The 144,179-nt window shown below is 37.5% G+C and overlaps 1 protein-coding gene across 1 annotated transcript; it reads left to right on the top strand.

The window, feature by feature from the left end:
* Positions 1–131,517: 131,517 nt before the first annotated feature.
* LOC149250741 (uncharacterized) lies at positions 131,518–132,018 on the top strand. Its single transcript, XM_089453735.1, has one exon. The coding sequence runs from the start codon at positions 131,518–131,520 to the stop codon at positions 132,016–132,018; it is 501 nt and encodes a 166-aa protein (XP_089309861.1).
* Positions 132,019–144,179: the final 12,161 nt, after the last annotated feature.

Raw genomic sequence — 144,179 nt, forward strand, 5'->3', positions numbered from 1 at the left:
AAATGTATGGCATCACCACTTGCAGTGTTTTGTTTCAAGTACATGGGTTGTTTTGAGTTTTACCAAAGGGTTGAAAGGGTGAATTTTCATTAGCAGTTAACCAAGCAGTTCATCCTCAATTTGTAAAACAACCAGGTCACTTTAGCCAGGGTCACATTCACTATATCTCCTGCTATCATATCATAGGCCACTAGAATTCCAAATGTAGGAGAGAAATGGTTCAAGCAAATAAATTTGCATCACACTTTTTACGAGCCATATCTTAAAACAAGGTTTAAAAATGATAAGAACATAATTTTCCCTTTCTCTTATCTCTTAGACAAGTATGCGCCATTAATGAAGATAATCATGAGGTATTTCACATGTGAGGGCAGGTTTTCTAGACTCTACTCATATCATATCAGGCTTCTTATGCACTTTACTAGGGTAAGAATGCTCAATTTTCCATATTACATTTTCAGAAGTATTGAGAGGACAACATATATTTCTCAGAAAAGGGATCCAGCTCATCAAATGCCTAGTATTTTCCATCATTCTCTTATCAAAATGATAGTCCTCCATCACTTAGATCAACTAGGCATTGCTTGGGAGACCTTCATATCTAATGAAATATTCAATGAACCACCTACTCAGCCAGCTCCCCACATTCCTCCATCATCCTCCACTCATCCATCTACTTCTTCTCATTCACCATAGCTTACTTATCACTCATCCTCAATAGATAATTCTTCACCAGACAACTCCACGCCATATACATCGCCATTTCATGTATTCATTCACCCAATAGAGATGATGACAATGATGAGGAACATGATGAGCATGATGGCAGTGAGGGACATGATGTACACACCGAGCATGGTCAAAGTAGTATACCACAGAGGTACAATTTATAGCCATTTGCTTTCACCTATCAGAGGGGAAAGAGGCAGGTGTTTACCCCACAGAAAGTGGGAGGGACCTTGCCTTCATCATCAACATTATAGGTTAAAGGAAAAGAGAAAATCGTGGAGGAAGCAGAGGTCAAATAGCATCATGAAAAACATGACATTGAAAAGGAGTTTCTCCTTGTGAACTCAAGTGATGAGGAGAAAGAAAAAATCACTTAGGCTACCTTGAAAACAAAGGATACCAAAATCAGGAAGCTTGAGACTAGTTTACAAAGGGCCAAATATATCATCTCTTTTTATGAGCAAGAGAACAAGCAGTTAGAGGTCAAGTAGGAATTGATGCAAACCAAGTACATCAAGGCAAAGAGGGAGGTTGAGAAGGCCAAGTTTCAGCTTGATGAGGCTTATGGAGATTATGGAGAGCCGGATGATGAACAGGGATAGAGAAAAAGACCAAGAACAAGAGGATTAAAGAGAGCCTTAGAGCTTGAAAGGCAAAAGGAGGCAGAATTGGAGGAGCAACTCACTTTAAATGAGCAATTGGTCAAGGACATAGCTGAGAACAGAGAGTCTTGGCTTGAGAAGGTGAACACACACTTGGAGACCCTCTTGGACAAAGCAAACAGAGATGTTGAGATACAAAGGAAGATGGCCAAGTATTATGCACGGAGGAACCAAGTGGCAAGGATGAAGCTCAAAAAAGCTCATGAGAAAATTGACAAATTGAACAAGCAAGAGGAGAGGAGGAGACTTCACATACTTGTTGAGGCATCCCTACATTCCTCTAACCTTTGGTCAATCATAAAAATATATTTTTGGGCATGATGAACCAGTTTTGAGCTTCAAGGAAATTTTTTGTGTTTTTCAATCCAGTTTTTGCACAGTCATGGAGGGAAAATGCGTAGCGCCTTGGGCGCTGCGCTCTTTTTTGAGACATCCAATCAGAAAGAGGTCAACATTTTTTGGTTTCTAGTGATGAGTACATACATCGTGTACATTTTCTAAGCATTTGGAGGAAAAATAGTTGATCAAAAGGTCAAAAAACACCCAAAAAATGACCTTTCTACCATCTTTTTGGCCTGGGCTCTGCGCGCTGAGTAGTGTTGGGAGATTTTGCTTTTGACTAGGAAAATGGCATCCCAATTCAGAAATTCAAGTTGTTCTGGAAATTATACAAGCAGAGCTTTGCAACAAGCTATTGTGGGCCCAATTTGGACATTTGGAAAGCCTCCAAAAGTGCAACTTAAGTTGAAGGACGCACCTGCACTTGGCACTACGCATTGACACTTGGCACTATGCGTTTGACACTTTTGACCAAAATTTTGTAGTTTCAACCCAATTTTCACTTCTACCATGACAGATGATGTTTTTACCCTTGTAATTGATAAGTTGAATGTAATTATGATGCTTATAGAGCTTACTAGGTTAGATTCATTAGGTTAAACAAATTTACGAGGTGTAATGTATCAGTTTGTTTGGATTAGGGATGAGTCACTTTGACCACCCTATTCTCTTGTTAGCGGTTCAGATTTTGTTAGAAACAACTCCTCTCATGGATTCAACTCCCTAAGATTAGGATGAGTTATTTGGGGTCTATATGATGCTTTTCCTCAGTCATTGTAGGGTTTGGACTTAGTGGGATGCTTATGTTTTGATTAAATATCATTTTGTATCAGCTACAACAGGAGATTAATGAAAAATTACATCTATTTCTTTGGGATCCATGTGGTGTGATGTTTAGTTGATTTTTTATTTTGTATTCATTTGTTAGAATGTCATTTCATCATTTCATTGCCTTTATGTGAATGTATACAAGTTTGAGAGGCAAAATCCATATCTTTTATGCTCTGTTTTGGGTAGACATTTCACAGTCTGTGTTTTCTTCAGTTTAGGAAGAATCCATGTGGTTTACATGCTCTTTCTAGCTCCTCACCTATCTTTTCACCTCATCCATCAAACCCTAAGGTTCTAATCATTGTGCCTACCTTGCCCCATCAAACACCCTGCAGTTTTGACCTAATTTCCTTGCCCTAACTGTTTGGCTCTTTCTGATCCAGCAAAACCCTTAAAAAAAAAACAAATCAAGACCTTGTGCTACTACACCTAGCCTAATATCAATTTCTTGATCCATTCATTTTGGCTGAGATCCTTATAGAGAGAGCCCTCTCCTGGCCTTGTAGGGCTAGCTACTTGGCTAAGCGTGGTTTGTGGTTACCCTGGAATTTCCTTATTCAGCCTGAGGTTCAATCCAGGTGCTAACAGTTTCAACACTCAAACAGATGCATAAACATCACAAAGAAATTGGATTGCACCCATACCTTGGAAACCTTGGCTTCAACCTTGGGCACAAGGATGGAAAAATACTTATGGAAAATACCCTCAATATTCTCAATATCCTCAACCTTACCCTATTTTTCCACCACAACATTTTTCTCATCCTGTTCAACCCTCTCAACGACAAAATCCAAACCCACAACTTTCACTACCATTTCCACGAAAACCAAACAATAAAAAATCATAACCTATTTACAGCATGGAAGGACATAATTTCGAAAACTATATGATAACTCTATTATATCTAAACAATGTCCAACTTAGATATGGTAGAGTATTGGAAAAGAAGTCACCAGATGTTGTTATTTAGGAGTCTGAAAAAATGACATATTTGAGAAAGAGACATATCATCAAACAGAAAATTCTCAAAAACAAACCACCCTTATACATTTTGATGATACTCCAATAAACTCAACTCCTATTATAGAACAACCTTCAGTTTTTGTTCAAAACCCACCTTTTCCTGAAAGATTGAAAATTGATAAAGGGGTAGAAAAACAGATTGTGTTGCCTAATTATGATATGATAGATGAACTGAAGAATGTTTGTATAAAAATTCCTTTGTTACAAGCTATCAAAGAAATACCAATATTTGTAAAGACAATCAGGGAGTTAAGTATTAAAAAACCAGGAAGAAAAAGAAAATAAGTTAAAATAATCCAGTTAATTGGAAAAATTGTAGATATCATGATGGGAAAGACAACAGTTCAAAAATATCTAGATCCAGGAAGTCCCATTGTGAAAACACACATCAATGGTGTTGAAATTCCAAACACATTGATTGATTTAGGAGTAGCTATCAACGTCATGAGTAAAAAAACTATGGATCAATTGAAACTTCCTAATATTCAATATACACCTACATTATTGCGATTAGTAGATAGATCTGTTGTCAAACCTAATGGTGTGTTAGAAGATGTATTTGTATCCTAAGATTCTTGGGAGTATCGTATTTACTTTATGATAGTAACACCAAATAATAATCTAGGAGGACACCCATTGATTCTAGGAAGACCATGGTTAGATACAGCTGATGCTTTTATAAGTTTTAGATCTCGTGATATGTTTATCTTTGATGAAATTTCGACAAATAAATTCACATTATATCCTCCTACAAAAATAATGATAGAAGTAGAAGGTGAAGCATGTATAGATGATGACAATGAAAACTTTGACATACGACTAATTTTTTCCACTTCACAAATAGATGAAGAGGATCAAATTTTAAATTTAATATAAAATAATGAATCTTCCTCATATTGTGAATAAAATCATAGTTTTCAAGGACAATGCACTATTAAATATCTATCATCTCGTCAAATGGATTTACATTCTACGGAGAAATTTGGAAATTGTTTAATAGAAATTTTTCTAGGGAAAACTTTTAATATTAATGATAATCTAGAAGAATCTCAAAAGGAAGAATTAATAAATATGCTGCAAGAACATTCTTCTTCTTATGCATGGGAATACACTGATATGAAATGAATTGATCCTAACACTTGTATGCATCATATATATATTGAATAAAATCCTAGACAAATCTAACAACAACAAAGGAGAATGAATCCAAATGTAAGGGAAATCGTTGAAGAGGAATTACAAAAATTGTTAATTGTGAATTCCAATTATCCAATATCAAACAGCCAGTGGGTTTCACCATTGGTAATTGTTCTAAAGAAAAATGGAAAATGGAGAGCATGCATTTATTATAGGGAATTGAACAAAGCTACTTTAAAATATCATTTTCCACTTCATTTTATAGATCAAGTTCTTGATACATTGGGAGGGAAAATGTACTTTTCATTCTTGGATGTTTTAGTGGATATAACCAGATCCAAGTAGCTCCAGAAGGTCAAGATAAAACAACCTTTACCTTTCCATGGGGAACCTATGCATACTGAGTACTTGCTTTTGGGTTATGTAATGCACCTACAACATTCCAAAGGGAAGTTCTAGGTATTTTTGATGATCTAATTCATGATTCTGTGGAAATTTACATGGATAATTTTACTGTCTATGGAAATTCTTTTGAATAAGATCTTAAGAATTTGGAGAAAGTTCTCATTAGGTGTAAAGAATCAAATCTCTCATTAAGCCATGAAAAATGTTTTATGATGTTTACTGAGGGAATTTTTTTAGGCTACCATATTTTAGGAGATGGAATTAAAGTAGATGCATCTAAGGTAGAAGTCATTTCCAAGTTATCAGTTCCTACATGTTAAAGAAATGTTAGAAGTTTTCTTGATTTTACCGGATGTTATAGAAAATTTATATAAAACTTTACAAAGATTGCCTCTCCACTTTTCAAATTTCTTGCAAAATATTGTGAATTCATCTGGAATTTTGACTGCCAAAAAGTTTTTAAAACATTGAAAGAAAATATTTCTGAAGCACCCATTTTAAGAGGACCAAATTGGAAACTACATTTTCACATTTTGACTGATGCCTTAGATACAACTTTAGGAGTTGTATCGGGACATAAATATTTAAAAGAAAATGATTTTTTAGGTGTTGTACATAGTATCAATAAATTCATACATTACATCACTAGTTATGAAACCTTCATACACACGGATCATTTTGAAATTATATATTTAATGAATAAATCAATTACTAATGGCAAAGTTACAACATGGTTATTATTATTACAAGAATTCAATATTACTATTTTGGATAGATCGGGAAAACAAAAGACATTTGTTTATTTTCTATCTAGAATCCAAAATGATAATAATGATGTTCTTGTAGAAGATAATTTTCCTGATGAATATCTTTTTGCAATATATATTAAATCTCCTTGGTTTGCAGATATTGCTAATTATTTGGCTATAGGGAAACTACCATCATAATTTCTCCTCAAGAGAAAAGGAAGGTTATTAAAACTAGTGCATCTTAATCATGGATAAACGAATAATTGTATAAGAGAGGACCTGACTTAATTATTCGAAGGTTTGTTAGAGAAGATGAAGTACCAGAAATATTAAAGGCTTTTCATGATGAACCATATGGAGGACACTTCGCTGATAAAATAACTTCTTATAAAGCCCTTCTCTTAGGATATTATTGTCCTTCTCTTTTTAAGGATGCCAAATAATATGTTAAGAGGTGTGACAATTGTCAAAGAATGGGGAAACATGTTCCTTTAGAGGAAATTCCTCTACAACCTCAGGTACTCATTGAACCTTTTGAGAAATGGGCTTTAGAATTTGTTGGTCCAATCAATCCACTGTCAAGACAAAAAAGGTACATTCCTTTTTGTACAGATTATGTCACAAAATGGGTAGAAGCTAAAGAACTCCCTTTTGCTACTGAAAATGTTGTAGTTTCATTTATTTTTAAGGGTATTTTAACTCATTTTGGTGTCCCAAGGGAAATTTTTACAGATCAAGGCACTCAATTTGCATCCAAGTTGGTACAAGATAATGGAGGAGTAAAAAATCAAGCATAGGAATTCAACTCCATATCATCCCCAAGCCAATGGACAAGTTGAATCTACCAATAAATTAATTGAAGCAATTATTACCAAGATTGTGCATCTGCATAGAAGGGATTGGGTAGAAAAATCTTCCAGAAGCTTTATGAGCATACCATACCACATGAAGAAATACAACAGGACACACTCCTTATGAACTTCTTTATGGAAAGCAAGTCCTATTTCCTATTGAGCTTCAGATAAAGACTTTTGAAACAACAGTCAGATTGGGTCTTGATCTATCAGAAGCCCAAAGACAAATAATGGATCAATTGAATGAACTTGATGAGATAAGATAATATGTTATTCATAGAACCAATATAGTCCAACAACAAAGCTCCAGGTGGCATGATAAGTTTATCAAAGAAAGGAAATTTCAGCCTGGTGATTAGGCATTTCTTTTTGATTCAAAATTTAAAGATTTTCAAGGAAAATTTCAAACTCATTGGCTTGAACCTTATGAGATTGAAACTATCTTTGATAATGGAGAAGTCATAATCATAACCATTAATGAAGAGAAGGTGACCTTCCTTGTAAATGGTTATAGATTACAAATATATCATAAACCATTAACAAGGGAGGAATTTATAAGAAATTTGCAAGATAATCTTGATTTGAAGTTGGTCAAGGAAGATTCTTCTTCCTCTCCAGCTTAGTCTTCTACTTTCTTTTTCAAAAAAAAAATTGTAAAAATAAAAATAAAAAAAATTGTATAAACATGAAAAGTAACATTGTTAGCATGTTTCTTGGATGCGGGTGTCTCACACGCATAGCAGCCTAGTGGCTCGTCACATGGGCATGTGTCAGCCCGGACGAGCCACGCAGTACCTGGCAGATGGTTTCATAAGGGTTCCGGCGGTTGATCCTCTGCGAGAGTTAATACCAGTCCTTTCAGTCTTAATTGTTCTCCTGCGAATTGGTATAATGGCGCTACAAAGGCCCGGAACCTCTGTCACATTCCCGCATTCTTGCATAGCGTATGAGCACTCGGCGGCAGCGTTGGAACATCCTCTGGTTCTGTGGGGGATAGCGCAGGGACATTCCTGCTCTTTGGTTAACCTGGCGATGCAGCGCGAGCGTCTGAGAATGAGCAGCCGTCGAGGAAGCTCAAGGGGTCGTGCTTCGGCTCAGAGGTCTGCAATTTCTCCCACTTCCTCAGTTGAGGTAACTTCTGACCATCACCGCTCCCGGGGTCGAGCAGCAGGCCGTGGCAGGGCACTGGGGTATGGAGAAATCATGGAATGCGGACACACAACGCATCCCACTGTCAGGTATAGAATACCCTGCTCTCTGGAAAATTCCACATTCATCGTTTCGGTTTCTGTTGAGCATTGTGGTAATTCCAGAGGTCAAGAGGAAGCATCGCAGGGAAACCCTCCTCTGGTTCATGGGATTGTACCCACAATTGATATGCAGGTGCCTACTATTGATCTGTTACGCCCTATCAAGGAAAGCTCTTCCCCAGACTCTCAGGCTGCCCTTGCGGGCCCCAGCGAACCGGCTCAGAGGATCCAGCTCTCCGACTCGGATGTCCCCAAGCACTTCAGGGGCAAGGTGGAGGACGAACCGTATACCACCGACGATGAATAATTCGACCTACAGTTCGCTCTTAGTCGCCGGGAAGGGAAAGTTTTTCTCTGTTTTCGCTCATTGTTATCTTGTCTGTGTTCGGATTCAGTCCAGATCTCAAAATCTATGTGTTGGCTATCCATATGTTCTATGTGTCGGCCATAAGCAATGTCATGTGTCGTAATGTTAGTCTGTCATCGCATCCAATTTTTGTACCTGTTTAATTTCGGATATGTCTAAACTTGGGCAAACTGTCAATCTCTCGGCAGGAATTACAGGGCTAAGGCCCTGTTGTAATACTGATGTAATTTTTGACTTTTTGTAATATAATAGAATAACCTGATTCAAAAAAAAAAAACATTGTTAGCATGTTTATACAGAAAATCCAGGTTGAAAACCAAGATTTCTTGGCAGCCTAGATTTTATTTTCCCTATTCTAGTCCAATTTTCCTTTTATTCCTCTTTTCTCTTTTGAAAATAATGAAACTACGAAATTGTCAACAATCTGCAGCTCTAACAAGATTTTGCAGCTGAATTCTTAGATTACAACCAGGCCAAATGAAGATTATGGAAAGATAAAATTCAATGAAGATTGTGGTTGAAGCAACCTGACAACCTAGAAAAGACAAATCAAAATCAGTAATACAAAGGATCAAAGGTATGCAAATATTAAGTTATATAATAAAGCTAAAACATTTGAATTATGAAATAAATGATGAGTGACCATTGCTATTGCCATACCGAATAATGATTGCCCTTAATTATTCTCACACAACTACGATTATAAAAAGAATAAAAATAAATAAAATAATAAAATAAAATAAAATAAAATAAAATCTATGTCTTGTCAACCAAGTCAGGGTTTAACCATGATATAATTCAAAGGGCACCCTCTTCTCTCCATTCATCATTCCTCTTCATGCTGAAACACTTTCGTTTCACTTAGCCATGTTTTATTGTCGAGACCGCCCTCACCTAAACTTTGTTTTCTAATTCATTCCATACTCAAATTTCTCTTACTCCTTAACCCTATCAAAAGAGAAATTACGGGCTAAACATATCTACCATGGGAGTCATTGTAAGGTTAGAGTCGAATGGGATTAGGTTTTCTGAGAGATACCCATAGGTTAAACAATTGTTGCAGCAGGCTAGGTGGTTCGAATTTGTGGAGAAATTCAATGGGCATGAGAAGGAGGTAATAAAATATTTTGCTAGGGCATATGACGACATTGAAGCAAAAATTGGGGACATGAAGCTGGTGTTAACAGAGTCTTTTGTAATAGGAGCCACAAGATTCCCAAGAATTGGAGAGAGTTGTTTTAAGAACAGAAGAATTGAAGAAAAAGAATGGATATTTTTTCTCAAGAATCAAGGTATGGAAATTTTTGTGTTTAAAAAGGGAATACCAGTCTCGACTTTGAAGAGTAAATGGAGGAATTTGTTGCTAATCATTTAAAAGTTTATAACGTGTGAAGGAAGATTTGGTAACATGTTCTTTTATCATGCATGATTAATGATGAATTTTCTAGATGGAAATGAAATTAACCTATCATATTTCCTACTTCCAAGTTTAAGAAATATGGATGGTAATGTCTGAGGAAAAATACAATATATAAATAACATTCTATACCATCATGGCCTAGTGAAAATCTTGATTGAAGCACATCTACGAAACATAGGAAACAATTATGAAGATTTCTTAGTTAGAAATCATTTCAAGGAAGCAGAAATAGAAGAGCCTAGTGGTAAGACAAAGAAAAGTAGAAGGAAGCTGCCCATAGAAGATAACTCACCTCCACAACAACAACAACATTTAGAGGATGAGACTCCTCTTGTGGATATGTTAGTGAATCTTACAAAAAAATATTAAAATAAAGATAGCTAGCACTAAGGAAGAAAGTTCATCTAAAAAGAGAACAGAGCAAGAGAAAACAGAGAAGGGAAAAGCTAAGAAGCAGACTCTTACTACTAAATCACCATCTAAACCATTACCTACCACAAGAAGAAGTGTAAGGATCAATAAAGAAGTGCATGAACAATCATGATAATCCACATAATTTTATGATTTAGAGAAACAATAAATGGAACCTAGAGTTTCATCATCACCTACTCCATCACCAGTTGGCAGTCCAGTTAGAAGAACTCCAGAGATTGATCCTATGTAACAGGAAATTTAGGACTATATAGAATATTTAGAAAGAAGATCTACAAGTAAAATTATTGCATCATCCTCAACAAGGAGAAAATGAAGTAATCCATTCTAATATTTCAAGAGAACTTCAAGTTTAAGACACCCTCAAGCAAGAAATTTATGAATTGGAAATACTGAATTGATATCTGAAGAAGGAGAATGAAACAGTAAAGGAACAAAATGAAATCCATAGAACCCATAATGACAACATCCTGCTACATCTTGGTTTGTGGTATAATACAAACAAGAAATTGACAAGTCAAAATAAATTTCTTAAGAGGATTATTATAGGCCTACAACGCATAATTTTTATGAAGAAACCAAGGATGGCAGTCACTGCAAAGAAATCAAGGAGGGGTATCTTGGATGTCCTTGCTAAAGTATTTTAGGAGGCTTAGTAACAGGAAGGACTCACATATTTTGAATTTTTTCATGAGGACATGCAATGTCTCCCATGTGGGGGAATGTTGAAGCTTTATGAGCATACCATACCACATGAAGAAATACAACAAGACACACTCCTTATGAACTTGTTTATGGAAAGCAAGTCCTATTTCTTATTGAGCTTTAGATAAAGACTTTTGAAACAACAGTCAGATTGGGTCTTGATCTATCAGAAGCCCAAAGACAAATAATGGATCAATTGAATGAACTTGATGAGATAAGATAATATGTTATTCATAGAACCAATATAGTCCAACAACAAAGCTCCAGGTGGCATGATAAGTTTATCAAAGAAAGGAAATTTCAGCCTGGTGATTAGGCATTTCTTTTTGATTCAAAATTTAAAGATTTTCAAGGAAAATTTCAAACTCATTGGCTTGAACCTTATGAGATTGAAACTATCTTTGATAATGGAGAAGTCATAATCAGAACCATTAATGAAGAGAAGGTGACCTTCCTTGTAAATGGTTATAGATTACAAATATATCATAAACCATTAACAAGGGAGGAATTCATAAGAAATTTGCAAGATAATCTTGATTTGAAGTTGGTCAAGGAAGATTCTTCTTCCTCTCCAACTTAGTCTTCTACTTTCTTTTTCAAAAAAAAATTGTAAAAAAAAAAAAAAAAAATTGTATAAACATGAAAAGTAACATTGTTAGCATGTTTATACATAAAATCCAGGTTGAAAACCAAGATTTCTTGGCAGCCTAGATTTTATTTTCCCTATTCTAGTCCAATTTTCCTTTTATTCCTCTTTTCTCTTTTGAAAATAATGAAACTACGAAATTGTCAACAATCTGCAGCTCTAACAAGATTTTGCAGTTGAATTCTTAGATTACAACCAGGCCAAATGAAGATTATGGAAAAATAAAATTCAATGAAGATTGTGGTTGAAGCAACCTGACAACCTAGAAAAGACAAATCAAAATCAATAATACAAAGGATCAAAGGTATGTAAATATTAAGTTATATAATAAAGGTAAAACATTTGAATTATGAAATAAATGATGAGTGACCATTGCTATTGCCATAATGAATAATGATTTCCCTTAATTATTCTCACACAACTACGGTTAAAAAAAAAAAAAAAAAAAAAAAAAAAAAAAAAAAAAAAATAAAAAAAAAATCTATGTCTTGTCAACCAAGTCAGGGTTTAACCATGATATAATTCAAAGGGCACCCTCTCCTCTCCATTTATCATTCCTCTTCATGCTGAAACACTTTCGTTTCACTTAGCCATGTTTTATTGTCGAGACCGCCCTCACCTAAACTTTGTTTTCTAATTCATTCCATACTCAAATTTCTCTTACTCCTTAACCCTATCAAAAGAGAAATTACGGGCTAAACATATCTACCATGGGAGTCATTGTAAGGTTAGAGTCGAATGGGATTAGGTTTTCTGAGGGATACCCAGAGGTTAAACAATTGTTGCAGCAGGCTAGGTGGCTTGAATTTGTGGAGAAATTCAATGGGCATGAGAAGGAGGTAATAAAATATTTTGCTAGGGCATATGACGACATTGAAGCAAAAATTGGGGACATGAAGCTGGTGTTAACAGAGTCTTTTGTAATAGGAGCCACAAGATTCCCAAGAATTGGAGAGAGTTGTTTTAAGAACAGAAGAATTGAAGAAAAAGAATGGATATTTTTTTCTCAAGAATCATTTAAAAGGGAATACCAGTCTCGCCTTTGAAGAGTAAATGGAGGAATTTGTTGCTAATCATTTAAAAGTTTATAACGTGTGAAGGAAGATTTGGTAACATGTTCTTTTATCATGCATGATTAATGATGAATTTTCTAGATGGAAATGAAATTAACCTATCATATTTCCTACTTCCAAGTTTAAGAAATATGGATGGTAATGTCTGAGGAAAAATACAATATATAAATAACGTTCTATACCATCATGGCCTAGTGAAAATCTTTATTGAAGCACATCTACGAAACATAGGAAACAATTAGGAAGATTTCTTAGTTAGAAATCATTTCAAGGAAGCAGAAATAGAAGAGCCTAGTGGTAAGACAAAGAAAAGTAGAAGGAAGCTGCCCATAGAAGATAACTCACCTCCACAACAACAACAACATTCAGAGGATGAGACTCCTCTTGCGGATATGTTAGTGAATCTTACAAAAAAATATTAAAAGAAAGATAGCTAGCACTAAGGAAGAAAGTTCATCTAAAAAGAGAACAGAGCAAGAGAAAACAGAGAAGGGAAAAGCTAAGAAGTAGACTCTTACTACTAAATCACCATCTAAACCATTACCTACCACAAAAAGAAGTGTAAGGCTCAATAAAGAAGTGCATGAACAATCATGATAATCCACATAATTTTATGACTTAGAGAAACAATAAATGGAACCTAGAGTTTCATCATCACCTACTCCATCACCAGTTGGCAGTCCAGTTAGAAGAACTCCAGAGATTGATCCTATGTAATAGGAAATTTATGACTATATAGAATATTTAGAAAGAAAAACTACAAGTACAATTATTGCATCATCCTCAACAAGGAGAAAATGAAGTAATCCATTCTAATATTTCAAGAGAACTTCAAGTTTAAGACACCCTCAAGCAAGAAATTTATGAATTGGAAATATTGAATAGATATCTGAAGAAGGAGAATGAAACAGTAAAGGAACAAAATGAAATCCATAGAACCCATAATGACAACATCCTGCTACATCTTGGTTTGTGGTATAATACAAACAAGAAATTGACAAGTCAAAATAAATTTCTTAAGAGGATTATTATAGGCCTGCAACGCATAATTTTTATGAAGAAACCGAGGATGGCAGTCACTGCAAAGAAATCAAGGAGGGGTATCTTGGATGTCCTTGATAAAGTATTTGAGGAGGCTTAGTAACAGGAAGGACTCACATATTTTGAATTTTTTCATGAGGACATGCAATGTCTTCCATGTGGGGGAATGTTGAACCTAAAAATTGCTTCTTTTTCACAACTCTTTTTCACTTCATTTCTCCCTTTTTGATCTTCATAAGTACAAATGGGGTATCATTTTACAAGTTTGATAACTTAACAGGTACATAATCATATTCTATTTCATAAATATCATTTTTCTTTATTATTTAACTTAATATCTACGTGAGCTACTGAATTACAATGATTCTATAGCTAATGTATTTTTCTGCAGTTAAGTCCAATGTTCGATAGGTTGCGTAGCTTCAGCTGAGAAATAGGGCATATGGGTAGTCGGAAATTAGCTGGGACAATGATTTGTTCCTATTTGCAGAAGTTGGATCGATAAATAAGGCACTCTAGTAGCTTGGTCAAAGGATAAGTCAACCACTATAGAAGGGGAATCAAGCGAGCGAGATATAGATTTTTTGCCTCGTGATTTGCTACATTGATGGAAAATAATGAGAAGATCATGATATCCTATCTTTTACAGTTAATTATAGCTAATTTCGATTAGCATAGGCATAATTCTCTGAAACATTTATTGCATAAAGGTTTTATAAATATGCCTCTGAGCATAGTTGAGACAAACTTGAATTTTATTTGTAAAAACACTATTTTGTTATAAAAACTCTGTTTCGTTCCATTTTCTTGTTGTCTCAATTTGTGATTGATAATATCATGAAATCATTATAGTGCTACCTACTTATCGTAGGAGGGCCCCCTCGAGATAGTAATTTTTTCCTTTTTGTTTACAGTTAGAAATTCATTTTATGTTTCTTGTAGATTTCTATGAGTTCATTTAATGATTTAAGTTTTGATTGCTAGATATAGGTTTAATATTGTTTCGCTGCAGGTTATCTAATCATTTCATTGTTCAAGAGTGGAGATATTTATAGTGCACATGGATAGAGTATAATAGGCTTACATTGTAGTGATATAGATAGGATTTTCATTTGTAGAGCTAATCTTTTTTTTTCTGTTGAAGTAGATCCATTTATAGTGTGATTTTATTGGAGTAATTTTGTTTATAAGCAAGAGTGATTCCATTTGAATGCAAGTGTGATTTTCATTTAAGAAAGTATTATTTTACTTATAGGCGAGTGTGATTTTCATTTAAGCAAGTGTGATTTTATTTATATGCAAGAATGTTTTCATTTTAAAGAAAGTGTGTGAGTGATATTATTTCAAGCAAAGTCTAAGTGTGATTTTATTTTAAATGTGAGGCAAGTGTGAAGTTTCTTTCAAGAAGAGTGTGATCATTATTTTAAGAAAGAGAAATAGAATTGGTTCCATGTTTATGAGAGATTCATTTACTTACGCAGGTGTAGATAAACATGTGCATTTTGATATCTAAAATTAACTTAGAAATTGCATGAGTGACAAAGACTCCTAGCACATACACTTCATTAGTTTACTAGTCCTGGTTTATAATTCATGTAAGTAATTTAACATCAATTAAATTACCAAACAATATGTTAGAAAGAGCAATCAACCAAGTGCACCCATTTCAAATACTTGGGATTTATGCTAAGATTTAATGACTATAGGTATGAATATTGGTTCTTTCCATATCAAAATGTGGGAAAAATAATCACAAGATGGTTATCCTTGGGTGACACATTAACCTTAGTAGATTCCATATCAGGATATTGGCATTCCCTAGATTATATTATTATTGGTATCTTGGGAAATATTAGAAAAAATTCTTTCATTTTAACTGGAAGGAAAGGAAAAGAAAAGGAGGCATCCCTATAGTAAAATGGCAATGGATTTTCACGCCAAAAATCATGATGGGTTGGATCCTAAAGAATATTCATCATTTTTAGTTAGCATTAGTTGCGAAGCATCTTTCGAGAATCATAAAATTTTTAGGTTTGTGGCAGTCAAATCAAAGTACATTTGTCCACTTTCACTTGAAAACTGGATAAGATCTAGGATAAAAGTTGTCATAGGAACTTCTCTCATATGGAAAAAACCAGCCCTAACCATCCTTCATATAAGTAAATGTCTTGCATAGAAAATAAGAAATGGAAAAAAAATTAAAATAGGGGAGGACCCTTTGCTAGGTATTAATGAAGAACACAAAATGTAGGATGGCCTATATTTTGAATCCTCAGATTCAAAGGAATAGTGACAATGGTAGATGCTTCATCTATTTAATATGGCACATTTTCAAGCCAATGGTGGAAGAAGGAAAGATATTTAGATTTTATAGGTTATTTGGCATAGAAATAGGCTTCTATAGTTAACGAGGTGTAACATAAATCATAAATTCATGGAATAAGTGCAATTTAGAAGGAACTTTTCAGCTGGTGGAGAAATGAAGATAGTATATTGTGGTGGTATTGACAACGAGATGTAACAAAATATGGTTGTAGTTAGTTAACATTTTTTCTACGATGCGTAGATCTGGAAAGCTTTATTCTTTATGTTGTCAAGAAATTCAAACCCTTGATACATAAAACTTATAAAATCGCTTACTTTCTCTTTGCACCATCTCTTTAATTTCAACTTAACTTACACTAGATGAAATAAATACTTGGAATAAAGCATAAGTGTGATGTAATAACCCTGGTGGAAATTCCATGTAATAAAAGTTAATAAATGAAAAAATAATAACCATGGTTAATGGGACACTTATTCCAAGTTGAATGTTGAGACAAACATCCTCGTGTGGGTGTTCAATTGGTTTATTATGGCTAAGGAAATTGGCAAAGGCAATGGCTAAGGCTTTGGAAAGGCAAAATGACATTTTTGGCACATTTATTTATGAAAATAATGGAAATTAGGAGAAAAGGAAGCTGAAAGGTCACATGTTGCATGTGAGGAGGAAAATGAAGGAAACTAATGGAAAATGAAGAAAATATAGGCCTAATTGATAAAAAGGCTTCTAAGGATCAGTTGGTACCTTTTGTCAGTTCAGTTTTGGAGCTCTCTCATTATTCTCTCTTTCTCTCTCTCTCTCTCGCACACCTAGAGTTTTCTTGGAGCACTTTGGCATTGGATCAAGAAAGGCAAAGAAGGCAAGAGGAAGGAAGGAGCAAGCAAGGAAGAGCAGGATCAAGTAGCTACAACATGATTCTTTGCAGGTATCGATTTGCATGTGTGTTTTCCTTGCTATATTTGGTATGCATGTTATTGCATGTGGTTCTTTACAGTGTTTTCAGCCTAGCCCTACCATTTACAGATATCCATGGTGTGATGGGGTTCTCATGTTTTGCTTGAGTTGAATTGTCGGTTGGATTCAAAGTTGAGTGAGGTAGATCTATGAAATAAATAACACATGGTCTAGTGATCCTTGAACTAAACTATGGATTGCGGTAAAGTCACTGGCCTAGTGACCCCTGAACTAGACTGTGGGTTGCAATAAAGCCAGGTATTGTGTGCCTCAGTGGGCCTAGGAATACTCGACTAGTTAATGGAGGGATATATAATAAAGAATAGAGGTGGTTGCCCTTGATTAGGCCTAGGAATCCTTGCCGATGAATGGCGATATATATGATAAATCCTAGAGGGTGGAGTCTCGATTTAGGGCCTAATGATCCATGAATCAAACTATTAGGTGTTATGAAACCAGTTCACAAAAAGATAGAAAAGATAGATCACCACCTTAGAAATAAGCCTCTTCGAGGGGGAAACCTCCTTTACATTACACAAATTAACAATTCTTCGATGATACAAATGACAAGACCTCCTTTCTATATATAGGAGTCTAAGGGGTCATAATATAATCAGAGCTGACATAACAATAATAATGTAAGGGCACAATAATAACAATATGGGGACTACATGGGCACAACAATATAATAAGGGGGTTGTACTACTAATAATAAGGGGTTACACTAGTAGTATAGGGACCTAACATGCCCCTCTCCTTCAAAAATTGTTGTCCTCAATGCTTGAGTAGTTCTTGATGCTTCTGTATAAATTCTTGTCCTCCCATGTTGAATCTTTAGCGGGTAAGTTCTTCCACCTGATAAGATACTCTGAAATTGATCTATTTCGTAGCTTTCGATTTCTCGGTTCTGTGACTACTTCAGTTCCAATATGATTTTTCCTTCCTTGTCAAGTTCTCGCAATATTTTTTGAACTGGGATCTTCTGCAACTTTTGAATGGGTTCCCACTCCTTTGGGAATATGGATATACGTAAGGCCTGATGTTTGGAGGAACACTTCGTGGAATCAAATGAATAGCATGATCATGATCACGAATAGGTGGGAGGCCTTTTGATCCGGATTTAAAGAGGAACGCAATAAAATATAGAGATAACCATAAACACAAAGATGCAGCAGAAATAATACTTCATTTCATTACTGTAAAATACTGAAATATGCTTACAACTAGAAATGGAAATAAACCAACTAGGGCGATGGTAGCTTATCTCTGAGAAGAGATGTGCGACTACATGCCTCTGAACTGTGTTACAATGAGGCTCGAAGGCCTATTTATTGTTGAGAAACAATGGAAAACCCTTCACATCCCGAAACCTAACCCTAGAAGATGAAACGCCAAATTGTGGGCCCCGTTTGGGTAAATTGGTACATCAATTTCCCGGGGTCGTAACTTTGGCATACGATCTCCGTTTGACGCGTACGATAGCTCATTAGAAAGATCTATCCGAGTACTACCACTTTGGGAGAAAAAATTGGTCCATGGACCCATGTTAACCCAGATTCCCAAAAAAACGTCGTTTAGGGCCTCAAAACGGCTCCGGAAATTCTTGACCCGAAAAACTGCTAAAAATAGTAAACTGTGCTACAATTTAGGAAACTGAAAAAGTCGAAAGAGACCATTGTGGGGTTCCAAATGGGATAGGTGGGTGGCCACCAACATCCACCTGGATCATTCCTCCCCCCTTAGGAAGCAATGGTCCCCATTGTGTTGGGTTCCTCCCTGAGATGAGGAAGCTTCTGCTGAGCTGGGTCTCTGGTGAGCTGTTCTGCAATCTCTGCTGTGACCAGAAATGGTGGGAAGCATGGTCGGTGATGGTCCACATTGAACACTTGGTGCAAGCGAAGGAATGGAGGAATGTTGTGCTTCAAAGCATTGTTTCCCATAGCCTTGGTACTGGTGTAAGGACCATGTCGGAGTGGTCGGAGCTTTTGATGGGCTCTTGTAAGGCGTTCTTTCTGCAGATGTAACCAAACTTTGTTGCCCACCTGAAACTTATGTGGTACCCCTGTGGGTGAGGAGAAGTTGTTCCTGTGTTCTATCATGACCGTATCCCTTTGCTGCTACTGCTGCATGGAGGAACCCTTTGCAGGGGTCATGGATGTAGCAACAATCTTCCCCTTACTTTGGGAGTGAACCAGACAGATGAATTTCCTAGTCTGGGAGATGAGCTTGCTGCCTTTCTTAGTAGTGATCAAAGATGTGGTGGTAGGTGGGGCTACCTCCGGTATCCTGATGAATTATTCAAAGAAATAATGACAGCACGAGGCCTAGACTCATACACAGCATGTCGCCTCCAAAAGTATGGCTGGCCTAATAATACATCACAAACATCTAGAGGTGTAACATCACACAATACCTCGTCTTTGAAGGGTTTGATGCTGTAGGGAAGGCGGCACTGCTGGTGAACTTTCAGATCTCGTCCTTCGTGAAGCCACCCGATACTATACGGCTGTGGGTGTGGTGTAGTCAGTAGGACCAACCACTTCACGACCTCTGCTGAAATGAGGTTCTTTTGGCTGCCACTGTCGACAATGAATTGCAGCGGCGAACCCTTCACCCACATCTGTGAGTGGAAAAGACGCTCCCCCTCTTCTGGATCTGTAGGTTCATTCTTCTAGATCTTGGCAGTGGCAACAGTGGCGCTGGGATCCACATCAATGATCTGCTTCCCTTTGCCATTCCCCTTGTCAGGTTCTGGCTCAGGGTCAGAACATGCATCTGATTCGGAAGCCTTCAACTCGGCCACCAACGATTGCTTGGTCCGACACTCACTTGTGTTATGAGTGGGACTCTTGTGGAACTCACACCACTTTCCTGTGTCCTTCTTCGACTTCGTGGTATTGTTCTTTTCTTGCGGCTTCAACGGGTTGTCTTGGGTCACCCCGCCTTGGCTTTGTCCTTTGGGCTTCGGATTTGCAGATCCAAAGTCTCGCTTCTTCTATTTGAACTTTTGCTCGATTTTTACAGCGTATCAGTATGCTGTGCCGAGTGAGGAGATGTTCAAGAACCCCATCTCTTCCTGGATGTATCTGTGTAGGCAGCCGCAGTATTTGAGTACCAGATGCAGCTCAGAATCTTTGATGCCCAACTGTGTGCGAAGGGTATGAAAAATTTTTGTGAACTCCAGCACTTCTTGGTCTCGTCCCTGCCGCAGTGTGGTCCATTTGATGTATTTGTCCTCATAGCTTCCGACAGGGTAGTACTACTCCTTGATGGCATCCCGGAAGTCATTCCAAGTGGGTGCGGCTGAAAATAGTGAGCATGTACTTTCATCCTTCTGCTCGCAGTAGGTTTCCCACCAGTCCTTGACGTGGGGGGCTGCTTTGAGAAGAGCGAAAACAATCTTTTCCCGACTTGAAAATTCGTGAACAGAAAAATACCCATCTAGGAGATTTAACCATTTATCTACGGCATCTGCGTCTATTTGACCCTCGAAGATGGGGATTTAAAAATTAACTTGTACCTTAAATGGTGTGGCGTTTCCAGAGTAGCTGTTGGAAGTCGATGCGTCACCTCTGGGTAGTCGCTAAAGGATCTACGCAAAGCTATCCATCATCGCGTTCCTTTGCCGCTCGAGCGCTTCTTCGAGCAAGATTTTGATAGAATCTCCTACCCCCTCGTCTTTCTTCTCATCCGCCATGGGAGGTCGTCAGGATTTGCGAGGCTGGTCTTGCAAAGGTTCGACCAGTTCAAGCCCTAACTCCTTATATCCCGACCTCGTTGGGGACATGCAAAGAAAAACAGAGAAAAAGCAGACCGCTCTGATACCACTGATCCGGATTTAATGAGGAACGCAATAAAATATAGAGATAACCATAAACACAAAGATGCAGCGGAAATAATACTTCATTTCATTACTGTAAAATACTGAAATATGCTTACAACCAGAAATGGAAATAAACCAGCTAGGGCGATGGTAGCTTATCTCTGAGAAGAGATGTGCGGCTACATGCCTCTGAACTGTGTTACAATGAGGCTCGAAGGCCTATTTATTGTTGAGAAACAATGGAAAACCCTTCACATCCCGAAACCTAACCCTAGAAGATGAAACGCCAAATTGTGGGCCCCGTTTGGGTAAATTGGTACATCAATTTCCCGGGGTCGTAACTTTGGCATACGATCTCCGTTTGACGCGTACGATAGCTCGTTAGAAAGATCTATCCGAGTACTACCACATTGGGAGGCAACATGGGTCCACGGACCCATGTTTCCTCAGATTCCCAAAAAAACGTCGTTTAGGGCCTCAAAATGGCTCCGGAAGTTTAGGACCCGAAAAACTGCTAAAAATAGTAAACTGTGCTACAATTTAGGAAACTGAAAAAGCTGAAAGAGACCGTTGTGGGGGTCCAAATGGGATAGGTGGGTGGCCACCAACATCCACCTGGATCACCTTTGGGAGTCTCAAATACCTCGGAATGATGTCCAAAACGTTTTGGAGATTTGGAGAAATACATGATTTCAATGTGGGATCCTCTAGTGAACATAATTGTGCAATTACACCCCATTGTTATTTATTTAGAAGCTTTGTCATGCTATTAGATTTTATTATCTTTCCAGGTTTTCCTTCGATACCCCTCAATTCAACTTCCTTTCCTTCCCAAAATAATTTCAAGAAAATTTCTTCAAAATTAAAAGCTATCATACCCAAAGATTGTAGCCATTAGACTCCTAGTAAAACATTAGCACCACCCATTGGAATGGAAAGCATTGGGATATTCAATACATATTCTCCCATGGATAGCTTGATATTATGCCACTTTCCAGAGCAATTTATGGTTCCTCCACTTGCAACCATCACTTGACACTCCGGTGCTAGATATAGGAAGTGTTAGCCTCCTGTTGCAACAGGTGTTCATCTTTCATGGTTGACAGTTTTACATGCCAAATATGTCATACTTTGCATACTGCAATGCTCCATATTTCTTAAGGAGGCCAAAGAAGAGGCCATGAAAATGTGCCAGTCTAAATGCCACTGCTGTATTCGAATTTTGATGACTTAACCATTTTTGAAGAATGTTCTGTAAAAGGGAAGTCCAAACAGCTTAATCTTGGCTTCCTTAGGTTTCAATTTCTTGTTTTAGAATGTAGAGAATTGATATCTGTCCAAACAGTTTAATCTTGGCAGATTTGTAGATAGGTAGAGAACCAAAGGAGCCCAACTGCTTAATCTGGGCCCTTGGCAGAAATAAGTGTAGATTTAGATAGGAGGGCAGTCAAAAGAAAAATTGTAAAGCAAGGTCTGCAAGTCTAAGTGCACCCAAACCAAAAAGAAGAAAAAATGCTAGGTAAGTAGGCTGGGTAGGTAGTTTTTGAGGTTGTAAAATGTTGATATGTGATCAGTTTTGTGTTTTAAAGTGATATTGTACTTCAGATCACAGGTACAAGGCAGTTTTCATTTGGAGGAGCTCAAACTGGACATCTCTAACCTCCCATTCTTCCTCTTCCCCCAAATCACTCACTAATTTCCCTGAAGAAGGTCAAGATCTACTTCATTCCCCTTAGTTTCATCATTTTCCATATCATTTGCCTGGTGAAGATCTGCTTCACTCAAAGATTTCCATTCTTCCTCTATGAGTCACTTTTCCCCCTTTGATAGCCTAAGATCCACATACTTAGCGCTTTCTTGTCATTTCCATATTAACTACTGACTCTATTATGTAAATCCCTATCTGTGTTCCCCTTCCCCTACTAAAATTATGTTAATAGCTCCCCTATATACTTATCCCCTCCCCCTGGTTGAAACATAACCATAAGTTCATTGGGAATTGCTAAGTTTATCTGAAACTCAGCAAGAACCCCCATCTCCACCCTCAAACTATCTTTTCATGCATATTACTCCATCACACAGCATAAAATTCCTTTCATGTGTATAAAAACCATCTTATTTGACTTATTTTCACCCTCCCAAGGCATAAACCCCTTGTTTTGCCTTAAAACCCTTCTCAAACTACATAAATCCATCTTTCTAGGCTTTCGGACCCCTCCCGATGCCTTTAAAAATCTGTTATAACCCATAAACCCACATTTCTAATGTTTAAAACCCCCCTCCGTTTAATAAATCATTCAAATCGTGCCGTGGGCCCTGTCCCTAATCCTCCGCCGCCTCATCTTTGCCGCCAACCGTTAGATCTAGCGCGCCGCAGATCAACGGTGGGCGGGTCCTTTCCCCAGCGAAGCCACCGAGGGTTAACGCCCGGGAGATCGACGGTTTTGCCATCGTACTCCCGCCACGCGTCACCGTCTAGGATGTGGCGGAGCCCCCTTTGCCGAAACCACCTACGCGGATAGGCGGTGCGCCCGAAACCGGATACCGCTCTCTCCCCCTTCCTGCGTCAGCATGACGTCACCCTGCCGCATCACCATCCCGCGCCGGCCTCCTGCCACCGTGTCCTTGCCACGTAGTTGCCTCCGTACCACCAAGTCACCTCCTCCGCTGTACCACCACGTCATCCGGCCGTACTGATGACGTCATCTGCTGACATCATCCTACCACGTCACCGCCGTACTGGGACCCACTGCTGACGTCATGCTAACGTCATCGTCAAAAAGTGAGAAAGGCGCAAGTCGCAACCTAGGAAGCCCGGAATCATAATCTGAGGCAGTTAATCGCGCATGGCTACGGGAAATAGGCCAAAATGGAAAGCCCCTCACCGCGCGGCCCCCAGCAAGCCCGAAAGGTGCATAATGACCCGATTTTCTTCGTGAAGCATTCAGAAAGGGGCAAACACAGTTTTTAAAGCAACAAAGGGCCGAACAACTGCCATGAAAGATCGATGGGACAATCTAAACTAATCAAAAGATATTAAAGACTCCAGGATCAGCGCCAAAGAGTATCAGAGGGAAGATGAAGTGGCGAAGAGTATTAGTTTAGCAACATCAAAGTAGGTGAAAATTAAAAACCTTCATCAATGTCAGCAAAGCAGTTAAGGCCATTTAAAAGCCTATATGATCGGGATTAGTGCACATTAATGCCAGCAAACAGCAGTAAAACCAAGTTAGAGGTGGAGATAAAGGAAAAATCACAGTTGTTACAGGAGGACTGCACCGAGCCACCCAGGACAGACATTAACTCAGTTTTGATACAACTGCCCTCAGCGCAGCTCAAAGATATTTTCATGCATTTATTTCTGGATAAGATTAGGTTAAAGTAATCATTTTCTTTCAGACCTGTCTAGGTCGGCTGTAATAGATTAATTTTTGGATAATTTTCCCTATTTATACCGACCCTCTGTATTGTTTAAAGGGTTGGTTGGTTGATAATCTTCATTAGAGACTCGCACTGGATATTTGAGATGTTTTACTTAATCAAAGATTGCTGAAAAGCTTTGGGGAAACGACTGTTTGCTCTGTGTTTAGTGGTTTGAAGAATTGAATGTGGAATTCTTGTGCTGCAATATGAATCAATAAGTGTTCTTCACCTCTGTTATTTCAATTTCATTTATGCTCAAGTTGCAGAACGAAGGATTGGTTTAGAATTTGCTTAGCTGCACTCTATGCTCAGTTTCTGTGGCTTCTTAATGTTTTCTTCTTAATCTAGGCATAAATATGAATTCTATTATGGCTCATGTTTGACCTATTTCACATATGGATGACTGTTATCTAGGAATTCTTAACTGCTCCTAGATAGGGCTCATTTATCTTCTTTCTGCTAACCTAAATGAGAGATTCTTAATTGCCCCTCATTCCTTAGCCTTTAATCCATCTCTTTTACCTTGAATGATTGTTTCATATGCAGCTAGCTTGCTCCATATTCCTTCTTGTGACCAAGAAAATGCACCAGCAGTCCTACTCCTTGACTCCATGCCCAATGGTTCTAAAACTTTCATGCTATCCCTGCCTCCTTACTTGAAAGCATCATCCTTCCCACCAAAAAATAAAACAAAACCCCTTGAACTCAATAACTAGCCTAAAAACCTTATCAACAAAGCTAAATCAGAAAGAGAGAGCCTTCTCTGATTGCAGGTGGGCTAGAACCTGCAGTCCAAAGATTGGTCTGTGGTTACCTCGGCCGTATCCTTTTGAGCCGACCAGAAGGACAACCTGAGTGATAACAGGAAGTAATTCAATTCCTTGGCTATCTTGCGATTAATAAAATTATGGGTACTGCCTGAATCAATCAACGCTCTTACCTTTTTCTTCTTGATATGTCCTTCTATCTTGATAGTTTGAGGAGCGGTAATTTCTTCCAATGCATTACAAGATATGGTCATATTGATTTCTTGATACTCGATGTGATATTTCAATTCTCGAACATTTTTCTTCTTGACATGTCCTTCTATATTGATAGTTTGAGGAATGGTAATTCCGTCCAATGCATTACAAGATATGGTCGGATTGATTTCTTCTTTCTCGATGTGATCTTTCACTTCTTGAACCGTTTTCTCCTTGATATGTCCTTCTATCTTGAGATTTTTAGGAGTGGTAATTCTTTCCAATGCTTTACAAGATATGGTCGGATTCATTTATTCTTTCTCTGGGGTTGGTTCTTGGTGTATATACTCTTCCTTTGACTTTTCTTGATCCTTTTCTTCCTCCTTTTCAAAATCAATGTAAAATAATTTCTTCTCAACACACTTATGACCTTTAATGTATTTTTTATCACAATTGTAACAAAGCCCTTTTTCTCTTTTTTCTTCCAATTGTTGTGGTTTAACTCTTGTAGGTTGTGGAAGGCTAGGAGAAACAGCACTTCCATCTTTATAGTTGTGAGGAAAATACTTCCTTGTTGCCATAATTTTTCTTTCCACTTTGTAACAAAGCCCTTTTTCTCTTTTTTCTTCCAATTGTTGTGATGTTGCTCTAAAGAAGGTGTTGCTCTTTGTATCCTCATAATGTGTTATCATTTCCTTCGTCAAAATTGACCACTTAACAAGTTGTTTACGAGAACAAAGCCCTTTATACCATAAAAATTGATCCAGTTGTAAATATGAAGATGCAATACATACCTTTTATATCAGTGGTACACTATGTAGATCAAAATATTGCTCCATTTGTAGTATCCAATTTACTGGATCCTTTACATCAAACTTCCTCATATCGCCTTTTCTTGATTTTAGGAACTCGATATTGAAATGACTGTAACTTTGTACTTTCAGATCTCAAAGTTTTGAAATTGTCTCCTGCAATATCCCTCTGACTCCTCTTTCTAACCTCGCAAGTTTGATCAGAATTTGATTCTCCAAGAAAGAGTTATGCCCAATCTCCTAAGATGACCTGATTATATAATGTTTCAGTAGAGTGAACTTGTACGACATGCCACGTGTCACTGTTTCAACCTTTGGATCTAAAAGCTATGCAAATAAAACCACAGTCCATCCTCTTTCTGTATCTTCTTACGAAATTTAAATTTGTTGCTCAGAGAGAAATTTATGACGATTTTCCTAAGGTCACTTGTTTAGGATGTAACTCGGGAGTCTAAAAAAACCCTAACATCCTCAAACCATATATCAAAAAAATATAGCAAGACAAGATCTGAAATTCAGACCTGAGATTCAAAACAATTTCTTCTCAAATGGGTTTTTTCTTTAGCTTCTAAAACTCTGTAGTGAAAATGTTATAGCGAAAATATCACAATGACCCATTTTAGATGAAAATATGGAGCTTGCAAAAACCCTAACCTCCTCAGGTCATATCTCCGAAAATATAGTGAGACAAGATCTAAAATTTGGATGCGTGGTTCAACAAGATTTCTTCTCAAATGGGTTTTTTTTAGCTTCTGAAATATCACAGAAAAAACATTATAGCGAAAATACCACGATGACCTGTTTGGAGCAGCGAAACCCTAGAATCCAAAGCTCTGATACCAAATGTTGTGAAACCAACTCACAAAAGGTTAGAAAAGATAGATCAACACCTTAAAAATAAGCCTCTTCGAGGGGGAAACCTCCTCTACATTACACAAATGAACAATTCTTTGATGATACAAATGAAAAGACCTCCTTTCTATATATATGAGTCTAAGGGGTAATAATATAATCAGAGCCAACATAACAATAATAATGTAAGCGCACAATAATAACAATAGTGGGCTTCTATGGGGCACAATAATAACAATATGAGGACTACATGGGCACAACAATATAATAAGGGGGTTGTACTAATAACAATAAGGAGTTACACTAGTAGTATAGGGACTTAACATTAGGTCTCTATCCTACTAGTGTAGACCCTTATTGTTATGCTGCAACCCCCTTATTGTATTTTTTTCCCCATGTAGTCTCCAAGTTGTTATTATTGTTCCCCATAGAAGCTCACTATTGTTATTGTTGTGCCCTTACAATAGTATTGTTATGTAGAATCTGATTATATTGTGATCCCTTAGACTTCTATATAGAGAAAGGAGGCCTTGTCATTTGTATCATCCAAGAATTATTAATTTGTGTAATGTATATGAGGTTTCCCCATCAAAGAGGCTAATTTTGAGGTCATTGATATATCTCTTCTTCTATTTTGTGAGTTGGTTGCATAACATTTGGTATTAGAGCATTGGATTCTAGGGTTCCATTGCTACTCATCGTGGCATTTTCGATATAACATTTTTGTTACGAAGGTTCAGAAGATGAAATTTTTATCACAAGGAGCCAAAATCCTCATCAATTTCATGTAAAAAATCATATCTTGTTTCACTGTATTTTCATAGATATGATCCAAGTTATGGATTTTGTAGCCTCTCGAATTCCATCTCAAATGGGTGACCTTGGGAAAATCATCATAACTTTCTCTCTGAGCATAGATTCAAATTTTATCAAATGTAACAGAAAGAGTATGGATTAGAATTTTTTGGGTATTGTTTTTAGGGATAAAGATCGAAACAGTGACACGTGGAAATTCATACAAGCTCGCTCTACTAAACAAGTCTATAATCAGGTCATCGTGGATGATTGGGTATAAATATTTCTTGGAGAATCCAATCTTGATAAGACTTGTGGGGTTGGAAAGAGGACTTAGAGGGATACTACAGGACAAATTTTCAGACCTTGGAGATCTGAAATTACAAATATACAATAGATTCAATATCGAAGTCCTACAAAGCAAGAAAAAGGTGTGTATTTTTTAAAATTTGCATAAGTTTTGTTTGAAAAATTAGTTTGAAGTGATTCAAAGGGAATAGTGAAGCATAAATATCATTAATTTATGACCCGAAGAAAGAAAATGGAAACACCTAGTAAGAAACCTGAAATCTCTACTATGATGCATGAAGAAGAGGAAGAAATGCAACATGATATATGAAAATTACAAGACCAAGTGCAAAATTTTTTCCTCTCACAAAAAGTAAAAGAAGCTAATATGGATGTTTTGAAGAATGGCATGGAAGCTAAGATAGATGGTATAAAAAGGGACATGGGATTTTTGAATGATGGTTTAAAATCAGACATGGAAGCAATGATGAATATTAAGATAGAGGGGTTGAAGGAAGGTTTGATAAAGTTGCTAGAAGAAAAGTGTCCCAGTGGTCACAAGGAAATCCATGAAAGTCATGATGAAGACAAAAGGATTATCAATTATGATTTTAAATAATCTAATGTGGGGTTTAAGAATCACCACATTCCAAACATAGATATGAGGAAGTTTGATGGCAAGGATCTAGTAACTTGGATACTACATATGGAGCAATATTTTGATCTACATGATGTGAAACCATCACAAAAGGTATGTATTACATATTTATATTTAGAACCAAATCAGTTTCTATGGTATATATGGTTTTGTTCTCATAAACCCCTTTTCACTTGGTCAATTTTTACAGAGGAAATGATAGCACGTTATGAGGATACAAAGAGCAATACCTTCTTTAGCTAATTGATAAATCTCAAGAAAACAAGGTCAATGGTGGAGTATATTGAGGACTTCCAAAAATTGAATATAATGGTAAATAATATTCCAAAGGAGCATAGGAATGATGTTTTCATAGGGAATTTAAATGATAACATCCAACATGAGGTTTGTCTTTAGGAACTTGATTCATTGGAGAAGGCATCCGGGTTGGCAAGAAAAATTATGGCAACAAGGAATCTTACCACTCACAACTATAAAGATGGAAGTGTTGTTGCTCCTAGCCTTCCACAACATACAAGGTTGACACCAAAACAATTGGAAGAGAAAAGAGAAAAAAGGCTTTGTTATAGTTGTGAAAGAAAATACACTAAAGGTCATAAGTGTGCTGAGAAGAAATCAATTTACATATATTTGGAAGAGGAGGAAGAAAAGGAACAAGAAATTTTAAAAGAAGAGCATATACACTAGGAACCAACCACAGTGAAAGAAGAAATGAATCCAACCATATCTTGTAATGCATTGACAGAAATTACCACTCCTCTAACTCTCAAGATACAAGGACATATCAAGAAGAAAAAGGTAATAGTGTTTATTGATTCAGGTAGTACCCATAATTTTATTCATTATAAGATAACCAAGGAATTAAATTGCTTCCTATATTCAGAACCAGAGTGTAAAGTGATAGTTGCAAATGGAGGAACCATAGATTACTAGTGTCATAATATCAAGCTATCCATGGGAGAATATGTATTGAATAGTCCAACACTTTCCATTACAATGGGTGGTGCTGATGTCGTACTAGGAGTTCAATTGTTACAATCTTTGGGTACGATAGCTTTTAATTTTCAAGAACTTTTCTTGAATCTTTTTTGGGAAGGAAAGGAAGTTGAATTAAGGGGTATCACAGGGAAACTTGGAAAGATAATTAGCTCTAATGGCATGAAAAATCTTCTAAAGAAATAACAACAAGGCATAATTTTTCAATTATGTTCACTAGAGGTTAAAACAACGAAATAATCTATTTCTCCAAATATCCAAAAAGCCTTGAAAAATCATTCTAAGGTTCAAGCAGTGGAAGATCACATTGAGAATCAACAACAAGTTCTTCAGCTCTTAAAGGATAACCTCATGTTGGCACAGAATCAAATGAAACAATCGGAATATCAACATCACAGTGAAAGAAGTTTTGATGTAGGAAACTTGGTATTTTTATGGGTACAACCATACAAGCAAATGTCCCTCAAGAAAGCTAAGAAGCATAATAAATTATCACCAAAGTACTATGGTCCTTACAAGGATTTTTAAAAGATTGGTACTATGGCATACAAATTGGAGCTTCCTGCATCTTCTGGAGTGCACCCAGTTCTCCATGTTTCATGCTTAAAGAAGGTTATATGTGTCAAGCTCCCAGTTCAAAAAATATTGTCAGAATTTGATGAGGAAGGAAAAATCATATTGGAACTTGAAGCATTCATGGAAACAAGAACTCGACAACTCTGAAATTGATTAATTTTAGAGTATCTCATCAAGTGGAAGAATTTACCCGTTGAAGATTCTACATTGGAGGATGAGAATTTTATACAGAAGCATCTAGAAATACTCAAGCGTTGAGGACAACACCTTTTTGAAGGAGAAGGGCATGTTAGGTCCCTATACTACTATTTTAGCCCCTTATTGTTATTAGTGAAACCCCCTTATTGTTGTGCCCATCTAGTCCCCATATTGTTATCATTGTGCCCCATAGAAGCCCACTATTATTATTGTTGTGCCCTTACAATATTATTGTTATGTAGCCTTTGATTATATTATGAAACCTTAGACTCATATATATAGAAAGGAGGTATTTTCATTTGTATTGTCCAAGAATTGTTCATTTGTGTAATGTAAAAGAGGTTTCCCCCTCGAAGAGGCTAATTTTGAAGTCGTTGATCTATATCTTCTTCTATTTTGTGAGTTGGTTGCATAACATGGACTGTAGATTGTAGTAAAGCCTGAGAGACTAGAAGATAGGAAATTCCTTACAGTGTAGGTGGAGAAATCTGGTGGAATTAATGCTTGTTTTGTCCTAGTGATCTGGTGGAGATCATGGTAAAGCTTGTTATTACATGTTTATTGTGTTGGCCTAGTCATATGGTGTGGATTGTAGTAAAGTCTGGTTTCTATTAATGAGGGTGAGGTGGTTTAGCCTAGGGATGCCCTGGTTAGTTCTTTTGGTTTGAGTCCCACACTCATGCTTGGAATATGGCACAGTGGCGATTGGCTGAAGAGAGTTTTGGCTCAGCTAATATATGGTCAGGTGGAATGTGGTAGTCCCATATTGGGTTGGCTTTTTGATTTCATTAATAAGAGGTTCTTGCCTTGGTATCTTATGTGTAAATGTATTGGTTTATATGTGGATTTTGTTGCTGATGTATCCTTGATATTTCTGTTGTTATTATGTTGGTTATAAGCATGTATTATGACATCGATGATTCATGGCTCTCCTCATGTTTTGATTTGTAAATGAATGAACAATATATCTATGACCTAATAGATGATAGTGAAACTAATGATATAAGAGAACAATGATTCTTAGATATTCTCAGATAAGTATGAGACCCATATGCTGAGATATGTTATTTAAACCTATAGATTACATATTTGTGACATGTTTGATGAAATTCCGATCATGGCTAGTAGGGGTTCATTCAATTCCTTGTTCAATAAATTTCATTTGTATCATTATTGTGTTGTTATATTTCAGTTATGAAAGTGTCACTGAGTTCTGGTCAGTGACCTAGGCTCTGGGCCTAAAAATGTGGCACAAATCTCGAAGTCATAGGCATAGTTCTGAGGAGAAGCATCCCCAAATGCATGCATACCCATGCATTGGGAGCATCTGGAGCCTCCTAGACACATGATTTTCCATATCAAGGGAACATCCAGGGGTTTAATGGTCTAAAAACGTAGTGGGACCCAGGGGCTAGTTACCTGATTGGTTGGGTTGGGTCCTAGGAGTTTTGTTGTTGATGTGGAAGGTCTATGTGGTGTGTTTTCATCAATTCCACTTCCTTAAGGTCACCTAGGAGGTTTAATCCCATTATAGTGGCCTCTCGTCACATATTTACCTTGGTTGTCTAGTTACTTGGGTAGATGTGGGATGAGGGTGTATTAGAGTGGTATCAGAGCCAGGATTCACTCTCTTTGGGTCATATCTGATACCAAAGACTAGTGTCAAAGCATGGTTCACCCCTTGTACTCGATGCATGGTGTGTGTTGCTCATGAATTCATGTCAGTTGCATGTGTGTCAGATAGAGATGACATAATAAAAGATGGCAAGTTGTTAGATACTCCAGATGGGAGAGGTGTTGGACACAAGTACTACTCTAGTTCTAGTTCTGATAGGAAGCATGATCTTCATCATTATCACCCTTACAGGAGGAGTGATAGGCGATACTTTCCAGATGAATTTAGGAAAGAAAAGCCACCTAATTTTGATGAATATTTGAAGAAGTCAGAAAATGCAGAGGCTTGGATACTTAGGATGAATAACTTCCTTGATTTGCATGAGTACACAGAAAACATGAAGGCCAAAATTGTTATCTTCAGTCTAAAAGGTAAAGTAGATATATGGTGGGAAGATGTGAAGTGGGTCAGAGACATTAGGACAAAGGACTGTTAGCCCCCTAATTTTCTCTCTTTTTTCCATTTTCCCCTTCCTAAATCATAACCATTTGCCATTTTTTACCTCTCATATACACCCTCATCTTGCACTAGTCCAAGAACAGTGACACATTTCATATGCACTTTATTTTTCATATTTTTAACTTCACTTAGCATTAATTAATTATTTATTACATGATTTCTTCCTTATAATCACTCTTTGTAACTTATCGATATCTCCAATGTTTATTTGGAAGTCAAGTACTTATCGTGACTACTGATCCTAGTGCAAGATCGGATCTTGCACTAGTGCCAGCATAGCAAATCCTTGTAGCAGATTCGAACCTCCTTGATCACCGCCTTGTTTTGGGCAGCTTCAGCCACAACAGCAAGATCGATCTAAAGGCAGCCGAGCTTTAGCCACGACAACAAGATCGATCCAAAAGCAACTAATATTGAATTTATGAAGAATGAACAGCTGGAGATTGGCTACAACCAATTTTGTTAAACTGTCTAATTTTGAAGGCTCAGAAGATAAATTATGCATATGGTTATGTAATTGGTTAAACAATCTTTTTGGCCTTCAGCCAAAGATCTATATAATGAAGAATGTAAATAGGACGAGATAGTTTTTGATAGAAATTTTGTATAGAACAGAGACACAGCCAGAGAGGCGGTAATAGGTTGTTGTATTTTGTTATCGCCCAAATCTGGAGTGAACTATGTATTCATGCATGTATTTGCCTTAGCGAATTAATAAGAAGGGAGCTTCGAATCTTGTTTTATAAATTGCATTTCTGTGTTTGAAGTTGATGATTTGATTGAAGTACTGAGCAGCGTTTTCGTTCGAAAGGGAAATGTGCTGGTTAGCTAGGGCCTAGCCAACCCAAAACGTTTACCCTATTTCTTGTTTCTTGTAATTTATGTTTATATTATCAAGTGTGATTTAATTTCAAGCACATGCATTCATGTCTGAGTGAAAGTGGATCTGTTGTGTGAAGTAGCTAAATTTCCTTTTCCTGCACCTGATTTCGGATTTGTTTTCCCGCCTGGTCCAAGCAGGAGAAATAAACATGCACCAGTGCATGTTGGTGTGCTATTCTCTTTTTGCAGTTCTGTTTGGTTGGTTTTCCCTGCTTTGTCCAAGCAGGAGAAATAAACATGCACTAGTGCACGTTGGTGTGCTGTTCCCTTTTTGCGGTTCTGTTTGGTTGGTTTTCCCCTCCTGGTCCAAGTAGGAGAAATGAACCTGCACCAGTGCACGTTGGTGTGATGTAGCAATCCTTTCAAGTTTACTTCCCGCAATTTCTCTTGCTTTCATTAAACACTTTATGACAGGATAAATGTATATGGATTGTTTCTTTATTTCTGCACTCTGTCAAAATTAGAAACATTCATTTTTATGTGTGCAATTTGATTTAACAGTGTAATAGCACTTGCAATAACTAAACACTTATTTTAAGAATTAAAGGCTAAGTGCAAGAAGCTCTGATCTGGTGCAAGAACTAGTTTCTTGCCACAGGATTTGAGTGCTTTGAACCTAAGAAATTTCAAGCCCTTGCAGGAAGTAAAATGCCTTTAGTAAAGACAACATTTATACCCTCTGCATAAATATCTGTTCCTGCACTAGTGCAAGCAGACTGTGAAAGTGCAGGATAGATTAGTGCAAGAAGGAAATCTCTAAAGGAGCAGGTTTAAAGGGCCCATCTAATGAGACTGCTAAGTATCTCTGCTAAAGAAAAACACACACTCAGTAGTTAACCAATAGTTAGCTAGAGTGATTGCCCCTTTATTTCTAAATCCATTTTGCAAATGCATTCTTCCTTGTTCCAGTCTTAGATTATTTTGATGGTTCAAGTTTCCTTTTTCTCTTTTTAGTTTGATTCTGCAATCTTTCCTTTAAATAAATTAGGGATTGATATTAGAAATATTCATACCATCTCTGGCATTTCCTGTGCTTCGTCTCTAAGTTTACGGATCCCCCGGGTTGAAAATTTAAGTGTTGAGGAGTTTTCTTAAGTGTAATTCCTGCACCCAACAAGGAATTGAGTTGGCATGAGTTCGAGAGGCTTTCAGAAAGAAGTACTTGTCAGAAATGTACTACGACAGTAAGGCCAAATAATTCTATGAGCTAAATGTGGGATCAATGAAAGATAAAAAGTACATGACTAAGTTCCTGGAGCTATTGAGGTATGTACTATATATTAAAGATGAGAAGGATAAATTTCAGTGATTTTTCATGGGTTTTCAATTATCTTGATGGTGCTAGACCCGCCAACAAAGGGGATCTCCTAGATGTGAAGTCCCAACTAGACCTCACACAGTTTGGTGTAGGAGTCCCATCCAATATGATGGCCCGATTTCCATTTACTTAGAGACCTCCCTTGGCTCTAGCTATTAGCACATGGGAGTGTTACGCTAGTATCTCCAAACAATGAGGAATGTGTGCCTGGTGAGTGTGTAACATAACTGTGTCAAGGTTCTCTTACTACAAAAAGGGAGAGTAAAGTGAGCCTCTAAGTGAGAGGTAGTAGTACCACCCAGGAAGAGACACACGTGAACCAGAAAGGACTGTCCAACACCCAATGGAATAGTCAAAAGCGGATGCGGAAGTTGTTAAAACCAAGGTGAAGGGAACAACACATACACCACCCAGTGGAGTAGTCGACATGAATGTGATGGTCGTTATAACCATAAAACAAAGATGGTATGTCGAGTATCCCGTAGATTAGTCCACATAGGATGTGACAACAATGATAGCCAATACAAAAAGGTGGCATGCCTAGTATCCCATGGAGTATTCCATAGGGATTAGACATCGATGATAAGAAATACAACAAATCTTCAACAATGTAAGTATTAAAACAACCAAAGTAGTTCAACTATCTTAGTACAGGTTAAGAAAATATGCATTACAAATGTTTAAAGAGTAGCCTTACAAACATCCACAAAACATGTGTGAAAACGTGCTAGCCTTAACAAGATTTTGAATTAAGAAAAAGTCCAAGACACATCTATACAACATACATCTTAATCTCAGTAGTGGGACATTGGAGCCACTCCTCGCTCCTCAAAGAACAGACCATAAACTCTCAAGGCTACATGGGAGGATCCAAGGTGAAAATTCCTCGCTCATACAATGGGACAGGTATATATAGCAAGGGTGATGCTTGACCCTTGTGACTCTTGGACTACCCTCGTAACTATTTAACTTCCCATGGCTTTTCAATTGACATGACTCTTCGACTTTTGTGTGCGTCCATTGGACTTCACTTTACATTACATTCAACTACAATGGATATGACCCATAATGGTGATGTGGTTGAGATAAATCATGACACAACTTGACATGACACTGTTGACATGTACTAGCTGAATGTGGTGTCCATGTCAAGATGCTACGTTGCTAAGTGATGGATGTACTCTTGGTGTGATTTATCTTTTCCTCCATATGGCATAGTGTTGCGGGGTCTTCGATGGTCTTGGCCTTTCTTGATGGTTCAATGCATGTGTTCCTTTCACTTATTGCTTGATATGCTTGATACATCTATCCAACTGCAAGCAAGTCCTCTAGCATGTGCACTTCATCTTCATCACATTCGTCATCTTGCCATGATCCATTGGTGTACCTGTTCCTGCAATTCACACATGATGGGACGACATCAAATCCAAAACCTCCTAGTCTAGCATGATGCATTTTTTTCATGTTCCGGGTGAGAGGGAGGGAGGACAACTCACTGAGATAACGCATAGCACAATTCAGGTTGGAATGAGGAATTATGGGAGGACAACCTGCACTGTCAGGAAAAACTGCGCAGTGACCACTGGGAGGTAGAATTGTGTAGTGAAAGTCACCAGTGTTAGCTATATGGTGGGACCTTGAGGGGGGGCACCTCTGCGTAGTTTCTAGAGGGAAGACAGAATGGGGCTATAGAGGGAAAACTAGACAATTCCATGCAGTTTCCAAAGGGAAGACAGAGCGAGGATGTAGAGGGATTGTTGGTCAGTTTTGCATAATTTCCAGAGGGAAGATAGAGCAGGTCTGCAGAGGGACCTACTGAGCATGACTGCGTAATTTCTAGGAACAATTTAGGACATGCAGTAGGGGAACTGCTAGACATTTTTGCGCAATTTCTGAAGGTAGTACAGAGCAAGGAAACAAGGGTCAGCTGGGTGGTTCTGCGCAATTTCTTAGAACATTGTAGAGCAAGGCAATAGAGGACCAGTTGGACATGTCTGCACAGTTTTGGATAACAATGCAGACCCAGGTCTCAAAGAAGTGCAGGCTTGGTAGGCAAGAAAGAGGCATGATGACTATGCTTAAGAAATGTGCAGTTCAATTTTCTCATGGAGGCAGTGTCTGCCCAATTCTGGGAGACAGATAGGCTACTCACCTACAAGATTGCACAGTGAAACTAACATGGAGTACAACCTCAAGCATTTTGTAGTTCTGGGCAACAAAGAAGGGTCATTGAGGGCCAAGACTGTGTAGTTCAGCTCAGTCGGGGTCTAGTGGAAGAGGGTTATTTGATCAGTTAGACTTTCAGAAAAATGGTTGTGTTGAAAGCAAGTGAACTTGTGCAGACTGACATTGTGATCATACACTTAGCATACTTGACGATGAGACAACATATACCACCATGACAACAAGACAAAACATGTGCTTGGTGAGAATGTCTTAGAGATTAGAGCAACAAGCGTGACACTTGTGATAGACCTTCAGACGACTGTGACAACACTTGCGTGACAGTTGTTACAAATTTGTGTGTGAGTATGATAGGTGTTTACATAGTGAAAATAACCCAAACACACAAAGACAAACCTTCAAACTCACCAGAATAAGATCACAAGCATGACAAAACAATCAACATGCCAAAAGATGACCGCCAATCAAACAAGCAAAAGGGTCGAAAGCCTTCACAAGAGCTCATGGGGTGAGATCGAGTGTTTGCAGCCATAAAAGGAAAACAAATGGAAGGCTCTAAAATTTGGATGCAAACCTAAATTTTGGAGGGTGTTGCAGCCGCTTCAACACTTGGTGACAGACTGATTGAATACCAACTTCTCTGTTTTGGTTGATTTTCAGCGCAAGGCCTTGAACTTTCGAGGAGTATTGATTCATTGTGTGGATCACTTTGGCTTCCCCACTTATCCCATGGATAGACATGGTTCACCTTGTACTGACTTAGTTGAACACAAAACAAAATTTAGTGAGCTCAAAGTGTTTCAAACTGGGAAGGGTAATTTGGCTCACGATCTTAAGATTTTCAAAGTATAGTTTTTCATCTCTAGTGTTGCTCCATTGCCAACAAGCTTGGATAGTACCCCAACAGAGGCACGCAGGAACATAGAATTGCTCCACTATCAGCAAGCCTAAACAGTACCCCAATGGAGTTGCCTGCTTCACCTCTCTACTTAGGAAGTCTTTCTCTTCTTTCACCTTTTTTAATTTGAAAGAGACCTGTGCATAGGCACTTATTTATTTTTTGGGTAGAAGAGGAATCCCGACTTATTGAGAGTAGGAAAGGTTGTTCCTTCAAATAAGCATATAAAGACCTTTGATTTAGGTTTGCTCATTTAGATTTTCCCCCTCCATTTCTACTAGTTGGATAAGCTTGAACACACCAGAGAAAAAACTGAGTATAGGCACGAGGTTTCCCAGACTGGACATAGGTTCATGGTTCGACCAAAACTTTCCTTACAGATGGATCATATTTTCTGTCAAGACTTCATCGACCAGAAGTGACAACCAAGCACAAAGAAGATGGACACATGACTGGATAAGAAATGCAGTGTCACAATACTCTTTTAACTTTAACCACATAACGATTCAGAAACCAGAACACAGTGCATGCACAACACTTATTCGCGTAGTGAAAACAAATGGAAAACTCAACACGAAAGGAAAAAAACTGCGAGAGGAAAGGCTGCGGGGTCTTCGATGGTCTTGGTCTTTCTTGATGTTTCAATGCATGTGTTCCTTTCGCTTGTTGCTTGATATTCTTGGTACATTTGTCCAGTTGCAAGCAAGTCCTTTAACATGTGCACTCCTTCTTCATCTCGTTCGTCGTCTCACTATGATACATCAATGTACCTATTCCTGAACTTCACTCATGTTGGGACAACATCAAATCCAAAACCTCCTAGTCTAGCATGATGCATTGTTTTCATGTTCCGAGTGAAAGGGAGGGAGGACATCTCACTAAGATAGTGTAAATCACAGTTCAGGCTAGAATGAGGAATTCCAGGAGCACAAACTAAACTGTCGGGAAAAACTACGCAATGGCCACTGGGAGGCTGAATTGTGCAGTGAAAGTCACCAGTGTTAGCTACAAGGTGGGGTCCTAAGGGGGGACACCTCTATGCAGTTTCCATAGGGAAGATAGAGCAGGGCTGCATTGGGGCAACTAGACAGTTCTACACAGTTTCTAGAGGGAAGACAAAGCGGGGCTATAGAGGGATTACTGGGTAGTTTTGTGTAATTTCCAGAGGGATGATAGATCAAGGCTGCAGAGGGATCTCCTTAGCATGACTGCATAATTTTTGGGAACTATGTAAGACAAAGCAAGGGAACTGCTAGACATGTATGTGCAATTTTTGAAGGCAGTGTAGAGTAAGGCAGCAAGGGTCAGCTCGGCAGTTCTACGCAATTTATTAGAAAAGTGCAGAACAAGGAAACAAAGGACCATTTGGGAATGTATATGTAGTTTTAGAGAATAGTGTAGACCTAGGTCTCAAAGCAGTGCAGAATCCTAGTAGGCAAGAAGAAGGCATGATGATTGTGCTTTAGAAATGCACAGTTCAGTTTGGTCATGGAGGTAGTCTCTGCATAATTCTAGGAGGCAGACAGGCTACTCAACTCCGAGATTGTGTAGTGTCACTAACCTAGAGGAAAACCTCAAGCACTGCGTAGTTTTGGGTAGTAGAGCAGGGTCACTGAGGGCTAAGATTGCATAGTGCAACTCAATTGAGGTATAGTGGAAGAGGGTTGTTCGGTCAGTCAAATTTTTCAGGAAAATGGCTAAGTGTTGAAAGAAAATGAACTTGTGGAGACTTACATTGTGATCATACACTTATCATACTTGATGATGAGACAAAATAGATCCACCATGACAACAAGACAAAACATTCCCTCAGTGAGACTATCTTAGAGATGAGAGCGACAAGTGCAACACTTGTGATAGACCTTCGGACGACCGTAACAACACTTGCACGACAGTGCTTACAACTTTGTGTGAGTATGATGGGTGCTTACATAGAGAAGACAACCTTAACACACAAAGAAAAACCTTCAAACTCAATAAATTAAGATTGCAATAATGACAAAGCAATCAACATGCCAAAAGAAAATTGTCGGTCAAACAAGCAAAAGGGTGGAAAGACTTCACAAGAGCTCATGGGATGAGCTCAAGTGTTTGCACCCATTAAAGGAAAAACTAAAGAAGGCTCTGAAATTTGGATGCAAGCAAAAATTTTGGAGGCTGTTGCAGCTGCTACAACATATTAGAATTTAGAGATCATATTGAGTATGATGAGCCTTGATCACTTGAGGAAGTTATCGGGGTGGTAGGCCTCATATCTATAGTGAACATGAGGTGCAGACTGTTGGGATGTTGGATAGATCATTCCTCATATCTATCCGGCACTAGATAACAAGCAGGTAGACCATCAGGCCTCTATCATTGATGTGGATGGTAATCTTTGTGATTAATTTGTTTCTATTTTGATTGAACCTGGATCTAATTGTAATTATGTTAGTCCTAACTTGGTAGATAAGTGTGATTTGAATAAAGAAGTGCATGTAGAATCTTGGTTAGTGCAGTTGGCCACAGGTACAAAGAAATGAGTGCATCATTGGGACCAAGGTGGGTTGTTATGCCAAAGCCATTGAGTGCTTGGATGATAATGGGGAACCAAGAGTATTATAGGGAAAGAAGAAAGCCACATCAGTTAGGATGGTGACAACTATGCGGGACAAGTGTAGTTGCAGGAAAGGGTGTGTGCTATTTCCAATACATCTTTATAGCGAAAAAGGTAAGGAAGTTGAGGATGCAGATGTTTTGAGCAGGTAGCCAATTCTACAATAGTTTCAGGATGTATTTCCTATAGATATTTTAGAGTTGCCTCCTCACAAGAAGGTAGAATTTTCTATTGAGTTAGTGCTAGCGGCAAATCCAACATCAAATGCACCTTATAATATCAGCACACTTGAGTTGGTAGAGTTAAAGTTGTAGCTGAAAGAGATGCTTGACAAGGGATACATTAAGCAAAGTGTATCACCTTGGGGCGCACCGGTATTGTTTGTAAAGAAGAAGGATGGTACTCTCAGATTGTGTATTGACTACAGGAAGTTGAACAAAGTGACCATCAAGAACAAGTATCTATTGCCATGGATTAATGACTTGTTTGATAAGCTGAAGGGAGAAACAATGTTATCGAAGATTGATCTAAGATCCAAATATCATTGGTACACATTAAAGAGGAGGACAATTACAAGATAACTTTCCAGACCAAGTATGGGCATTGAGTTTGTTGTAGTTCCATTTGGTTTGACTAATGCTCCAACTACCTTTATGTGTTTGATGAAGTGTGTTGTGTCCCTATTTGGATAAGTTTTTTATTTTGTTCATTGATGACATATTGGTGTATTCTAAAAATGAGTAAGAGCATGTTGATCATTTGACAACAATGTTGAGATTGTTGAGAGAGAATCAGTTGTATGTTAAGCTTAGAAAGTGCAGTTTCTTTTAGACTAAAGTACATTACTTGGGACATGTTATCTCCAAGGAGGACATAATAGTGGATCCAGAAAAGGTAAGAGCTATCATGGAGTGGGAAACTCCTAGGAATGTAGATGAGGTGAGATTCTTCATGGGATTGATAGGTTATTACAGGAGGTTTATCAAGAAATTCTTGTAGATTTCTTATTCTATTACATCGTTATAGAGGAAAGGTAAGAATTTTGAAGAGACAGAGGAGTGTGAGGCCAATTTTGAGCAGCTTAAGTAGTTTTTGACACATGCTCTAGTGTTAAAGATCACAGATCCATAAAAAGAATTTGTAGTATGTACAGATGCTTACAAGATAGGAATTGGTGGAGTATGTACATGTGGTGTGATATGAGTCAAAAATACTAAATGAACATGAGTATAACTATCTCACACATGATCTTGCATTGCAAGTGATAATTCATGCATTGAAGATGTGGAGGCATTATCTTCTTGACATGAGGTTTGTACTGATGAGCGATCACAGTGGATTGAGGTATGTATTTGAATAGAAAATTTGAATTTCGACCAAGCTATATGGTTGGGGATGATCAGTGAGTTTGATTTTGAAATCAGATACCTCAAAGGAAAGGAGAATAGGGTCGCAAATGCTCTTAGCAGGTGGATATAGGTAAATCATATAGCAACTATGAGTTCCTATGGGACAGATCTATAGGATAGGATCTTGTAGGAAGGTCAGCGAGATGTCAGGTACATGGAGCTTAGGCACATGTTGCATCAAAGTAAAGGTGCAGGTACAGGTAGTGTTATATGTACAGGTAGTGGTACAGGTTCAGGTAGAAGTGCAGGTGTACAAGATGTGGACTATTGTCTCACGAAAAATGAATTGATCATATTTAGAGACATGATATATGTGCCATACAATAGTGAGCTCAAGAAGGTGATATTGAGCGAGTTTCATGAAAAACCATATTTAGGTCACCTAGGCTAGTAGAAGACATTGACCGCAGTGAAGAAGTTTTATTATTGGCTGAATATGAAGATGGATGTAGTAGGGTTTGTGGCTAGGTGTTTGGATTTTTAGCAGGTAAAGGCATAGTGTAAGAATCTAGGTGGACTTCTATAGCCGATATTGATTCCAAAGTGGAAATGGGAAGTCATTTCCATGGATTTCATCACAGGTTTTCCTAACACATCTAGACAACACAATTCCATAATGGTTTTTGTGGATAGGTTAATGAAGGTTGCCCACTTCATTCCATTGAAGTCTACATTCTCATCTAGTGATGTAGCATATGTTCATCAGAGATGTGGTCAGAGTGCATGGTGTTCCAAAGAAGAGTTAGAAAGGATGAAAAGTTCACTTCCAAGTTTTGGAAGGAGTTGTTTGTAGGTTTGGGCATAGAGTTGGTCTTCAGTACAACTTATCATCCACATACAGATGGACAAAATGAGAGGGTCATTTGGATATTGTAGGACATGTTGAGGATGTGCATGATGCATCAGTAGTGAAAGAGAGAAGAGTATCTTCCACTAGTAGAGTTCAATTACAATAATGAGTATCAAGAATATTTAACGATGAGTCTATTTGAGGCATTGTATGGGTGGAGTTGTAATACTCCTGTCATTTGGAGTGATCCAGTTAACATGGTGTTGATTCAACTGGACATGCTGGCAGACATGGAGAGGGAAATGTAAGTAGTCAAGAAGAATTTGAACGCAACACAAGATAGGAAGAAGAGATAAGCAGATAGGAATAGGTTGTTCAAGGAGTTCTAAGTTGGGGAACAAGTGTACTTGCACATAAAACTGAAGAAGAGCTCCTTGCGGATTGGATCATGTGCCAACCAGGAACCACAGTTTTGTGGACCTTTCAAGATTACTGAGAGGATTGGACCAGTAGCCTATCAACTTGCACTACCTTCGACAATGAAATTCCATGATGTTTTACATGTTTCATTTCTTAAGAAGTATGTTAAATATGATGATCATGTGATCGACTAGTCTATATTGCAGGTGGAGCCAGATGGAGAATTCAAGCTGGAGCCTCAGTGTATATTGCATAGAAAGGTTCTCATGCTCTGAAACCGAGCAATCGAGCAGGTTAAATTGTAGTGGAATATTTTTGGGCCTCATGAAGCTGCATGGGAGATGGCAGATCAAATGCGGGCTATGTATCCTTCCTTATTCGCTATTTGAGTAGATGTTTTGGTATATGTCTTTGGTGTATGTTTTTTGGTACATGTTTTGGTGATGTTTGGTATATGTACATATGTATGTGGATGTAAATACTGCCATGAGTTATCTTATAAAGCTCCAATAAGCGGTATGGGTGTCATGTCACTATAGTTTTCATGTTGTTATGTTGTCATTTTGGTTTACTTCTCAGCAAGGTGATCATTGTAAATATTGCATCGAGCTATTTTATAAAGCTCCATGGGAAATATGTTTTATTTTTAGTGGTTTTGCTAAGGTATAGGTGTGGTTGAGCACCAAGGATGGTGTCCCTCAAAGGGAAGGGTTCTGTAATGTCCCTAGTGAAAATTCCATGTAATAAAAGTTAATGAAGGAAAAAATAATAACCACGATTGATGGGACCCTTATTCCAAACTGAATTTTGGGAAAAACATCCTAGTGTGGGTGTTCATTTGGTTTATTATGGCTAAGGAAATTGGCAAAGGAAATGGCTAAGGCTTTGAAAATACAAAATGGCATTTTTGGTACATTTATTTATGAAAATAATGGAAATTAGGAGAATAGGAAGTTGAAAGGTCACAAATTACACGTGAGGAGGAAATTGAAGGAAAATAATGGAAAATGAAGAAAATAGATGCCTAATTGATAAAAAGGCTTCTGAGGAGCAATTGGTACCTTTTGTTAGTTCAGTTTTGGATCTTTCTAATTATTCTCTCTCTCACTATTGGACACTTTTCATAGAGCACTTTGGCATTGGATCAAGAAAGGAAAAGAAGGCAAGGGGGAGAAGGAGAAAGCAAGGAAGAGCAAGATCAAGAAACTACAACAAGATTATTTGTAGGTATCAATTTGCATGTGTGTTTTTCTTGCCAGATTTGGCATGCATGGTATTGCATGTGGTTCTTTTCTATTATGGCATGGGTTTTTCTAGGTGTGACAGTGTTTTCAGCCTAGCCTTTCCATTTCTGGATAGCCAAGGTGTGATGGGGTTCTGTTGAAGCCTCAAAAATTGGGTCTACAACAAGGGGGATACCCACTTGGTCTGGACCTTGGTTAGAAGCTCCTTTTCCGTTTGGTAGAGTGGGTCTGACTAGGGATATGGGACCAGTTTCCCAATTTATGTGTGTGTGTGTGAAGAATTGATATTTCCTTTCTAAAAGTTCCTAAGTGAGATGCTCATATTCTAACTCTAATCTAATAACATGCCAATTGTATTCTAATAAGCAGAAATATCTAAGTCTACACTAACCCGAGGTGTAATCCTTCTATTATGCGATCTAAAATGATTTCAGATAACAATCAATAATAAAGATCATTCAATTGTTATGAGAAAAGAATTCAATACAGATAAACCACTTCATATAAAAAGTTAGACGAAACAATTGTGAAAGGCATATCGCATGATAAGCTACTCATACATTAAGCATAAATAAATACCTATCACCATACAAAAGTGCCAAATGATAACTCAGACATTCACACATCAATATATAAACAGCTGAACATGAATATCACTTTTAACACAAAGGCAGAAATAGTTAAGAGATAGAAGTACCATTTATAACTAGTTCTACTCATGAGCTTCAAGCGATAATGATTTATCTCTTCTTAATCCAACATCCACTAAGAGTACAGAAGTGCAACATCAGTAGTAGATATTAAATGCAGATATCAATAAATCTTGTTCCATTCATTCATCAAAACCTCCTCAGAGGGTACAAAAGTGCATGTTCTGGGGATAAGTTTTTGACAAATTTCAGGACCCTTCTCTAAATGCATGAGAAGGGTTTAAATACTAATAACTAAATCTAAAAATAACTAATTACAAAAATGTAGGATACGATTTAAATGATCGTCGTTTTTTCAGGCAAAAAAAAGCAAAATTAATACTAATATTGAATCTAAAACTAACAACTAACTGTTTCTGTATCTGATCCTTGAAATTGCAAGCATTCAGCATTTGCTTGAGAAGAGTTGGCTGACCGACTTCAGACTTTAAATGTCCTGCAAAAACAGAATCAGCGAGAGCTGGCATCATCTTCTTGGCAGAATTGATGATGCATTTGAGAGTCATACACTAGCTGTGTGGTTTTACCAAATATGCCCAATAAGAATCCAAATTCAACTTAGTTAATCTTTTGATTGATTTTTCCTTTTCTTGAGCCTTCTGTCTCCAGCCTGTCTGCAATTTCTATTCATATGTACATACCATATTGAAGATGTTTCGGACAATTACTACTGGTTTTAGGATTCAAGTTTTACTTTTTATTTAACCTTTAGCGTTCCTTTTACAAATTTTTGGGCTTACAGGTGACTGAGCAATTAGAATCTTTCCTTTTCAAGAAGTAATCACACATCAGAAACTGCCTCCGTTTCTTGATCCGGGATTCCTTGGTGCATTTTTCGCCTTTTGCGAGTTTTCTTTTAGTAGATATAAAGCTCAAATTTTGTAAAAATAATGATTCCGTAAGCTCTTGACCTTGAGTTTTAAATTGTTTGTTTTTGATGTCAGCGTTGTTCAGTACCCATTTAACCATGTCTGTGTAAGGGAGAATTTTTGGCCTCACCGCTATCCGGTGTAAAAACGAACAAGCTGGATCTACAACTGGTGCCTCAGAAGACCGTTGTGAACTTGCAGTAGCTGTAACCTCCATCACCTTGGGATTCTCTTCTTCAAGTAGATTATACATGCCTTCCCAAGTAGTAATAATAGCGTCTCTATTACAGGCAGTGTCCGTATATAGGGGCGTCATTTCTTTGTCGTCAGAGCTCAGAGCTTTGCCTTTCTTCCCCATAATATCTTGTATACTGCTTTGTATAATTCTTTGTTCTTCGTTCCTGCAGTTTACAAGTAAGGTGAGATTAATGATAAGGAAAGGTGACGGGAAAGCTTTAAATACTGAAGACATAAAATATACCACCTTACGTGAATTGGCTTTTCAATAAGCACAAAACCATATTCCATTAACAACTGGCAACTAACTCATTAATTAGCATTAACGCGCATAACCAGGTCTCGGTTTATGGAAAATAGTTTTTTGAACAACGAGCCTGAAAGATCTGTGATGAAGTGATTTTGCGATTTGCTTCGCAATATCGTAGATTGCAACATCGCAGAATCGCAACATCACAAGGTTGCTAGCTCGCTATATCGCAATATCGCTATATCGCAAATTGCTGGAGGACAATATATGTCAATCATTCGTTAATCTGTTTTCTGTGAAATGCGATTTGCGCCATCGCATATCGGCAGTTTAAAGTTTTTTAGCGTAAGTGATTTTTTAGACATGTGATGCGATAAATGTTTTCTTAATGTGTAGTTTTGCATTGCAATCTCGCAATCTTAGACTTCTGCTTGTAAGGAGGTATCCATTATCTTTTTGCGATGCGATATTACCTAAGGAATAATTCTACTTTATCATAAAACTTAGGCTTTTTTATTTTTTTAAGGGTATTCTCCTAAGTTTATGATGGTAAGTTTTATTGAAAAAGGAAGTTCAAGTACTAATTGATTTTAAAATTTTTTGACTAAGGGTCCCCACTTATTTAGTATTAGGAATAACACTACATAAGAAGGGGAGTTGTTGCTGGCCACAACAATTGGCGATTCACTTGGAATAACCAGTTATCTCTGCTTTTCTTTTGAATTTTCTAAACTTCCAAAACAAATTTTTTTCCAGAAAATCAAACTTTATTGTAGAAAGACAAAGTACATCATTCTTTTACCTGTCAATGATATTTCATTCCTTCTGTGTTTTACTTTGATTGTTTTACTCCCTCAAGCTAGTCCTTGTATCTACATCAGTCACTACTTGGTTATAAAGATAAAAACAAAGCCTTCTCTGTAAATCAGTTTTGAATATGCTCATTTGTCATAGGTGGATCCTCTTTTTCCGTTAGGTGTTTATAGCCTCGACAGGGTTACCTGTTACCCAGCAATGATCCTGTATCCTACTTAGAGAAATTTACAACTTTCAAAGAGAAATCCATATCCACACTTATTGCTTTCATTTTCATTTTTACCCTTAAAGAACAATGTCTTGGTTTGATAGCCAATTTATGACACAATCATTCACTTGATTTATGGCTTTGCGGAACAAGCTGGCTCATGATGAGACCCCTTGTCTTTTGATTGCAACAATCTTGAGTCATTGCCCTGTTGTGGTATGCAGTATTGGCAAAGTCAGCAAGCTATAATATCTATGATCATGATAAGCCGACTCATGACAAGACCTCTTACTCTTTAAGTTAAAGTGTATCATTGGATTATTCTCTGAACGTTGAAGTTTCCTATGTGGGGAGGAAGTCATTTTTTCCTTAAGACAACGCTGGATGACAATGGTAGAGTTTTTTGGAAAGAGTTTTTCTACAAAGAATCTTCATTTTATTATTGATACCTTTCATTGGACTGATATAAAACAATTTCTCACTAAAGGTTGCTTTCTATCAAAATTTACAAGGTTGAAACTAGTATCATTTCTAGGCTTAGAGCCTTTAATTGTATCTTTCAATAATAATGATCAATTTTCTAAAAGAATTCTATTTATACAAGTGAAAAAACAAAATCTAAAAGAGAATTTGTGTCTTTTTCGTGAATTCCTAGTGTAACCATTTACAACTGGTTTTATTATGAAACTAAAACAACTACTCTATAAAATAGAAGAATGATCTCCTATGGAAAATATTTTTTGAGGATCTGTCCGTTAACAGGCAAGGACTCTCTTTCTCCTGTTAAATCCTGTAACATAAAAGTAGATGGAACTATGACTTCTACGATTTGAAAAGGGCCAAGCCACATTTGTTGAAATTTCGTATGTTTCCCTTTTTCCTCATGAGCCTTGTCCCATTTTAGAACTAAATCTCCCATCTGAAAGTCTTTTCTGGATATCATGTTTGAATCAAAAGAGGCTTTTACTAATGCTTGATGATGAGCTTGAGTTATTTTGGCATGTTCTTGTTGTTCTTCTAACTTAATTATTTCTAGTTGCCTTAGTTGTAAGGAAGAAGTTGGTGCTTCATCAATATATTGAACCAAGGCTAAAGAGAGAATTTCCAAATGAGTTGTAAGAATCACTTCTTTCCCATAAACTAAATTGAAGGGGGAAGTGCCAATGGAGGCTTTCTGCGTTATGCGACCTTCCCATAAAGTATATATTAAAGATTTGTGCCAATTTTTATGATTTTGGTCAATGGTTCGCTTAATAATTCTGATTAAGTTTTTATTTGTAGATTCATCTAATCCATTCCCCTGTGGATAGTAATTGGCATAGTATTTAAGCTTGAAACCCCTTTTGAGTGCAAATTCAGTCATTGAATTACCAGAAAAATATGATGCATCATCAAACATTAAAGCAGAAGGCAACCCAAACCTGGTGATTATGAACTGATCTATGAACTCGATGATATGTTTAGCATTAGCCGTCTTGAGTGGAACTGCTTCTATCCATTTAGTAAAGTAATTTGTTGATGTAAGGATATATCTATTCTGTTTAGAAGAGTGAGGAACGATCTCGCCTATTATGTCCAATCCCCATTGATCGAAAGGCTGCTCAACATTAACTGGTTGTAGTGGCAAGGATGGTTTCTTTTGTCTCCTAGCAGCGGTTTGACAGAATTGACATTTCCTCACGTAGTTATGTGAGTCTTTGAATAATGTGGGCTAGTAATAGCTTGCGCGTAAGATTTTATGAGCAGTAGCGTCTCCAGCATAGTGTTCACCTACTGGCCCATCGTGGAGTTCCTGCAAGACTTTTTCATCTTCAGATTTCTCAAGACATCTAAGGAGAACAAAATCATAATTTATTCTAAAAAGAAAATCGTTCATGAGCTGATATTGTTTGGATTTCAACCTTAGAGCTCTTTTCTTGGTATGATCGAGGTTTGAAGGAGCGTATCCATTCTTTAGATAATAAATGATATCAGCGTATAATGACTCAACATCGTTTAGGCTTAACTCATACATTTGTATCTCTGCAGATGGAATTTCGGACATAAGTGATGCTCTGGCCAGCATTTTGCAAAAGCCTTGACCTTTTACAATACTTGCTGGTTTGATTTCTACGTCATATTCCTGTAAGGCAGTAAACCAATTGGCTCTTTTCTCACCCACATCCTTTTGTACTAGAAGATTTCTTACTGCTGGAAACAATACTATGATTTTTGTATGTGTTTTGAGTAAAAAAGGTCTGAAATATTTAATTGCTTTGAAAACAGCATAAGCTTGTTTCTCCACATATGAATAATTTAACTCAGCCCCTTGTAAATTGGAACTGAAAAAAGCAATTGGGGCTTTTGCCTTTTCTTGATTTGCTTGAGTTAGTATCGCAGCATATGATCTATCATAGGCAAATGTATATAAAATAAAAGGATTGGAAAAATTTGGAGTTGCTAACGATGGAGCATTAACAATTGCTTGTTTGATCAGATTGAATGCCTCATGTTCATCTTGGCCCCATTTAAAGTTTGAGTTCTTTTTAATCATTGCTTGTAAAGGAGACATGATTCTTGAAAAATCTGGAACAAATCTCTTTACAAAGTTAATCTGGCCAAGAAAATATTGCATGGCTTTCTTGCTGTGAGGTAGGGGTATTGCGGAAATCTCCTTGATTCTGTCAGGATCAATGTGAATTCCAGATTTTGACACTATGAATCCGAGAAGTTTTCCTTCACTTAATGCGAAAAAGGATTTTTTGGGTTAAGTGAAATTCCATACCTTTGACATCATTGGAAAATTTGTTTTAAATCTCTAATATGATTGTTTCGTTTTTTGGAATATACAGTTATATCATCCAAATATATTACCACTGATTTATTAACTAAACCCTTGAATGCGATGTCCATGGCTCTTTGAAATGTGGCACCAACGCTAATTAGACAAAATGGCATATTTTGATATGCATATGTGCCCCATTTAGTTCTGAATGTGGTTTTTAATTGATCCTCGGGATGTACCAACACTTGGTTGTATCTTGAGAATCCATCCAAGAATGACATCAATTCTGACCCCGTGACTGCCTGCAGTATTTGTTCCATGGGAGGCAAAGGAAAATTATCCTTTTGGCAGGCTTTGTTAAGATTTCGAAAGTCAATGCAGATTCTAATGTCTCTGTTTTTCTTTCTAACAGGGACCATATTTGAAACCCATTTGGAATGTCGAACGGGAAAAATTATTTTGGCTTTCAATAACTTATTGAGTTCAGATTTGATCTGGTTTTCTAGATTGGGATGGATCTTTCTCAACTTTTGTTGGATAGGTTTTTCATCGTCTGTCATTGGAATAGTATGTTGGATGATGGAGGTGTCATACATTTTGAGTTCATCATAATTCCAAGCAAAGACACTTTTGTATTGTCTCAAGAGACGAATATACACTAATTTTTCTTCAGGAGCTAGACCAAGGCTTAGATTGATATTCTATGGTTTGGTATCAGTTCCTAGATTTACTCATTCATAGTTCAAAGTTGAACTTTGGAGTTTTGAATTGGTAGATATTTTAAACCAATCTTTCAAATCATAAAGGCCTTCTAACTTGACTACTGACTTAGGTATGGCATTGTTAGTGCTACCTTGTTGCAATTGTCAGTCATGTTGGTCTTCATAAATTATTTGATTGGTGTAGGATCCTTCAGATGTGAGGAAACTCACGATATCAAGATCGTCATCGAAAATCCTCCAATTGGTAATGTTATCAGGAATAGATGGTCTAAAGATTAATTCAATTGAAAATCGATCAGGGCTAAAATCTTCTAAAGGAATGAGCTTGGAAGCTACATTAGCTAAGAGGTTTGCACTAGCATTCTGGAGTCTGGGAATTGATGAAATATTAAATGCTATAAAGTGTTCAGTCAGATCTTGAACTAAAGATTGGTAATGTTTTAAATGACCTGATAAAAAATGTATAGTATTACGTACCTGTCTGATTACAATTTCAGAATCTCTGAAAACTTGAAGGTATTTGACGTCTAATCCGATTACTTTGTATAACCCTTGGACTAAAGCCTCGTATTCTGCGGTATTGTTGGTGCAATCAAATTCGAGTCTGCAAGTTAGCATAGTTTTATCTCCCTCTGGACTTATTAACACGCATCCTGCTCCTGCTCCTTCGTTAGACTTAGAACCATCAAAAAATAATTTCCAAAATAAAGATTTATTTATAGGACTATCTATAAAATTAATACATTTAGAACTATCTGTTTGAGAGAAATTTTCTACTTGAGATAAAACAGAATGTTCTAAGTAAGGTGAAGTATGAGCATTAAAATTTCCTAGGAAAGAATCTACTGAGTAGTTGCCAATGATGTTATTGTTGTATGCTATTGGTTCATTTTCTCCCTCCAGTTCTGTTACTATGTATTTTTGATGTCTTTCCCACTCAAATTTTATTTGATTTGGTTTACCATTGTAAGGGAGCCACATATGCGACCAGTCAGTTGCAAAGTATCCATGAAGTTTTTCTGACCAATCTCTACTAAGAATTAAGCCATAAAATTCTGGAATATCAACAACTAAAATGTCGATAACTTGACATACCTTTGGGTTGGATGACAGCCTTATGGTAACCTGATTTAATTCGCCAAACACTTCGACTTGCGATCGATCTAATTGAACTATGCACATAGCGGATTTTTGTGGTTGAACGTTCAATTTTGCACATATTGACTTTGGTAAAATATTCGATGAAGCTCCGGAATCCACTAAGCAATTATGCAAATTTTTATTGAAAATTTCATAAGTAAGAAGAAATGGGGGAGTATGAGATCTCGATCTTCCTCCAATTAAGGCGATATCGATTGGATAAAATTTATTAATCGCATTAGTTGGAGGTCTTCCCACGTCATGGGAAGCTTGAGAGATTACAGCGGTAGGCAAAGGTGCAACTGGTACAGCATGTAATTTTTTAAAAAGTATCTTTTGCTGGTGTTTTAACTTGCTCAATTCGTAAAAAGTGATATTGGCCCTAGTCTTTTTCATGTCTTCTATGATATTATACTCCATTTCATCCGAAACAATCAACGTTTTAGATGGATTTGATGGGTCTGTTTGGACTGGGCTAGTTTGAGTCGCTTTAGTTGTCGTTTTCTTGGCTGTGACTTTATCCTTATTCATCGAGCTTGCGCTCTTTGGCTTAGGTGTAGGTTGAGGAGGATCAAGTTGATTTCTAGTACGAGTACTAACCGGGGATGCCACTTGATCCTCTTCATCTGGGAGAATGAAATCCCACATACCTTGTAACTCTACAACTTCTTCTTCATCGGTATGTTCTTCAGTAGCGATTTCCTTTTCTTCTTCTTCAGATTCAACACTTGTAATAGCATTAGGGGGTTTGGAATCAGTCGAAGGGTTTCTTTTAAAAGGTCTGTATGACTTTTTAGAAGAAGTTTCTGTGACTTGTTTATTAATGTCGATCTTCTCGTTAGACATGGTCTTCAAAATTTTTTGTAATCCTTCTAAATCAATGGATCTTTCGATTTTTTTTTCTTGGGATCTTCCTTGAAAGAAACCTTCTTCGATTTTCGTTCTTCTATCACGTTTTTCTTTTCTAGGGCTATAATATGTTTCTCTACTGTTATTGCTTCTTTCATATTTTCGGCTAAAGTTGTTTTGTTAGCCCTATCAACAAAGATTGCTATGTTTGATGGTAAAGCAGTGATGTACCATTCACTTCGCACTTCTTCGCTAGGCTTGGAAGCAGTAGGAATTTTGTTTAACAGTTTATTGAAACGTGAATTGAAATCTTTGATAGGTTCTTTTGACTCGGCCCTAAGGTTAGACAGGTCGTTAATCAATGTCGCCGTAGACCTATCATCACCAAACTTAATAAGGAATTGTTCTTGGAAAATATCCCAACTAATGATAGATCCAGATGGTAATGAAAAATACCATGATCCGGCTGCTCCTTGCAGATTATAAGGAAAAAGTCGAACAACAGCATCTTCGTTGGTAACTCCATTGAGATTTATGGATAGCATAAAGTTATTTATATGTTCTTCCGCTAGCATGCCTGCCTCAGTATTACACTTAGGCAACCATTTTTTAGGATGGGCCAGTAGCTCACTCAAGGGTGCAGACATTAAGACTGCCCCTGGGTTATTCCATGGAGATTGGGCCATCACTAATCTATTAACAGAGGAAAGTGTAGAAGATGATCCCTGCGGTTGAGAAGATGAGGATATTACGACTCCAGATGATTGAAAAAGAGATGTGGGAGTACCGGTGGGTTGATGAACAATGATCTGAAGTGGAGGAGTGGATGGTTGACTTCATGCTAGAGAGGTTGAGATGGATGATGATGATGAAAGAGTCTCTCTATCAGACCCTTTAGGAGATTTCCTTACTCTCTTCCTTGTGGGTAGAGGTAACTCGGTTAGCTGAACGCCAAATTTTTCGCTCTTTAATCTGGTAAGAGGATGAGCAGGGTTATATTATGAAGTCACACTACCTTGAGATTTATCAGATCTTTGAGGAGATATAGCAAATCACTGAAGTTTGTGAATCAAAGATTCAACTTCAGGAGGTTCAATAGTAGATTGTTCTTAAATGTCAGGGTTTGTAGCAGCGGTTGTTGTTCTTTCGACTTCTGGCTCTAGATTTAAAGATTCTAAGTGCGATGGAGAAGTTGGGGGAGATGGTGAGGGTGATTTACTCTTAGAATGGTATTTAGATTTAGACTTACTTTCCATTCACAGTTCGGGGCCCTCCTTCTAGCGCCAAATATGTTGAAGCCCCAAAAATAGAGTCTACAACAAGGGGGATACCCACCCAGTCTGGACCTTGGTTAGCAGCTCCTTTTCCGTTTGGTATAGTGGGTCCGACTAGGGATATGGGACCAGTTTCCCAATTTATGTGTGTGTGTGTGAAGAATTGATATTTCCTTTCTAAAAGTTCCTAAGTGAGATGCTCTAATTCTAACTCTAATCTAATAACATGCCAATTGTATTCTAATAAGCAGAAATATCTAAGTCTACACTAACCCAGGGTGTAATCCTTCTGTTATGCGATCTAAAGTGATTTCAGATAACAATCAATAATAAAGATCATTCAACTATTATGAGAAAAGAATTCAATACAGATAAACCACTTCGTATAAAAAGTTAGACGAAACAATGAAAGGCATATCGTATAATAAGTTTCTCATACATTAAGCATAAATAAATAGCTATCACCGTACAAAAGTGCCAAATGATAACTCAGACATTCACACATCAATATATAAACAGCTGAACATGAATATCACTTTTAACACAAAGGCAGAAATAGTTAAGAGATAGAAGTACCATTTATAACTAGTTCTACTCATGAGCTTCAAGCGATAATTATTTATCTCTTCTTAATCCAACATCCACTAAGAGTACAGAAGTGCAACATCAGTAGTAGATACTAAATGTAGATATCAATAAATCATGTTCCATTCATTCATCAAAACCTCATCAGAGGGTACAAAAGTTCATGTTCTGGGGATAAGTTTTTGACAAATTTCAGGACCCTTCTCTAAATGCATGAGAAGGGTTTAAATACTAATAACTAAATCTAAAAATAACTTATTACAAAAATGTAGGATACGGTTTAAATGACCGTCCTTTTTTCAGGCAAAAATAAAGCAAAATTAATACTAATATTGAATCTAAAACTAACAACTAACTATTTTTGTATCTGATCCTTGAAATTGCAAGCATTCAGCATTTGCTTGAGAAGAGTCGGCTGACAGACTTTAGACTTTAACTGTCCTGCAAAAATAGAATCAGCGAGAGCTGGCGCCATCTTCTCAGCAGAATTGATGATGCATTTGAGAGTCATACACTGGCTGTGTGGTTTTACCAAATACACCCAGTAAGAATCCCAATTCAACTTAGTTAATATTTTGATTGATTTTGCCTTTTCTTGAGCCTTCTGTCTCCAACTTGTCTGCAATTGTTGTTCATATGTACATACCATATTGAAGATGTTTCAGACAATTACTACTGGTTTTAGGATTCAAGTTTTACTTTTTATTTAACCTCTAGCGTTCTTTTTACAAATTTCTGGGTTTACACGTGACTGAGCAATTAGAAGCTTTCCTTTTCAAGAAGTAATCGCACATCAGAAACTGTCTCCATTTCTTGATCTGGGCTTCTTTGGTGCGTTTTTTGCCTTTTGCGCATTATCTTTTAGTGGATATAAAGCTCAAATTTTGTAAAAATAATGATTCCGTAAGCTCTTGACCCTGAGTTTTAAATTGTTTGTTTTTGATGTCAGCGTTGTTCAGTACCCATTTAACCATGTCTGTGTATGGGAGAATTTTGGGTCTCGCTGCTATCTGGTGTAAAAACGAACAAGCTAGATCTACAAGTGATGCCTCAGAAGACCCTTGTGAACCTGCAGTAGCCGTAACCTCCATCACCTTGGGATTCTCTTCTTCAAGTAGATTATACATTCCTTCCCAAGAAGTAATAACAGCGTCTCTATTATAGGCAGTGTCCGTATATAGGGGCGTCATTTCTTTGTCATCAGAGCTCAGAACTTTGCCTTTCTTCCCCATAATATCCTGTATACTACTTTGTATTATTCTTTGTTCTTCGTTCCTGCAGTTTACAAGTAAGGTGAGATTAATGATAAGGAAAGGTGACGGGAAAGCTTTAAATGCTAAAGACATATAAAATATACCACCTTACATGAACTGGCTTTTTGATAAGCACAAAACCATATTCCATTAACAACTGGCAACTAACTCATTAATTAACATTAACGCACATAACTAGGTCTCGGTTTATGGAAAATACTTTTTTGAACAACGAGGCTGAAAGATCTGCGATGAAGTGATTTTGCGATTTTCTTCGCAATATCACATATCGCAACATCGCAGAATCGCAACATCACAAAGTTGCTAGCTCGCTATATCGTAATATCGCTATCTCGCTATATTGCAAATTGTTGGAGCACAATATATGTCAATCATTCGTTAATCTGTTTTCTGCGAAATGCGATTTGCGATATGCGCCATCGCATATCGGCAGTTTAAAGTTTTTCAGCGTAAGTGATTTTTTAGACATGCGATGTGATAAATGTTTTCTTAATGTGTAGTTTCGCATCGCGATCTCGCAATCTTAGACTTCTGCTTGTAAGGAGGTATCCATTATCTTTTTGCGATGCGATATTTCCTAAGGAATAATTCTACTTTATCATAAAAATTAGGCTTTTTTATTTTTTAAGGGTATTCTCCTAAGTTTATGATGGTAAGTTTTATTGAAAAAGTAAGTTCAAGTACTAATTGATTTTTAAATTTTTTGACTAAGGGCCCCCACTTATTTAGTATTAGGAATAACACTAAATAAGAAGGGGGGTTGTTACTGGCCACAACAAGTTCTCATATTTTGGTTGAGCTAGATTGTTGGATGGATTCAAAGCTGAGTGAGGTGGATCTCTAAAAGAAATAACACATGGCCTAATGATCCCTGAACTGAACTTTGGATTGTGGTAAAGCCACTAGACTAGTGACCCCTGAACCAGACTGTGGGTTGCGCTAAAGCTAGGTATTATGTGCCTCGGTGGGCCAATGAATCCTCAATCGGTCAGTGGCCTGATATATGGCAAAGCCTAGAGCTGGTTTCCCTTGAATAGACCTAGGAATCCTTGGTAGTGAATGTCAGGATATACGATAAAGCCTAGAGAGTGGAGTCTCAATTTAGGGCCTAGTGATCCCTAAATCGGACTATGAATTGCGGTAAAGCCTACGAAACTAGGAGACTAGAAAATTCCTCATGGTGTAGGTGGAGAAATTCGGTGGAATTCATGCTTGTTTTGCCCTAGTGAGCTGGTGGAGATCATGGTAAAGCTTGTTATTACATGTTTATTGTGTTGCCTTAGTGATCTAGTGTGGATTATGATAATGCCTAGTTTTCATTGATGAGGGTGAGGTGGTTTAGCCTTGGGATGCCAATTCCATGATCCTAACCTTAGTCACAGGACTATGATCGCTACTGCGAATCAAATACATAATTTGCTTGCTATTTCTCTTCACATACTTTCCTATTGTGACCTCAATGTTGGTGGATGACCACAAGTCTTCCTTATCAAGAACATCATCATCGTGGGGCTCAGACTACACATTTCAACAAAATAAAAGTTATTATTTCAATTATATAAATAAATAATCAAAATTTCACATTAAATGTAAAGAAAATTTGTTATTTGTTTACTTATGACTGTGCAGGTGCTTTTCCACGTTGATAAACCTGCCACATAATAATATAATTAGAGGCATGAAATATTTAAAAAAACGTTAAAGAATATATATTAACATAACATTTAATTGATGGACATATAAAAACATATGAACACGATGAATAAAGGACTAGTACTATAACATGCATGTGATTAATTATGACATTTTCAAACCCAAGATTTTATGACAAAGGACCTACATAAATGGGGCTATGAGACAAGAAAAATTGGCACAAATTTGAGTTAGTTTGAGCATTTTTGCAGTTAATTTCTCATCTTACCATGCTACTTCTTATCGGTGCAAGATTTATTCCTATTGATAATTGGAGCAATCAACTCATGTACCTTTTTGGTTAAGTAATAACGAGTGACAAATAAGTATTTATCTATGGTTGGTCTTCATAATAAGTAATTTGTCTTTGTAAAGTATAATTTATATTATGTGATAAAATAAAATTTTATACCTAGCATGTTCTTTATGCTTATTTTTTATTACGTATGGCCCCCATAATGACAATGTATGTATCTATTCTATTTAGGTTGTAATTGATTAACAAATTTTCTCCTTTAACTATTGATCTTATTACACATACAAATACACAATTTACTTCACATGCCTCAAATATGATATTAGGTTGCCTATTTGTTGTATAGGGTTGTGTATTGTTTATAAACCCTTCAATATTCCTTGATGCTTTTAGCCTTCCATCAATATGGATAGACTCTACTTTATTTTTATCGTTGTATCTTAACTGTATATAATTTGTAGCCATTTCTTATCTCCACATACCTTGAATATATCAAACCAACTAGATCCATTCTTTGTAATTGTAACAGGGTATAACATACTCCATCAATTTATTTAATCCACCATAAGAAACCTTTATTCCTTTTATGAAAAATAGTCACAAACCATGTAGTGGTGATGGAGTAATGTGATATATCCTCTCATTGAGACAAAAACATATGTTTACTTGAGGAAGATCCTTGGGTACCCATATTTTCACTAGATGTTGGCACCTCAATGTCGCATATGCTTGCAACATCATAAGAACAAAACCCCCCTTCAACAATAAAAATTCCACGCATCTAAGGAATTTTCTTATGATATTATCACCCCTAGTTGATCTTTGTCTGTTAGACATACTAGAGTTTGACCTTCATCCACTCTACCTGAACTTCCCTCACTCAATGAAGACAAATATGATAGGTACCTATTTGGTTGTACCCACAATAATGTATCCATTTTTAACATTGAGATGAAGTGAATAAATTAAGAAGAAATGCCACTAAGAGAAAAGAAAGGTTTCCAATTGAAGGAAATAATGGATATGGAAAATATCTGCAAGAAAAGAAACACTATTATGGGCTTGAAGCCATTTATCTTGTATTTCCATCATACAAATTTATTGTCCATATAGATCCCTTCCATGTAAAATTGTGTGGGCCATATGGATCTCTAAAAAAAATATGATATTTTAGAGTGAAGAGCTCTTTCTTATCCAAGATTGTCTTATGATTAGTTATGTGTATGAAGGATTTTGTAAAAAAAGGCTAAGAAGAACCCTTGAGGATTTAATTGATAGTGTAGTTAGCATTGGATTTCTTTTGTCAAATTCATAAGGTAGGTGTTAAGCCAAACTATTTCACTTTTTTCAATTTTCTTCAGGTATGTACTGGGTTGGCATACCTAGAGGAAGGCATGCGGGTTCATTCCTTTGCAAGAAAGACTAGATTAGGTCACAAGTTCAAGTAGTGACTAGAGACTTTGGAGAAGTAAAGTTGAATTCTAGTTATTCTCTTCTCATGAATGGAAGGAAGCATGGAAAAATACTCATTTTGGAAGTGATAGGATGATCTAAAGATGATCCTATACTGATATCTTCTAGTTGGGATGCAAAGGAGACCATGTTTTCTCCTAACTCCAGGTTCTTTGCTATGGGTTTCATCTCTATTTTCCTCAATTCTAGGTTTATCTTGAATTCAAATTGTATTATCAGCTCTCAAGTTCAAGAAAGGTTAAAAGCCCCTAATAATGGTGGCACCATTGTGTATAATTTTGGAAGAAAAAAGGGTCTTAGATAATCTACATGGAATCAAACTAGTTAGAGGATTCAAAGATATGACACTCTTTTCATAATTTTTGGATGTCACTCTCTTACTAGGAGGGGACTCAACCATAACGCTAAGAGATTCAAAAGTGTTCTTGATCATTTTTTTTGTTTAGGAGGAAAATTTAATGATGGTAAATGCAAAATGTTTAGTTTATTTAAAGTTTTGTTTAGAGGAAAAGTAATTCACAACATCCCCATTTATTCTGAAGAAGAGGCTTTTGAGAGAAAACATTATATCATATCTTCCCCATTTAATGGTAAATTTGGTCATATAGTGAAGATATAACCCATCTTAAATGCCATATCTCCCACACTAACTATTGAAAAATGGTAGATATGGTCAGTATTTTCATCATGCAAATTGAAGAATAAACAAAACTTATTTTTCTAGTCAAGTCGACACTCCTTTTTCTCAATTCGGCTCCAAGTAAGGACACACTTTTTCTCATGAAAAGATGAATATAAATAGAGCCTATTCACTCTCCTCGAAGAAATTTTTTTTTAGATCATCTAAAATTATCTCTATGGCTCAACAAATGTGAAGTTATGTTGCATACGAAGTTGTGTGGAACAATGCAAAGATTTTGTGGAGCCATGCGAGTTTTCTGAGGCTACAAATTTTGTGAAAAGAATGCACAATGCGAGGCACATATCATTGTTGATAATGCGAATTTTGAAGCTATATGAACAGGAAAAAAATTGGCCCTATTGAGGACTCGCAGGTGGCCCTTTGTAGATGGTTCTATAGACAAATATGTGACAACTTGTGAACATTTTTATCGATAAAATGGTGACAGAATTCATATGGGCAATTGTTTTCTAGTGGAGGGTTTGATTGAAGGTTGTAGGAGGTCATCTTGCTGGCTATTGATGCTTTGAAATGTTTCTTTTGAAAATAGTACATCCTTAGAATTATCTTTATTTTTTAGGTCCATCAATAAAATCATTTATAAAATTATTGAGACAAATATCGTGGACTTGTGAGTAAAATTTGCATCAAATAAGGCAAGGAAGCACTTGGATTCCTCTTGAAAGTAGGTTTTCATATCCTTGTAAATACCATTATTAACAAACTCCATTAATTGACAAATATACCTCATATCACAATAAACGAAAGCATCCACTGTAAAACTACATACTTCTGGAACATAAGGAATATCTCCAAATGTGGTGGGGTCAAAGATGATATCATCACATTTGAAATTGATAGGATTCATAAGCAATGTGCGTCTTTAGATGTGTATTGGAAAAAAATGAATTAGATCTGAGCATACGTTGCAAACCCAAGGAAAAATTTATCTGAAGAAAGGTTTTGAACTCTAGAAAATAGATGGCCTGAAATTTTGGCTTCATGGTCACAAAAATTTTGTGATTGCACTAGAAAATATTCATAGGTATATTGATAAATCTAGAGAAAATGTCAGTTTTGTGATTCCAGTAAAAAAATATCCTTCAAGTATGTTTATAAATATAAAGAAAATTTCGATAAATAAAAGGATGATCCAAAAAAATTAGTTGCCAAGAAATTATCTGTATCAAATACTTGAAGTGGACTCTCCAAAGGAGCCCTAAACAATGTCAAGAATAAGAAAACCCTAGATTTGAAACCGTTATGGCAGTGCCTCTTCTCAATAATCCTTGGATCCGTTGTAAAGAGAGGTGATGAACACAATGGATCCACAATTACAACAATGATTCCATCAACAAAAAGTCTTATATTTGATGTTGAAAAATTCACAAAATATTTTAGTGGGAAACCAGAATATAGGGCACTTCATTATCATGTAGAAGATTATTTTTTTGATTTATTTTGTGATGGTGTATTGATTGCTAGTTTATTGTAATGCACATAAATAATTGTTGAATGTGTTGTTAGGAACCTATAATTTTTATAGGGTCACTTGATTATAGCTGATGATTATTATATTTGAAATGTTGTAAATAATATTTCATCCTACAAATTATTTCCAAGAAGGGGTCAAAAAGATAAATGTGGTTAATTTTACATGAAATCCTAATATTTGAGTTCATTATGTCTATATCCAAAGTTCGGAGGCATTATGTATTGTAGCCAAAGTTTTCCACTCATTTCATAAGGGTCAAAAATGACAAAAGGAGTTTTTCACCTGTGGTTAAGTCCCGTGCACCATCCAACCACTTGATCGTCACTCCATCAGATCAATGGTCAACAAGGTTTTTCAGCCCCCCTTGCCATCCTACCTTTATTAGTAGGGGGGGTTTGAAAAGTTGTTCTCCTCCCCACCAGACCCACTCTACATGTCATCACCTCACCATTTTAGACCCCTCCCCTTCATAAACTGCTTATTGCTTTCACCTCCCTCTAAAAACCGCCAACCTCCTCACATTTTCCCACCATAATCCATGCTCCTGGTTACATTACCCTCCACTTGTGCTCCCCTCCACTCCTATCCCAACACCTGGCCATGTCCATTACGTAATTAACATTAGACCTTGATGTCACTCCCACACCACTCACTGACTACCACTTGGACTGTTGTCCCCACTCACCTCCATGTCACCTCCCACCTCCACGTCATATGTTGGTTTCATGGTCAGCTAAAAATATGTTTTTTCATATACAACATGGTAATTTAAAACATGGTCTACAAACAAATGAGAATGAATTTTCAAAATCAAAAAGAGGTTTTTGTCTCTAACATCCTCATGTACAAAAACCTCTCTCAGTTTTGTAATGGATTTTATGGTTTGGGATATTCAAATGAATCTTTGCAGGTACATTTTCCCAAATTTTCCTGTTTTCAATTAGTATTTTCAAATGCGGTTTCCGAGTAGGTGGAAATGAATTTTCAAAAGTGAAAGAGGATTTTGTTAACAACATCATCATTTAAAAAATATCTCTCAGTTTTCTAATAGCTATTATGGTTTGGGATATACAAAGGGATTACAGGACCCTATGTTTCAAAATTTCGGGAGGAAAAAGATCAAAGACAATTAGTGACTTGGAGGCCACCTCATCAAATAAGAGTTGCTATCAAATTTGAATTGCTCTTCTTTGTCACAAACAATCCACAAAGATAGTGCAAAGTAGATTCATTAGTTTTGAATGTCCTATATTTTAGTTATATTTGTGTAAGACAATTTGAGATATTTGTAAACAAATCTTGATATTTTTTGAAGACATTTTAGTTTAGAATTTGTATAAATACTTCATAGTTTGAAGTAATACAGGTTGATAGTTGAATATAATTTTCCTCTGTGAATTGTAATTTCCTAGTTTCTGGAAGCATCAATAATATAGGGACATTTTCACAAGATTCATGTGGTGTATGAAATGGTGATGTTTTTCTTCAGTTTATGTGTTTAATCATTGTCTCTTTTCTCTATTATTTCTGGAAATCTTAAATACATAACATAAATTGTGATGAATATGATATTTTGTTTAGAGCACCCTATTTTGGTTGTTAGTAATTTATATGTTTTCTAATGAAGTCAAATTAAGGAATTATTCATTTCTTCTTAGTTTCTACTGAATCTTACATTTCTTTTATTTCATAATTCATTTAAAATTATTAAAGATCCAATAAGTGAAACCTAACTTGCCCTCTGAAACTCCTTTAAATTTTGATGTAGATCTAGTTAATATTTAAACTCTATAACCCAATGGAATTATAGCAATTTAATCAACCAAAGAATCCAATAAAAAACAATCAGTGCAGTAATAACTAGCCTAAAATTTACATAAAACATAGCTAAATTTTACAGAGAGATCCCTCTCTGAAGCTAGTAGGGCTAGATCCCAAATTCCAAAGTGGTTTTGATGCTATCCTATATGTTTACTCCCTCAACCTAAAAAATACAAAACGACAACATAGTGGCGACCATACTGGGGACCTAACCTTTCAGATTCCCTAGAAAAGTGTATCAAGTTCCAGATCTGATTACTGACGGTGGACAGTGATCAAACACAAGAAGGTTGTATCATTCACCTGGCGACTCCATGTTCAAAATATCTAGAGCTTCAAAGTTTTTAGTGTGACTCCACTGTTAAAGAATCCAGATTTATAGAAAACTCATGGCAACTCCACTGCAAGTTGATCATATTTCTTGCTAAACAAGATGACTGGTTATGTGGAAAATCCTCTATCTTGTGAAGTTTTAAAAGAAGTCAGGGATAAATTATCTTATTTTCAAATTGATGAAGATGTTTGAACAATCATGTCTCGTTGTTTGAAATTAAGAAAATTTTATCTTGAAAGTACAATTTGTTTTCTTGATTTAGTTGTTAAATGATTCGAGAAGGATATTGAACTTTTGGATTATCAGATTCAGTCATATAATTTCTGAAATCCTAAACAAATCTTGGAAAATCTTCCTTCTCCAAAACAAGAGGGGATTGTATCTCCTTTTGATTTGAAAATTTCTAAGAATTATGCTTTCAAGTACAAGAATGAAACTGAACAGTGGGAATCAGGGTTTAACCTTGATAATACAATTGATGAAATATTCCATGCTCAATCGGTCAATGAAGGCCTACATGATAAAATCATGCCTTTATTGATCCCATAGAAAACTACATGGAGTTTCTTTTCAGCTCAAGTGTTCAATCATGTTTTCATGACCAGATCCAATAACAGTTGCCATTACACTCTCCAGCTTTGATTTTATGGACAAAAAGTGAAGTCGTCGTTTTGATTGTGCTAACAAATAGTCAAGTGACCCACTTGTTTCAGCAGCTACTTCACTGGATTCATTGGAATTTTTGTATTATTTGATTCAACATAATTTTCAGCAGTGTAGAGTAGGTAGCAGTGTGTAAATAAGCTTAGCACTTTGAGCATCTTTTTCAAGAATTATTGTCAATTTCAGTTTCAGATAGCAGTACAACATTCAATTCAATGTGTATTTCAGATTTCAGTTTGCAGAATGGGTTTGATTTTAGTTTGAGAGTTTTTGAGTAGCAAATATTTTATGGCAGAACAGGTCGCAGGTTTTGGGATCATCCCAACGGACAGGGAAAATTTTAAGAACCCCCCCTAAATTTATAAATATAATAAATGGGCGAATCTCCATGGTATATAGGAAAAATGGAAGGCGATTTTATCAATAATATAATATGTATATATAATTTTTTGGCGAATCTCTCACCAGGCATGGCGAATATTTTACTCAATTATAAAATCTTGTAATATCTTGGCGAGTCTTTCACTAAATAATAAAACTTTGTAAAGTCCTAGTGAATCTTAACATAGGCTACATGCTGGTTTAATTTCCCCATTTAAATAGGCTACATTCCAGGTGAATACTATGGGTCAATACCATGTGCCATTTTTATTTTTATTAATTCTAATATTAGGGTTAATAATGGTTTTTTGCACGGTATTAATAACAATCTAGTCCATGGTATTTGTCCCATAGTATTTTGGCCATAGGTTTCACCTAATTATAACCCATTTAGGGTTAATAATGGTTTTTTGCATGGTATTAATAACAATCTAGTCCATGGTATTTGTCCCATAGTATTTTGGCCATAGGTTTCACCTAATTATAACCCATTTTTTGAGTGTTCGTAAATATAAGGTGACTTATGGAGTAAATATAAAAAAATGTTTTATTTGTTTACCTTACCTCTCGTTTATTTATATTTTTATTAATTTACCAGACGTCTTTTACAAATATGGTATTTGGCCCATAGGATTCACTTAAATAAAACTTCTTTCTTGAGCCTTCATAAATACAACGAGGGTTATGGACTAAATATAAAAAGAGGTTTTATTTATTTACGATACGTCTAGTTTATTTATATTTTTATTTATTTACCATACCTTTTGAGTAAGTATAAAAAGACGTTTTATTTATTTACCATACCTCCACTTTACTTATATTTTTATTTGTTTACACCCTTACATGTATATAAGGTGACTTATGGAGTAAATATAAAAAATGTTTTATTTATTTACCATACCTCTCATTTATTTATATTTTTATTAATTTACCATACCTCTTTTATAAATATGGTATTTGGCCCATAGGATTCACTTAAATAAAACCTATTCTTGAAAATGGGCGAATGGATTCACTTAAATAAAACCTATTCTTGAAAATGGGCGAATGGAAGGTTGTAAGTCCTAATTTCAAGGGCTAAATTTACCTTTTTTACCCTCTCCCTTAAAATAAGGTGGGCTATTTGAGGTGATTTTTAAAAATGTACTATGATACAAAATATTCGCCCACTAAAAATTTAAAACCCCTTAATTTCGCCAAAGGGCGAACATTCGCCCCTAAAATTATCCTTGCCAACGGATCAGGCTACTAGTCTACAGTGTTCTTGGCACCTCACAAGGAGAGTGTCATCCCCAGTTGGAGCCACTGTTAGGGTCCTCTAATTTTTATAGGGTCACTTGATTATAGCTGATGATTATTAGATTTGAAATGTTGTAAATAAAATTTCATCCTCCAAATTATTTCAAAGAAGGGGTCAAAAAGATAAAATGTGGTTAATTTTACATGAAATCCTAATATTTGAGTTCATTATGTCTCTATCCAAAGTTCGGAGCCCTTATGTATTGTAACCAAAGTTTTCTGCTCATGTCATAAGGGTCAAAAACGACAAAAGGAGTTTTCACCTGTGATTAAGTCTTGTGCACCATCTAGTTGCCAGATCGTCACTCCATCAGACCAATGGTCAATAGGGTTTTTTAGGCCCCCTTTCCATCCTACCTTTATTGGTGGGGGGGTCCGAAAAGCTATTCTCTTCCCTTCTGGACCCACTCTACGTGTCATCACCTCACCATTTCGGACCCCTCTCTTCACAGCCCTCTTACCGCTTGACCCCCCTCCGAAAACCGCCAACCTCCTCACCTTTTCCCACCATAATCCACGCTCTCGGTTACGTTACCCTCCGCTTGCACTCCCCCCCACTCCTATATCGAAACCTGGCCATGTCCGTTATGTAATAAACATTTGACCTCACTATCACTCCCACACCACTAACTACCTCCCACTTGGACTATTTTCCCCACTCACCTCCATGTCACCTCCCGCCTCCACGTCATATGTTTGTTTCATGGTCAGCTAAAAATATGCTTTTTCATATACAACACGGTAATTTCAAACATGGTTTACAAACAATTGAGAATGAATTTTCAAAATTGGAAAGAGGTTTTTGTTGCTGACATCCTTATGCACAAAATCCTCTCTCATTTTTGTAACAACTCTTATTTTTTTGGATATATGGATGAATCTTTGCAGGTATATTTTCTCGAATTTTCCCATTTTCAACTAGTGTTTTCAAATGTGGTTTCTGAGTAGGTGGAAATGAATTTTCAAAAACTAAAAGAGATTTTTGTTTCTAACATCATCATTTACAAAAACCTCTCTCTGTTTTCTAACAACTATTATGGTTTTGGATATACAAAGGGATTACAAGACCCTGTATTTTAGAATTTCGGGAGGAAAAAGTTCAAATACAGTTAGTGACTTGGAGGCCACCTCATCAAATAAGAGTTGCTATCAAATTTGACTTGCTCTTCTTTGTCACCAGCAATCCACAAAGATAGTGCCAAGTAGATTCATTAGTTTTAAATTTCATATATTTTAGTTCTATTTGTGTAAGACAGTTTGAGATATTTGTAAACAAATCTTGATATTTTTTCAAGATATTTTAGTTCAGAATTTGTATAAATATTTCATAGTTTGAAGTAATACAGGTTGATTGTTGAATATAATTTTCCTCTCTGAATTGTAATTTCCTAGTTGCTAGAAGCATCAATAATATAGATACATTTTCATAGGATTCATGTGGTGTATGAAATGGTGATGTTTTTCTTCAGTTTATTTGTTTAATCATTGTCTCTTTTCTATGTTACTTCTGGAAATCTTAATTACATCACAGAAACTGTGATGAATAGGATATGTTATTTAGAGCACCCTATTCTGGATGGTAGTAATTTATATGTATTTTGATGAAGTCAAATTAAGGAATTCTTCATTGCTCCTTAGTTTCTATTGAATCTTACATTTCTTCTATTTCATAATTCATTTAAAATTCTGAAAGATCCCATTAGTGCAACCTAGCTTTCCCTATGAAACACCTTTAAAGTTTGATGCAGATCCAGTTAATCTTTAGACTCCATAGCCCAATGGAATTATATCAGTTTAATCAACCAAACAATCCAATAAAAAACAATCAGTGCGGTAATAACGAACCTAAAATTTACATAAAACATAGCTAAATTTTACAGAGAGATCCCTCTTTGAAGCTGGAAGGGCTAGATCCCAGTTTCCAAAGTGGTTTTGATGTTGTTCTATGTGTTTACTCCCTCAATCTAAAAAATATAGAACAACAACATAGTGGCGACCATACTAGGGACCTAACGTTTCAGATTCCCCAGAAAAGTGTATCAAGTTCTAGATCTGATTACTGATGGTGGACAGTGATCAGACACAAGAAGGTTGTGACATTCACTTGACAAATTCACGTTCAAAGTATCCAAAGCTTCAAAGTTTTTAGTGTGACTCCACTGTCAAAGAATCCCAATTTGTAGAAAACTCATGGCGACTCCACTACAAGTTGATCAGATTTCTTGCTAAACAAGATGACAGGTTATGTGGCAAATCCTCTATCTTGTGAAGTTTTAAAAGAAGTAAGGGATAAATTAGCTGATTTTCAAATTGATGAAGATTTTTTAATAGCCATGTCTCATTGTTTGAAATTAAGCAAATTTCATCCTAAAAGTATATTTGAATTTCTTTAGTTAGTTTTTGAATGATTCTAGAAGGATATTGAACTTTTGGATTATCAGATTCAGTCCTATAATTTTTGAGATCTTAAACAATTCTTAGAAAATCTTCCTTCTCCAAAAAAAGAGGAGATTGTATTGCCTTTTGATTTGCATATTGTTGAGAATTATGTTTTTGAGTACAAGACTGAAACTAAACAGTGGGAATCAGGGTTTAACCTTGAGAATACAACTGATGAAATATTCCATGCTCAATTGGTCAATGAAGGCCTACAAGGTAAACTAATTAATCATGTCTTTACTAATCCTATAGAAAACTACATGGAGGTTCTTTTCAGCTCAAGTGTTCAATCATGTTTTCATGACCAGATCCAACAACAGTTGCCATTACACTCTACAGCTTTGATTTTATGGACAAAAAGTCAAGCTTTCCTTTTGATTGTGCTAACAAATAGTCAAGTGGCCCACTTGTTTTAGCAGCTACTTGACTGGCTTCATTGGAATTTTTGTATTATTTGATTCAACATAATTTTCAGCAGTGTAGAGTAGGTAGCAGTGTGCAAATAATCTCAACACTCTGAGCATCTTTTTCAAGCATTATTGTCAATTTCAGTTTCAAATAGCAGTACAACTTTCAGTTCAGTGTGTATTTCAGATTTCAATTTGCAGAATGGGTTTGATTTTAGTTTGAGAGTTTTTGAGTAGCAAATATTTTATGGTAGAACAGGTTGCAGGTTTTGGGATCAGCCCAATGGATTAGGCTACTAGTCTATGGTGTTATTGACACCTCACAAGGAGAGTCCCATCCCTAGTTGGAGCCACTGTTAGGGTCCTATAATTTTTATAGGGTCACTTGATTATAATTTTTATAGTGTCCTTGAAGTCATTCAAAAAATGCTCACCTCCATTATCACTCCCGAGAGCCTTCACCTTCTTTTCGGTCTCTTTCTCAACTAGTTCCTTGAATTATATAAAATTTGAGAATGTATCATCCTTCTTCTGCATGATGAAGATCCAAAACTTTGTTGAGAAATAATCAACAAATATAATATAATACTTCTTTCTGGTAGTGGCGGTTGTCGAGAAGGTCCACAAACATTAGAGTGGACTCTTTCCAAGACTACATGTGCTTTGTTGTCTCGATCATGGAATTTGGATTTCACATACGTCCCCAAGGTGTAACCCTTGCATACGTCATGTTGCTCAAGTGATCCTTTAGTGAGTCCAGTGGTTATTTTGTGCATAATTTTCAGGGCGCCATGATGCAAATGGCCCAATATCTCGTGCCAAAGTTCACCGACATTGTGGCTTTGCACTTTCTATGCCTTACTACTTAATGTAGCTTACTTTTCTACATCCAACTTGTACAGGTTCTTCACCCGAACCCCGATCTACTTCACCTATCCATTGGTTATGTTTCTCATGAATGCTTTCCCTTTGTGGAATATCATGTTATAACTACAGTCTTCCAAATCTACTATAGAGATGTGATTCTTCTTGCCTGGAACAAACATGACATATTTGAGGCAAAGAGGGGATCTTGAATCCCTTTGAAAGGCTACTATACCAATCTCAATAGCATTGTGCCTTCCATCATCCCCCAATTCAATATGCATTTGGAGATATTTCTCCTCTAGGTGACTAAAAGAATTTTTAGACCCTGTCATGTGGAACGAGGCACTTGAACCCAAGTATCACACACTCCCCATCACTGTGTTAGTCATGCATGTGATAAGGGTGACATCTATCTTAAACTCTAAATCTAATACCTCACCTGCTCCTCCTCCTGAGTTCTTCTTGCTAGAATTTTTGTGTGGACAATTCGTAGCATAGTTCCCGAATTCATGAAAATTGAAGCATTTGATTTTGGACAAGTCTTTCTTCTTGGCCCCTTGGCTAGATTCTGGTTTGATTTGAGATTTCATTCCATTTCCCTTCTTTCCCTTTCCAACCAATGAAAATTTTTCTTCATCCTCTATTTTGGATGAAGTTCCATCCTGATTATTTCTCCTGGACTCTTCTTGTACGAAGTTGGACCACAACCTTTTCCACTTCAGTAAATTTTCACTTCCATTCACTGAGTCTTGGTAGGCACAGAAATTACTGAGAAGGCATAGAAGAGCTAGGCCCACTAGGTGTTCTGCAAAAGTCACACCAAACCCTTTGAGCTCATCCCGAACTTGTTTAAATTTGGTTATATATTGCAGGCCTGTTTTCTATAATCACTTCTATTCTCGAATGACTCTATTAGTGCCCTCCACATTGCAAAAGGAGTTTCTTTTCCATGGAGATTTGAGATAATGTGGTATCAAACTCCCTCCAAGATTATTCTCCTTGCCTTGGCTACATATTTCTTCCATTGGGCTAGGTTTTGTGCATCAGTTTCCTATGGTTTTTCAATGTCTTTCTTGCCATGTTCTAGCAATCTATTGTCATCAAGCACCACCTCCATGTGATCCTTCCATGTAATGAAATTCGAGATTCCTTCCAAGGCATACTCTAATCTCAACCCATTGAAGGTCATCTTCCCAACTCTGAAGAAATCATGCTACATTAAAGCTACAAATTCAAACCTCCTGAGGTACAACTTTGAAATTCCTATTCTAATGTGAATCCAACTCTAATACCATGTATACATATGGTGTTGAATTGCAACTTCTCAAGAATTTTTAATCTAAATTAAGATAAACAAGTCTAATATACTGATCTGCAAAATTTAATTCACAATTTAGAACAAAAATTGCACACATGCAATAAGAAATAACACACATGCACAATAATTTTTCTAGGGGAAAGCAACTGCTAAAAAACGCTTATGCTTGCTTACATTAATCAGATGAATAGAAATGTATTACAATTGCTAGCTCAGTCTGAGCTCAACCTGTATGTAAATGAACTATCTCTCTACTCAATGAGAACCTTTGATCTAGACTTAGTCAAATTCTGCCTCAGCTTGAGCCCGAATTTCCTTGTGCAATTTTTGAGGAACTAGGCCCCTATTATTTATGAATTTTCCTCCAATTGACTGCGCAATTCCCAAGGTTGATCATATGGTTGCATGCAACACCTGTACACTCAAGACTTATAATCTCCACCACAGCTGGGGAACTTGAATTCTATGCATGCACTATCTATTTTGGGTTGATTGATCAGTTGTTGGGTTGTGTTATATTCTTTCCACGACTAGCCCACGTAGTTAACCGGGCAGTTAGAAGGGAGGTGGAGCCCCCCCTTCGTTGCACTGATTGCGTAATGGGGTGAGCCACAGGGGGTTTGAGGGGTGCAGGTAACCCCACTCTATGGGGTCTGAGGTAGAGCCCCATAAAATTTTGGTTTTGGACCCTATATTAGGTTGGGCGGACCTACCTATGGTTTTGTGCATGTTTTCCGCACATGGTTTTGGACACGATGGTTTTCGGTCCATGGTTTTGGACGTGATGGTTTTCGGTCCATGGTATTAGATGCTTCGACATGTATAAATATGTATTGTAACATTGAAAGGAACATAATGAAAAATCAAGCTGGTAGTACCAGTTTTGTGATCTAGGGGAAAATCTCTGTGTATATGTCTTTTTATGTGTTATGCTCTCACATTGTTTATTTTCTATGGTTTAGAAATCATATGCAAGTAATTTTTGTACGGGGTTAAAACCTACATTTGGTATCAGAGTTGTTTTGGTTTCAAGGGGACGCCTTTTTTGCTGAGGGGTTTCGCTTGGGCTTGTGGTAGACCTTGTTCAGTGGGAGATCTGCGAGATCGATTCTGGTGGTGAAAGAAGATGGCAAGCAATGGAAATATAGAGATCAAGAAATTTAATGGTCAGAGTTTTGAGTTGTGGAAACTCAAGATGGAGGATCTGTTGTTGGATAAAGATCAGTGGATCGTGGTAGATCCGGGTACTAAACCAACAGGAGTGTCTAAGGAAGAATGGAAGAAGCTGGATTGGAAGGCAAAGAACATAATACGATTGTGTGTCTCATATTTAGTATTGCTAAATGTATCAGGGGAAGCTACGACGAAGGATTTGTGGGAAAAGTTAGGGATTTTGTACCAATCTAAGTCTCTAGTGAATAAACTGTTCCTACGAAAAAAGCTATATAACCTAAGGATGGAATATGGAGACTTGGTGACAGAGCATCTGAATGCGTTTAATACTGTGGTAAGTTAGTTATCATCTGTTGATATAAAAATTTCAGATGAAGATAAGTGCATTAGTTTGTTGTGTTCTCTACCAGATTTGTGGGATAGTATGGTTATTGCAATAGGTAGCAATGCAACTGCCTTGCAGTTTGATGAAATAATCTCATCCTTGCTGACGAAGGAGATTAGATGGAAAAATATGGAGAGCCACAATGGTGATGCCTTGTCTGTACAAGGACGGTCCCAGAACAGAAACAAAAATAAGTCATCGAGTGGGAGATCTAAATCTCCAGGAAAACCTATAAAGGTGATGTGTTGGAAATGTGGGAAGGAAGGGCACTACAAAATGGATTGTAAATCTAAAGCTCCTGATAAAAGAAAGGGATTTGATGATGCTCCTTCTGCAGAGGCAAAAACCACCTCAGATGAAGGTGGGGATGTGTACTTGGCTTCTTCAAGTACACATGTAGACCATGAGGCATGGTTGATTGACTGAGGTGCATCCTTTCACTTCACTCCCCATAGAGAGTGGTTTTGCGAGTATGAGAAATATGATGGTGGTGACGTCTTCTTAGGGGATGATAGGAAGGTTAGAATCATTGGTCGTGGAAAAGTAAATTTGAAGTTGCAAGGTGGAAAGGTTAGAACACTTCTGGGTGTTCTACATATTCCTGCATTGGCCAGAAATCTAATTTCTATAAGCAAGTTGGATGTTGTAGGTGTAAAAATAGTGTTTGAGAAGGATACCTGCAAGATGGTTCGAGGAGCACTGGTATTGACGTGAGGAGTTCAGATTGGAACTCTATACAAGCTGCAAGGTAGCACTGTTGTTGATGGGTGCAATAGTTCCGTGGTTCCTGAAAGTGGAGTAGAAAATCTAGTGGTCTCTTGAAATAAGACCATGATGTGGCATCAATGGCTTGGACATATTGGAGAAAAGGGCCTTCGAATATTTCATGGTAAAGGTATGGTAGAAGGTATGAGTAATAGCTCTCTATATTTTTATTTCTGTGAAATTGTGTATATGGGAAGTAGGATAGGGTGAGCTTCCCCTCTGGTGGTAAGAGGGCGAAACATATATTAGAGCTTGTGCATAGTGATGTGTTTGGACCTGTGAAGGTTCCATCACTGGGTAAGTCTGTGTACTATGTATCATTTATAGATTACTTCTCAAGGAATACATGGATATAGCTCCTTAAGAAGAAATCTGAAGTCTTTGACAGGTTTAAAAAATTTAAGGCTATGGTGGAAAACTAGACAAAGAAGAAGACAAAGGTGCTGAGGACAGATAACGGTGGAGAGTTTTGTAGTAAGGAATTTGAAGAATCATGTAAGAAGTGAGGTATAGCAAGACAGAAGACTACTCCATATACACCTCAGCAAAATAGAGTTGCATAAAGAAAGGGCAAGAAGCATGCTCAGTGGTGCCGGGTTAGGATAGGAATTCTGGGCATAGGCAGTGGAGACAGCATGTTACCTGGTCAACAGATCACCTTCATTAGCGTTGGAGGATAAGACTCCACAAGTGGTATGGACTGGTAAGAAACCCTCTCTTTCACATCTGAGGGTATTTGGATGTGATGCATATGTACATGTTCCAAGGGAGAAACGAACCAAGTTGGATAGTAAATCTGAAAAGCGCATATTTATTGGGTATAAGGATGGTTTAAAGGGTTATAAGCTTTGGAACCCAGTAACAAGGAAGGTTGTGTACAACCGACATGTGGTGTTCAGAGAGGTAAAAGATGTTATTAAACATGAATTCCAACCAAAGGAACCTGAGAAGATAGAGTTTGAGCTAAAGGATGAAGAATCAGAATCTATAGCAGAGGAGGAATCAGAAGATGAAGAGCCACAAACTCCGGGTGTGAGAAGATTAGTTTGAGAAAGAAGGCAGCTAGAAAGGTATAGTCGATCTGCTTTCTGTTCAAATTTTTCTTTATCTATTACTAATGATGATCCCAGAACTGTGAAGGAAGTAGTAGATTCAGAGAATGGAAAACTATGGAAAGAGGCCATGGTTGATGAAATGGAATCTTTGCACAAAAATGAGGCTTGGGATCTGGTGGAGTTGTCGACTAGAAGGAAACCATTTGGCAGAAAATGGGTGTTCAAGAAGAAGACAAATGGAGAAGAAAAGGTGGAGAAATAAAAAGCTCGGTTGGTAGCAAAAGGTTATTCCCAGTTGTCGGGAATTGATTTTGGTGATATTTTTTCTCTTGTTGCCAAGGTAACTTCTATTAGATTACTTTTATTGGTTGCTACTGCTTTTGATTTTGAGGTAGAACAAATGGATGTGAAGATAGCATTTCTTCATAGGGATATGGAAGAGGAGATCTACATGAAGCAACTTGAAGGTTTTGCGGTGAAGGGTAAGAAATAAATGGTATGCAAGTTAAAGAAGTCTTTTTATAGGTTAAAACAATCACCAAGGATGTGGTATCAGAAATTTGATGCATTTATACAGCGACTTGGCTTCACTAGAAGCAAAGTAGATCATTGTGTGTATTTTAAATTAATTTGTGATCATGTTATTTATCTGGTCTTGTATGTGGATGATATGTTGCTAGTTGGAAATGGCAAAGAAATTATCTAGGATTTGAAGATCCAATTGTCCTCCAAATTCGACATGAAAGATCTTGGTGCTGCAAACTATATTTTGGGCATGGAAATTATAAGAGATTGGGCAAAGAGGAAGCTTTGGTTAAACTAGAGGAAGTATGTCGAGACAATATTGTAGAGGTTTAATATGTAGGATAGTAAATCAGTGAAGGTTCCTATTCCTATAGGTCTAAAGTTATCTGTTGAATAGTGTCCCAAGACACAAGAAGAGGAAGAGGATATGTTCCATGTTCCATGTGCAAGTGCAATCGGTAGCCTGATGTATGCGATGATCTGTACTAGACTAGACATTGCACATGTAGTGGGAGTATTGAGCAGGTTTATGTCAAAACCAGAGAAGGAGCATTAGACAGCAGTGAAGCGGGTTTTCAGGTATTTGCATGGCACTAGTGATTATGGTTTGTGCTACCAAGGAAGACCAGGATTGGACAAAGTGTTGGATATTCATGGCTTTGTTGATGTAGAATGGGCTGGAGATCTGAATCAGAGAAGATCTACAAGTGGGTATGTGTTTAACCTATTTGGAGGTGTAGTCAGTTAGATGAGTACGAAACAATATGTAGTGGCACTATCAACTACAGAGGCAGAATACATGGCAGCCACTCATGCAAGCAAGGAAGCAATTTGGTTGTAGAGATTGTGTTCAAGTATGGGGTTAGTACAGGGAGCTATAAGGATAGGTTGTGACAGCCAAAGTGTAATTTTCTTGGCAAAAAACGTTGCATATCATTCAAGACAAAGCACACTGATGTTCAGTATCACTTTGTGAGGGATATGATAGAAGACAAAAATGTGTTGCTGGTAAAGGTGGACACTTTGAAGAATATTGCATATGCATTGACAAAATCTGTGAGCTCTGAGAAGTTCTCTTGGTGTAGAGAAACAATGAGTGTTGCAGGGATGGATAAATGACTAATCTCTCTTTTGGTCCCCTGTGGAAAGAAAACAACAAGTGGGAGAGTGTTGGGTTGTGTTATATTCTTTCCACGATTAGCCCACAAAGTTAACCGAGGGGTTAGAAGGGGGCGGAGCCCCCCCTTCGTTGTGCCGATTGTATAGCGAGGGGAGCCACAGGGGGTTTGAGGGGTGCAGGTAACCCCACTCTATGGAGTTCGGGTAGCGCCCCAGAAAATTTTGGTTTTGGACCCTATATTAGGTTGGGCAGACCTACCTATTGTTTTGTGCATGTTCTCCGCACATGGTTTTGGACGCGATGGTTTTCGGTCCATGGTATTAGATGCTTCAGCAAGTATAAATATGTATTGTAACATTGAAAGGAACCTAATGAAAAATCAAGCTGGTAGTCTCGGTTTTGGGATCTAGGGGAAATCTCTGTGTATATGTGTTTTATGTGTTATGCTCTTGCATTTTTTATTTTTTTGTGGTTTAGAAATTGTATGTAGGTAATTTCTGTACAGGGTTAAAACCTACATCAGTTACCTGGATGATCATCGAGTTAGATTGTTGGCCCACTACACAATTGGCCTTCCACTAATTCTATCAATAGTTAGAACTAGCTTAATTGAAAACAACATGAAATAACTAACCTTGATTGCTATAAATTAGAAAACACACATGCTTAATTGAATTCCAAGCCATCTAACTCAAATTTACTAAGTAAATTGAATGACATAAGCCATGTCACACAAGCTAACTACATCTAATTTGAATTTTCTCAATTTGACCAAGAAAAAGTCAAATTGAGACTTTCTTTTTGCATTTTTCAACACCAATAGTTGTGATTAAGTGATTTAGATCAAAATTTGAGGTTTTTCAACCTCTCCCTATTATTTTGGGTGTCTTTCTACTTGGAAATGTTAGCATGCATCATTAACCAACCAACGTGTCTTGAGTATTGCATCATTTGACTCACTTAAATTGAAAGAGGGTTAAAAGGAATCACATTTCATTTCTATGAATTTGAATATTTTCTTTCCTAATTCTCTCTTTTGAATCATAATTGTGTTGAAAAAATTGCACCTCATATTAATTTCGTGCTTTTGTGATTTCTAAAAAGAATTGCATTGTTGGAGTTGGTTTGATGTTAGGAGAGCTAACAATTCTTGGAAAAACTATTTTTCTAGTTTCATCTAGAAGTGAATGTTATATTGGAGTGGCGGGAGAAGGAGGGGTTATCTTTCACCCCAATGAAACAAGGGAGATTCAGTATGCTTGTGGATTAGGAGATTCAAATAATAACCAGGTGGAATACTTAACATTATGGAAAGGCCTAGTGTTGGCTTTGTCCATGCATATCCATCATTTAATAGTCTTTGGAGACTCCATGATAGTAATACAACAGGTGAATAAAATTGACAGGGATTTGGATAAGCTCCAAGATCCCATCCTACAAAGAATTTATCTTCACTTGGCCAAGTTGGAAAAAATGATGTTTTTTTTCATGTAAAAAGACACCTCAACTTTGAGGTGGATTCATTGGCCAATAAAGGCATTGCTTTGGATCAAGTAAAATTGGTATTAGATGATAGGATCCCCATTATAAAAAAATTACCATGCAGATAAAAGGAATATCACAAAGGATGAAATTAACTACAAGATTAATAGCTCAAATAAATTTATGAGATGCCACCAGTACCAAGGTAAGAACAACTAATGGGCAAAGGATAATATAATTTATTTCTTCTTTGCATTAGTTAACAATGATTAGTATTGATCTATGGGAGAAGGCCCACTCTTAGATTGATTATTCCATGAAACTAATTTCAAAGGATGTATGGAGGAGAATTCCCACTGCTAAGGTGGATTCCTATGCAAGAAAAAATATATTCACATTAATATTTGTGAACTTCGCATTCTTGCAACTGCCAATTCCCTCTATAGTTGTATTTATTTTCATAATGAACAAACAAGTTTCAGATCCATAATTCCTTTAAATGTATGTGAATTTGATCTGCATTAAACACATGAAAGGATGTGAAGCCTTGAGAATTTTAGTCCATGACAATTATAAAAGATAGATATTCAAGCAGGCAAAAAATAATTCAATTTTTAAGCCTCTTAGTTCACAGGGCACAGAGGAAATTTGGAGCATTCTTTCAGTAATAGCCAACCAAGTGAATGGAGGTACAGAAGAAACAAATATCTAGCTTGCCAAAATGGAATCTTCCATAGAGTTTCTGTTATGAAACCAACTCAAGAAAAGATAGAAAAGATAGATCAATGCCTTAGAATTCAGCCTCTTCGAGGGGGCAACCTCCTTTACATTACATAAATGAAAAATTCTTCGATGATTCAAATGACAAAACCTCCTTTCTATATATAGGAGTCTAAGGAGTCACAATATAATCCAGCTGACCTAACAATAATAATATAAAGCCACAAAAATAACAATAGAGGGATTCTATGGGGCACAGTAATAACAATATGGGGGCAATAGGGGCACAACAATACTAATAAGGGGTATAACTACAATAGTAATGGGGTAATCACTAGTATTATAGGGACCCAACATGCCCCTCTCCTTAAAAAAGTGTTGTCCTCAACGCTTGAGTAGTTCTGGATACTTCTGCATAAAATTTTCATCCTCCCATGTGGAATCTTCAGCGGATAAGTTCTTCCACTTGATAAGATACTCTGAAATTGATCGATTTCGTAGCTGTCGAGTTCTTGCTTCTGTGACTGCTTCCGGTTCCAATATAATTTTTCCTTCCTCGTCAAGTTCTGGCAATATTGTTTGAACTGGGAGCTTTTCGCCTATAACCTTCTTTAAACATGAAACATGGAAAACTAGGTGCAATCGAGAAGCTGCAGGAAGCTCCAATTTATATGCCATAGTACCAACCTTTTGCAACACCTTGTACGGACCATAATACTTTGGTGATAATTTATTATCCTTCTTAGCTTACTTGAGGGACATTTTCTTATATGGTTGTAGCCGTAGGAATACCCAATCGCCTACATCAAAACTTCTTTCACTGCGATGTTGATCTGCCTGTTGTTTCATTCTATTCTGTGCCAACACAAGGTTATCCTTTAAGAGTTGGAGGACTTGTTGTTGATGTTCAATGTGATGTTCCACTGCCTGAACCTTAGAATTTTCTCTTAAATATGATGTGATGGATGGTGGTTGATACCCATAAAGTGCCATAAATGGGGCCATTTTTGTTGCTGTATGGAAGGAAGTGTTATACCACCATTCAACCAGAGGCAACCATTTGACCCATTGTGTCTGTTTATCAGATACAAAGCAACGAAGATATCCTTCCAAACATTTGTTTACTATCTCAGTTTGCCCATCAGATTGAGGATGATAAGATGAGCTATGAGCTAACTGAGTACCAAGACAAGAAAATAATTATGTCCAAAAATTTCCAGTGAAAATGGGATCTTTGTCACTTACAATAATCTTTGGGTTTCCATGTAGCTTTTGAATTGTTTCCACAAATGCAGTAGAAATTGTACTGGCTTTAAATGGATGTGATAATGCACAAAAGTGTGCATACTTGGTAAGTCTGTCAACTACCACCATGATGACACTCTTTCCCTCAGACTTCGGTAAACCTGTGATAAAATCCATTGAAACCTCCTCCCAATGTTGGCTTGGAATGGATAAAGGTTTTAATAGACCCGGTGTCTTAATTGTTTCAACTTTATTTTGTTGGCAAACCAAACGTTCCACCACAAACTTTTGAATATCTGATTTAAGGCCATCCCAAAAAAATTCCTTCTTAACCCTGTGGTAAGTTTTAAGAAATCCTGAGTGCCCTCCTAAGGGAGAAGTGTGCAATTCCATAAGAATCTTTTGTTTTAGCTGGGAATTCTTACAGAGGTATAAGTGATCTTTGTACCATAACGAATCATTTTGCCAGCTAAATGTATCAAACGTACTGGAATCTTGTTGTAACTTTCGAATAAGTGCCCACACTTCTTCGTCATTCTTCCATTCCTCCCTTGCTTCATTTATCCAATCTGGTTGGATAATAGAAATGGCACACAACAATGCTTCCACATCCTCATCCTTTCTTGAGAGTGCATCTGCCACCACATTTTGCTTCCCTTTTTTGTAGATGATTTCAAAGTCATAACCCAACATCTTTGTGACCCACTTTTGTTGCTCTTCAGAGGATAATCTTTGTTCTAAAAAGTATTTAAGGCTATCATGATCCGTTTTTACCTTGAAGTGTCTTCCCATTAGGTAGGGTCGCCATTTCTTAAGTGCATGGAGTATTGCCAACATTTCCTTCTCATAAATAGCTTTGCTTAAAAACTTTCCCTTGATTGGACGACTTTCAAAAGCAATGGGTTTTTCATCTTGCATTAGAACAGCACCAATTCCATTTCCTGAAGCATCACATTCCACAATAAAGGTTTTTGTGAAGTCCATTGTAGCTAAGACCGGTGCTTGGCACATTGCCTCATTAAGATGTTCAAAGGCCTTTGTTGCTTCCGGAGTCCATGAAAATGCATCTTTCTTCAATAATGTTGTTAGAGGTGCTGCTATTCTCCCATAATTCTTAACAAACTTGCGATAATACCCTGTCAACCCAAGAAATCCTCGCAGATGCTTTATGGATGTGGGGATTTTCCATTCCTTAATGGCTTTAATTTTGCTAGGGTCTACCTTAACTCCTTCATGAGATACAATATGACCCAAATATTCCACCTCCTGGACTCCAAAGAAACATTTGGATCTTTTTGCATATAATTGTTTATCCTCCAATAGTTGTAGCACCCTGTCAACATGTTCAACATGATCCTTCCAAGACTTGCTGTAGATTAGTATATCATCAAAAAATACTAACACAAATTTTCTAAGGAATGGTTTGAAAATTGAATTCATCAAACCTTGAAATGTTGAAGGTGCATTGGTAAGGCCAAAAGGCATGACCAAAAAATCATAATGACCCTCATGAGTTCTAAATGCTGTTTTTGGAATGTCTTCAGTCTTCATTCTGATTTGATGATATCCTGAACGAAGATCCAACTTGGTGAAGTAAATTGATCCATGCAATTCATCCAGTAATTCATCAATGACAGGAATGGGGAACTTATCTTTAATAGTGAGCTTGTTGAGCTCCCTATAATCCGGACACATGTGCCATGATCCATCCTTCTTGTGCACCAATACTACTGGAGCAGAGAAAGAACTTTGACTCGATTGAATTATACCAGCCTCTAGCATTTCTGCAACCATACGTTCAATTTCACTCTTTTGGACATAGGGATATCTGTACGGCCTGATGTTTGGAGGAACACTTCCTGGAATCAGATGAATAGCATGATCATGATCACGCATAGGTGGGAGACCTTTGGGAGTCTCAAATACCTTGGAATGATTGTCCAGGACTTTTTGGAGATCTGGAGAAATAGATGATTCCGATGTGGAAACATCTAGCGAACATAATTGTGCAATTACACCTCTTTGCTCCTTTTTTAGAAGCTTTGTCATACCATTAGAGTTGATTATCTTTCCTGGTTTCCCTGCAATACCCCTTAATTCAACTTCCTTTCCTTCCATAGAAAATTTGATGAAAAGTTCTTGAAAATTAAAAGCTATTGTACCCAAGGATTGTAGCCATTGGACTCCTAGTACAACATCAGCACCTCCCATTGGAATGGAAAGCATTGGGCTAGTCAATACATATTCTCCCATGGATAGCTTGATATTATGGCACTTTCCAGAGCAATTTATTGTTCCTCCATTTGCAATCATCACTTGACACTCTGGTGCTGGATATAGGAAGCAATTCAATTCTTTTGCTACCTTACAATGAATAAAATTGTGGGTGCTTCCTGAATCAATCAACACTATTACCTTTTTCTTCTTGATTTGTCCTTCTATCTTGATGGTTTGAGGAGTGGTAATTCCCGCCAATGCATTACAAGATATGGTCGGATTTATTTTTTCTTCATCTAGGCTTTGTTCCTGGAGTATATCCTCTTCTTTTGACCTTTCTTGCTCATTTTCTTCTTCCTCTTCACAATCTATGTAGAATAATTTCTTCTCAGCACACTTATGACCTTTAGTGTATTTTCTATCACAACTGTAACAAAGTCCTTTTGCTCTTTTTTCATCCAATTGTTGTGCTGTCAACCTTATAGGTTGTGGAAGACTAGGGGCAACAACACTTCCGTCTTTATAGTTGTGAGTGGTATGCTTCTTGGTTGCCATAATTTTGCTTTCCATTTTTCTTGCTAACCTGAATGCCTTCTCTAATGAATCAGGTTCCCAAAGGCGAACATCATGTTGGATATTATCCTTTAAAGACGCTATGAACACATCAATCCTATGCTCCTCTAGAATATCTTTTACCCTTATGTTCAATTTTTGGAACTCCTCAATGTGCTCCATTATTGAACCCTTTTGTTTGAGACTTATCAATTGGCTAAAAAAAGTGTTGCTTTTTGTATCCTCATAATGTGCTATCAATTCTTCCGTAAAAATTGCCCAAGTGATAAATTGTTTACGAGAGCAAAGCCATTGATACCATACAAACTTATTTGGTTCCAAATATAAAGTTTCCATACGTACCTTTTGTGTGTTTTGCACATTATTGAGATCGAAGAATTGCTCCATCTGTAATATCCATGTTGCAGGATCCTTGCCATCAAACTTCCTCATATCAATTTTTGGAATATGGTGGGTCTTCGATCCAACATTAGAGTCTATGGAATCATGATTAACATTTATTTTGTTCTCATCATGAGTTTCCTTTACTACCCTTTCACCATTAGTGACCCTTTCTTGTAGCAACTTCTTCAATTCTTCCATGTCTGTCTTCAAATCTATCTTCAAATCGTCCATCTTAGCTTCTACGCCTTTCTTTAAACAATCCATCTTAGCTTCTACACCTTTCTTTAAACCATCTATCTTAGCTTATACATCTTTATTTAAACCATCCATCTTAGATTCTGTTCCTTTTTGTGCAAGTGACACTTGTTGCACTTGGTCTTGTAATTTTGCTATATCATGTTGCATTTCTTCCTCTTCTTCATAAGTCATGCTAGAGCTTTTAGGTTGCTTACTAGGTGTTTGCATTTTCTTTCCTCGGGCATAAATTACCGATAATAATGCTTTACTATGCCCTTTTAATTCCTTCAAACCAAGCTTACGCAAAAATTTAAAAAAAACTACACACCTTTTTTTGCTTTGTAGAAGCCTGATATTGAATCTGATGTATCTCTGTAATTTCGAATCATCCAGTTCTGAAATTGTGACTTGTAGTAGCCTTCTGTGTCCTCTTTCCAATGCCACTAGTCTGATCCAAATTGGATTCTCCAAGAAAGAGTTATGCACAATCTCCCGCAGTGACCTGATTATAGACTAGTTCAATAGAGAGAACTTGTATGAAGTTCCACGTGTCATTGTTTCGACCTTTGACTTTGAAAAATATATACAAGAAAGCTACAGTCCGTCCTCTTTCTATAACTTCTTACGAAATTTCAACCCGATGCTCAGAAAGAAAGTTATGACGATTTTCCCCAGATCACCTGTTTGGAATGTAATTCAGGAGTCTGCAAAAGACCAACTTCCTCAGATCATATCTCCGCAAATATAGCGCGAAAAGCTCTGAAATTATGACCCAAGGTTCAGCACGATTTCTTCTCAAATGGTTTTTTTTTAAACTTCTGAAACATCGTAGAAAAAAAGTTATAGCGAAAATGCCACGATGACCTGTTTGGAGCAGCGAAACCCTAGAATCCAAAGCTCTGATACCAAATGTTATGAAACCAACTCAAGAAAAGATAGAAAAGATAGATCAACGCCTTAGAATTCAGCCTCTTCAAGGGGGCAACCTCCTTTACATTACATAAATGAACATTTCTTCGATGATTCAAATGACAAAACCTCCTTTCTATATATAGGAGTCTAAGGAGTCACAGTATAATCCAGCCGACCTAACAATAATAATATAAAGCCACAAAAATAACAATAGAGGGATTCTATGGGGCACAATAATAACAATATGGGGGCAATAGGGGCACAACAATATTAATAATGGGTATAACTACAATAGTAATGGAGTAATCACTAGTATTATAGGGACCCAATATTTTCTTCTTACTTTGACCACCTGGCTTGGGGAGATGAACTTGTCAGCATCTCATGCCTAGTATGGGCTCTTGTCTCAGAATCTCAGTTTACTAGAGTTGAAGGTGGAAATTTTATAGCTGGCGGTCGAGATGGTGAATTTAGAATTGGATAACCCACCTTTGGCAGTAGTATCTATTCAAAGGACTTCAACGAACAATGCGAGGAGTCTTCCAACATGTAGGAGTCAATTGAGTGTGACGGGAATTCTAGAATGAACATGCTTCTCCCGTGGACGAATTCAGGAAATGATGAGTCGGTCAAGATGAATGCACCGGGAAATACTGATATATAATAGTACTAAATCATTATTTTTAATATTTTTTAAATACATAGTAATACTAGGCATCTTATGGAAGTTGTGTTATGATACTTATAATAGAGGAATCTGGACCAAGTGGAAATCACAATAAAAATTTTTGGACCTGTTCGTACTAGATGAATGATGTTGTAGAAGTTACAAATGATTTTGGATGAAGTTGTACAAGGTTTTGGCCTTCAAACTAGAAATTTTAATACAAATCCATAGTCATTATTTAAAAAAAGAAGAAGAAGAAAAAATGAATGTTATGTTGTTATTTCAAAATTCTGGACAAAAAAAATAATTAAAAAATAAAAAAAAATCTGTCTCTCTCTTCTAGTTAATATAGAGTTCATCAAAAGGAAACAAAAGATTCAGTTTCTTCAATTTTCATTTCCTTGGTTAATTCACTAAATTGAAAGAGATTAGAACATCACCAAATTCCATTTCATGACCTTGGTTCCATAAAACAATTTCTTGTATTTGGTTGTAGTAACTATGCGTTAAAGTTAAAACAATTGTGGCTTGAGGTTGCAGGAGCTGTGACTTGGGATGTATCATCTGCGACTTGGAATAAAAATTGAAAGAGTTGAAAACATCACCACTTCATGACCTTGGTTCCATAAAATAGTTGTGTGTATCCGGTTGCAGTAACTGTGCATTAAATTTGCAACAAATATGGCTTGAGGTTGGAGGAGTTATGACTTGGGGATGCCACATTTGTGACTTAGAATAGAAATTGAAAGAGTTTAGAACATTACCAAATTTAATATCATGACCTTGGTTCCATAAAACAATTGCTTGTATCCAGTTGTAGTAATTGTGTGTTAAAGTTGCAATAGTTGTGGTTTGAGGCTACAGGAGCTGTGACTTGGGGATGTAACCTATGTGACTTAGAATGAAAAAGATTATATATATATATATATATATATATATATATATATATATATATATATATATATATATATATATATATATATATATATATATATATATATATATATATATATATATATATATATATATATATATATATATATATATATTGGCCCCATTCACAAGTCACTATCTGCGAGGTCAATTAATTATAACATCATTTCAGCCACTGATTATTAGTAAATTTTAAACAGTAGATTGGTCCTTATTTAGGGCAGGCCAACAATTGGTAAAAATAAGCTTGAGATAGGTGCAAATAATGGTCTTCTCTTGGTTTCAAGAATAATATAATATTATCTACTGTACAACACCAACCATGTGAAGGTGGAAGCTCATATGGCCTCTGACCCCGCCCTCCTCCCTCACATAACTCTCAATATTCCCAATACCCAATTTATCTACTATAAACTATTTGAAAGAAACATAGTAAGAATCACTCATATATATAAATTACTAATAAATAAAAATATTTAATTTAAATTAAAGAGAAAAATTCTACAACTAAAAACATATAAACACATACCTCATACATTATAACATTTCGATATCATTAATCTTTTTCTTCATCCAACTGATCAACATTTATGTCACCCGCTTAAAAAATGACGCTGAAACGATAAAAAATTTCAACATCATCATCAATTCCGTCATTTCCAATAATCATATCATCATCCATATCATCATGGAGAACATCAGCTCCTACATTTGGCTCAACTTCTTCAAGTTTTTCATCTGACAATACATCGTCAATATCATCTTCATTGAGAACATTGTCTTGAACATCTCCTTGAACTTCTTTGACATCTTCTTGATCTGACAAATGATCATTAAATAATTGCTCCTCTACATCATCATCCTCTTCAACATTATCATCTTCTTCCACTACAATATACTTTTATGCCATTCCTCTTGGATCATATCTGACAACATATGACTGACCCACTCTACTTGTAACCTCTGAGTAAAAGACATGTTCGCAATAGCTTGGAAGAACATAACGATCTGATCTTGGCTTAAATGACCTTGTATTAACTATGGTAAATACGTTATCATGCTAAATAATAGTTCTATCAAGTTCATGTTCATTCATTCATATCCTATACCATTTCATGTCAAACACAACCAATTTGAAGGAATCAAAGTCACACTCAGGTATGTCATCCAAATACTAATAGTATTTATTTTTAGACACCCATGGATGTGTATCACTTCTATAGGAAACATTAGTGACCTAGATGACTGTAGTTAACCCACAATCATAATTTTTCCTCTTTTCATCCAAATTTTTGATGTGAAATGTAAGGCCATTGTACCGCATAACGTTGTGATGTTTCAATTGCAATATACCAAACACATAAAAAAGGCATTGTCAATTAATAAAAATATTCATATAATTTGGAAAGTATGTGGAAAAAAAAACCTGCTTGCATTTAATACATTAAAAATATATTTATAAAATGAATTAATAAAATATTGCAGGGTGAAAATGTAGCATGCTTGTCTATTTATCTTTCAGACCATTAATTACTAAATCAATTTCCTTTTGCATAAGATTGCCATCTTCTGTACAATGAGCTTCTATAACCAATGTAGACACCCTTCCCCATGATAAAGTACCATAACATTGTTCACATATTTCAATCCATGGCTTCATCCGATCAAGTTTGTTAGCAATGTATAAATTTAGTGCATCCCTCTCCCAAGAAACTGTATCAGAAAATCATAATCCACCAATAAATATTAGCTAACATGGTCAATATTAATAATTGATGAAAAAAATATATATATATATAATATATATATATATATATATATATATATATATTGCCTCTCACTTTCGTTGTTCTACCTTTCCCCAACGGGTGCTCCATTTCAAATTTTTTGAGGGAGTTCACATCCCAAATGTGATCCATATGGATATTTTCTTCTAATATATGAAGATACTCAGTAATGTACATAATGGATTGATATTTCATATATCCCTCCACCATAGAACCTTAGGACATGCTCTTTTTCTAACCAAAGTGTTCAATGATTTCAAGTGCCTCTCCACCATCCACATTGATGTTGAACAACTGATTGAAAAAACACTCATGGGCATATAAATCACTAATTACCTCATGTATTTTCCAAGATCATATATAACTTGTTGGACATTGTTGTTGAAGTCGTTTGGGAGAGATAGAGTTAGAACATACTCTTAAAAAAGAATCGTTACTTTTTTAATCCATAGTAGACAAAAAAAAACCATAAATATGTATATATACCAATATAGAAATATATATACCAAAATAATTACCTTAGTGAAGGTATGCCAATCATGTGTTTTTACACCACCAAATTCACCTTTCTTTGTTAAGATATTATTTATGTTTGAATCAAATCCCATAGGAAATTCAATTCTTTGAATGATGTCATCTAGATCATCACATGACTTCTCTGTTAATAACCATGGAAGTTTGTTTTATCCTCCATCATTATTTGATTGTATCCCACTTTTCATGCATGATTGGCTTCCTCCTACCATCTATGATCTACCATAAAGTTTCTATCACATTCTTCCCGATATGTATTGTATCAAGCAAATGGGTTATTTTTAGGTGCTCATAGTAGGGAAACCTATTGAATTGAGTGGGATAACTTTTCATTCCTCACGTAAGCCCATGTCCTTGATCATGACGATTTCTCTTATATTCCAACTTCCATAGGTGAGGTGTCATTATTTGTGGTTTTAATCCATTCTATTCTTTCCCATTGAAAATATGCTTTTCAATAGCATGCTATATATGGTTCTTAGAGAGGTAGTTCCTGTACTCATGTTGTTGGGAAAAGTATCCAATACGGAATGACCCTATCCCACTCTAAGGGTGATAGTTCCTTAGCAACAATCAAATCAAAGCTATCTGAGATTACTTCTTTATGAGATGTAAGAGAGGGGAGAAAGAGATCCACTAACTGATGTCTTCCGCTAATGATTGATCCAATCTTCTCTCTTTGCTGCTTGCCCTCAGTTCCTTGCTCTTTCGCTGGCCCAGCTACACCAAGATCCTGCAAAATGGCAAGAGAGGGAAACTACAAGAAGCATACATTCATAATTGATTCAAGGATTAGGATAAATCAAATACACAAGTATAACAACACACTATTGAGACACATGCATATAGAAGAACCTCAAATGCTTTATTAATGGAAGAAGTAAGGTTCAGGAAGTGATACAACCATAAAAGGCCCAATCCAGCATCACCTTCCTAGCAGAAAGAAATCTCCTCTTCACCTCCTTCAAAGCAAATCACCCAATAGTTCTAAACTCAAACCAACAACACTTCCTTACATTCACAAGATTCCAGCCTCCCTAGACCTCATGAGAGAGATCTATATATAGGAGTTTTGGAGAAAGGATGAGTCAGCTTGAGAGCTGACTAGTGTCCTCTCTCACTTCAGTTATTCTTCAGTTCTTGAGTCCACTTGGAGGTTCTTGCTTCCACTTGGAGATCTAGACCCTCTTACTCATCACTAGTCGAATTCCCTGATCCAAGTGTCATTTTGGAAGCTTCCTGGGCATTGACACCTTGAGGAATGACTGTGCCACATGTCCAAACTCGCCCAATGCAGGTAGCCTTCTTTGCAGTTGACATTCAACGCAGGTAGACAGTGGAGCACTTGACATTCAGCGCAGATGCTCAGTGGAGCAGTTGACATGATCCAGAATTGCCTTGTTTTTGAGTGTTTTCAGGTGGAGAACTTTTATTCAGTGCTGTGGTTTGCTGACCTTGTTCCTCTAGGGGTAGGAACAACATGTTTAGGGACTTTGGATCCCTTAGATTATGGACATTTCATGCTTCATGCTAAGGCACAAAAATGTCTATAACAGTTGCCCCCTAAAGTATGAGGTCGTTTATCGGGTGAAATGCTTTATCAGGAGGATCCGAAGTTCATTCAATCGCTGAGAGGTGACCTGTAACAAAATACAATACAATACATTATTTTTCATTCTGCTTTCATGATCTAGCTGAGGCGGGCATTCCCATGCTCAGCTTTATAAATTCATTTTGGTACATAGAACAGACGATCGTCTGATGGTAGACTGATAATATTGGTGAAAATTATCATCCTTTGAGTAGGATGATCATCTGCTGCAATGATGTACATGTCAAATGTCTTTATATTTCCTGAATATATATCGCAGCCCGGATGGATGAAACTAGATCCGGGGTCTTCAAACTCGTTCGATCTTCACTCTAAGTACAAGTCGATCCATGTGAGAATTGCGCTGAAGTCGAACATGGAAAGACATCGCTTGATTACCGGTCAATGATGTAAACCGTTAACAAGCGCGAGAGGAATCACCGATAATGATAATGACCCTCAAGGTACTGCAGTACAATTCACGTGGTGTGAATAAAGGACTTGGCGTCGAACACCACACAAAATCTTTCGGTCGAAGGTCATTGATGTATACCTATCGCCGGAAGTGAGAAACTTGCCATTGAGGCATGCAAGCTTCAAAGTACTGAGGGGGGTGTTCCTAGATCAACTTCTTGGATAATGAGCTGAAGTCGACAAGAAGCGATCCGTCAAAGGAGGGCCTTAATGAATCCCACATCAGTGACACGGAACGGAGCTAATGATTTTAATGGAGGTGAAAACAATCTGTGACATATGATTCAGGGTGGCGGTCATGGATGGATGAAGGATAATGTATGGCAGCGGATGGGACACGGTTGACTCTTTCTGAACAACATCTCTTGAACATATAACGACACTGATGCGATGGATCGGTAGCATTACCCCAAATGTGGATGGTTTGGCGAGACCATGGTGATGAGACCAGTGAATGAAACAACCCAACCCGATGTGGTACGGAGGAAAAGTGTCATGTTCAAGAGCGACTTGCTACCATTAAAGCTTTGAGGTTCTCCCAATTTTTCCCCAGTCATTTCTGACCAGTACCTCTTTATTTTTTTCAAGCTTGAGGAGGATAACATATGCTTGTTCTATAACCTGCCCTTCGGGCAAGCCCATCGCTATGTTTTAACGAGCCTAGCGATAGGGAAACTCGTTCTCGTCTAAAGACAAGTTTGTCGCTATTTAATCATTTTAACGAGTCTAACGACAAGGAAAACTCGGTCCTTTTCATTTTTAGAGTGTCTGAAAAGGTACAGAAAGTTAACTCCAAAATTCCTTTTTCATCATCTAATCCCTTAAGTCCGAAAAAGTATAAAACAATACAGAAGGGATGAGTTTTCGATAACTTTAACGAGCCGAATAAAACAAGCGCTCGACCTTTTTGTGCAATAATCCCTCAGGTCCAAAAAGATTAAAATCTAGAGGAGGGATAGCTCTTCCGGTCCTTTTAACGAGCTGGAAGGCCAAAACTCGACAAACTTTTCATATTTTACGAGTCAGTTGAAAAGAGCTTAAAGAAGACTCGTCTTTTGAGGAACGAGTGATAAACAGGGATAGCAACTGATTCCAGGTACAGGTTGGAATTTTCCAATCACGGCAGTGTCACAAGGATGGCTAGGTGAAATCACTCTTCGCAGATGTTCCTCAAAATAGGTAAACAATCATATGGAGGTGAACGATCGGCCAAATGACGGTGGAGGTGGCAGGTGCAAACACGACCAAGGCTTTTTATGGCTGATAAATTTACGATCACAGAGGTTATTCACCGGAATAGGTTCATTTTTTATTTAAAAATGAGCTTAAACTCTGGGGGAAACATTGCTCACTTAACGAGCATGAAGACCGCGTTAAAACTGCTTGGATCTTATGTTTATTTTTTAACGAGCATGAACTATGTGCTAAAACTGCTCGAATCTTGCATGCCCCCAGCATAATAATGCAAACGAGGCGCATGCCCCCTAGACTTCAGGGGGTCGTTTCATTTTTTAATGAGGTTGACACAGATAGGAACTATCCTCAAAGTTTTAGATCCATTAGAAATAGAAGGTTTCATATTCCACTGTGGCCATTTCCGCTAGATTACTCGGAGGCGGTAGGGCCAAAGTACCCATTAAAGTGGGGTCTTTTAGGAAAATTACTCCGATATTTTGGAGAGAATGATTCCTTCCGTGGATCATTGGAATGCTTCCCGTAATAAATGGTGGCACAACTTCTGTCGAAGTTGTCATCGAACTGCTTGGTTGATCTTTTTCCTTGCCGTTCGACAACTGCGGATTCCCGTAATCTTTGTTCCTTGTCGAAATCAAAGCATCATTCTGTTGCTTGGAGGTCGACAACATTAGCACCTGGCACGGGGAAGTACTTCCATTATCAACCAGATTTTGACCTGGATTCGGAAACGGATCAGTTAACACAGCTGGGGTTTGTGAATTCTTTAAGAATCTTTTTAGCTCAGCTTTGTATGGACAGTTTGCTGTCCAATGATCCTCGTCACATATAAAACATGGACTTTTTGGTTTTCCTTTCCCAGGAGAGTTTGAAGAAGGTCTTTTAGGAGATGATTCTCTTTGTTCTTTCTTCTTCCCTTTGTTTTGCTTCTTCTTGCTTCCTGGTTGATTGGTTTCTTTGCCCTTATCTGCTGATACGGCATTTACTTCCGAAGCAAGAATTTCTTCTTTTGCATTTTGATCCGAATTCTTACGGGCTTTCTTTGACGAAGCCTTTATCGATTTCGCGTTTGCTGTTCCAATCACGCCATCACTGGCATGAGAGTCACTATTTGATTTAGGAGGAGGAGGAATTGAAAATTCCGGTCTAGGAGCGTCAGGTATTTTGTCGTAGAGCGTGCCGGACTGATTATAAACTAAGTCTAAATAATGTGCACGAGCGATAACTTGCTCCTCTGTTACGACTCCCCCCTTTGCCACATCTTCCGTTATAGCAGGAAGTAACGACTTTATAAACCACTCAGCTAACAGCTGATCGGGAACGTATGTTTTCACCATCCTACGACGACGACGCCACTCATGTATATGATCAGATATATGGGTGCCAGTTGTCTGCTTGAAGTTGGTTAATATTTCTGTTCCCGTTTCATACCTTATCGGTAATTGAAAATGGGTTAAGAAAGTCGTGGCTAGGGAACTAAAATTGTCGAAAGAGGCTCTAGGTAATTCAATATACCATTTAGCCGCTGGACCTGTCAATGTCCTCTGAAAAAGGCGAAGCCTTATCGAATAGTCATTTAGGGTGTTCGACGAACACCACAGATGAAAAGTCATCACGTGATTCGATGGGTCTTCACCTGGATTTCCATTGAATTTAGGAATGTCAGATGGAAGTTTATGAGGAATCGCTGGCCACCAAGGGGCATAAGCAATCGGATCGTTGGTTAACCGGTGTAAATCGGGTAACTCTAAAGTCGCCACGAATGGTAACTGTTGATTCAGGTTAGGCGAAGCATAACCAGGGTACGATGGAATCGCTTGAGCAGTGGGCCTTTGCATACCAGCATAATGTAATTGATGTTGGTATGACTGATACGGTTGGTGGACTTGACCACTGTAAAGTGGTTGGTTTTGACCGTTTTGGATATACGGTTGTCCACTGTTCGCAAAGATCTGCTGCTCAGAACCTTGGTACACCTGCTGGAATTGTGGTTGTTGGTATTGCACTAGCCATGGTTGTGAAGCCATGTTCTGTTGTGCTATGCTAACCGTTGGACCGAGGTGTGGGGTAATTGTACCCGTTTGGACCTGTGTCGCCCCACCAGTTGGCGATTGTGGTTGTGACCCATGGTCAAGGGGCTGTTGCATTACAACCTGAGGTTGACATGCAACAGGCATCGCTTGAACTTGTGACACTGTTACAATAGCCGGTGTGGTTGGGATGTTCGTCATAGGTACACACTGTTGCATAGAATATACAACCCTTGGTTGTTGAGGTAGCATAGGTACCCAACTACTTGATGCAATTCCAGTATAACCTGAATACTGTTGTGAACTCCCGTATGGGTACCCTCCCGGAGGGGGTAATGAAAGGGCATACTGCCCCCCATACGGTAGCAATCCGGAACTCAAGGGAATTGATTGTCCTTGGGGACTGGATTGCCCAAATTGACCTCCAAATGGGTCAATTTGGCGAGTCTCAACATAAGAGTTGCCGGATATTACTCCGGATGAACAAACTGGAACAGACCATACTGTCGAAATAGTCCCTTGGTGGACTCCTTCTAGCGGTTGTGAGCTAGTCGGGACAGCTGGTATGCCGGCAAACATTGTCGGAGTGACGGCAGGGGCTTCTGCTGTAGCTGTGTCATTTGACACAGTCCTAGATGATGACGGTTGTTCAAACATTTTAAGTCTATCCAATAGATTGCCTAGCGATTCTACAGGAACCTCCACTTGTGGTGGATTAACTTCTGATGAAGGAAATAGAGTGACCCCGACTCCAAAATGGGTTGGAGTACTTGCTTGCTGATCCTCTGCAATTTCCTCTATCGCAATCAAACCTGGTGGAAGGGGAAGACCGTCAGGTCCGTAAAATATTTCTGGTGCCGAAGAAGTGGTTGTTTCGACAGCGACAGTTGTTTGAGGAACAAAACTCTCTGGACCGGTTACAGATGGAACTGGTTCAGTTATACAAGTATTTGCCCCCAGACTAGGATCAGTATTACTGTCCTTCTGTGGCTGTTGAACTTCTTCTATAGAGGCAGGGTTTCCAGAAATGTTTGGAGTAACCGGAACCTCAAATGTAGTTGGAACACTTGTTCTAACTTTTATAGGAGATTTTGAACCGGTTAAACGAGTTCGCTTTGTCCGTACTGTTTTCGATTCCGGAGACAAAGACGGTTGACTCGTAAGCCTCCGCGAACGACGGGGTTTCAATTGACTTTCTTCCACGATTGCGGATTACTCGATCAACCAAAATATTAAAAGGGGAAATTTGTGTTTTCGAATTGAATGAATTTTATTAGACGCTTTTAGACACAACTTGCTTTTTCAGTTTTAAAGAGTCGAGAAAAAGCTAAAGATGACTCTAGTCTCCTTCGATGTTTTAATGAGCCCGAAGTGACAAATGCTCGGGTGGACTTTTTCAGTTATAGAGTTTGAAAAAGGCCAAAAGAAACTGCTCTGGAGATCTAGGCAGAGGGTGTGCCAAACCTTTCGCAAAACCACAGAATACGTTTTACGGTACGGGTGGTCGATCTTCGTGAATGCTGTGTTCACTGCATTGCGATCAGTAGGGCGGCTAACACGGCTTCCTATGGATAAAAGATATATGCCTATAGGGGTCTCCCAATATATACGCGACGGTACGTGGGAGCACAAATCCGTATTAGTGCCACCGACTCTCAGGAGGAATCACCCACCTTCTTCGAGATCGACAGTCACTACGTTTAACGACGCCGGAACACGTCTCTAGCTTAGACCTCTATGTGTTTGCGTTATGTTTCAAAGCGTTGTTAGGTTCATTCAATATATTTTAAGTTGATCTTTTTAAAGTTTGCCTTTCAAGGTTCACCACGAGATGTATGATACAAATTCCTAAATGCAGTCTAAGATGATAAGCAAGCTTTTTCAATCTTTTCGACTTATGAAAATCTTAACTACTGAGGGAAAAGAAAGACATCATCTTTTCACACAGATCATAGAGCACACACTAATGCACTTTTTCCTAAATCAACATGCAAACTTATCAAATGCAAAATGCACAATGCAGGTATTTCTTTTCTCTTTCTTAATGTTGGTGTACTACAAAAAGAAAGCTGTTGTATAACTTTGAATTTAATTTCAAGTGAAAGCAAACAAGCTTTTGTCCAAAATCAAAAGACACCTTAAGATTTACTTGTTTCAACACTAGAAATACATAAATTCAAACCATATGACGAAAGCAAAAGCTCAATCAGCTATGAACAACAAACAAACTAACTCTTAAGATCAAAACGACACTTATCATAGGTCTAGATCTAAGAGGCCACAACAAGACTAGTTCACTTTCGTTATGGGAAACTGCAAATGATGTAAGAAATACACAAAGAACAAATACAGTTTCTTTATACAACCGAGGCGGAATAGTGGCAAAGAAAGGTGGTTTCAGATAGGTACATTGACTGATAACAGGCTGCAAAAACAGGGATGAAAACAGGGCAACAGAAAGCAGAGAACCCCAGCTGCACAAGGCAAAACTGGTTCAACGCAGGTAGAACACTGTCAGTTTGACATTCAGCGTAGGTAGCCCCTTCGGGACCTGCGATGAAATGCAGACTGCCTTCACAGTGCCTGCAATGAAGAGAGAAACTCTCGTTTCTCTTGGTTTCCGGGTTACAGATTGCTCAAAAATCAACAGTTTTTGGCCAAATCAAAGCTATCAATCAAGTGCACACTAAAGGATGAAAAGCTATCACTAAGAGCTGTTTAGAGTCCTTGTGGATCAGCTCTTCAAATCATAAACATGCCCAGAAACTGAGCTAGAGTAGCTGCCCTCTACTTTGCATTTGAAAGATCCAAATGCAGTTCGATTCGGTACTCCCTGTGTTTAGGAAATGAATAGCAAGAAACACAAACAACCAACAAGATAAGGTCCCCAGCGGAGTCGCCAATTTGTTGTTGGGAAAAGTATCCAATACGGAATGACCCTATCCCACTCTAAGGGTGATAGTTCCTTAGCAACAATCAAAGCAAAGCTATCTGAGATTACTTCTTTATGAGATGTAAGAGAGGGGAGAAATAGATCCACTAACCGATGTCTTCCGCTAATGATTGATCCAATCTTCTCTCTTTGCTGCTTGCCCTCAGTTCCTTGCTCTTTCGCTGGCCCAGCTACACCAAGATCCTGCAAAATGGCAAGAGAGGGAAACTACAAGAAGCATACATTCATAATTGATTCAAGGATTAGGATAAATCAAATACACAAGTATAACAACACACTATTGAGACACATGCATATAGAAGAACCTAAAATGCTTTATTAATGGAAGAAGTAAGGTTCAGGAAGTGATACAACCATAAAAGGCCCAATCCAGCATCACCTTCCCAGCAGAAAGAAATCTCCTCTTCACCTCCTTCAAAGCAAATCACCCAATAGTTCTAAACTCAAACCAACAACACTTCCTTACATTCACAAGATTCCAGCCTCCCTAGACCTCATGAGAGAGATCTATATATAGGAGTTTTGGAGAAAGGATGAGTCAGCTTGAGAGCTGACTAGTGTCCTCTCTCACTTCAGTTATTCTTCAGTTCTTGAGTCCACTTGGAGGTTCTTGCTTCCACTTGGAGATCTAGACCCTCTTACTCATCACCAGTCGAATTCCCTGATCCAAGTGTCATTTTGGAAGCTTCCTGGGCATTGACACCTTGAGGAATGACTGTGCCACATGTCCAAACTCGCCCAGCATAGGTAGCCTTCTTTGCAGTTGACATTCAACGCAGGTAGACAGTGGAGCACTTGACATTCAGCGCAGATGCTCAGTGGAGCAGTTGACATGATCCAGAATTGCCTTGTTTTTGAGTGTTTTCAGGTGGAGAACTTTTATTCAGTGCTGTGGTTTGCTGACCTTGTTCCTCTAGGGGTAGGAACAACATGTTTAGGGACTTTGGATCCCTTAGATTATGGACATTTCATGCTTCATGCTAAGGCACAAAAATGTCTATAACAACTCATCAAACACCTCCTTTCCTAAACTTGTTGAATGATGAGATTTCATCTTAGGCACAAAATCTGGTCATGAAAATTTACCCTTTGTTTTAAGGCTTGGAAGAGATGGATTAATGTCAATTATAAATGAGGGGTTTATTTAAAAAGCATGCATGATATGATCTAATTGAAATAATTCTATATTATTAAAGTGTAATGAAACATTACATACCACAGAAATGTGTTAGCCTTGGGAATCATGAATTGTCCATACAAGTATTCCATGGAACTAAAATTGTCTCTACCCTATTCATTTACAAATGTCATACATAGTTATGTTGACCCATAACTTCATTAACTCATCGATAAGAGGCTTGATATATACATTCATATCTTTAACTTGGTAATTACTTAATTGTTTGAAATTTCCCTTAATTACTACTATGATATGTACGTATAAGTAAATAAATAAATATAACATATTATGCAACAAACAATACAACAAAAAATCTTACAATATTCAAATACTTAATGTAAAAAAAATACCTGGAACAATCATTGTCAACATAATGTGCTCCCTCTTTATTGACATATAAGGATGAAGGTTGTTGTTGATAACAAAATTTGGCCACACTGAGTAAATAAACCTGAGCTCTCCAAATGGATTAATATCATCAACTTCCTATGAAAGCCTAACATTACAAGGTTCATCTTTAAAATGTGGCCATTTTTCCTCAATTTCCCTAAATGGATAACCATTTGCAAGCATTAGAAGAAAACCATCTCCACTTCTATTATGGGCATGGTAATCCATAAACTGTGCTATGCTTTGACACTTAAAAAAATCATTGCAAACATGTATTTACGTTAATATGACAAATAACCTTTTGAGGTGCATTTTTTGTTATTTTATTAGTTCGATATCTACTACTATCACATTTCAGGAAATTTGTTTTCGATGCATGTTGTCCATAATTTATAATATGATCATTAGGACATGCATCTATTGCTTTATACTGCATTCCAATTTCTTTCATAATGGCATATAAATCTCGGCATGTGTGAGGTAACTTATTTGACGATGGTAACATAAGTCCACCTAACAATATAATAAGAAATTACTAATTAGGGTAAAGAATATTAATCATAAATATTGCATTATTATTTTACACAACACTTAACACAACAAAAAAGGAAAAAATCAACCTTTCATGTGATGAAACATATTACATTATACCTTAGGATCTGTGTCGTACAAGTGTTTGACAAACTATACAAAACCTTTAATTTTTCCAACATTAATGTAGCATAGATAATATTTGCTCATGAACCTTCATAAAGTGGTGTCCCTGCCTTCTCTAGCACAATTTCATCATCACAATTAATAACGTAATCATTATCATGATCGACAAAAAAGTCTTGGATAAATTCATTTGTCTCATCATCTTGAACTATATTATTATTTTCATCTTCACCCACATGATCATTATCTTGATCTTCAATATTCGCTCCATGTTCCTCAAATTGTAGAACAATATTTCTAGTACTAGTACTTGGCGCATTCAGATCATAGTACCTATGGGGCCACCTTAACTTTATAATAATTACAAACAATCACGTGAAATTTGTCTGCTAAATAAATATTATAACAATATTTTTTTTTACAAATATGATTAATATAAAGAAAATATATATAATGATTCATAAATAACTTACAATTGGATGATATTCATTCCCCCCTTCAATGTGCCCATTCTTCCCACAATGTCCATTAGTTGTAACATATGAAATTATTTGTGGACGTGCACACCCACAAAGAGTGCAAGGGAAATAAAATTTCCCATCATCAACTCCTAGATGACTAATTCCTTATCTAATGTTCTTTGACATTCTTCCCAACCATAAAAAAAATTATATAAAGAAAAAATTGTTTCACTCACAAAAAGGACTTTATAACCTTTCAGAATTATTGTGCTTATAGCAAAGATGATGCAACATCTCTTACATGTATGATATTTATATATTTATTTATCTTCAAAATTCTGATGCTAGATGACTAGTCAAAGTTAAATATGTCCAATCAAAACAAATGGTAAAATTTTCATGAGAATGTTGAATCCATATAGATTTTACATCGGAATGTTGATTCTATATAGAAGGTCCATATAGTAATTAGAATAAAAATGTCATTTTTCATTGGATTTCTGATGCCCTAGAGACATGTTGTCGGAATTCCAATGAGCACATGGTCTTTACACACAAAAAATGACATTATTCTTTTCCTTTGTGACAATATCGGCCATACCATCGAACTATATTGTCAAAATTGAGTCATATATGTATTAATGCTTGGAACATTAGAAAACAAGTTTTCTTGAAGAATTCCTCAAAACAAAAATTATAATAATTATTCTAACTATGAAAATCCTTTTGGTGTAGTTAGACAAATATGGTTTGAAAACTAGCTTACTAGTAGATAATATTTACAAATAAAAATAGTTCATTCCAAGTTTCTCTTTGAATAGGTTTCCAAGTTTCATTCTTACATCAAAAGGTCGTTTCATATCTTAGTTCACAACTAACATGGCGATCCAAGATCCCAAGCTCCACATTTTCCTTTATCACATAATTTTACATCATTGTGGACCATCTCAAGCTATTATACACTTGTTGAAAAATTCCAAATAGGTTGTTGTAAGAGTTGTTGCTGATATAAGTGTTGCAGCGCAGAAGTCGTAACAATGAAATCATGAGCCAACACTAGGTGATGAACCATTATAACCTTGAGGCATTAGAACTGTGAGTCATGTTGTTATCTACTTTTCACTACTCTACGTGACAATTATGGATCCATGTAACAATAATGTTAATCAAATAAAATCAAATATACGAAAATAATTTTGCAAATCCAAGAAAAAATAATTAGTTTGAGTGGTTAACCAAGAATTTTGGAATTCTTGGATAAAAGATCTTGGATTTATTTATTAGCTGCTAATTTTTTTGTAAGGTGAAAAGTTTATTGCCTTCAAAATATGAGAGTATAAGAAAACTAAAACATCTTAGGTTAGTCTCTCACTAGGAAGACCTGACCAAATCCAAAAATTAACTCTTTGTAGGGAGGAGAGGGTCAAATGAGTACAATAAGATCCAAAAGTAAAATGAAAAATATAGATACACTAGCCAAAATGGTTTTGTAGTAAAGAGTCTACAACACAGGGAACAAAAAACATAGACATGATAAGTAACTAGGCATAGTGATCTAAATCAAAAACTACAACCTCGATGGGCTCCTAAGATACCTCAAATGTTTTCTCCATGGAAATGGGAATACCAAGATGTTGTTTGATTCAATCCATCCTTTAATCTAAGTCCCTCAAATGTCGTTGTAGGTGATTAATGGAGTGGATAATATATACTTAGTGCTCGTTTGTTTCCAAGAGTGTGCAACCCAGAAGAAGTTCCATTTGCGAATAAAGATCCACTATTTTCATATATTGATTAAAGCAATCTCTCATGTGACCTATGTCCAAGATCCAATATGTCCATTTAGTGAGAACCTCCATGTCAAAGAGGGGTTGTCTATACATAGAAGCTTATCCTTTGGCACATGTAAGTTCATCTTGAATATGTCTTAGCATGATTCCACAAGCATGTGATGAAAATTCCTCAAATTGATGATGGATGCAGGTATCACTCCTATGGGCACACTCCTAGTAATATGTAGCACCCCTTGATACTCGTACCCTTTGACAAGGCATGGGGGATAGGTCAAGGGAAAATAACATCTATGTAAAAGCTAGGGAAGAACATAAGCCAAGAGCATGGTGGGGGGAGGGGGGGTATGTTAGATGAGGGCTAGATCTGGTAAATCCACAGCCACATGAACCACTTAAGAGGTAATGTTGGAAGCTTCGCACAAGGGAAGGGGGGGTAAAACTAACACACCCCAAGATAATGACCACCAAAAGACATTGAAAATGAAACACACTGCCAACATAGTGGAAAACAACGATTGAAGCAGAAAAATACATACAGAGGGAAATAAAAGTGACAAAACTATGAATACGGGAGGACGTAAGCTAGGTGCCATAATAGGAGGTTCGGAAATAAATCCATACAACTAGGGTAGAGTGGAGAGGAACCAAGGGAGAAGGGAAAAATACAGAAAAATAATAAAGGAAGATCGAAAGCTTCAACCTTAGACTTGTCCTTGTACTAGCTGACTTGCACAAGAGATTGAAGCACAAACGAAAACAAATGTTGGAGAGCAAGAGATCAATACTAATTCTTGATTCAATGTAACAATGCAAGGATGTAAGTAGCTTCCACTGTGAGATGGAATTCTATCCTTGCAAACAAATTGTGAGCTGTGAAAACCACAACCTAGTCATATTGGGTATGCCAACATCTTGAATCAACCATATCCCTTGTGCTTTCCAAGCTCATCCAACCCTATAAAACTCTTTCCAAAAAAACCAAATCTACGTAATGATGCAAGTTGTCTACCATGAGTATAAAATTATTGCACATTACCACCACACACAAGAGACTCTGGTTATCACAAAGACCTAATGTAAAACAACTCAACACCATTACCATAATTCACTTGTTATGACAGGTCGTAAATGCCTCACTCTTGTCGTAGCACAAAAAATTAAAACAATCTCGAGGGTGTGGTGCCACATCGCTCTGTCCATTGACCAGGTGGGATTGTGGAAACTTTCCCCCGCCCCCCTTTCTCCTCACAAGTCACCCCATAGACGATTATTAATTGCTAATTATTAGCAAAAATATCTAGGATTTATTCATTGATTACTAATGGTTAACAAAGAATATGGACCCCTTTTGTTATTTATGAAATCATTGTAACCACTATGGATTTATTAAATCTATAAGTGAGTTTATTTAAATATTTATTATTTATAGTTTCGATTAAATTTATGTATAAAAAAGGAACTCTTTCCAGTATTAGGGAAGGACTCTTAGGGCAATGTCCAAGTGATAATGGAACTCTTTATAATTATTGAGCTTTTATTTTCAATTTTAGTTTTATAAATTCCATAGTGTATGATTTATTTAATTAATTTAATTTATTTCCCTTGTGTTAGAGCCTAAATTGACCTTAGGCTGAAGGGAGGCAATCCTAGGATAACTACAAACCACGGTTAACCTGGTAGCTAGCCCTACCAGGTCGGGAGAGGGCTCTCTCCTTGTCAATCTTAGTGAGGATGGTTGCAATTATGTCTTGAGATGACCGAAATGAATGCTGATTTTAGGCTAGGTATAGTAGATTAATGTTTCTGGTTTGATTTATAGCTTTTGGTTGCTGGATCAATTGGAGAAGGCAGATTGGGTCTGGGAAATCAACTCAGGGATACAGTCATGTTTTTTGGGGCAAGGTAGACAAGGGTTTATGTACTAGAAATGGATTGAGATGGTAGATTAAGACAACTGAGGAGTTAAGGAGGGCATAAAGAAACTATGAATCCTCTTCAAACAGTTGAAAACATTGAAAACCAAATGAATTCCCAAAACAAAGCACAACAGTGTATTTTGTCCATTCACCTTGATTCATTTAGTTTTAGAAGAGAAAGACGGGTTTGGATACATATAAAACATAAGAAAAACTAATTACAAAAAAGAAACAATACATAAAATCACTGTCACAAGAATCCCACAAAAATAGTTGTGAAACGTGGTTTTATTCCTTGCCAAACTGCTGATACAAATGTTCAATGAGTGCCACCACTTCCACCAAAGTCCAGCGTTTACAAATGAATCAAAAAGTACATGATATAGGCAAGAAAACTACTCAAGCTATCTATCAAGAGTCGAAACCATGAGAAGAGGAGTAGTTTCAACCATATCTAAACTAGGAACACAAAAGTACGTAGTGGAACAGCTTGCCTCTAAAACTTAGGAAACCAATTCATTCATCATCAAAACTACCTGAAACTTGATGTATCTACCCTATAAGGTATTTTTCATCCATATTTACATCAATTTCATCATTTACCATGCATACATTTACCAAATAATGAGGGAAAAGTTGATTTCCAAGAAAACTAGGAAAAAAACTGGAAATTTAGGCAAAAATGGCAAAATCAGTGTAATGTGCAGCGCCAAAATTTTAATGCGTAGAGCCATTTCAAGGCTAGTTTTGGAGGCCTTCTCAGTGTCCAAATCAGGTGCAAGTTGGCTTGTTGGAAAGCCCTACTTGACTAGTTTCTGGAACAATTTGACTTTTCTAATTTGGAGCTCATTTGCTCCTCTAAAATTTGATTCTCCCAATACTGCTACCTATGTAGCAAAAAAGTGGCAGAGAGGGCACTTTTTGGGTGCTTTTTTCCCTTTTGGTGACCAAGACCTTGTCCAAAATTTCTCACTATTTCTGGGTTTACATATTTTTCCATGTTGATTCCAAATATGTAAGCCAGTTTGCAAGAAGATTTCTCCATGGCGTTGCACACTGGCGCTGCGCACCTATTGGAAAAGCCTGTTTTTCATTTAAAAAAATTCAAAAATGTCAAAAATTTCTCCAAATTTCTTGAAATTTGGCATGATTGATCCTTGTTAAGTGCTTTGTTGAGCCAATGATGCTTCAGCCAAGATTTTGAGTTTATCTTGCTCTTTCTTTTTCCTCAAAACTCTTCTTAGCTTGGCTTTTAGCCTCTCTGTCCTTGCATTGCAAATCTTGTTCCGGGCTAAGTAGTGGTTAGCCATGTGGCAAAGCATATTTTTCTCTTTGTTTTCCTTCTCAAGCAACCTCTCCAAATTCATATTCACCTTCTCCAACAAATATTCCTGGTCATTCTCTATTTCTTGTTCAACAGAGGTCAACTTGCCCTTTGCCTTCTTGGACCTTTGCCGATTTTCTTTGATTGTTTGCAGCTCCATGAGTTCTTGTTTGTCGGTAAGCTACTTGTTTTCTTGCTCAAGATAGCTAATGACCCATTTAGCTCTCTCAAGGTTAACTGACAATGCTCTTATTTCAGCCTCCTTCTCTTTGATAATCATGTCCTTGATTCTTGAGCCTTGAGAGCCCAAGTCAGTGACATCCTCCTCCATCAAAATAAAATCCCTATCTTGCCCTTCAGTAGGGCTCTCCTCATGCATCTTTTGCTTTCCATTGTCTCTACTCTTTGACTGCTGGCCAACCTATATAGCTAGAGAAGAATGCAAAGCCCCTTCCACCCCAAGTGGAGATAAAATTTGCCTGTAATCTGGTGAAGAAGGCAAGACCCCTTCCACTCCTGGTGGAGATAGTACTCGCCTGGTAGCAGCAAAAAGACTCCTTGTGTCTCTTCCATAAGTAATAAATATTGGCACACCTGTAGTCTTGGTCTCATGAACACCTAGTTGTTCTTATGGTCCTCCTTCCTCCTGAGGCATTGAGGGCCTTTGAACATCTCATAGGCAATAAAGGTCTCCCATGGTATGTTCAGCAAGTTTAACTGGTGCAAGACAACAATCTTAATCAATGAGAAGTAGTAAATTCTGTTGAGTTGCTTAGGAAAAGGTTTTATTTGAACATAGTGGGCCATCTTCTCAATGTTCCTGTATATAAAGTAAGGGAGGTTCATCATCCTCACCCTAGTAAAGTGCATCAACAACCTGATATGATATGCATACAAGCGAGAAAACCTTCCTTCACAGGTGAAATATTTGATAATAAGCTTCATGAGAGGGACAAAACTGTTCTCCAAGTATTTGAAAGGAAATACTCTGCTGATTTGGCTATGATATCCAACCTTAATGTAAGGCTCATAATGTTCTTTGTCCACATACTGCCCTTTATTCCATTGCTCACCTACATTAGGGATGCCTGTTGCTTCTGAGATGGTGGTAGGTGAAAAGGTGAAGGAGACACTAGCAAGATTCACTTGGCCATTATGTAGATGGGTGACAAACAACAAGCAAGCTCATGATGAAACTTTGCCCTCTCCACCATTTCATAAAACTCATAGCAAGACTGATGTCTAAAACTAGATATAGCAAGAGGACAAGCAAGCAATTCTGTCATACTGATAGGTTCCTCCTGGATGATCTTTCCCCCTTTGTGTTGCTTTCTTGACACATGTGCTTCTCTTGAAGTATCACTGAAAGTTTCCTCCTCCCTCTCATAGTCTGAGTCTCTCTCCATGGTCTTTTGGTGATGTGATAAGTGATGTGAAATGAAGGTTTGTAGTCAAAAAAATGAGTATGAAGAGATTTAAAAATATAAGGTAAGTGAAGTGTAATATGGGGGTGTGAATGTTTGAGGGAGTTAGGGTATCGGGTTGATAAGGGAATCGAGGGTAGTGGGAATGTAAGAATTGGGAATTAGGGTAAGTGAACAGTATATTAGGGCTAGGGTTTGATGTAGAAATTAGGGTTTAGTGGAATGAAGTTTGATGAGTGCTGAATAGTGAAAAAGAGTTGGTAAACTTAGTGTAAATGGAGGAGATGAGCAGCAAATAACCCTTGGTAACTTGTGAGAGGTGATTAAATGTTTAACTAGGGTTTTGAGAAGAAATTCATAGACACTAGGGTTTGTTTAAGATGAGACCACACAACTCAATATACCAAGCAACAACTTCTCTTTAACAAAGACGAATGATATACTTACTTGGAACAAGCATGAAATGATTTTTTTAGGAAGTTGGGATGCGATTAGAAATGATTTAAGCCTCCCCAATAGGTGCATAGCGCTCACTAACAGGTGCGCAGCGCCATTTTAATGCGCAGCGCCAAACCAAGTTTACACTGCCCAACAATAATAGATGCGCAGCGCTAGGGAAACAATGCGCAGCGCCGGGAGGATGCTGCAACTTTTTCTCTGTTTTCTTCCTTTGGCTCGAAATCGCGTTTTCCAATTTCTCCTTATCTCTCCAATTCAACAATGGAACAATAAAACATATGAATTGGCTCTTTATACTTTCCTCTTTTGATTTTTCATAAACCAAAACCCACTTTTCTAATGTTTTGTCACTTTTGAAAAATGCTCTGTTTTTCTGAATTTTGGACTTTTTTGACTTTTTACAGGTGGACTTACTCTCTTCATGGAGCTTTTGTAGTGGTAGGAGTTGACATTGTTACTAGGTTACTAGGAGCACTTATGAAGAATTATTACATATAGGAACTATAAAATTACATAATTTACATGAAATGAAACCATGAAGTACAAATGCTCTATTTCACTATTTCAGCATATCAAAACTAAATTCATGACTATATGAACCTTTTTATCCTCCTCATGTGCTTGCTGACCCTTTTATTCAATCTTGGATGACCATGATGACAAACCCTAAGACCTAGTGAAACTAAACCCTAAAACTGGTTTTTATAAATGAAATGAACTGAAATGACTATAAATGACTGAAAAGAGGTTTGAACAAGCCAGTAGGTATATGACATGAGGGAAACTGAAATGAAACCACAATGAAACCACTACCATCAATTAATCCATGACCTAATGGAATGCAATTGATTGAATGAGACACCTAACATGCATGCGAGAAAGGGCAATTTTGATCGCTGATGGAAGTATGAAGATACTGACACTAACATTGGCTCCAATGGGGATGGTAGCTCCTTGGAGGTGCCAATAACTACACATCTTTGGAAAAGTAGACCAGTGCCTCATCCATTGGGAAATATGGAGTCAATAACTTCAAAACACCCAAAAACCGACACTATGAAACTGTGACTCAAGACTCATAGCTGAACTAACTAATAACTGAAACTAACTCAAACAACTGACACTAGACACTCAAACACTAAAACTAGACATTCAGCCTTATAGCCTTCACTTTGGGCCCCAAGCGAAATGAAAGGTGACAATACAAACTTTTGCAATAGAAGGAATAAAATGGTATGTACAATGATGAATATGATAACAAAAATTTCCTTAGAAATAGTACCGTTTCAGAAGCTTACCATTTACTGGTCCTCCTAGACAATCTTCCCCATTCATTTCTTTGAGTAGAAAAGCATTTTTACCTCTCTATGCAGCAATTTTGTATGGTCCCTTCCATAGGTTCTCGAATTTGCCGTGCTTTCATTTATCCTCGTTTCTAGCATCCCACCGTAACACTATGTCATCAATCTGAAATTTTTCCCTCCTTTGCCTTTCGATCATAAATATTTTTAATTCTCTCTTGCAACCTAAAGGTATTCTGAAAAACTTCCTCTCTCATCTACTGTAAATGAATCATTTGACTTATTCTCTGCTAAAAATGATCTTCCTCGCTACCAGCTTCCTGTAAAAGTTTTACAACCAAGACTGCAAGAGTTGTTGGGAATACCATGTCAATACCATATACAATCTTGAACAAAGACATTCCTATTGACTTCTTTTGGCTCACCCTGTCCGCCCATAATGCATTAACCAATTTTTTATGCCAGCCTTTCTTATTGGTTTCCAACAGCTTTTTAATGATGTTGACCAATGACTTGTTTGAGGATTCGGCCAATCCGTTACCTTGTGGGTAATATGCAGTAGAATGTCCTAAGGTAATTTTGTATTTGCTGCAAAAGTCAATCATCTTTTTGGACTTGAAAGTGGTTGTGTTATCTGTAATAAGTTTGTTAGGACAGCGAAAATGTGACGAAATATTTGTTTCAAGAAACTGAATTATTACCGAGTCTGTGGCTTGCTGAGTGGGGATTGCCTCAATCCACTTCGTGAAATAGTCTGTCACTGTCAAAATCCACTTATGCTGAGTTGAAGATGTGGGATGAATCTCTCTGATGAAATCAAGGCCCCATTGCTGAAACGATGCACTAACTTCGACTAGCTTGAGAGGGAGAGGCTACAACTTTCTTCTTCCCTGAAAAATCTAGCATTCATGACAGCTTGTGACAGTTTTGTAAACATCGGCAAACAAGGTAGGCTAGTAGTAACCTGCTCTCAAAATTTTGTTAGCCGTCATCTTCCAAAATAAGTGACCACCACAGTCTCCCTTATGAAAATCACTCATGACCTGCTGGGCTTCATCTTCAATTAAGCAATTCAGCAAAATGCCTCCAGGATCCTTCCAATAAAGTGCATTGTTCAGAATTCAAAATATAGCAGCCTTAAGTTTTAGAGTTCTACCTCTATTTTTAGCCATCCCCAATGGTGGAGAAAGACGCTGAAGCACGTAGACAATAGCTGAATACCAAGGAGATTGGAGAAAAATTTCAGATAGCTGAATTAGCGAACTATCTTCTTCTTCAGACATGGCTGCAATATGATTTATATCTAATGCATGTAGATTGGACTTTGCCATTAACTTTGCTAGACCTTGCCCCTTGATTAGCTTTGTAGGCTTTATCTCCAAGTCATATTCTAGCAATGATGCGATCCATTTTCCCCGCCTTCCTTTTGGATCTATTTGTACCAAAACATTTTTAACTGCTATGTTAGGGACGTAAGCAAGGATATGAGAGTGCAGAATATATACTCGGAAGTCTTTCAAAGCTTTAACTAAGGCAAGAGCTTGCTTCTCAATGATGTTGTATTTCAAGGCTGCATCCCTAATTGTCCTACTGAAAAAGGCAATCGATTTTTCTAGCTGATCTCTTTTCTGCATTAGAATTGTTGCCATAGTATGTTCAGAAGCGAATGAAAATAATATGAAATCCTGTGAATAATCCAGACTGATCAAAATCAGGGTTGAAGATAGAGCCAACTTTACCAGGTTAAAAGACTTCATAGCGTCCTCAGTCCACTTGACCACACTATCCTTCTTCAACATATTAGTAATTTCCCTCAAGTGTTCAGCTAGATTAGGCACAAATCTACGTAAGAAATTCATCTTACCATTAAATGCTTGGATCTCTTTCTTATTACGAGGAAAATCTATCTTCTGTATAGCTTCCACCCTTGCAGGATCGATGCGGATTCCTTCCTTTGATATTATGTGACTGAGTAGCTTCCCTTCATCCATAGCAAAAAGGCTCTTTTTGGGATTAAGTGATATTCCATATTTTCTGCAACATTGAAAAAAAATTCTGATGGTAAAGATGCTTTTCATCTGAATTTGAAAAGACAGTCAAATCATCAATATATACTACTAAAAACACATCTTTTTCATTTGTGAAGGCAATGTCCATGGCACGCTAAAATGTTGCTCCAACATTCTTTAAACCAAACAACATCTTGGCATAGTGGAATGTTCCCCAAGGAGTGGTGAATGTTGTCTTGTCTTTGTCATCTTCATGCAACAAAATTTGATTGTAGCCTGAATATCCATCGAGCAGTGACATACGAGATGCTCCAACTACTCTCTGGAGAATGTGGTCCATTTTCGGCAACGGGTAATTATCTTTTAATGACACTTTATTCAAATTTCTGAAGTCTATGCACAATCTGATCTCACCTGTCTTTTTCCTTACCGGAACTAGATTGGACATCCAATCTGAAAATCTAATCAGAGCGATTATACCAGCCTTGTACAATCGATTCACCTCTTTTTCTATTGATAGCAACAATTTTGGATTTATCCTTCTCAGCTTTCGGCAAAACGGCTTCTAATTTGGCTTAATAGGAATTATATGTTGAATTATACTTTTGTCATACTCCTTTAAATTTGTATAATCCCAAGCGAATACATCAGAAAATGAAGACAATAAACTAATGAATTTGATTTTACCTGAGGAGATAATGTCTTTGATAACTTCACCAACTTTGGATTCTCGGTTGTCCCAATGTTTATATCTTCAACACCCTTCTCGATCAGCACCAAGCTTGGCTTCCGGGCTACATCATCTTGATCAAATAGTTCCTCTAAAGGTATAAGACCCTTAGGGATGACATTGTCTTTCAACTGTAAAACTTCCATCTGATTTACCTCAATTTCTGGTTCATCCTCATCCTGCTCACCATCTATGGAGGTATCTTTATAGCTGCCTTCATTCTTCAAGAAATTATCAATTTCCTTGTCATCTTCAAATACCTACCAATATCTCAGATTGTCAGGAATAGCTGGGCAATGCTTAACATGGATTTCAAACTTATTATTTGTGTTCATCAGGATCTTTAAATTGCTTGCAGCTGTAGCAAGTGAATCTGCAATGACATTTTGTGTACGTGGAACACATGTCAAGGTAAAATTTGGAAACATCCTCACTATATCTAAAACTGCATTATGGTAAGCCCTCATTTGCGGAAGGTTTGGCTTGGTATTCACCCTTAAGTTGTTTGATTACCAACTTTGAGTCTCCATAAACATAAATTTTCTTTGCATTCAACTTCTTGAGTATCTTCAACCCTGCAATCAATGCCTCATACTCGGCTTCGTTTTTAGAAGAATTGAAAGCCAATTTATATGAAAAAATTCTTACATTGCTTGGGACTTTATTTGGTAGGAAAACAGAGTTGCGTATCTAAATCCCAATACCTACACCATCCTTACCTACTGCTCCGTCGAAATCCATACTCCATAAACCGGCTTCTTCTTCCAAGTGCTGGAATTTTGTCTGCTCTTCTACCTTTGGCTGTTGTCCATCAATTTTCTGTTGTTGTCAGAATGTAGACTGCTCAGCGGTACTTGCAAGCTTTTGTCTTTCTTGATCAAGTACTGCTCGAAAATTTTCTGTTATCTCTAGAACATCTTCCACTTCAACTAGCTGGCTATTTACATCATTAAAACCACTATCTGAATAAAGAACAAAAGATTCTAAATCTGTATGTACAACATTAATTGGATGATTCAATGGTTTCTCCTTGCTTGTGATCATATACTTCATCTTCTTCTCCCTATATAATTTTCTCAGCTGTCCAAACATGGGAAGAGTGGCATAGGAGAAATCTAACTGCAATGTCCCTTTCAATTTTACACCCCACGATCTAGATAAAAGCATGCCAAATCTAGGGGGAATGTCCACCACAACTACATCCATGAGAACATTCTTTGTTGGAATCTGATCTAAGGTCACAACCAAATCCTTAATGAGACCAATGCATCTTACCCTTCCAGAATCGAAAGAATAGAGGTCATGATATTTACGAGTGATGTCTAAACCCAATTTTTCCATAATAGCCTTTGGCATCAAATTATGGGAGGCTCCTGAATCAAACATAGCATTGTGCAAGACATACTCATGCAATCTAAGGCTGATGTAAAACGGGGGTACTTCACTATCCTCAGATTGGCCTTCTAATGCAGGACCAAAAATAAGCTCGGGTTGGTCATCCTCCACATTAACCATATCAGGCAGGGGGTCTACATTCAAAATTTTTGACACTTGACTCTTATAACTGCTATTCTTCATCAATTCTGTCAGAGGTATTGAAAATTTTAACTTAGCAATCTTATTCTCTAAGCTAAAGGCTGTAATTTTATCTACCTCTTTGACTAGAGAATCCTTCTTTTCAGGCTTTTCTTTTGCTATACTTGGTTGATTTGTCTTCTTATTTGTAGATTGTACTTTGCAGGAAGTAGGATCTGCTGGCTCCTTTCCTTTTTTTTGAACATTTGATGAATCGTTGTTAGGCCGTGCTGCTTACTTTCATTTTTGGACCGGATTGATTGGTACATCCCTGCTCCTTAGTGAATATTGTTCCTGCTACACTGATAGTGCATTCATATATCCCCTCTAATATTCATCTGATTCTTCTTCCAGGACTGTTTTATTGGCTAGTATAAAATCCTCATCTTTCTGCACAGTCGAGATCTTTGTATATTCCTCATCCTCCGTGATATAGATAGGCAAACCATCAACTGTAAAGAAGTGATTTTCCTCCCCTATTGGATCCTCATCATCTTCAGACTCTGGGCCATGCACATAATTTTGTTGTAAAGGTGTTTTGATTTGCTATTGTGCCAACTGATCTTGTGCTTTCTTCTCCCATTGTTTGATTCTAAATTGTGGTTGCTGCTGACCGTGGAAATTTGGATTTCTGATTGGTGCCTCAGGCTTATCTGCAATTGTCAATCTGTCAAACATTTTCTCAATTTTACGAAGCAAGTGATCAGCCTTTACATCTGAGGAAGAAGCCTCTTCCTTTATGGTCACTTTCTTCTCAGTCTTCATCCTAGCTCTTTTAGCTAGCAGATTTGCCTCCACACTCACGACATTTTTCTGCATATCCTCCAATGTAGTAGGATCTCATTCTCTCAATTGGTATGCCATGTCAGGATCAAAACCATCGGGAAATTTTATCAAAGCCAACCCCATTGGTGGCTTGATATCAGCTGGAATAGCATTATAGATAGTATTGAATCTCACACAATAATCCTGAACACTTTCACCAGCATTCCTCTTTATATTTTCGTACTCGGAAAGAATTTGGAGTGGATTTTTCTTTACCTCCCAACGATCCAGGAATTGTTTGTGGAGAACCGGCAATGTATTGATAGTCCCCGCGGGTAGTGCTCTGAACCACTTCCGAACCTCGCCTCCAAAACTTTGCACAAACAATCGCATGGTTACATTCTCTTCATCTATCTCATGAAGATTGAAAAAGTCATTCATCCGGTCGACATGCTGCTACGTTGTGATACCCTGAGTGGCATCAAACAATGGTATCTTACTTTGGTAATCAGTAGGCATAGCATCCAAATTCTGAGGTAGAACGAGAGGAGCATATCTGGCAGCCATGGCTCGTGATGGATTTGAAACTGACGTTGAAATAACAGAGGGATTTGTGACAACGAGAGGAGATGATGACACAGAAGAGACAGGTATTTGAGGTGTAATGACAAGCTGTTGAGGAATTGAAGGTATAAACGAAGGAGTGAATTGATGAATTGATGACGACGCAAGATATGTTGAAGCTAAATCAGAGAGTTCAGGAATTTGATCAGTGGTGATAGATGACTGAGGAGAGTTTCGACGATTACAGTTACTTATCAAATTGGCTCCTTGGATTTCAAGCTTGTCGATGAATACAAGATCGACAACCAAGTCTAGTAATTCATTGTCCGATGAGGTTCTAAACAAGGATAAACCAAATTGTTCATCAAAAGGAAGATCTTCGAGGTACACCCACTTCACAGGACATGAAAAGGATCTGAAAACCGGTCTAGGACTTGATAAACTCTCTTGTCTAAGGATAATGGGAATGAGATTGGGATTTTCAAATACGGGAGGAGGATTGGGATCAGGATTGGACCTGGTGTATGTTCTTGAAGCAAGTGTGTTTGATTTTCCCCAAAATTCAAATGGACATTACAATTTTTTCAGCCTAATGAATTCTAAACCTATCATCCAAAAGTCTAGAATTTTATTTTAAAAGTACTGGGGTAATATATTTCAGTTCTTCCCCAGTATGGTCACCACTATGTTAGAGCCTAGATTGACCTCAGGCTGAAGGGAGGCAATCCTAGGATAACTACAAACCACGCTTAACCTAGTAGCTAGCCCTACCAGGTCGGGAGAGGGCTCTCTCCTTGTCAATCGCAGGAGGATGGTTGCAATTATGTCTTGAAATGACCGAAATGAATGCTGATTTTAGGCTAGGTATAGTAGATTATGGTTTCTGGTTTGATTTTTAGGTTTTGGTTGTTGGATCAATTGGAGAAGGCAGATTGGGTTTGGGAAATCAACTCAGGGATACAGTCATGTTCTGTGGGGTGAGGTAGACGAGGGTTTATGTACTAGAAATGGATTGAGATGGTAGATTAATACAACTGAGGAGTTGAGGAGGGCATAGAGAAACTATGAATTGTCTTCAAATAGTTGAAAACCAAATGCATTACCAAGACAAAGCACAATAGTGTATTTTGTCCATTCACCTTGATTCATTTAGTTTTTGAAGAGAAATATGGATTTGGATACATATAATACATAAGAAAAACTCATTACAAAGAAGAAACAATACATAAAATCACTGTCACAAGAATCCCACAAAAATAGCTGTGAAACCTGGTTTTATTCCTTGTCAAACTGCTGATACAAATGTTCAACCAGTGCCACCACTTCCACCAAAGTCCAACCTTTACAAATGAATCAAAAAGTACATGATATAGGCAAGGAAACTACTCAAGCTAGCTATCAGGGGTCGAAACCATGAGAAGAGGAGTAGTTTCAACCATATCTAAACTAGGAACACAAAAGTAGGTAGTGGAACAGCTTGCCTCTAAAACTTAGGAAACCAATTCATTCATCATCAAAACCACCTGAAACTTGATGTATCTACCCTATAAGGTATTGTTCATCCATATTTACATCAATTTCATCATTTATCATGCATACATTTACCAAGGAATGAGGAAAAATTCGATTTCCAAGAAAACTAGGAAAAAAACTGGAAATTTAGGCAAAACTGGCAAAATCAGTTTAATGTGCAGCGCCAAAATTTTAATGCGTAGTGCCATTTCAAGGCCAGTTTTGGAGGCCTTCCCATTGTCCAAATCAGGTGCAAGTTCTCTTGTTGGAAATCCCTACCTGTCTAGTTTCTGGAACAATTTGATTCTTCTGATTTGGAGCTCATTTGCCCCTCCAAAATTTGATTCTCCCAAGACTGCTTCCTGTGTAGCAAAAAAGTGGCAGAGAGGGCACTTTCTGGGTGTCTTTTGCCCTTTTGGTGACCAATACCTTGTCCAAAATTTCTCACTATTTCTGGGTTTACATACTTTTCCATGTTGATTCTAGATATGTAAGCCATTTTGCAAGAAGATGCCTCTATCAAAAGCGCAGCACCGGTGGCGCTACGCACCTATTGGAAAAGCCTGTTTTTCAATTTCAAAAATTCAAAAATGTCTAAAATTTCTCCAAATTTCTTGAAATTTGGCATGAGTGATCCTTGTTAGGTGCTTTTTTGAGCCAATGATGCTTCAACCAAGATTTTGAGTTTATCTTACTCTTTCTTATTCCTCAAACTCTTCTTAGCTTGGCTTTTAGCCTCTTTGTCCTTGCATTGCAAATCTTGTTCCGGGCTAAGTAGTGGTAGGTCATGTGGCAAAGAATCTTCTTCTCTTTTTTTGCCTTCTCAAGCAACCTCTCCAAATGCATATTCACCTTCTCCAACAAATATTCCTGATCATTCTCTATTTCTTGTTCAACAGAGGTCAACTTTCCCTTTGCCTTCTTGGACCTTTGTCGATTTTCTTTGATGATTTGCAGCTCCATGAGTTCTTATTTGTCGGTAAGCTACTTGTTTTCTTGCTCAAGATAGCTAATGACCCATTTAGCTCTCTCAAGGTAACTGACAAGGCTCTTATTTCAGCCTCCTTCTCTTTGATAATCATGTCCTTGATTCTTGAGCCTTGAGAGCCCAAGTCAGTGACATCCTCCTCCATCAAAATAAAATCCCTGTCTTGCCCTTCAGTAGGGCTCTTCTCATGCATATTTTTCTTTCCATTGTCTCTGCTCTTTGACTTTTGGCCAACCTATATAGCTGGAGAAGAAGGCAAAGCCCCTTCCACCCCTGGTGGAGATAGCATTTGCCTGTAATCTGGTGAAGAAGGCGAGACCCCTTCCACTCCTAGTGGAGATAGTACATGCCTGGCAGCAGCAAAAAGACTCCTTGTGCCTCTCCCATAAGTAACAAATACTAGCACACCTGTAGTCTCGGTCTCATGAACACCTGGCTGTTTTGATGGCCCTCCTTCCTCCTGAGGCATTGATGAAACCTTAGGACCTTTTAACATCTCATGGGAAATAAAAGTATCCCATGGTATGTTCAGCAAGTTTAACTAGTTAAAGACAACAATCTTAATCAATGGGAAGTGGTAAATGCTGCTAAGTTGCTGAGGAAAAGGTTTTCTTTGAACATAGTGGGCCATCTTCTTAATGTTCCTGTATATAAAGTAAGGGAGGTTCATCATCCTCACCCTAGTAAAGTGCATCAACAACTTGATATGATATGCATACAAGCGGGAAAACCTTCCTTCACAGGTGAAATATTTGATAATAAGCTTCATGAGAGGGACAAAACTATTCTCCAAGTATTTGAAAGGAAATACTCTGCTGATTTTGCTGTGATATCCAGCCTTAATGTAAGGCTCATAATGTTCTCTGTCCACATACTACCCTTTATTCCATTGCTCACCTACATTAGGGATGCCTGTTGCTTTTGAGATGGTGGTAAGTGATAAGGTGAAGGAGACACCAGCAAGATTCACTTGGCCATTATGTAGATGGGTGACAAACAACTAGGCAAGCTCATGATGAAACTTTATCCTCTCCGCCATTTCACAAAACTCATAGCAAGATTGATGTCTGAAACTAGATATAGCAAGAGGACAAGCAAGCAATTTTGTCAGATTGATAGGTTCCTCCCGGATGATATTTCCCCCTTTGTGTGGCTTTCTTGACACATGTGCTTCTCTGGAAGTATCACTGCAATTTTCCTCATGCCTCTCATAGTCTGAGTCTCTCTCCATGGTCTTTTGGTGATGTGAAATGAAGGTTTGTAGTGAGAATATATGAGTATGAAGAGATTTAAAAATATAAGGTAAGTGAAGTGTAATATGGGAGTGTGAATGTTTGAGGGAGTTAGGGTATAGGGTTGATAAGGGAATGGGGGGTAGTGGGAATGTAAGAATTGGGAATTAGGGTAAGTGAACAGTATATTAGGGCTAGGGTTTGATGTAGAAATTAGGGTTTAGTGGAATGAAGTTTGATGAGTGCTGGATAGTGAAAAAGAGTTGGTAAACTTAGTGTAAATGAGGATATGAGTAGAAAATAACCCTTGGTAACTTGTGAGAGGTGATTAAATGTTTAACTAGGGTTTTGAGAAGAAATTCATAGACACTAGGGTTTGTTTAAGATGAGACCACACAACTCAATATACTAAGCAACAGCTTCTCTTTAGCAAAGAGGAATGCTATACTTACTTGGAACAGGCATGAAATGGTTTTTTAGGAAGTTGGGAGGTGATTTGTAGTGATTTAAGCCTCCCCAACAGGTGTGTAGTGCTCACTAAAGGTGTGCAACGCCATTTTAATGTGCAACGCCAGACCAAGTTTACACTGCCAAACAGCAATAGATGCGCAGCGCGAGGAGGATGCTGCAATTTTTTCTCTGTTTTCTTCCTTTGGCTCGAAATCTCATTTTTCAATTTCTCCTTAGCTCTCCAATTCAACAATGGAACAATAAAACATAAGAATTGGCTCTTTATACTTTTCCTCTTTTGACTTTTCATAAAACCAAACCCACTTTTCTAATGTTTTGTCACTTTTGAAAAATACTCTATTTTTCTGAATTTTGGACTTTTTTGACTTTTTTCAGGTGGACTTACTCTCTTCATGGACCTTTTGCAGTGGCAGGAGCTAACATTGTTACCAGGTTACCAGGAGCACTTATGAAGAATTATTACATATAGGAACTATAAAATTACATAATTTACATGAAATGAAACCATGAAGTACAAATGCTCTGTTTCACCTGAAAACAAAGTTTTGAGGTGAAAAGAGCTTTATTTCAGCATATTAGAAGTAAACTCATGACTATATGAACCTTATTATCCTCCTCATGTGCCTGCTAACCCTTTTATTCAATCTTGGATGACCATGATGACAAACCCTAAGACCTAGTGAAACTAAACCCTAAAACTAGTTTTTACAAATGAAATGAACTCAAATGACTATAAATGACTGAAAAGAGGTTTGAACAAGCTAGCAGTTATATGACATGAGGGAAGTTGAAATGAAACCACTACCATAAATTGATCCATGACCTAATGGAATGCAGCTGATTGAATGAGACACCTAACATGCATGCAAGAAAGAGAAATTTTGATCGCTGATGGCAGTATGAAGATACTGACACTAACACTTTGCATATTTATAATATATTAATTTACTTTAATCAAATTAATTACTTTAATTAATTTACACTGTCAATGTAGCAAATGTTGACATAAAGTAATATCAAGACTTTTTTCTATGGTTGTAGGGCGTACCCCAATAGAATAAAGTGTTGTGTAGTTTAGATATATTCTTTAATCTTTTGTTGTGTTGTTAATCATTTAATGATATATTCATGTAGTATTTCTTTTATTTACTGTTGTAACTAGTTTCCTGTTATAGAATTCAGTTTCTTCATTCGATTATATTACTCATGTGAGATTGTGTTTATATATTTATGCAGTTGATTATCCATTTATTTGTTTATTTTTAATTCTTTCATTTTAGATTGGTTTTCATTCCTTTATACTTTTCAAATCAATAAGCTCAAGAACAATGATTTCTTTTTTTACTATGAGTAGAAATAGTAGAAACATCTTGGCAATGATTAGACGACTATCTCCCTAGGTGGTTGAGAGTGGGAGTCGTCACAAGCCACCCATTCCTTTTCTCAAGTGTTTTTCTTTTATTTCCAACATGCGTATTTCCTTTTAGCATTAGTGAATTTTATCTTCTGCATGTGTGTTTACTTTCCTACAAATGTGTCTACTTTCCTATAAGTGTGTTTACTTTCTTGCAAGTATGTTTACTTTTCTACAAGTGTGTGTGTGTGTGTGTGTGTGTTTAATTTCCTACATGTAGCTTTAGTCACTTTACTTATGAATTTATAGAACTTTTCCAAGCTTGTGAGCCACCTATACTCCCTCTACAAAATTAATCATTGATACTACAACCATAAAACAAACTAGTGGATGTAGAGAGTGTAAACTACATATACAATGCATTGTAACTCACAAGTTCCACAAAGGCCCTGTGTTGGAAATTAAATGCACAATATTTTAGTTGTTTTTATAAATTAAGTAGGAAAGTGATTGAAAGACCCATCATTCATACTCTCCTCCTTGCTCTCTCCTTTCCTAATCGATCTATAGTGAGGGGTTGTAATAACCTTCCATTGCAAATTGACAGCAAGATAAGGGAGCAAGGGATGGGAGGCCTCAACTCGCCACTAAAAGTTAATTGCAAGAGGAGGGATTAGGTGAGGGGAGTGTGGGTGAGGGTGATGGGGTGAGTAGTAGGAATGTTGGGTTAGAATTTCCAGTTAAACATCCCTTTTTCTAACAAATATTTTATTTTTATTCATTTTTTTTTCCAAATTTGTAATTTTTTAAGTAACCTCTTTTAAAGTTTTATAAAATCTATATTATTTTTTCATGTGTTAATTTATTATATATATATTATCCCTATGGTTCAACTCAATTGGTGATCATTTTGATGTCAATGATTATGTAAATTAAGAGATCTAAGTTTCAAATCCCCCATAGTAGCCCCATCTAAATGGAGGAGGATAGGTCATAGGCCCCAAAGGTAGAGTGGTAGCGATCAGAAGAAACTCGGTGTCATGCGAGTATGAGACAGACCTAGTTATCAATTCCTCTAGTTACAAAATGAAAAAGTGCTTTACTTCTTTTTTTAATGGTTCATTTTAAATTTTAATTTTGTTTTTGTTGATTTTGGTGTTAATATTTTTTCTTTTCTGAAAAAATATTCTTTTTAGTTTGGGCAGTTGGAAGGATTGATTATTATCCTCCATACTCAAATTTAATTCATCCAAATAAAATTTTTCAATTTTTTATTTTTCATTTTTTTTGTGAATGAAATGTTTTATATTAAGTCAAAAGATTACACATCCCCATAACATTTCTCAAAATAATATTTGCCTCACTCTTACTATATTTATTGGCTAATGGATTCATACCTAGATGCAAAGAAAACTTCCAAAATGAAAAAAATGTACATAGACTGACAGGTAAAAAATGCCAAAAAACCGATAAGACCAAGAGAAAACCAAATATCATAACAATGTTCATAATTCACCATAGAAGGATGGTTTGGACTTGATCCATGGGATGGAGGAGGTTTGAATTCATAGTGAACATGCCCCATACAATCTAGCCTCTCCTAGATGTAACATTTCTCTCTCCAGAGAGTAAACAACCTATCCTACATCTAGCATATATTTCTTTGTATATGGCTCATGAAGTATGTCATTTTGATCATATTTTTGGACCCGAATGAGTTGTTCTAAGGAAACATTCATCTAACGTAGGATACTAGCATTGGCCTCCACTAGGGGAACTCTCATCACCATGGGAATAGACTTTGAAGGTGGAAGATCCAATGTTTCTCCTTGACCCTGATACACCTATTGTTGATGTGTTGGATTCCCCCTCCCCTCCATTCCTCATTGCACCCAACCTTGGTGAAGAGTCATATTCAACTAGATATTCTACAAATGCACACCCACCCTCCACTTGAATCCTTTCCCAAGAAAGGAAATAACTCTCTTGCACCACTGAATTCACTTGATAAGCTAGGGATTCCCCTTCTTCTCACTTGGGGCTTTAGTGTTTCACATCCCCTAGTGAAAGTGTTGGCATTATGACACAATTTTGGCGCTATGACACAGGTTTTGTCCTTGATGGCAACTCACTTAGATGACAGATCATAGTTCAGGCTCTCATAATGAAGGAATAAGAGATATACGCAAGTTCCTCTTAACTAAGTTGCGTATACATGCGGGTTCGACGATCATAAGGTGTGTATGCGTATGCACGCACTTTCATGCAAGGAAAAGCGCGTACATGTGGGAAAACTTATTTTTTGGTCCATGGTATTTAGTCCTTGGTATTTGAACCTATGGTTTTGAACCATGGTATCTCATCCGAAGTGTTAAACCCAAGTATTGGGTCCATGGTATTGATTCTCTATGGTTTTGGACCATGGTATTGAGTAAGGCCTAAGACTATAAAAAGGAAGGAGATCATTTGGAAAATGCATTCACTCAAGCACTGAATATCTTATGAAGAGCAAGATCTAGAATTGGGTTATGGTGCATAGATGGATCTGAACCAAGGAGGAACCTGAGCACTAGAAGAAGGATAGGCTCTATTGATGGGTCAAGATCTTAAGACTTGAATAGTAATATCTTTGTGTGATTTTGATATGTTATATTTGGCGCATGACTTGATCTATAAATCTGATAATCTGGGTATAACTGATGTCTAAAAAAGTGAAAAGGGAAAATTATCTTTTATAGATCTATACACAGGTTCAGCACAGCAGAGGCATGTATACATGCTGGTTAAGTAAGTCAAAGTAGCGTATACACTGGTTGGCCTTAATATAGAAGCGTATGCACACAATTTATACATATTGAAGTAGCGTACGTCTCATGAAATATGTTTTAGCTACTTTTGTTTATTGTTGCAGTGTTCTGGGTTCAGGATTGGTTCCTGGTTACTATTAATGTATTCTGGTTACAACATTCAGAAAAGTAATTGGTTGATTCAGTTTTGATTGAAGCAAAGGAGATTGGTTGATGCAGATGTATTTTACGTTTGATTATTGTAATTGATGGATCCAGTCTGAAAATTTATGAAACATGGTCCTTGGAAGAAAAGAGAAGGTTGTAGCCTTCTGTAGGTCAGCACCTATGTACTAGTACATTAGCTAGTACAAGAGCTAAGGGGGTTGTAGCTCCCTTCCAGGAGAAGCTGGAGAATGAGAGAAGGTGGTAGCCTTCTGCAAGTAGAAGCCTGCGTACTGGTATAAGAATACACCAGTACAGAAACTTTGTAAAAAGAAGTTTCTTATTAAAAGAAGATAGATACAAATTGTAGCAGGTTGTTTTCACCCACATTGGGTTTCCACCTTATATCTTGTGTCCATGTGTGTGATGATCTATTCTCTTTTACTGCACCTGTTTACTGTTCTTATGGTTAATGAAGTTCTGATGCACTGATTAAAGATCAACCTTTAATGAATCATAAGTTTACTGATATATGTTGGTTGCTTTAGTCACAGTAGCGTATATACGTAATTTCCCATAACTGAAGTAGCATATACAAATCCTATTGTGAAATGAAAAATAATTGATTTGATAACACTGATTCAACCCCCCTCTCAGTTTTATTTCCAACAATTGGTATCAGAGCAGGGCCTTCTGGAAAAAGCTTGATCGCTTGAAGGAAGATCTATCATCATGAGAAACTACAAAAAGAGGCATCTATCAGGCCACCAATATTTGATGGGGGAAACTTCATCTATTGGAAGGTAAGAATCACAACCTATATTCAATCTCTTGGTACAGAAGTTTGGGATATCGTGGAAGTAGGATACACATTTCCATCAGCAACTCCTACGGATACGACTGGTAAGAAGCAATATGAAACAAATGCAAAGGTTGTCAATACTCTATTAGGGAGTTTATCTCAATCAGAATTCGTCAAGATTATGCAGCTCAAAAATGCAAAATAAATATGGGACAATATCGTTCTAAGCTATGAAGGAGATGATCAGGTAAAACGTGCAAAACTACAAACTCTCGGAATTCAATATGAAAATCTCAGAATGCACAATGATGAAAGTGTGGATAATTATTTCTTATGTATAGATGAGATTGTTAATCGTATGAAAAACTTGGGTGAAGAAATAAAAGAAGTTAGTTTGGTTGAAAAGGTGCTAATATCTTTGCCTTCTAAGTTTGAATCAAAAGTTTCTGCCATAGAAGAAAAGCAGGATCTACAAAGCATTACCATGTCACAGTTGCACGGAATCCTAACTGCTTTCGAAATGAGAAAAGGGGGACCATCAAACAGGAGAGAAGCCGCATTCAAAGCTTTAGGAAAAGGAGATTACAGTGAGTCAGGACATATGTCAGAAGGAGAGGAAGAATCAAACTTTGTCAAGAACCTTCAACAGGGTTCTGGAAGATTCAGAGGTAACCTAACTTTCAAATGCTTTGCTTGTGGAAGAGTCTGTCACTATGCAGCCAAGTGTCCTCACAAAGATAAGATTGACAAAGGTAAGGAACCAGTTAGATGGAACAAGAAAAATAATGTAAGTAAGAAGAGCTATTATACTCATGAAGACAGTGATGGATTTTCAATTAGTGATGAAGATGAGCAATGTAATGATTATAGACTTTTGATGGCTTTTGAAGATGATGATTTCTTGGATGCTATAGATGAAGACGATCTCTATGAATAAATTTCTAAACTTAAAATTTGTTTAGAAGAAAAGAGTATGATCATAAATACTCTGACATTCCAACTTGCTGAAAGGGAAAAACAAAATGAAAAGTTAGAATGTGAAATTGTGGGACTTAGAAAAGACATTGAGAAAACAAAAGCTCTTAATTTTAGATTTGCTAAAGGATCTGAAAATTTAGATGAGATTATCAAAGTGCAGCGTTCTCCTCTAATCAAGACAGGTCTTGGATATTCTGAAGAAGAATCTCAAGCACAGAAGCCATCCACCTCCAAAAGTTATCTTGATGCAGCAAGAAGAAGTGAACAGGTTGACAATCGACAACAAAGGCATATAGCAGATCACCAGGTAAATCAGGGTCAATCTACTTCAAGGATGAACAGAGATCACCGAGTAAATTGGGGGCAACCTACTTCAAGGATGAACAGAAGCTACAACCAACCGCAGGTAAATCATTCTCAATTTTCCTTAAGAATGAATGTCTATGGAAACTACAATCACCTGGACATTAGGTTTGATAATTGCAGGAATTTATTCAATGACCAATGTTTCTCTTGTCATAACTTTGGACACAAAGCAGCTCAATGTGTTGCCTACAATACCATCAGGACCAGAGAAGAACGAAATCAAAGGAATGTGACTGGAATCATGAAAAGAACCTACAATAACTTTTCTGCTCTTGAAAATGAAATAGAATGTTCTATTTGTAACAACTTCGGTCATGAAGATTCTGAATGCAGGAGTAGGTTTCGGCAAACAACTCAGAAGGAGCAAACTTCATTGAGTCCCAAAACATGGAGAAAGAAAGAACCGCAACCAGAAAGATGTGCTATAGCCTTATATGTGGAAGGATGGGAATATCAGTGGTACATCGACAGTGGATGTTCGAAACATATGACAGGTGATAAAGAAAAACTTCAATCATATAGTGCCTTAGAAAAGGAAAGGAAGGTCTCATTTGGAAATGACACCCCTACACTCATAAAAGGTAAAGGTTCTGTTCTTTTGAAATAAAAGGTCAAAGCTGGAAATGCTATGTATGTTGATGGCTTAAAGCATAATCTATTGAGTGTCAGTCAAAAGTGTGATCAACGAAATGAGGTAATATTTTGATCAAATGGATGTATTGTTCGTGAGCTTGATACAGGAGAAATAGTGATCAAAGGCATAAGAAGTCCAAATAATTTATACATACTCAAGGGAGGACAAAATAATGCTATCTAAGCAAGAATGATGAACACTGGCTATGGCACAGAAGATTGCATCTAAGCTTCTCTCAGATAAGGAAAGCGTGCAAATATCAAGCGGTTCGTGATTTCCCTGACATCAGAATTCCAAACAATACAATATGCAAATCATGTCAGTTTCGTAAGCAAACCAGAACTAATTTCCCTGAGAAGGAAGGATCAGCAAGTAAGCCACTTGAACTTGTCCATACAGATGTATGTGGTCCATCTAGGAAAAGGTCACCTCGAGGAGAAGAATACTTCATATTGTTCATTGATGACTTTTCGAGGATGTGTTGGATAGGACTTCTGAAGCATAAAGACGAAGCTTTCGAAAAGTTCAAAGCATTCAAAGCCTTGGTTGAAAATGAATCAGATCGCAGAATCAAATGCCTCAGGTCTAATTGAGGAGGGGAATTTACCTCGGATGAATTTTTCGATTTTTGTGAAGAAAATGGAATAAGAAGGGAATTCTCTACTCCAAGGACTCCTCAGCAAAATGAAGTAGTAGAAAGGATGAACAGAACAGTTCAACAAATGGCTTGTGCTATGCTTGATGAGTCTAGAACTCCTGCAACCTTCTGGGGTGAAGCTGCATTTGCTGCCATTACTATTCTCAACAAGACAAACATCCGGGTGAACAACACTCAAACTCCTCATGAACTCTGGTATGGTAAGACTCCTACGGTAAAATACTTCAAAATTTTTGGAAGCAAATGTTACATCAAAAGGACTAATGAAAACCTTGGCAAGTTTGAACCTAGAGCAGATGAAGGCATTCTCCTTGGTTACTCTCCCCAAAGCAAAGGATATAAGTGTTACAATAAAAGACTGAGAAAAATTGTTGAAAGTATTGATGTAGTGTTTGATGAGGAGGGAAACAATCCAAGGCAAGTAAAATCTGAAGATTTCGAAGATGATGAGGACTATCCTTCAACATCAAATCAGACTAATGATGAAGAAGAAACCTATGAGGCACCAGAAGAACAGATAAGGGTAGAAGAAAATACTCCATCTCAGGTATGTCCAGAAGAATCATCCAGAGACTCAAATTTTGGGGTAAAAAGAGGCAGGTGTACAAACAAGAAGAACTATTTTAGAAGCTTCAAGCTATCTAGCATTGCTTTCCTCCACTGAACCACGAAATGTAAGTGAAGCATGCAAAGATGAATGCTGGGTCAAGGCCATGAATGAAGAACTTGAGCAGATTGAAAAGAATAACACTTGGGAGTTGGTTCCTAGACCAAATGATAAGAATGTCATAGGGACAAAATGGATATTTAAAAACAAGCTAAATGAGAATGGAGATGTTATTAGAAACAAGGCCAGACTTGTTTGTAAAGGGTATGCTCAACAAGAAGGCATAGACTTTGAAGAAACTTTTGCACCAGTTGCTAGACTTGATGCCATAAGAATGTTCCTAGCTCTTTCTAGCTTTCAGGAGTTCAAAGTATATCAAATGGATGTGAAATCTACTTTTCTAAATGGAGACTTAGAAGAAGAAATGTACATTGAGCAACCAGATGAATTCATCCTTGGAAATGATCCAAAACTTGTATGCAGACTCAAAAAGGCTCTCTATGGCCTTAAACAGGCTCCAAGGGCTTGGTATTTTCGGTTGGACAAATATCTCCATCAACAAGGTTTTTCAAAGGGATCAACAGATAACAATCTATATATAAAAATTGACAATGATAAATTACTAATACTTGTTATGTATGTTGATGATATCATATTTGGTAGCAATGAAGAAACCATGAGTCAAAACTTTTCTTTGGTGATGCAGAAAGAATTTGAAATGTTCTTACTTGGTGTGCTCACATATTTTCTTGGTTTACAAGTCCAACAAAACAAAGACGATATTTTTCTATCACAAATGAAGTACCTCAAGCAGATCTTGAAGAAATATGGGATGGAGGATTCGAAACCAGTATGTACCCCTATGGTAACAGGATGTAGCCTTAGCGCAAATGATGAATCAGCAACAGTACATCAACCAACCTATAGATCCATGATTGGTAGTCTGCTCTATTTGACAGGTACCCGACCAGACATCATGCATGTAGTGGGAATAGTTGGAAGATTCCAGGAAAATCCAAAGGAAGCACACCTTCAGGCAGTTAAGAGGATTTTTAAATATCTTCAAGGAATGCAAAATTATGGCTTATGGTATCCTAGAGATATAGATCTCACACTTCATGCATATACAGATGCAGATTGGGAAAGAAGCGTGGATGACAGAAAAAGCACTAGTGGTGGTGCATTCTTTATGGGTTCCAGATTAGTATCTTGGTTCAACAAGAAACAAAGCTCAATTGCATTATCTACAGCTGAAGCAGAATATGTGGCTACTGCATCTTGTTGCACACAACTCCTTTGGATGATGAAAATATTGCAAGACATTCAAATCACTTGTACTCCGCCTATCTCCATTTTTTTTTATAATACAAGTACAATAAGTATTTCAAAGAATACAGTCATGCATTCAAAGACCAAGCACATACCTATCAAATATCATTTTCTCTAGGAACAAGTGCTTGAACAAAAGGTCAAATTGGAGTATGTTCCCTCCAAGGAATAGGTTGCTGATATATTCACCAAACCACTACCCAGGGAGACATTTGAATACCTCAGACAGAATCTGGGAGTATTTGATGCATCATCTTGCTATTGAAATTATCTGTTTCAGAGAACAATGGTTGTACGCGAGTTTGATTAAGTGTATCTACATACATACGCCGATTTCTGTGGATACAATTGCATATATGTTGGATTGAAGACAAGCAGTGGGGCTAGACTCAGGATGAAAAGAATCTAATATGGGTTTGACAGAGACCATTTGGTAGAGCTTCAAGGGGAGCATATACTTCTAATAATGCATTGTTGGCATTATCTTAGAAGATCTTGGTTCATTTTCTTTCAGGTGGAACAGGTGCGGAGGTAGATCATGGTTGCTGGTTTTGATGATGATTGACAGATGCTACTAATGTTAGTTGCTGATGACTATCATAGTCTTGTCTTAGATAATTAGTCTCTATATTTATTTTATTATCAAGGTCATGTAACGGCTTATGTTGGTTTCCCCACTGTGCCTGGGATGGATGATGTAATGTTCTTGTTTTATCATGTGTAAACTTTTGGTGTATCCCCACTTGATTGGGTGGATGAGTCAATATTGGTATATCCCCACTTGGTTGGGAGATGGATGTATGAATAGAGTCTTTGGTGATAGGAAGGTCATTTATGATGTATAAAGTCATGTTTCTTCTTGTAAAAAATCTTCTTGCAGACCTTGCCTACAGTCAGGAGGAGCATGGACAACATAGCAGAGATTTCAGCATGTACTCAGGGGGAGCATAACCCTTTGCCCTTGATGACAAAGGGGGAGAATGACTATGAGTGACTTGGGGTTGCCATCAAGTCCAAAGGGAGAGATTGTTGGCATTATGACACAATTTTGGCGCTATGACACAGGTGTTGTCCTTGATGGAAACTCACTCAGATGACAGATCACAGTTCAGGCTCTCAAATGAAGGAATAAGAGATATACGCAGGTTCCTCTTAACCAAGTCATGTACACACGCGGGTTCGACGATCATAAGGCGCATATACATATGCACGCACTTTCATGGAAGGAAAAGCACGTACATGTGGGAAAACTTATTTTTTGGTCCATGGTATTTAGTCCTTGGTAGTTGAACCTATGGTTTTGAACCATGGTATCTCATCCGAAGTGTTAAACCGAGGTATTGGGTCCATGGTATTTATTCTCTATGGTTTTGGACCATGGTATTGAATAAGGCCTAAGACTATGAAAAGGGAACGAGATCATTTGGCAAATTCATTCACTCAAGCATTGAATATCTTATGAAGAGCAAGATCTAGAATTGGGTTATGGTGCATAGCTGGATCTGAACCAAGGAGGAACCTGAGCACTAGAAGAAGGATAGGCTCTATCGATGGGTCAAGATCTTAAGGCTTGAATAGTAATATCTTTGTGTGATTTTGATCTGTTATATTTAGCGCATGACTTGATCTATAAATCTGATAATTTGGGCATAACTAATGTCTGAATAAGTGAAAAGGGTAAATTATCTTTTATAGATCTGTACGCATGTTCGGCACAACAGAGGCCCGTATACATGCTAGTTAAGTATGTCAAAGCAGTGTATACGCTGGTTGGCCTTAATATAGAAGTGTATGCATGGAGTTTATACATATTGAAGTAGCATACATCTCATGAAATATATTTTAGCTACTTCTGTTTATTGCTGCAGTGTTCTAGGTTCAGGATTGGTTCCTGGTTACTGTTAATGTATTCTGGTTACAGCATTTAGAAAAGTAATTGGTTTATTCAGTTTTGATTGAAGCAAAGGAGATTGGTTGATGCAGATGTATTTGATGTTTGATTATTGTAATTGATGGATCCAGTCTGAAAATTTATGAAACATGGTCCCTGGAAGAAAAGAGAAGGTTGTAGCCTTCTGTATATCAGCCCCTACATGCTAGTACATCAGCTAGTAAAAGAGCTAAGGGGGTTGTAGCTCCTTTCCAGGAGAAGCTGGAGAACGAGAGAAGGTGGTAGCCTTCTGCAGGTAGAAGCCTGCATACTGGTATAAGACTGCACCAGTACAGAAACTTTGTAAAAAGAAGTTTCTTATTAAAAGAAGATAGAGAAGAATTGCAACAGGTGGTTTTCACCCACATTGGGTTTCCACCTTATATCTTGTGTCCATGTGTGTGATGATCTGTTCTATTTTACTACACATGTTTACTGTTCTTATGGTTAATGAAGTTCTGATGCACTGATTAAAGATAAACATTTAATGAATCATAAGTTCACTGATATACGTTGGTTGCTTTAGTCACAGTAGCATATATACACAGTTTGTCATACCTGAAGTAGCGTATACAAATCTAATTGTGAAATGAAAAAGAATTGATTTGATAATACTGATTCACCCCCCCTCTCAGTATTATTTCCAATAGAAAGTGCCTCTCACCAAGGGGACCCCCACTAGCCACCACAAAAACCATAGAGCATTTAAAAATAATAGCTTCCTCACCTTTACCAAGGCTGACCCCCATGAAAATCACACCCACCATCCTCCCAATGAGATTCAAACGAACATTGACTTGGTGTGCGCATAATCCCTTAGCTTCCAAGGCCAAAGTAACAGTTGGCCAACCAAGCTTCACCTTCTCCCGTAGAAACCACACCCATACACACTCAAGGATTGGGTTGCTTGTATCACTCAAGCACCCATGGGTGTGTTTAACTTCTTGTCGAACACCAAACATATTGCCCACCTCCCCAATTGCAAATAGAAAAAGTTGTCTAAAACACCCCTTGCCATATGGACAGTCCACAATGATATATACAGTAAATCTAGACGCAATAAACATAAAATTAACTAACTCATATGGTAAGACCAAGCTTAAAATTTTATTGTTGGTGTGGATTACCCATAACAAATCTGTGGTCTAACTCAGAGAGCATGCATCAAAAGTATAGTGTGGCTACTCCTTGAACAGTCTCACTCCACACAGATTGATTCCCAATTTCCAATTTCCCTCGCTAAGAATATTCTGCTCACTAGGGCATCAAAGCGAGATTCTTCTAAGAATTCATCCTACCATCACAACACTGGAAAAAAGAGACTTTCCCTCATATTTCTCTACAATTATGGGCACATTGGCATATAAACTACGGTTCACCCTTACTCCCATTCTACATTGAAGGAACTGTCATCGTCAAAGATACCACTGATCACACCTCTAGTAGAAATCACCAAGCTTCAAAATGACAAGCATTAATTCACTTAAAAGCCACCTTACAATGGCTTGAGGCTTCACACGAGACTGCATGTAGCCCATTTTCCATGAAATAAAATTGTTTATATTGTGAGGATTTATGGGGTGGTGAACCCTAACCTTCATCCCTATGTTCCAATTATGCATTAACACCTCCATAAGGGAATCTAAATAACATTTAGCTCTTAATGAGTATATTATTTTAATGGCCTTGATCCATATGTTCACAAAGATTCAAACTTCTACAAAATATGGTTTGCTTTGGGTAACATTTGGAAAATGAGAGGAAGTTCTCAATAGGTTTCTTATATATATGTATTTCCCTTAAAACTTGTATATCTTTATATTCTATATGTGGAAAATACATGTTTCAATCCTCGAGGGACTACTTAGACTCAATGACAAGGCTCAAAGATATTGCAACAAAGATTCTCATGTCACTTCTGGGTATTGAACTAGGGTGTGGAGGATAACAATCATTCCTCAACCACCCAATATAGACCCAATTCGGGTGTGTGTATTGTGGCCGAGGGGGAGGGTATCACATTTTTTTAGGGATTTTTATTTGCATTAGCAACGCTAACTTTTTAGGCCATGGTTTACAAAATATTGCAATATTAAGCTTAAAACACATGGAAAAGGTGTCATTTTCAACACATTTCTTGATTTAGACTTTGAAGTTTTAATTTATAAATATATTGTTCATCAATGCTATGGTTTAAATAAGTCGCAATGTTAACCCAAAAAATTGGTTGTTATTTGCAACACTACTTTTCGATATGGGGGTTGATTTGATTTTTATTTGAAAAGATGGCTTTAACAACATGTACCATAGCAGATTAGTGATGTGCTAGGGAAGTGGTGGTTGACGATGGTGAGGAAGGCGGCTAGGGGTTTCGATGCCATGACCTCTGGTGGATAACTGCAATGGCCGCTCCTACACCAATCCCTTAACTGGCTATTACCTGCTCTGGTTTATCTCATGTCTGCCTCGACTACTTATGGTTACCCTCTCCCAACCTAGTTTTTCGAAACCCTCGGGCTTTTTCTCTGACGGTTGACTGTCGTTTTGCTGTCCTAGTCTAGCAGCTGTCATAACTTCCCTCAACAATGGACGACCTGGGCGATTTCCTGGACCCTTTGGAGGATGTTCCCTCATGGTCCCCCACTAAAACCACAGATTTCGGTTTATTCCCTTTCATGTCCTAGTTGATGGACGAGTTAGAAGCCATTCCTTTAATCACCAGACCACTCATCTCTGCGGTTTCTATTCCTGAATCTGTAGCCTGTCCCCCTGCTCTCATCTCTCAAACCAGTTTACTGTGTTCGTAGGCTCACAGTGCATCATCGCTCAAACCTGATTATTAAACCCTAGCCCCTGTTTTTCAAACCCTAGCCCCTGCTTGTCAAACCCTAGCCCCTGAAAATGTTCCGACTCCTTCGACGGGGATAGGTCACATCTCTCCCGACCCCCCTCAGGGTTCGAAGATGGAGGCATTGGTCCCATATCAGGAATTTTCGCCACCATCCCTCAGGAGGCGACAGAAAACCCTAGGGTTTCTCTGGACCACTCACTCCCAGGTTCTTCACAGGAGGCCACAGACACAGGGGTTCCTGGATCGCCGAGAAAGAAATGGGGCCCTAAGATTCGTGCATGCACTGTGCCACTCAACATAGCTAAAGACATCAATCTATTAGACGCCATGGAAATTGCTGTGAATGTATTAGTCGATAGGGTGTGTGGTCGAAACTACAGTGTAAGCAACCTTCAACAATGGGCCTCAAATGTTTTAGGAGAAAACCTCAAGGAAATACCAAAGGTTCAGACCCTTGAAAAAGGGTGGTTCGCTCTACACTTTAGCGGCTTGGAGCACACCAATTGGGTTCTGTCCATGGTTTGGCACTTAGACCTAGCACCAGTTCTCCTCCGACGCTGGACTCCCCTTTTCGACCCGGCGAGGGAAAGGGTAGACGCAGGGCCAATCTGGGTTCGATTGCTCGGCCTTCCTCTGCACTTCTGGACAGAGGATGTTTTCAGACTCATCGAAAATGCATTGGGTATCTATCTCACTTTTGATAAATCTTATCAGACATCAGGACAGTTAGCCTATGCGAGGATCTTGGTTCACTTGGACCTATCTGAGGGTTTGCTGAAGTCAGTGCCGCTGGAGGAATCATACCAGAAGGCAATCGTTGGATTATGAGGGCATCCCCTTTTGATGCCACCACTTCCATAAGGTAGGGCATCTTTTTAAGGACTGCCCTCTACTGAAGAAGAAGAAATATTAGTCTACTGAACAAGAAGGGGCCTCTCAGCAACACACTTATCAGGAAGCACTGCCCAGGAGACATGTTCCTTTGGCCACTCCGGACCCGGACGCAGCACAGTTTCCAGACAAACAGCAGAAGATTCCTGATGATAGGGTAGCGGTACCTCCTATGCTGAAGAAGCGAGGTGGCCATTCAATCGATCGCAACCTTCTCAATTTCAACCATAGTCACCTTCTAGAGGTCTACCATCTTCAGGTATGAATCCTACCATTCCTCTCCCCGCTTGTAGTTCTTCTCATTTGGACTGTTATTTATCTAGCACATTCTCTTCTCTGCATATGTCAATCCTGACTAGTGATTATATTGAACATCATTCATGTGCTTCACCCCCTAAATCTACTCCTCTCACCTGCCCGATAGCCTCCATCCCATATTCTCCCCTGCACCTGCCCCAAATCCCTCTCATCCCTCCCCGTCCACTACTCTCTCCACTCTAGCCCCCCCTCCTGGGCGATACATGACCCACTCACAATCAAAAAGACAAGCCCAGGACCATTTTGGACTTGAAATCCTCCACTCCCCCCTCTCCCTAAAATTATGAGGGGTTGACCCTCTTTTCTTTCAAAGGCTAAAGGCACTGCTGAAGATGAAATTTCCTTGGGAGTTCAATCCACCATACCAGGGACGCTTAGAGCAAGAGGATCCCATCCTCCCCCTTCATGAAGATCTTCTCCTACAATTGTAGAGGGCTGGCTAGGCCGGACAAGAAACTAGCCCTTCGTAGACTATTAAAAATTGAACCGTTGGATATTATCTTTCTGCAAGAAACTCTGGGTCCAATACTTGATATTGCACAGTCCCTTCAGAACATGCTCCCAGGATGGATATTTTTTGGTATTGATGCCCATGGGAGGTCGGGTGGACTTGCATTGGGCTACAACTCCCACACAATCAAATTACATAATTGCTGGGGTGGGATGGGTCATCTGGGTGCAGACATCAGTTCGGCCGAACTGGGGATTCATTTCCGGATCATAAATGTTTATGGCCCGTGCCAAAACAGACCTGTCTTTTGGCAAAACCTCCTAAGCTCAGATTCTTTGAATACCGACCTCTTGATCCTGGGGGGCAACCTGAATTTCTTCATTGGTCATGCTGAATCCTGGGGACACAGGGCTCAAAGAGATTCTCTCTTAGAAATTTACTTCTTGACTGAACTGGAAGCCCACCATCTTATTGATATTCCCTCAGCCAGACCACAAGCTACTTGGAGAAACAATAGGACAAGGGATGACAGTCTGGCCCGCAGACTTGACTGTTACCTCGTCAAAGAAAAGTTTCAAGACTTGGGTCTACATATCAGACACTGGGTTTGCTTTGGGGGGATATTTGACCACCTCCCTATTTACCTGGAAATTGTAGGGGGGCGAGAAAAACCTAAAGATCCTTTTAAATTCTGCTCAGTATGACTCAAGGATGACTCTTATAAAAAAATGATCTCTGATTTCTAGAGAGAAAACCCCCCTGGAAGAAGAGAAGACAGCACTAGAAGATTTATCCAAAACCTTACAGCCCTTAAGAAGATGTCCAAACTTTGGGCCCTTAATAAAAGAACTTAGGAGAATCAAACCCTCCATCATATTGAAGCTGCCATTGCTTCTTTTGAGAACAACTTGGGAGGTATTTACTCCACATAGGAACATGAGGATAGGATGATTTCTCATTATGCAGAGAGGGCAAGAATTTTAAAGGAGAAGGAGGAAATCTGGTGCCTGAGAAGCAGAGCCATCTGGATGTTGGAAGGAGATGAAAACACCAAATTCTACCATAACTTTGCTAATGGAAGAAAGGTGATCAACACCATATGGCAGCTCCAAAATGATCAGGGGCAGGATTTAAATACCTTTCCTCAACTTGCTAAGCTAGCCTCCTCACACTTCAAGAAAGCCTACCAAGCCCCCCAGGACATTAATCTTGCCGAAATCATCAGGGTGGCATAGCTCTTCCCCAAATGTGTGGATCCCAGGGAAGAGGATGATTTAACAAAGAGGAACTGGAACACACCCTAAAATGGTTCAAAAAGGACAAAAGCCCTGGGCCTGTTGGATGGTCGGTGGAATTCTATTTGGATTTTTTCGACATCATTGGGGAAGATCTGCTCCAAATAATAGAGGATTCGAGAAGAAAAGGGTTTCTTGAAAATTCTATTACTTCTACTTTCCTTGTTCTCATTCCTAAGAAAGACAACCTAGAAACCTTTGAGGATTTTCGCCCCATTTCCTTATGAAACTGCATATAAGATTATTGCCAAGATAATTGCCAATAGGATGAAACCCATCCTATCCAACCACATCTCACCGGAACAATTTTCTTTCTTACAAGACAGGCAGATTCATGAAGCAGTTGTTACTACCCAGGAGGTTATCCATACACTACACTCAAGACGGGGCAAAGGTATGATTTTGAAAGTTGACTTATCTAAAGCTTTCGACATAGTGAATTGGCTCTATATTAGAATGTTGTTAACTCATCTGGATTTCCCGTATTTATTCATTAAATGGATCATGAGCTGCATTACTAATATTCCCTTTAGTGTTTTGGTGAACGGAAGTTCTTCTCCCTTCTTTACCTCCGGAAGGGGGCTGAGACAGGGATGTCCACTTTCGCCATTGCTTTTTCTTCTTGTTATGGAAGGTCTCAGCAATCTCATTAAAGATGAGCACCAGAGGGGCAGACTAAAAGGTATTAAGATTACAGAAGGTTGCACCCTAACTCACCTTCTTTTTGTTGATGACATTCTGGTTTTCATCAATGGTAGTATTGGGGACATCAGCAGTATCAAGGCTACCTTCACTCTCTTTCAAGTGGTTATAGGCATGATCATTAACGATAGCAAGTCTACACTGACAACAACTGAGTGTACACCGCATGAGATATTTTTTTCCCTTCAGCGCTTCCATTTCTCCCAGTTGCAATTAGCAGATGGCCTCAAATATCTGGGCTACAAGTTAAAGCCTCTAGGTTATAAAATTGCTGACTGGACTTGGCTAATTGCCAAATTGGAAAAAAGGCTAAACACATGGTATCTCAAATACCTTTCGAGGGCTGGAAGACTCACTCTCATCAAAAGCGTCCTAGAGGCCACCCCGGTCTATTGGATGTCCTTGGCTTGGATCCCCAGGGGCATTCTCAACAGAATTCAAGCCCTCCGTTCTAGGTTTCTTTGGCAAGAGAACAAATAGGGCAGGATTTTTTCTTGGGTCAAGTGGGAGGCTCTAAATATCCAAAAAAAATGGGGTGGTTGTGGCATCAAAAAACTGGAGGATTTCTCTTTAGCTCTTGCTACAAAACTTGGTTGGAAATTAGTTGCAGTAGACAACCTATGGATGAGGGTTACATATGCTAAATACATAGCTCCCCTACACATCATGGACTAGATTAGGAGAGCACATCAAAGTACCTCTGGGGTCTCAATCATCTGGAGGGCGATTCTTAAAGCTTTGAGTCCGATCAGAGAAGGTATCACCTGGAGGATCTGATCTGGCATCACAGTCCGAATTGGTCTTGATCCTTGGGTGGGTTGTGGGGACATGCATCGACTACCCAAGGACCTCATCCTACATCTCCAACAATAGAACTTAATTTATATTTCTCAGATTGCAGACCTGGAAAATTCCACTTTTCTTCATCAAGCTTGGAAATACGCAGAGCACTTAAACATACCTCCTTTTTGGTCTCAACAATGGGAGGAGTACACTCAAGCCCTTTCGGATGCCCACATCCAAATACTGGAAGGGGAGGATGAAATTATTTGGGCTCTATCTAAAAATGGCACATACTCCCCAAAGGAAGGATATTTGACATTGGCTGCACCAAGGAGACCATCTCTACTGGCTGAATGGTGGAGACATATTTGGAAATTGAAGGCTCCCCCCAGATCTAGACTTTTAATGTGGACCATACTCTTAAACAAGATACCAACAGGAGAAAATATTCTCAAGTAATCACAACATGGGCCCCACTGGTGTTGTCTTTGTAAATAGGCAATTGAAACAACCTCTCATGTTTTTTTAGAATGTACAGTGACTTGTCATATGTGGAAGCTAATTTTACAGCATATCAATCCCTTAGCTTTATGGATTGGGATCAACTTACTCGCTACTTGGCAAGTCTGGTATCAGACTTCCACGTCCCCAAAGTTTCGGAACCTCCCTCTCCTTACCTGTTGGACAATATGGACATCTAGGAATTGCAACATTTTTCAGGATTTGGTGCCTAATTGGGATGCCCTGGTAGCAAAAGTCATTGTTGATTACAATATTATCCCGGATGATCCTCCTCCCAGCCATCGACGCAACCCCACTCACCATCAAATAAATTACAACAAACCGTGGGCTTTCTTTGATGGTGCTGCCCAAGATCAGGGCTGTGGTGGGGGGGCTATTCTTCACCTTTCCCAACAACACTCCTACAGCATGCTGATTGGTCTTCACAGATGCACAAACAACTCAGCTGAACTCTTAGCCACAAAACACACCATACAATTTGCATTGGAGAAACATTGCATAGATTTGCAACTTCATGGGGATTCTAAAATTATATGTGATTGGCTCAACAGAAAAACTAGATGCTCTTCATATACATTATTGCATATCTTGGAAGAGACTCTGAGATTGATATCACATTTTGATTCTTTCACTTGCACACATATTTACAGGGAGCAGAACGGAGCTGCCGACAGCCTATCCAAAGAGGCTGCGATCGGGGAGCCGGGCATCTGGATGATCAGAGAACAGGAAGGAGATACATTCTTCCAATATTACCACAGACCTTTTATGAATCTGAATATTTAACTTATCATGGTTTCTATTCATGCATCTTATATTTTTGATCAGGCTTTATGCCTTTTTTGTATATATATACTGTCTCGGTATATATTACATATAGTTACTTTATTATGTACCTCAATTATGGTTTCATAGTTGTCCCCTGCATGGAACAATGGCAATATTTCTGATTTTCATGATCTTGATCATGCACAGCATATGCAACAACATCTACAACATGTAATTTCCTCTTTTCTAATGAAATTACGATTTTTCCTGATGGGAAAAAATGATATGGGGGTTGATTTTAATGTTTATGTTCAAAATCATGGTATTTTTAAAAGTCACAATTTCAAACAAGTTGTAATTTTAACCCCACCAACCACCCTTCTTTAAAAAAAAGGATTCTAGGAGCACCACTTTTCAATTCGAGGGCTAATTTTGGTATTTTTGACAAAAAAAGAGAGGTTATTTTGGGCATTAATTCTCATTTTGAGGTCACAAGTTATAATTTGTCTTAGGTCACTAGATTGAGGGTCTACTTTGACAAATTTTCCTTAACTCTTTCTATCATTTTGTGCCAAGTGAGCCATGGATTCCTTAGATCATGCTATGACTATGAATTAGTTTATGGAATGGAGGGCATGATATCAAAAAAATACTTGTGTGGTAGGCTATCAAACATATGGCTTGAATTCAAAACCCATGGTACAATTTTTTGATATAAATTTCTCTCTTTGATGACTAACCTAGTATTCACCTATCCTTTACCTATCTATAACATTGTATTTTCCCTTTGTAAGCTCTTCAATTCTCTTCCTTTCTTGAAAACAACTTGCATGTACATTTCCATATTGGTGTCAAAACATAATATAAATTCCTAACGTTTTCTTTCATTACATTGAACTATTCATGTTTCTCTTATGCAACACTTCAATATGGATCTCTTGTTGTTATCTTGGATCACACTATGTAGGCTTCTTTTTTCATCCTAAGGCATCTCCATTTTCTTTGTCCCCTCTTATGCCTTGGAAAATTCAACCCTACTACCTAAAGGAAGGTCTTAGCACAACTAAGGCAAGGGAAGTATCAACTTTTCTAAGGCTTTTTTGGTTACCATTCAATAGTTCGTTGCTACATTATTTTGTATGGTACCTCTAGTGCTATATGTTACTCTATACAGGAGATAAATTACAAGTCTATTTTCTAGGATAATTGAGATGTTCGTTTACTAGGTTCACTTGGGAAATAAAATGCTCTCTTGGAGGCCTCTCACAACTCTTATCTCCAATCCAATTAGGCTTAATGTCTAGAAAAATGTTCCTTAGCATGATTGGTTTCTATTTTTCCTCTCTTTCATTTTGAGTGCTTAGGATAATTAGGTTACAAAAGGAAATTGGTATATTAACCCTAGGTTAGTTCATATTCCTTTGTTAATTTGTTGATATCTACAAGCTGACTTTGACTATTTTTTTCAAGACTCTAAATTGAAAACATTGTCCAATAATGGTCCAATGTAGTCTATTGTGGTAGCATATTTAGATTTTTGAAGGAAGGAGATATCACCAAAGGCATGTACGATTTTCTTCATTTTAAATCTGATGTAGAGCATTGGGAAAGGTTAGAGGTATAGGTTTCATTAGTTAATAATTTATCATTTAATCCTGATCATTCACGTAAAAAGGAAGGCATTCACATGTAGAATAAATTATAATGAGCATATAATCCATATAACATACTAAGACAAAGAAATAGGAAGAGGTTCCTTACAACTCCATTATCAGTTAATGTACTACGATAAAGAAATATAAAGAGGTGTCTTACAACTCCATTCATTAGTTAATTTACTAAGACAAAAGAATAGGAAGAGGTGCCTTGCAACTCCTTTTATTAGTAGAAAAGGTCTTATAGCTGAAAGTATATCCTTCCAATATACCATCAGAATCCATAATTCCTACTGATAACCAAATGTAGAATGAGTGACTCTCATAAACCCTAGAGCAACAATAATGAACCTTTATGATATGCATTTAACCAATGTATACACCTTTATGAGGTAGTTACATAACAAGTAATAGTCTATATGAATCAAGAAATGGTAATAATAATCCACTAGTACAAAATTTCTATGCCCTTGATCTTAATATGTAAATGGTTATGGGTCAAAGGTTCTATAGGTTATTCTATGTCTTCTTTTATTGTCCACATTCTCAAGCTTATATAGATCAATATCTTTTGCAAATCATTCAAATATATTTATCTACTCTCCATGCATTTTTAACATGGTCAAAATGTGGCCACAATAATACTCTGACCACTTTGTCAAACTCAACTTGAGTTGGTTATGAAGGCATTCCTTAAATAATAGGTCAATATGTGGAATTTATTAAACTATTGTGTCTTCAAAGAGTGAGTAAGCTTGAAAAATGAAACTCAAACCAATTCTAGATTCCTTGAACTGATGGATGAATCATGCATTAGTTTCTTCAAATGTAGTTTTTGCTAGGGTACCTTCTCCATACATGACTTGAATTTGACCTCAACTCTTTCCTTGTTATCCGTCACAAAATTGAATTGTTCTTTAGCTTTCTATGCAATCTCATGTGCCAATTTATGTAACTGTTTCTTTTGATCCTCTAGGCTATCTTGTTGTATGTAAAGATGTATGGACCCACTCATTTTATCTATTATGGTTATTTCCTCAAAGTATATGTGATCATATTCTTTGTGGAAAAATTCTTGTTTTTCATAAACCAACTTATTTAGATATACTATAATCTCCTTATGCTTTTGAAATCACTCTTGTAGTGAATGGTACTTATCCATAGTTGATTCAGTTATCTAATCTAAGTGTGGGCATCAACAATGATAAGGGTCACAAAGTGTTCCATATTTTCTTTCTTGCTTTTACCTTTTCTTGTGTCTTTTCCCTTTGTTAATTTTCTTCTTTTGTGGCTATGACCCATAGTTTCCATTTTGTCTCAACAAACTATTTTTTCTCAACATCTTCAATGGTTTCCCAAAATTGTAACCCTCATCTTTCCTTCAATATTGACCTTGGTAACTATGAAATATCTATGATACAACTTTCAGTGCTAATAAAAAAAAACACAATACTTATTTAAATAAAACTAATCCTATGTCATTTTCTTTATATCATTGCCACAGAATATAGTTTCATTATCTAGTCAACTCATCAACTTGCACTTTCACTAGTCATTAATCAACTTACACTTTCTAATGGGTATCGTGTTCCTTGGTTTGTACATATATAATGTACAAATAGATTCAACTTCTAATTTTAGATTCATGAACTAACTAGTTGAAATAATTTCAAGTATTTATTAACACAAATACATCTTAAATTGAAAATTTGTAAATATCAGTAAAGAAAATTTCCAATTAAAATGAATTTATATTAACTTATTGTTGGCTAGTTGAATTGTTTATTAATTAAACAATCAAGTACCACATTAAATTGTCAACCTGGGAAAGTCTTTTATTTCGAAGGCTACCGCGTACTGTATGTACTTAACTCTAAAAGCATTAAAAAGCTGTAGTATACATAATTCTCACGCTATGTTATAATAGTGCATTGCAAAGATAAAATGAAAGCAATTAATTAAGATTACAAATCTGAAAAGAAAAGTGATAGATGCTCTGTTAGCAGAGGATCAGGACCCTATCCTCCAGGTAAGGACGTTCAGCACCTGCCCCTGTAACCAGATTGCTAATACACACTGCAATTCTAATCCACCGGTGAAGTATTCTTTTACAGCTTAAAACGATTAACAAAACAGAGTACCCACAAAAAGGAAATTATCAGAGGTAATGCTACAGAATCCAAAATAGAGTACCAGCAAAAAGAAATTACCAAACACACTTACACACTTGATAGAAAAGAAATGGGTGAATCTTGTGAAGAAGGTGGGCTCTGTCCCTCTCACAAGATTCCCCAGAACACAAATGCTGGATTAGGTGCTCAGAACAATTTTCTATTCATCTGCCAAAAGATCCAGTTACAATAAAAGTTCAGACTTTGCTGTTTGTCTTTCAAAACTTCCCTTACAACTTGTTTTTCTTCCCCCTTCTCTAATGTAGATGTCTCCTCTTTATAGAGGAGACATCTATTACAATAGACTGTCATAGTTCATTCAGTTAAACCTTTCTGTCAAAAATAAGAAATCCATTCTTGTTACAGGATGCTGTTACAACAGTGTGACAATGTATTCTTTCTTGGGTCTCTTACTGTTACACAGCTCGTAACCGAACTTCGACCGTCTTCTTGGAATCCTCGCACTATCCTTTGCCGCTTCCCCATGGTTGCTGATTTAGTAAACCCATGTTGTTCCTGATATTTTAGCAACTGTAACTGTGTTTTACTCTTTTTGGACAGTTGCTGATCATGCTGCGTCAGCGTGGAATTCTGGCAATCTTCTGATAGTTGGCGTTTGTTATTTCCGGTATTCCAGTTGTTGCAAAATAACATTTCCCTACTTTAGATAGTTGTTGTTGCTGGTGCTGTAGCAACTGCGTAGTTGTTGTTTCTGGTGTTGCAGCAACTGCGTAGTTGCTGTTTCTGGTGCTACATCAACTATGAATTATAATTTCTCCAGACTTTAGACAGTTCAACAGTTACTTAGAAACTTAGTTAGCTTTTCCAAAGATAAATATAAAGATAACATGAATATGTAATGAACAATTAAACACATAGTCATGCGGAGAGTTACTTCATACCTTGGGGTGATTAGGTCATTAAGTAGTCAAAGCTTTCAACTTATGAACCGAAAAAGGGTAATATTATAGCGAAAATACAAGGTCAAAATGGTCAATTCGGAGTCCTAACATCCCCCCCAACTGAAGAGATTGCATGTCCTCATGCAATGCTTACTCTGAATCTGAGTCGGAGTACTGGGATGAACAGTGTAAATTACTGAGACAGTAGCTATAGAAAGTGGCATCAAACTTGTTTCTGAACCCACAGACAGTCTGTATTTGCCTCCATGCTGTCGCTTCTTCTTTCTTTGATAATCCAAACTGACCCTTGTATTGCTGACCGGATAACCATAGAAATGGAAATTTAAATCTGTAGCCAATCCAATTCTCAGCACATTGTTCCATACATCTAACATAGTAAGGTACCCTTGAAATTGCTGCTTGTAAATTGGGTGGATTATAAGGATGACACTCTTGCCTTTCCTTGGGACAGTTTTCCCAAAATAGGTTGTTTGCCTTGACAGCCAAGGGTGCCTTGGTTCTCACATATTGTTGGCAGTCTCGCAGGACCACTGCTTGTAGTTGCCTGACGTGATCCTTCATTTCAGGGTCACTTAACATTCTTTGGTGCTGTGCAATGAAAGTGGCTGAATTTTGAGGTTCAGCCCTAATCCACAGAAGGCAGTTCTGTTCATTATGTTGTGCTGAGATAAAGACGTTTTGCCATGTGAGTTGGTTGGCTAAAAAGGAAATGAAATCTCTGAGCTGTATGTCGCCAACAACAGGTAGTATATTCATGTTTCTCTCTTCGGACATGGCTTCATTGTGGAGATAAAGCTCACACAACAAATTCTGATCATTTTTGGGTGCCTCTGCAAAGGTTTGCATAAATTGCTCTGATGTAACCACCTGATGAGGTCTACCTTCTTTAACTGCCTTTATCTGTAATAATTTCAGTCGTTCCCTTAAAAATGTTGCATAGTTGAAAGAAGGTTTCCTTGTGGCCAGTATTCTTTGGAACAAATCAAACATCTTGGACAATCTAGCTTTTAGTTCCTTAATTTCTTTGTACTGAGCTCTAGACTGCTCCAGTGCTTCCCAGTTCTTATATGCATAATTGAACCAGATCCCTTTTTGCTGTTGGAATGCTTTGCCTTGTGACAGCTCATATTCTCTCCACCATTTTCCTTTTAATTCATGAAAACTAGCGGTCTCTGTGTATGCATCACTAACAGTGGGAGATTCTGTTTGTGTGAAGGCATCAATAAAGATTTTCTGCTCTGTGATAATTGGAGTAGGCCGGGATGATCCGATGTCTTCCTTTGCATTTCCAGCTACTGTTTCTTCTATAATAGTCTGGGTAGGCCGGGGTGATTTTACGTTTTCTTCATTCTGTACTGATTCCTGCGTAACTGCTTCTTCTTCTTGTTCCATTTGGGTAGGCCGGGGTGAGTTTATGTCTTCTTCTCCATTTCCTTCTGACTCCTGGGTTACAACCAATACCTCTTTCTCTTTTTTCATAACAGTTTGGGTAGGCCGTGGTGTCTTTATATCTTCTCCTTCATTTCCTGTTGATTCCTGTGTTACCAGCAATCCTTCTAGTTCTTTCTTCACACTTTTTAGAGATCCTGCTGGTTCTTGTGTTACAGCAGGTTGTTCTGTTTTCACCTGTGTAGTTTCTGGAGAACTTGCTGGTTCTTGTGTTTCAGCAAGTTCTTCTGTTTGCTCCTGTGCAGTTTCTGGAGAACTTGCTGGTTCTTGTGTTTCAGCAAGTTCTTCTGTTTGCTCCTGTGCAGTTTCTGGAGAACTTGCTGGTTCTTGTGTTTCAACAAGTTCTTCTGTTTGCTCCTGTGTAGTTTCTGGAGAACCTACTGGTTCTTGTGTGACAACAGGTTCTTCTGTCTGCTCCTGCACCTTTTCTGGAGAGCCTGCTTGTTCTTGTGTGGCAGCAGGTTCTTCTGCCTGCTCCTGCACCTTTTATGGAGAGCCTACTGGTTCTTGTGTGTCAGCAGGTTCTTCTGTCTGCTCCTGCACCTTTTCTGGAGAGCCTGCTGGTTCTTGTGTGACAGCAGGTTCTTCTGTCTGCTCCTGCACCTTTTCTGGAGAGCCTACTGGTTCTTGTGTGACAGCAGGTTCTTCTGTTTCAGCAGAGGATTGTGGTGTTTCTGTTTTTGCTTCTGCAGTTTGTGTAACAACAGGTTCTTTTGTTTCAACCACAACAACAGAGACTTCAGTCATTGGTTCTGCAACTATCTTGTATCCTGCTTGAGTGTATATCTCACCACAGTTGGCGCATATGTATTCACTCTCTTTACTCCTCTCAGCTGCAGATGCTACTCGTGCTAAAACGTGCAGGCTAAATTCCTTTTGATAGGCTTCCTTGACCCTTATTATTTCCTTCTGGTAATCCTGAATTTGGGATTTCAGAAATTCAATTTCTTCCTGCAGGGCAGATATGGTAGGTTGGTCTTGTGGAGCTGTAGATTCCAGTGGGGGCAGAGGTCGTGTTTCGTCATTTTGATCACTTATATCCCCAACAAGTGGTTCTTGTG

This window comes from Pinus tabuliformis, chromosome 7 (genome assembly GCF_031772625.1).
Source record: "Pinus tabuliformis cultivar Carrire ecotype Pingquan chromosome 7, CPIR1, whole genome shotgun sequence".
Lineage (NCBI taxonomy): Eukaryota > Viridiplantae > Streptophyta > Pinopsida > Pinales > Pinaceae > Pinus > Pinus tabuliformis.

Excerpts from the sequence above, each read along its gene's own strand:
- LOC149250741 (XM_089453735.1), top strand. The coding sequence starts at position 131,518 with ATGGAAATTGCTGTGAATGTATTAGTCGATAGGGTGTGTGGTCGAAAC.